The 118,104-nt window shown below is 36.4% G+C and overlaps 6 protein-coding genes across 6 annotated transcripts; 2 read left to right on the forward strand and 4 right to left on the reverse strand.

Moving 5' to 3' along the window:
- Window positions 1-2,255: 2,255 nt before the first annotated feature.
- Window positions 2,256-17,327, reverse strand: slc26a11 (solute carrier family 26 member 11). Its single transcript, XM_051694109.1, has 16 exons — window positions 17,189-17,327; window positions 15,724-16,204; window positions 14,632-14,824; window positions 12,316-12,401; window positions 12,137-12,216; window positions 11,715-11,857; window positions 11,445-11,623; window positions 7,861-7,933; window positions 7,710-7,760; window positions 7,581-7,641; window positions 7,431-7,486; window positions 7,213-7,353; window positions 7,006-7,133; window positions 6,675-6,774; window positions 6,346-6,479; window positions 2,256-3,238 (listed from the first exon to the last, which is right to left on the reverse strand). The coding sequence occupies exons 2-16, from the start codon at window positions 15,919-15,921 to the stop codon at window positions 3,038-3,040; spliced, it is 1,824 nt and encodes a 607-aa protein (XP_051550069.1). The 5' UTR covers window positions 15,922-16,204; window positions 17,189-17,327; the 3' UTR covers window positions 2,256-3,037.
- Window positions 17,328-17,404: 77 nt separating this feature from the next.
- On the forward strand, window positions 17,405-23,497 carry LOC127438490 (N-sulphoglucosamine sulphohydrolase-like). The gene is made up of 7 exons (XM_051694120.1): window positions 17,405-17,563; window positions 18,860-19,020; window positions 19,101-19,206; window positions 19,398-19,744; window positions 19,829-19,910; window positions 20,117-20,320; window positions 20,650-23,497. The coding sequence occupies exons 1-7, from the start codon at window positions 17,473-17,475 to the stop codon at window positions 21,207-21,209; spliced, it is 1,551 nt and encodes a 516-aa protein (XP_051550080.1). The 5' UTR covers window positions 17,405-17,472; the 3' UTR covers window positions 21,210-23,497.
- A 469-nt stretch (window positions 23,498-23,966) lies between these two features.
- Window positions 23,967-27,006, forward strand: LOC127438470 (neuropeptide B-like). Its single transcript, XM_051694078.1, has 2 exons — window positions 23,967-24,273; window positions 25,719-27,006. Exons 1-2 carry the CDS (start codon window positions 24,004-24,006, stop codon window positions 25,845-25,847), a joined length of 399 nt encoding a protein of 132 aa, XP_051550038.1. The 5' UTR covers window positions 23,967-24,003; the 3' UTR covers window positions 25,848-27,006.
- A 193-nt stretch (window positions 27,007-27,199) lies between these two features.
- LOC127438469 (guanine nucleotide-binding protein G(o) subunit alpha-like) lies at window positions 27,200-67,432 on the reverse strand. The gene is made up of 9 exons (XM_051694077.1): window positions 66,834-67,432; window positions 64,582-64,673; window positions 54,909-55,001; window positions 53,262-53,422; window positions 43,893-44,021; window positions 36,861-36,990; window positions 35,160-35,231; window positions 33,967-34,054; window positions 27,200-28,782 (listed from the first exon to the last, which is right to left on the reverse strand). Exons 1-9 carry the CDS (start codon window positions 66,961-66,963, stop codon window positions 28,592-28,594), a joined length of 1,086 nt encoding a protein of 361 aa, XP_051550037.1. The 5' UTR covers window positions 66,964-67,432; the 3' UTR covers window positions 27,200-28,591.
- A 2,019-nt stretch (window positions 67,433-69,451) lies between these two features.
- LOC127438435 (ethanolamine-phosphate cytidylyltransferase-like) lies at window positions 69,452-81,143 on the reverse strand. The gene is made up of 13 exons (XM_051694022.1): window positions 80,885-81,143; window positions 79,717-79,805; window positions 79,419-79,580; window positions 78,915-78,981; window positions 78,729-78,813; window positions 78,598-78,639; window positions 77,973-78,111; window positions 77,503-77,585; window positions 76,940-77,017; window positions 74,065-74,130; window positions 72,993-73,058; window positions 72,809-72,897; window positions 69,452-71,726 (listed from the first exon to the last, which is right to left on the reverse strand). The coding sequence occupies exons 1-13, from the start codon at window positions 81,010-81,012 to the stop codon at window positions 71,597-71,599; spliced, it is 1,224 nt and encodes a 407-aa protein (XP_051549982.1). The 5' UTR covers window positions 81,013-81,143; the 3' UTR covers window positions 69,452-71,596.
- A 5,591-nt stretch (window positions 81,144-86,734) lies between these two features.
- Window positions 86,735-89,314, reverse strand: LOC127438236 (pro-glucagon-like). The gene is made up of 4 exons (XM_051693659.1): window positions 89,232-89,314; window positions 88,960-89,077; window positions 87,397-87,552; window positions 86,735-87,091 (listed from the first exon to the last, which is right to left on the reverse strand). The coding sequence occupies exons 2-4, from the start codon at window positions 89,064-89,066 to the stop codon at window positions 86,971-86,973; spliced, it is 384 nt and encodes a 127-aa protein (XP_051549619.1). The 5' UTR covers window positions 89,067-89,077; window positions 89,232-89,314; the 3' UTR covers window positions 86,735-86,970.
- Window positions 89,315-118,104: the final 28,790 nt, after the last annotated feature.

Below are 118,104 nucleotides of genomic sequence, written 5' to 3' on the forward strand. Positions count from 1 at the left end.
AACTTAAAACTTAATACCCAATGCAATAAAAGCATTTTTTGAAACCAAGCTGCAAAAACGTTCTCTACTTCCGCGACTTCCCTGCGTCATTTGGGGGCCCATTAATTCATGACCGCCTCTACAGCGAAAAAACATCAACGCCTACTTTACGTCATCACATCCTTGGCCCTGCCCACTGGCGCTTCAGTTCATAAACTGAGAGAGAGCAGGACAAACAGGCCTACTGTGGCCTACTAACTATTCCTGAATACCAAAGGGGACCCATCTGGATTATTTTGGATAATTTTTTTCTCCCCAATTTGGAATGCCCAATTCCCAGTGCGCTCTAAGTCCTCGTGGTGTAGTGACTCACCTCAATCCAGGTGGCTGAGGATGAATCTCAGTTGCCTCCGCGTCTGAGACCGTCAATCCACGCATCTTATCACGTGGCTTGTTGAGAGCGTTACCGCGGAGACGTAGCGCATGTTGAGGCTTCATGCTATTCTCCGTGGCATCCACGCATAACTCACCACGCGCCCCACCGAGAGCGAACCACATTATAGCGACCACGAGGAGGTTACCCCATGTGACTCTACCCTCCTTAGCAACCGGCCCAATTTGGTTGCTTAGAAGACCTGGCTGGAGTCACTCAGCGACTTCAGGAGTGGTAGTCAGCATCTTTACTCGTATTTTGGATTATTTTTGTATATAACAATACACTAGACAGACATCGGTAAATGCGCTATTTATTAGCATGCAATCTCTGCGCTGGTTTAGCGCCCCATTCACTAAAGGAATTATGTAGATCAGCCAACGGCGCAAACGTGGCAACAAAATGTGTGCTGAACGAAATTTGCACACGCAATTCCGATCTTGTGGGCCGATTCAGACCACCGTGATCTGACATACTCTGTCAGGACTGAATAGCATCACTGCACTACTGCGATCCAGACACCTGAATCATCTCTTTAACATGCCGAAAGTGCACTTCACTACATCGCGCATCTGGATTTATGCCAGGTTATGACGCTGTTCTCCATCATTTGATGAACTACTGCTTATAAGATCGATAGAAAATGTGGGTGAGAAACATCAAAATTTAAGTCCTTTTTTACTCTAAATCTCCACTTTCACTTTTACATCGGAAAGCCACGTGGTGCCTGTTTAGTTTCACTTTCACATCTGAAAGTGAAAGTGGATATTTATAGTAAAAAAGGACTACTGTAAATATTGATCTGCTTCCTCACACACCTATCATATCACTTCTAAAGATATGTATTTAACCGTAGAGTCGTATGGATTACTTGAATGCTTCATTTATGTGATATTTGGAGCTATAAAGGTCTGATCGCCATTCACTTGCATTGTTTGGACCTACAGAGCTGAGATATTTATCATAAATCATTGTTTGTGTTCTGCTGAAGAAAGAAAGTCATACACATCTGGGATGGCATGAGGGTGGTTGAAAGAATGTTCATTTTTGGGTGAACTATCACTTTAAATGCTCAAGAGGCAGCACAATTACAGTGCTGATTGCGCCTGCTAAAATAGATTGCGGGTGGTTAGTGAATAATTTGTGCTGAAATACCATGTGCAAAAGTGCCGCAACTGTTTAGTGAATTGCCTCCAAATTTTCTTTCTGCATGGGGTGCTTGACTGCACAGAAAACCGAATCCTCCATTCATCCGCATTTAAATCTAAGAACGTTTATATCTCATTGAAGACATTTTGATAATTGCAAGGATCCATACCTGTAAATGGAAATCCGCCTCAGCAGATAAAAGCTTTTTTTAAATCCTAATCCAGTAATAATAAATGACTGTAATTGGCCCATTCTGGCCATCGCTGAGAAAAGTAACAGGTACCACGTCACTGCGTAGTTTCGGTAGCAGTCCGGACATCTGGACAATAATTTACAACTGATTAATGACACAGAAAAATGTTAATAACCACTGAAATAAAAACGGACCTAAGACAATTTAAAAAATGCCGTTGCATGGTGCCCCCCTGGACGTGGTGCACCTGGGCACGTGCCCAATTGTCCATATGGTTAATCCGGCCCTGAATAAACCCCTTGAGGGTGATACAAGAGCTGCTCCACTTCATGTCGGGGTTTATTTTGCGACATTGACCGAGTGATTGTACATGATGCGTTACAAATTTGATATTTGATTTTTATATATATATATATATATATATATATATATATATATATATATATATATATATATATATATATATATATATATATATAGTAGTAGATTATAGTAGTTAAACTCCCTTTATAGAAATTCTGAAAATCAAAGATGTTTTCAATATTGTGATAAATCATTTGGGACATCACAAGGACATAACCAATAGCCATGTTTAGATTATGTCAGTTTAATGTCACATTTAAAGGCACATTTCAGTGTTTAATGCCAGTCCCTTTATGTCCAACCTGTAGAGTCCATTTAATTTGGGTCAGTCCTTAAAGAACATTCAGTTCCATAAAAACTTACTAAATCAAACTAAACATACATGTTAATGCTTATAAACAGGTAAAAGAGGCTATTTGATCATTGCATTATTCTTTGGGTTGTGGTCCCTCTTTTATAATTCATTCAGATTTTAGAACCTAATTTTTAGTGCCTTTATCCCAAATGTCTGATTCTGTTCCGGGTTCAACACAAGTTAAGCTCAATGGACAACATTTGTGGTATATAATGTTGACTACCACAAAAAAATTATTTCAACTTCATATTGATTATTAATATATATATATATATATATATATACTGTATATACAGTACAGTTGCCGTTGATTGAGCATAATTTACATTAAACCTGTAACACTAAATGAGTGCATGTTAATAATATTACACAGTATAACAAATGTGATTCAGGGCTTGATTAAAAAAATGGGATAAAAAAATAGGCGAGTATCTTTCAATATCAAAGACAAGACATGTGGTTCCATGTACAAGTTCATTACGCAACAGAACATTTCTATCAACGTCTCTCTTCCTGAGTGGTGATTGGTCAAAGGTGTGCTAAGAATGTTTCATGTGACCAATCGTTAACTTGAGGGTTCCAAGTATCCAGGTACTGATTGGCTCAAAGCCGTGTGATCAGTTTGTGCTCTCGCAGGTGATTGGTGGTTCGAACTGTTGGTCGTAATGGGGGATATCACCGTGAGAAGTCGCAGTGCCTCGTCTACACTGTCTGTGTGTCTGAATCCAGGAAGCTCAGCTGTCAACAACACCTTTAATACTGATGGCTGAAACAGAAAAAGAGAGATCTTAACCATAAAGTAACAGACTAACAAACATTTTCAACAACTGAATTAAAACTCAAATTTAAATTGTAATTATACAAATATTAATGACTAGATATTAAGATAAATGGCAATATTTATAAATAATAAATATTGGCTATTTAATAATACAGTATATTACTCTCATTTGTAAGTCGTTTTGGATAAAATATCCTGCTAAATTAAATGTAAATCTAAATATATTAATACAGGACAATCTACGGAAAATAACTGAAATACTAATAAATAATTAATCATAAATTAATCCATTTTGAATAATTAAATATTTCATAAAATGTGTACAAATTATTAATGATTAATAAATTATTCATTTTAACATCTAATACTTTGTTGCTTAATCAGACCTTTTTTAAATGTAGTATGATAGACATTGTATAAAGTTATATATTTAATCATATAAATGTATACTGTTAAATGCAGTTCCTATTTTAAGGAAACCATACTATTTATCTCAATAATATTAAAATTAAATTATTATAAATATATGTATATTATAATATACATAAAATATATAAAATAATATTTTATAAACAATAATATTAAATAATATTTTATAATACATATTCTGTTAATTTCATACTGGCTTAATTATTCTCATTAACACGTTAACTTTGGCAATACAATAAAATCTTTACCTGATTCAAATTTAAAGTTATATGAATAATTATATGAATACATACACACACATACATATATATGATGCATTATATAAATAATTCATTAGTAATTCATAATACCTAAATATTCATAATAATATATTACTCTCATTTGTAAGTCACTTTGGATCAAATATCCTAACTGATATGTAAAGGTAAATCTAAATATATTAATAATACGACTATCAATAGAAAATAATTGAATCACTAATAATTAATCAATACATTTTGAATAATTAAATCTTTCATAAAATGTGTAAAAATATAATACATTTTACTATGTAATACTTTGTTGCTTAATCTGGCATTTTCTTCAAAAATGTAGTATAATAGATATACAGTTGTGCTTAAAAGTTTGCATACCCTTGGAGAATTGGTAATATATGTACCATTTTTAAAGAAAACATGAGTGAGCAGGCAAAACACATTTCTTTTATTTCTTATGGGATTCATATTCAACTGTAGGTTATAACAGAATGGCACAATCATAAAACAAAACATGGCAACAAAGAAAAAATGAAATGACCCCTGTTCAAAAGTCTGCATACCCTTAGTTCTTAATACTGTGTATTGCCCCCTTTAGCATCAATGACAGTGTGCAGTCTTTTGTAATAGTTGTCTATGAGGCCCCAAATTCTTGCAGGTGGTATAGCTGCCCATTCATCTTGGCAAAATGCCTCCAGGTCATGCAAAGTCTTTGGTCGTCTTGCATGAACCGCACGTTTGAGATCTCCCCAGAGTGGCTCGATGATATTAAGGTCAGGAGACTGTGATGGCCACTCCAGAACCTTCACCTTTTTCTGCTGTAACCACTGGAGGGTCAACTTGGCCTTGTGCTTAGGGTCATTGTCGTGCTGGAAAGTCCAAGAGCGTCCCATGCGCAGCTTTCGTGCAGAAGAATGCAAATTGTCTGCCAGTATTTTCTGATAACATGCTGCATTCATCTTGCCATCAATTTTCACAAGATTCCCTGTGCTTTTAGAGCTCACACACCCCCAAAACATCAGTGAGCCACCACCATGCTTCACAGTGGGGATGGTATTCTTTTCACTATAGGCCTTGTTGTCCCCTCTCCAAACATAGCACTTACGGTTGTGACCATAAAGCTCTATTTTGGTCTCGTCACTCCAAATTACAGTGTGCCAGAAGCTGTGAGGCATGTCAAGGTGTTGTCGGACATATTGTAACCGGGGTTTTTTGTGGCATTAGCGCAGTAAAGGCTTCTTTCTGGCAACTCGACCATGCAGCTCATTTTTGTTCAAGTATCGTCGTATTGTGCTCCTTGAAACAACCACACCGTCTTTTTCCAGAGCAGCCTGTATTTCTCCTGAGGTTACCTGTGGGTTTTTCTTTGTATCCCAAACAATTCTTCTGGCAGTTGTGGCTGAAATCTTTCTTGGTCTACCTGACCTTGGCTTGGTATCAAGAGATCCCCGAATTTTCAATGTGATTGAACAGTACTGACTGGCATTTTCAAGGCTTTGGATATCTTTTTATATCCTTTTCCATCTTTATAAAGTTTCCATTACCTTGTTACGCAGGTCTTTTGACAGTTTTTTCTGCTCCCCATGGCTCAGTATCTAGCCTGCTCAGTGCATCCACGTGAGAGCTAACAAACTCATTGACTATTTATACACAGACACTAATTGCAATTTAAAAAGCCACAGGTGTGGGAAATTAACCTTTAATTGCCATTTAAACCTGTGTGTGTCACCTTGTGTGTCTGTAACAAGGCCAAACATTCAAGGATATGTAAACTTTTGATCAGGGCCATTTGGGTGATTTCTGTTATCATTATGATTTAAAAAGGAGCCAAACAACTATGTGATAATAAATGGCTTCATATGATCACTATCCTTAAATAAAAAGGTCTTTTTGCATGATCAGTCATATTTTCAAAATCAATGCCAAAATTTCACAACTTCTGCCAGGGTATGCAAACTTTTGAGCACAACTGTAATATATATATATATATACACACACACACATATATATATATTATATATATTATTTAGTAATCTCATTTAAATCTAAATATATTAATAACAGGACAATCAATAGAAAATTATTGAATCACTAATAATTTATTTATTAATATGTTTTGAATAATTAAATCATTCATACCCATACCATTTGAGAATTTTAATATGTAACATTGTTGATTTAACTGACTTAATAATTGAAAGTGTAGTATTATAGATATTATATATTGCATTATATAAATGTATTCTGCTTTAATGCAGCTCTTTTAAGGAAAAGTAATATTAATCATATATTTTATAATACATATTTAATGTCATATTTATTTAATTATTCTCATAAATTAACAAGTTATTATTGGCATCTAGAACTAATATCTCAAACATAAATATCAGTTCTTCAGATAAACTTTACCTTTAGTCCTGCAAAGACCAGCGATACTCCTCTGAGTTCAAACTGTTTGAGCAGCTCTGTGAGTTCATGGACGACAGTGTAGTCTATAACGCTGACGTGAGAACAGTCTAGAACCAGACAGCGTGAAGGAGAAGCTAAGAGACAAAATGCAAGATTAAAACTCAAAGACATCAGCTGTGGGAAACATAAATGTGTCTCTTGAACTGAAAATGTGAGACTGGGACTGTGTGTACGTACTACAAAAGTAAGCTGACAAAAATCTCCCTTTGTGGACATTCTGGGACAAGCTCATTTGGAAAAACAACAAGTAAATAAAGTAAGTCTCTCACCCTGAAACGCATGCGTGTATACGAGTCTGCTGAGATGTTCTGAAACAGGGAAGTTCAGCCCACTGTCCAACTCCAGGACCACAACACCATGATCAGACACCTGAAAACATCCAAAGAGGACAGGCCGTCCAAGTGTCATGCTTTCAGATGAAGATTTTCAATGAAGAATACTCTGTCATGCCTTTTTGCTAATTGTTGCATTTGGGTCATACTTCACATTTTTATGGTCTCACTGGTGACATAAAGAATGACTTTCTGGAAGTCCACAGTGCTAAAAGTGCCCAAAGTTGAAGAAACACCCTTAAAAAAAATTAAAAGTAATTCTACTCACTTTGATTTTGGGTCTGGCCATGATGTACATAAGCATGAAACCAGAAACAACAACACCTCCCACAATGCCGTATTGCACTTCCCAGAAACTGACCAGAAACGTGATCAAGAAAGGCAGCAGATCAAGTCCTGAGGTAGACAGAAAGACAGACTCAATGACATTTTTTTAAAATAAAGATTCATGTAAATATCTGCTAAAGGGTCTCACTCTTGACTCTCCAGAGCTGGACTGGCACACTGAAGTCCACCATGGGACTCACGGCACAGATGATGATGGCAGCGAGTGAAGCTTTAGGAATGTAGAAGAACAGCGGCATGAGGAATGCCAACGACAGCAGCACTATAACACCTGCAGAACAAACAAAGTGATCATGGAGCACTTCAGACACATTCAGATCATCTATGTCATCACAAAGTGTGTGTTACCTGTGACTACACCTCCAGCAGGTGTACACACTCCAGTCTGAGAGTTAACTGCAGTTCTGGTAGACACAGAATAAACAAACAGACACTGTTTTCAGTTAAACTATTAGTGCTAAATGGGAATTAATATTAGAGAGAGACAGGAAGACCGACCTTCCGAAACTGCCTGTGATGGGATATGCTGACACAAATGAGCCCATGATGTTAGTTAGCCCTGCAGAAACATCAGAGTAATAAGGCAGTCGATTTACACATATTTCATAAAGTAGGAAAAACTCTCACCAATGGCAAAGAGCTCTTGGTTGGCATCAATTCTGTAGTTGTTCTTGCTACCTGTGTGGAGAAATTACAGTGAATCATACATCTAAAATGTGCCTTTTCGAGATATTTAAAGTTAAGCATGCTTCTAACTAAGTTAGCGTGCCATTCTTACCAAACGCCTTAGCAATAGCGATGCTTTCTAGAACACCCATTAAAGGAATGACAGCCAGACCGCCACCCAAATCCTGAAAACACATTTCATTGGTCAGTACTGCTCACATGTGCAAAATGATAGCAGCTTAAAGCAATAATACTCTACACCACACATACTTCACTATTTAGTACTATACTTTGCTATGCCATACTATATCACACTACACCACACTACACTCGGTACTAAACTATAATAAATTATAGTATACTACATGATACTACTGTATATAACTGCTCAGTACTATACTACAGTGCACTACATGATAGGGTACTAACATTCCGTGCCATACCATATTAGAATACACCAAACTATACTTTACTACAAATTAGTACACCACTACACTGCACCACACTCTACTAAACAACAATACATGATACTATACTTTAATACACAATACTATACTATAATATATGATACTATACTTTACTGTAATACACAATACTATACTATAATACATGATACTACACTATACTGTAATACACAATACAAAACTATAATACACAATACTATACTATAATATATGATACTATACTGTAATACACAATACGATACTATAATGCATGTTACTACACTATACTATAATACATAATACTATACTATAATACATGATACTATATTATAATACGCAATACTATACTATAATACTACACTATATTATAATGCACAATATTATAATACATGATACTATACTATACTCTAATACACAATACTATACTATAATACATGATACTAAACTATACTGTAATACACAATACGATACTACATGATACTATACTATACCACACAATACTATAATACATGATACTATACTATACTCTAATACGCAATACTATAGTATAATACATGATACTACACTACACTGTGATACACAATACTGTACTATAATACATGATACTATATTATAATGCACAATACTATAATACATGACACAATACTATACTGTAATATACTATACTGTAATATACAATACTATACTATAATACATGATACTATACTATACCACACAATACTATAATACATGATACTATACTATACTCTAATACGCAATACTATAGTATAATACATGATACTACACTACACTGTAATACACAATACTATACTATAATACATGATACTATATTATAATGCACAATACTATAATACATGACACAATACTATACTGTAATATACTATACTGTAATATACAATACTATACTATAATACATGATACTATACTATAATACATGATACTATACTATACTGTAATACGCAATACTATACTATAATACATTATACTACACTATACTGTAATACACAATACTATACTACATGATACTATACTATACCACACAATACTATACTATAATACATGATACTATACTATACTCTAATACGTAATACTATAGTATAATACATACTACACTATACTATAATACACAATACTATACTATAATACATGATACTATATTATAATGCACAATACTATACTACATGATACTATAATATAATACATGACACAATACTATACTATACTGTAATATACAGTACTACACTATAATACATGATACTATGCTATCCTTTAATACAAAATATTATAATATGATACACAATCCTATACTATAATACATTATACTATACTTCATTACATTTTACAATACTATACTGTACTATAATACATGATACTATAATAGATACTATTATACAAAATACATTAGTATACAATAATACACTATACTATACTAGGTATGCTCCGATAAGGATTTTTACAGCCGATACTGATCACCGATCTTCTTGTAACCTGACTGGCCAATACCAATCCCAATACCAATCACTTCACCATTTATCAAGATCTCTGTCATAACTGGCTATATGTAAGCTTTCTGCATACTGTCACTATTAACTGAATTGTCCTCTTCCCAGTAATATCACTTTGCCTAGTTTTTGCTGACAAAAAAAGTTTAAAAAGTTTAAAAGGCTTATTAAAAATACTTTTTTTAATAAGACTTTAAAAAAGTATAGGCTAACAAAATATTCTCTATATTAAGATACAGTGTCAAACTGAAGACAAACTGATAACCCATAGGTGCAGTTGAACTTAATGTGACATTTTTGGTTATTGATTCATTGTCATTATTTCATATAATTATTATTATTACTCATTTTATTTCTATTTTATTTTTGCATTATATTTAATACATTATATTATGGTATCTTAATATTGTATAAATAATAATTATATTTCTAAATTCCATCCCTGCTTTTTCATTTAGTTGGATGATTGTATTAATATTACATTTTTCACTTGTTGCTGCTTGAACTTTAATGAGGTGAACATGCGCTCTCTCATGAGGGCAAGAGATGAAAGGAAAGTGAATATCGGCCGATACCGATCGGAGCATCCCAATACTATACTATAATACATGATACTATACTAAACTTTGCCATAATACATTATACTACACTATACTACTAGGGCTGGGTATTGATACAGATTTCCCGATTCAATTTGATTCCGATTCACAAGCTCGATATTTGATTTGATTCCAATTTGGATTCAATTCAATATAAATTTATATGGGTATATTTCAATTATAATTTTTTCTTATATATGAAAGAAATTCTCTCCCAGCTAATGCTGTTAATTATATAGGGGACCTTCTAACTAGGTACAATATGACAATATACATTTTACCAATTATATTTTTTGTCATTTTGGTCACATTTTAGCTTTTAAAAGATTAATAAAGCCATGTATTCAATAAATAAATATGATAATATGTTGCATATATAATTTTTTGTTACATGTTTATTGTTTAATAACATAATTTTTACTGTTTACAAGTATTTACATTGATTTGTTGAACACGTGTTAAAAACGGTACTGTCTCTTTAAGAAAACAGGCACTTCTGTAAATGAGCAAATGTTAAAAAGAGAGACCCAAATGGCTTTATCTCCTCTGTCCTACGTGTGATTAGGATTTAAGGTTTCTTTTTGTTTGTTTTTTTATCAACAACTGACTGTAAAGAACAGAAAGGGTATTAAAAGAGACATTATTTAATGACAGTTGGGTGGCGTGGATCTTGTCTTTGGACACACATTACACGAAACAACTTTAACTCTCAACACGTAGTGAAAGGATCTTGCTGCTGAATACTTCACAACTAAACTACACAATTAATTCACTGGTAAGTGAAATCTAAACATTAACCAGCCAGTTGCCAATATAAATTTAGTCGCATAGCGTGAAATTTGGTTGCTAATGCGAGTGATTTCCTCTCATTGTAGTGGAGGTTTGAGCATAGAGTTAAAAAATCGATCTTGGGATTTAAGTATCGATATAGAGATCGTTCAAATGAAGATCGTGATGCTTTGGAAAATCAATATTTTTACCCACCCCTATAATATACTATATTTTAATACATGATACTATACAATACTATACTGTAACACATATTACTATACTATAATACATAATACTACACTGTAACACATAATACTGTACTAAACTTTGCTAAAATACATAATACTATACTATACTATTATCCTATCACTTGGAACTCACCTTCGCAATGTCACTAAAAGTGATAACCGTGCCATTGGCTATCGTCTCTGAGACAGGCGGAGCTTTGAATGCAGGTAGTCCTTTGGCGGTTTTCCCTGTGAGACTGAAGAAATGGCACCCCGTGACCTCTGCAGAGTACGCGACGCCCGTCGCTGCTATGACCACCAGAGCGTTCCGGACTGTGGACAGAAGAAGAATGTGCATTAATAACTGTTTCGCAAAAATTCAGATCTCTATAATGTGTTTTTAGAGGGTTTTTTGAGCACTCACTAGTAGCTAAACTCCACACCAGACCTCTGGCAGCTCGGACAAAGCGAGGAGCCTCCTCTTCAACTAAAGGTAGAGAATTCTTCATCACTGTCATCATGACCAAGAAAAACAAGCAGCATAGGCCGAGAACCACGTCCCCTACTCTGAGAAAACAAGAGCAGAGATAATTTAACTAAGTACATAAAGTCTGATAAGCAAAGAGTAATTAAACAATATGGACCATCTCTCAAGTGTAACTTTAGGTGGATCAAACCTTGCAGGGTTCAAACATACAACCTTATGGTTTTCAGCTCATATCATTAACCACTAGACCACACCAACAAGGTGTGAGATGCTGGTATGTATCTCCAAAAAACAAAACTAAATGTATCTAAATCTGCAATTATGTATTTGCATGTCAAACGAGAAAAAAGGGAGCCCACCTGGCCTGAGGTATCTTGTGAAAGGTGTAGTACACTTGTAAAAAGAACTGCTGTGGGATATCCTTCAAACCCAGAATATTCTATAGAAAACAATGAAAAACTCTTTTAAAGATCTCTGAAACACACCAACATTCACAACAAAAAAATCGAAAAAATACTCTTGAGTATGAGACTCTTACCTTGACCTGTCCAAAACCGATGGTGACCGCTGCAGCACAGGTGAACCCTTTAATTACTGGATATGAGATAAAATCCAAGAGAAACCCTAAACAACAAACACAGAGTAAGAATCAATATCAAATGAGTTTGGAGATACAATGTCATTAAAATAAAATTGAAAACATACCTATTAAATAAAACATGAAGCTTCAAGAAACCCCTTAAGTTAAGAAAACCCTTAGTGTCAAACACCCTTATAATTATAATGAAGGGTTTTCTCAACTTAAGGGATTTGTTCCAACTGGGCCCCGTTTTCTGTGTACATATTCATTTAATTTTCATTCATTTGAAAAGCAGCTTTTCAGCTATTATTGAGTTATTGGAGTTCATTTTGAGGTGCGGATTAATAGTTTAAAAAATGTGTTGCTACATTTTGGTGTGCGACTTCACAGATATGAACAGGAAGTTGCACAGGAAGTAATACTATCTGATAGTTATATGACAGTGACAAAACCACCAACTTCCTGTTTTCAAGATTGTACTGATTTACAGAGAGCTGATTAAGTGTTCTCTAGGTGCCAAGAAGTGTAATCCAAATACCTCAAGATATAAATCTTTACATCTGAATTAAGGCATTTACTGCAGAAAGTCTAGACTTGCTCAATTTTATTTGCTATATTAACGCAAGTCTGTTCATGACAATCTACAATGGCAAGCAAAACTATGTGAACCCTTTGGAATTAGTTGGTTTTCTGCATTAATTGGTCATAAAATTTGATCTCATCTTCATTAAAGTCACAAGTATAGACAAACACAATGTGCTTCAGCTAACAACACACAAACAATTACAATCTTTCTTGTCTTTATTGAACAAACCCCCATTAAAAATTCACTGTGCTGTGGAAAAAGAATTTAATATCTGGTCGATCCTCCTTTGGCAGCAATAACCTCAACCAGGCGTTTCCGGTAGCTGCGGATTAGACCCGCACAACATTCAGAAGAAATTTTGGACCATTCTTCCTTACAGAACTGCTTCAGCTCAGTCATATTCTTAGGATATCTGGTGTAAACGGCTCCCTTGAGGTCATTCCACAGCATCTCTATTGGGTTAAGGTCTGGGCTCTGACTGGACAACATCAAAAGGTGGATTTTCTTTTTTTGAAGACATTCTGTAGTGGATTTACTTCAATCTTTAAGGTCATTGTCATGCTGCATCACCCAACTTCTACTGAGCTTCAGTTGGCGCACAGCCACCCTGACATTATCCTGTAGGATATCTTGATAAACTTGGGAATTCATTTTTCCCTCAGTGATGGCAAGCGGTCCAGGCCCGAAGCAGCAAAGCAGCCCCAAATCATGATGCTCCCTCCACTGTACTTCACCGCTGGGATGATGTTTTCATGTTGGTATGCGGTACCCTTTTTACTCCATATGTAGTGCTTTGTGTTCTTCCCAAACAATTCAACTTTTTCAAAAGTTTCTTCAGTTCACAAAACATTTTCCCAGTAGCATTGTGGAGTGTCAAGTTGGTCTTTGACAAACTTCAGGTGCACAGTAATGTTTTTATTGGCAAGCAGCAGCTTCTTTCGTGCTGCCTGCCATGGACATCATGCCTGTTTAATGTTTTCCATATAGTAACTCATGCACAGAGATGTTAACCAGTTCCAATGATTCCTTCAAGTCTTTAGCTGTCACTCCAGGGTTCTTTTTTACCTCGCTGAGCATTCTGCAGTGTGCCCTTTGAGTCATCTTGGCTGGACGGCCACTTCTAGGAAGAGTAACCACAGTACTAAATTGTCTCCATTTATAGACAATTTGTCTAACTGTGGACAAATGAATATCTAAAGTCTTTGAAATAACTTTGTAACCCTTTCCAGCTTTATGCAAAGCAACAATTCTTGATCGTAGGTCTTCTGAAATCTCTTTTTTGTGAGGCATGATCCACAGCAGCAGATACTTCTTGTGAATAGCAAACTCAAAATGTTTGAGTGCTTTTTACAAGTCAGAGTAGCTCTAACCCACACCTCCAATCTCATTTCATTAATTGGATGCCAGGTTTGTCAACTCCTGACTCTAATTAGCTTTTGTTGACATCATTAGCCTAGGATTTCACATACTTTTTCCAACCTACATGTGAATGTTTGAATAACGTATTCAATATGTACAAGAAAAATACAATAATTTATGTGTTATTAGTTAAAACAGATTGTGTTTGTTCATTATTGTAACTTAGATGAAGATCAAAACCAGATTTTAAGACACATTTATACATAAATGCAGGTAATTCCAAAGGGTTAAAATACTTTTTCTTGCCACTGTAGTTTACTCAGTCTTACCCAGCCTCAGTAAGGCCATTCCTGCCTGGATAACCCCACACAGCAGGGTAAGCACCACGGCGAAAACAGGATCTCCATCCATGTATGTTGAACACAGCAGAGACATGATGGCAGTGGGACCAAGTGTGATGTCTTTTGATGTGCCAAATACACAGTAGATGAACCCACCCATGAAAGCAGAGTACAGACCGTACTGTAGAACAATACAACACAAGACAGGATGAGCATATAAGAAAATGTTCTACAGCATATTCAAAAATTCTCAACTTTCAAGGATGTTTTAACATGCTGAATTTGTGCGTATAACTGTGGTTGAAGGAGAAAGTGCAAAGTGAGGAAAAAGAGATTAAGTTTCTTTTTTGAACTACAACGTATTACTGTGGACATGGTCATAGGAGATCCTTTTTAAGTTCCACAAAGAACATTTTATTCTCTAGTTCTTTGGAAACCCATCCATGCACTAGTGTTTTATAAAACCAAGAAACCATTACACTGATCATGATTCACATTCACTCTTGGACCAATTTTACATTCGGTCAATGTACGCCGATGGAATTTTTGGCCAATCTGAAGGTCCAAAACAGGACAACTGATCAGTCTGAAAAATTACAGCACACTAAATCTCAAGAGTCTGAAGGGCTGTACCAAATTTGGTGGGTGTAGCTTGAAAGCTCTAAGAGGAGTTACAGTACAAAATTTTGGTTTAGGGATTAAAAAAAACAAAAAAAACTCACCGAAGTTTGTGGAATAACACTTGGCTTTGCCAAGCTAACATTATGACTGTTTTCAAATAGGTTTCCTAAACACTACCCCGTCTCTCACTGGTCAACCAAATGGATAGTCCCTCCCAAACTCATGTCATTTGTTGAGCCAAAGTTGTTGTGTCGGGCTGGATGGGCTGATGTAAGTTCTTCATCAAAATGCATTTTATTCTTCTAAAACTCTTGCAAAAAAAGCTACTGTAAGGAACAACATGATGCTTTATCTTAATTACGTCTTTATTAAGCTTCACATTACATTTGACATGAAAGTAAAAAATTAGTAAGGTGCCAGATATCTGCTTCACACACCATGTTAGGTACATGTTCTTACCTGCACAGGTAAACCAGCCACCTCTGCGTAAGCCAGGGCCTGAGGAACCACAGTCAACCCTACCGTCAGACCAGCAATCAGGTCCATCTTCAACCAGGTGAGACTGTACATGGGCAGCCAGGTGAGAATGGGAAAACAGGTGCGCAGGGTGCCAAATGAGCAGTGGGCAGGTGAGCTCCCACCTGTCAACGGCTCCATCAGAATTCACATTCACAACAAAGATCCAAGGAACTTATGACCTTGCTCTGAAAGAATCAGGTCTGTCAATGTGTTGCTTTAAGTCAACACTGGTTGAAGTTTAGAACCAGTCAGAAATAATGAATAGAGTTGTTGATCAAGGGTTAGTATCCAGGATGTTCATAGGAAGGGTGAAGCAATTACGGATCTCATTCTCAGACAAGTTCTCCTGGGCCATGACGTAGTCAAAACCCTGAGATCCATAAAACGTTGATTCTTCTCCATAAGTATCATTTGAATGTACCTACGGACAATACAAAACAATAAAATAACTCCAAACTACATAGTATGATCACAAGTAGACCGATATATCGGTTTTACCGATTAATCAGTGCCGATAGTTGCTTTTTGAAACTGTCGGTTAAAGGCAAATATCTGTGCCGATAGTTACCGATAGTTTAATTTTATTCCTTATCGATAAATTTCTCATCAGGTGAAGTTATTATTGTAATGGAGCCAAGTCTCTATCATTTTTAAAATAAAACACCCCAGTGTATTTCAGGCTTGTTTATAGTTAAAAGTCCCACGTTATGCACCAAATCTGAATTTTTCTGGTTATTATTGGAATTTTGGTTGCACAGTAAACTGCTTTTGGGATTTTATTCATTTTGGACATAGTAAGGAAAGACTATAAATCGATTTTAAAAAACTATCGGCCAGTTAATCAGTTATCTGCCTTTTCCACCACCTTAGTTATCGGTATCTGCAAAATCCACAATTGGTCGTCCACGAATCACAATAGAGTAATAAAAATCATCCTGACACAGTGATGATTTAGAATAAAAACAACATAAATTAAAGGGAGTACAACAAATACTACCAAAATGTAAATGCATTTTATTTACATTTTAAATCACATTCATTTCATGTTCCTGTAATAAGAATTTGGGTGGAATTCTTTTAATTGTGCTTAACTGTCATTCAAATAATATTACAACAAAACATCTTACAGGTTCTAAAATAGGCTTAAAACGGATTAGTTCAGAGTTTTATAATGAGTCATATGACATAAAAAAGGATAACATGATTTGATGGTCAGCATTAAACCAAAGACTGAATAAAAGACGAAGGTACTGACACAATAAACACTAAGATAATAATAACCATGTTTCTGTTTAAAAGAAAAACTGTTCTGTTTTAAAACTGTTTAATAATCCTATTTTGCGAGCCAAACTGAAAGTTCAAACAAATTAAAGCCAAAATGCGAATGTAAGTTAAAGATACAAACCTTAAAGACTATTTGGCGCCACCGGCTTCATTAAAATGTAAAAATGCGCGGGACGGGATCTCATGTATAAAACAGAATATAAAGATACAATGTAACATTTGTAGAATCACAGCTCGTGACGTGCTCGCGGTTTGTTTGACATACTGAACAACAGCTCCCGCGATGCAGCGACGCGATTGGCTGAACTTCGAATCAGCTGAGAGCGGTCATGTGATTGAATCACATGGCGGAAGTTTGTCTGCGTGTAAACAAGTTTTGCAGGTTGTTTAGCAAATGTCATTAAAATGTCCTGTTTTTTTGCATGGCTTCCCTTGTGCCTCTTGGTTTGTTGTGGTGTTGGACAGTGTAAAAGAAGAAATGTGCTTTTAATCATAGGTATGAAACATGTGTGTATTGATGTAAATACTTAACAATATTACCTATGCATGTTGTTGTGTTTTGTATTATTTGAATGCTGAGTTTGTATGGTGGTTGTGTTGCTGTTGTTTGTTTGGTATTGTGTTAAGTTGAATTTGTATGGAGTGTTATTTTTGTGTTGTATTTCTATGTTGTTTGTTTTGTATTGGGTCGGTATGTTGTTGTGTTATGATGTGTGTATTGTATTGTGGTGCGGAGTGTTGTGTTATGTTGTTTGTTTTGTATTGTGATGTGTTGTGTTATGATGTTTGTATTACATGTTTGTGTTGTATTTGAATGTTGTTTGTGTTATGTTGTTTGTTTTGTATTGTGATGTGTTGTGTTATGATGTTTGTATTACGTGTTTGTGTTGTATTTGTATGTTGTTTGTGTTATGTTGTTTGTTTTGTATTGTGATGTGTTATGATGTTTGTATTACATGTTTGTGTTGTATTTGAATGTTGTTTGTGTTATGTTGTTTGTTTTGTATTGTGATGTGTTGTGTTATGATGTTTGTATTACGTGTTTGTGTTATGCTGTTTGTTTTGTATTGTGGTGTGTTGTGTTATGATGTTTGTATTACGTGTTTGTGTTGTATTTGTATGTTGTTTGTGTTATGCTGTTTGTTTTGTATTGTGGTGTGTTGTTATGATGTTTGTATTACATGTTTGTGTTGCATTTGTATGTTGTTTGTGTTATGCTGTTTGTTTTGTATTGTGGTGTGTTGTGTTATGATGTTTGTATTACGTGTTTGTGTTGTATTTGTATGTTGTTTGTTTTGTTTTGTGTCAGTATGTTGTTGTGTTATGATGTTTGTATTACATGTTTGTGTTGTATTTGTATGTTGTTTGTTTTGTTTTGTGTCAGTATGTTGTTGTGTTATGATGTGTGTATTGTATTGTGGTGTGGAGTGTTGTGTTATGATGTTTGTGTTATGTTGTTTGTTTTGTGTCCGTATGTTGTTGCGTTATGATGTTTGGGTTGTTATATTGTGTTTGTATCTGTATGCTGTTTGTGTTGTAGTTGTTGTGTTATTATGTATGTTATGTTGTGTTATTTTTGTCCTTGATTTTTGTGTCTGTTGTGTTTGTTATTTTGTGATTGTTTGTTTATGTTCTATTTTGTTTGTATTGTGTTTCTGTTATGTCTGTATGGCATTTGCATTAATTCTGTTGTGCTGATGCATATTTTGTGTTATGTTATGTTGTGTTGTGCTGTATTTTCTTGTGTATATATTGTTGTTTTATATTTTTGTGTGTCTGTTGTATAACACAGCTGATGATGGCGGGTTCGAGACAGACGTTTACAACAACACTGTTGTCCAGACTCCTCATCTACGAGCTCTTTCTCAGCACAGTGTGATCTTTAAAAATGCCTTCACATCTGTCAGCAGCTGCTCTCCAAGTCGTTCCACCATCCTGACCGGATTACCACAGGTAAACAATTCATATAGTCTCTCTTACTAGCCAAACTAGTGGATAAACATGCCCTAATGATCGTTAGTTCTGATCAACAGCACCAGAATGGGATGTACGGTCTCCATCAGGGAGTTCATCACTTTAACTCATTTGATGGAGTGCAGAGTCTTCCTCTTCTGCTTAAACAAGCCAACATCCGTACAGGTACGATGAAACTCCATAAATTTCCGAATGTGAAAAGCTCAACGTGTTATTTGATAGATGCAAGCTGGCAAAAGACCAGTATAACTTTATACATAGTATAGTATAAAAGGAGACTTTTGGCATTAGATTGAAACTTGGGAAATTTGGGGTATTTTACGGAATTCCAACGAAATTGTTCTCCTTTTGGAAAGGTATCATCGGGAAAAAACATGTCGGTCCAGGCTCTGTCTACCCATTCGAATTTGCCTACACGGAAGAGACCAATTCCGTGCTGCAGGTGGGTCGGAATATCACCAAGATCAAGCTTCTTGTCCGGAAGTTCTTCCAGAGCCAGAAGTTAGAGGAGGAGGGGGAGCAGAGGAGAGGAACCGGTGAGGAACGTCCCTTCTTCCTCTATGTGGCGTTCCACGATCCCCATCGCTGTGGTCATTCCCAACCTCAGTATGGAGCGTTCTGTGAGAAGTTTGGAAATGGTGAGAGCGGAATGGGGAGAATTTCGGATTGGGAGCCGAAGTATTATTCTCCAGACCAGGTCAAGGTGAGCCACAGAGGTAGCAACTGTTTCCCTGGACAGAGTTTTTTGTGGAAGTTCTTAATGTTAGGTGTCTTGATTGTTGTCCAGGTACCGTACTTTATTCCGGATACTCCTGCTTCCAGGTCGGATATAGCAGCTCAGTACACAACAGTCAGCAGGCTGGACCAAGGTTAGACCTTTAACCTCATTTTTTTAAACATTAATTGTAATATTTGCTTGTTTGCATCTTCTGGTTAAATGTATTGTGTGTTTGCCAAATATCTGGGATTCAAAATCTAATTTAAACCTGGAAAAAAAGTTAGGTAGAGAAGTAACATCATATTTTAAATGGAGAAATGTTCGGCTTTTATCTGGTGTTGGGTTGTTTTTTTCAAGGTATTGGTCTGGTTCTGCAAGAACTGAGAGACGCTGGGTTTGAAAACGACACTCTGGTGATCTACAGCTCGGATAATGGAATTCCGTTTCCCAATGGCCGAACAAACCTATATGGCTCAGGTGTGATGGAACCCATGCTGGTCTCCTCACCTGAACATCAGCTGCGCTGGGGACAGATCAGTCAGGCATACGTCAGTCTGCTGGGTAAGAACATCCAACAGTTTAATAATCCAGGTTGATGGCAGTTTATAGAACAATCCAATCAATGGCATGATTTTTCACACATTTGTACAAAACCACAATTGTAAATCAGCTAGTCCTTCATGGTCTTGAGGTATGCAGTAACTGTTTTAACCACTAGGTGGTGTGGTAAGTCTATCAGTGTACTGCATCGTTTTGCACTTGATACAGTTTAAGGCCAGATAATAGGAAAACTACCTTTCTACAAAATAACAGATTTGTACCAATTTAACACATCTGTGCAAATTATTCATGCAACACTGAAAAATGTCATCTCTCTCTTTTTTTTCCAGATATCACTCCTACCATTCTGGACTGGTTCTCCCTGCCATATCCATCCTACAGCCTCTCGGGTCATGGTCCAGTAGAGCTGACGGGTCGGTCTCTCCTCCCGGCCCTGAGCTCGGAACCCTCCTGGATCACGGTCTACGCCAGCCAGAGTCTCCATGAGGTTACCATGTATTACCCCATGCGCTCCATCCACCAGGGCCCCTACCGGCTCCTCCACAATCTACATTACCGTATGCCATTCCCTATAGACCAGGACTTCTATGTGTCCCCAACATTCCAGGATCTGTTAAACCGGACTCAAATGGGCCAACCCACAGGCTGGTTCAAGACTCTAAACGAGTACTATTACAGGGAGAGGTGGGAGCTGTTTGATATCCGGTCCGATCCGATGGAGAGGCGGAATCTGGCTGGCGATCCGGCTTATGACACGGTTTTGGAGAGCCTGAGGGCTCAGTTGCTGAAGTGGCAGTGGCAGACGGATGATCCGTGGGTGTGCGAGCCAGATGCGGTTCTTGAGACAAAACTAGAACCGCAGTGCAGACCGCTGTACAATGGACTATAAGTGCCCGGACTTTATAAAAGACTGCATCAGATCCTTTTGATATGGCTTGTTTTTAATGTTTAATTGGAATGTTAATAGATTATTATCCCTAGTTTTATATTGAAATCTTTGAACAACAAGACGTGATTGAGTCTTTCATTTGGTTATTGTTTATAATTGTTTCATATACATTTTTTATTTTATTATTCTAATAAAGAAATTTGAGTTAAAATAACTTGATTTTTCTAAATAAAGGAAATTAATCTACCATTTTATTAGGTACACCTGTACACCTACTTATTCATGCGATTATCTAATCAGCCAATCATGTGGCAGCAGTGCATAAAATCATGTAGATACAGGTCAGGAGCTTCAGGTAATCTCCACATCAACCATCAGAATAGGGAAAAAAATTTGATTTCAGCCGTGGCTGACAGAAGTGGAACCCGATGTGGTCTTCTACTTTTGTAGCCCAGCCGCCTCAAAGTTCAACATGTTGTGCATTCAGAGATGATATTCTTCTCACCACATTTGTACAGAGTGGTTATCCGAGTTACCATAGACTTTGTCAATTCGAACCAGTCTGGTCATTCTCTGTTGACCTTTCTCATCAACAAGGCATTTTCTTCCACAGAACTGCCGCTCACTGGATGTTTTTTGTTTTTGGCACCATTCGGAGTAAATTCTAGAGACTGTTGTGCGTGAGAATCCCAGGAGATCAGCAGTTACAGAAATACTCAAACCAGCCCATCAGGCACCAACAATCATGCCATGGTCCAAATCACTGAGATCACATTTTATCCCCATTCTGATGGTTGATGTGAACATTAACTGAAGCTCCTGACCTATTTTTTTTTTGCATTGCACTGCTGCCACACGCTTAGCTGATTAGATAATCGCATGAATAACCTTTTAAGCTAGGATGGACCCGCTGGCGGGAAGAGAAAAAAACTTTATAGTCAAAATATTTATAACTACAGTCTTGACCAACACAAAATAGGTATCGTTTGAAAGCTTAGAAGCTGTGCATATTATTGCAATCACTAAAAACATCAGACTGATCAAATAGCCATGTGTCATATGTTGTTGGAAAGCTTTCAAAGAGTTGAAAACAACCAGTCTATTTGTTGTACTCGCAGACAAAAATATAGCAAGTAATATCTAAGTATATTCTTTTGACAATTATGTTGGTGTTACATGTCTGCTGTGTTTTTGCTTATAACTTCTCAAAAAATAAATGGAACATAAAATATCATATACATACCATTAGAGGAGGTGATTATCTTTCAAACGAGCCCACACACAAGGTAATCGGATGCATAGATCATTAGATAATCCACATGAAGCACAATGTTACATATGGCCACCAGGAGATGGCGCCAAATACATGACACAGACTCAATGATGCAGACTCATTGAATCAAAAGGCACTCATTCTGTGAAATCTCATTACTAAAATCATATCTCCATGCTATGCAAACCTTTAGTCATTGTTGTGTCTGCATGTGTAATTAGTTTTTTATGTACAATTATTATGTTTTATTTGTTTGGAGAGGCTTTTGGACACATGGAGACGTTTTTGGACGTTATTTTGTTATAACTTTTGATTGCTTTGTCGTATCAACACAAAAATGTTCTCAGATACAGTTGACGTGATTCAAAACAAAACAAAAGCAGTTTTTCGGAGCCACCTTATTTACACTCAGAGATATATAATGTCAAATCAGAAAAAAAAGTAAATTTTTGGCTCAAATGTTGTTTTTTCGAGTTATAAGCCTTTAATTTTGGGAATGCCCCTGAAACAGGAAATCTTTAAAAACACCTTCAGAGCTTAAAGGAATAAGTAGGTGTACAGGTGTTCCTAATAAAGTGGTCGTGAGTGTATATAATAGGCTACTCTAAAACCAATTGCTCTTCTAATGCAATAATTTAGCTGATTTGTTTATATCAGCATAAGCAAAATATCACTATGTCTTCATATGTATGCTTCATGTAAATGGACTGTAACTTACTAGTTTCATTTTAGAAATTTTCACAGATTGTCAGTCCACATTTCTTTCATTTTTCCCCCCATTTCCATTTAATTCCAAAATGCATGTTTGCATTTAAAGTGCTGTTGCAAGCTTCTGTTACAGCTGTTTGCAATTGAAATGGTCTCAGGTCTTTAAATTATATAGAAATCTGAAAGTATGACAATACAATGTTGCATTTATCCAAACGTGTGTAATTGCAGGCATGTCAATAATTCAATATTCAAATAATCCATTAATGAGACTTAATGTTCAGATACTATGTAATTAGATATAAATAAATGTGTTATTAGTTTATGGGTTATTGCTTTGTCGAACTATATTTACTAATGTAGCTATATAGATTTGGATACATGCTGTAGACGTTGCTCAGCCTGTCAAATGCAGGTATTAATAGGGAAAAACACACCACGTCACTTGGATACGGTTATTCGGAGGTTATTACATCTGTGCGTCTTTACGCATGGGATTTTCTCTTTTTTAATTTGCTGTGTGACACCAGAAAGACGTTTATTGATCGATAGAGACAGGCCCAGTAACAGAGAAACGATATTAACTAGTCACACGTCACATCTGCTTGACGTTAAAGGGTCCCCGACCGTCTCCAAACGCGCAAAGGAACGCAGATAAATCCTATTGGCCGGAAATAATGAATCATCTAGTGGGGGATTGACGAACGAGATCACGACTGAGGGGTCTATATAAACACCAAAGGTGTAGACCACTCAGTCAGAAAGCTACGAGACATCATAGATCATAACACACGTTTGGGTCAAGTGCGCGTAATGGAGAGGTCCGTCAGATCCGTGCTGGTGTTCGTGGCTGTTTCCATCCTCATCTCCTGCCAACCTACAGACGCCTGGTACAAGCAGTCGACCGGTCCGAGCTATTATTCCGTAGGCAGAGCCTCGGGTTTGCTGTCCGGGATCCGGAGGTCTCCGTATGTGCGAAGATCCGAGACAGAATCAGCGCTGGACAGCAGCGAGACCCCCGGCGTCTCCAACAGCGTGATAACCGACTTTACCAGCAGACAAACTCCAGTCCTTAAAAACATGGTAAATGCAGTTTATTGGGGTGACATTTGATCATATATGTATTTTTTTTAGACTATAATGCTTTTAATTTTATAATGCTATAATCCCTGTTTGGTTATTTTTTGGGGAACCAATTCCTAACGTTCTAGGAACGTTCTCTTTCGGTTCTATTTTTTTATAACCATAAACAAACGTTCCCAGAACATAGCAGGTAGGTTTTTGTAACAAATTATAAATAACTTGAATTGAAATGGTTATTGTTAGGTTTTATTTTTATAACTATGAACTAACTTTCCCAAAACGTTGAAGAGCTGATGATGTGTTTAACATAAATGATTAATTAAACAATGGATCAGAACACCAGGATGAATTTTAGATTTATTATTGATTACAGCAGGGTTGAAGAGAGGATGTTGGAATATAGAGGTTAGAAAACGTTAGGGAAACGTTCTCCAAACCTACAGGGAATGTTCTATTTTTCATTTAAAAAACTAAACAAAAATCAGTGTTGGGTAAGTTACTCTAAAAAAGTAATTAATTACTAACTACTAATTACATCTTCTACAGTGTAATTAGATTATTGTTCTAATTACTCTGTCTGAAAAGTAATTGCATTACTTATTACTAATTACTTTCTAAAACCCTGATCAACCTCGACCAGATGAAAAATACAAGGATGGACATGAAACTGTACTTTTAATTCTTTCAAATAAATCATATAAAATCAAATAAATTATTCATGAACTGGCCAAAGAATTTAAGGAGGCAGCGTTCAATTAGAAAACATATATTTTAACATTAGACATTACATTTCGGTTTTAAATTCACTATTGTTTTATATAGAATTGTTCTATTAATGCAATTACATCAGAAGTAACTGTAATTAAATTACTGAAAAATGAAGAGTAATCCCTTACTTTTTTTTATGAAAAATAAATTTAATTACAATAATTGATTACTTAGTAATGCATTACACCCAACAAAAACTAAAAAAAACAACAAAAAAAAAACATTTCTGGCTAACCAAAAGAGAACGTTAGAATATCCATTCTGGAAACGTTCTGGGAACCAAAAACTAACGTTCCCAGAACGTTCGATTAACCAAAAATTCTCAGCTGGGATAATGCTTTTCTGAAAAAATATACACAAAGTCAACATCTACATTGATGAGTAGACTAGTTCTGTAAGTTTTACGATTACGCTCTGGAAAAACACTCGTCTAATTATTTTTTTTTTTTTTTAGAGATTTAGTATTAAACAATCTACAGTATATATGCAATTGTATCATTCATCAGTTGGCTACTCAATTTTATGATATTTGGTGCATCCGTTTTCTCTTTTTTTATTAACATGGATTTTAAGAATTCCTTAAAAGTAATTTATTTAGCCAATTCAGACAAAAAAAATTTTTTTTTTTAAAACACCTGAATTTCAATTAATGTTTTGTCTGATGCGTTTTCCCTCAGGCCATTTGCGTAAAGGACATTTCTCCCAACCTGCAGAGCTGCGAGTTGGTTCAGGACGGTTCGAGCACGTTTCGGTGCAAAGCAGATGTGTTCCTCTCCCTCGATTCACTGGACTGCTTCAGTTCCTGAACAGAACGCATCTTTCTCCCTCCCCAACCCAAAGTTTCTTCCATTTCAGGAGTATTTACAGCCAAAGCAGTGAAGCACACTGTTGACATTGAATGTTTACTTGATTTACACCAGGGATGATCAGTCCTGATCACAGAGATCTACTTAATTTACAACCCCGCACTAATTATTTGACCGACGCGCTGCTATAAAAATATTAACAAATAATTTTCGCTATTGCCGATACTTTCGTTCGAAAGCCGATAATATAAATCTACACTGTTTAACTTCCTTAAAACGGTTCACTAAAGCTCCGATTTACAATTTTACATGCTTCGTGAAATCACGCATCGAAATATTATAATGTACGGTAGAACATATGGATAACCATTCAGTTGCTAGATATTTTGGAAACGGGACACAAAAAGTTTAGCTACTGTTTGAATTTTAAAATATATATGTTTCCAGCCTATAGCATACCGACGCCGATATATAAAAAAAACACGCATATTGGCAGATACCGATAAAATTAACCCCAATTCACGCAAGCGACGCAATAAAGCTAAAACAATCCATTTCAAATCAATAAAGCTGTTATCTAAAGTCCAAATCGAGTCGAATTCAAAGAGGCTCTGTCGCTTTCATTGTAGACATGTTTTAAAGACTTTAAAGGTGCTGTAAGTGATTTTTTCATGGAAAGGTATGCAAAAAATGTTCCTACTCCCTGAAAGATATTTATGAAATGAGTGTTGTTAGATATCTCACCGGTCTCTGTGACAGCTCTAGACTCTGTAAACCGCAAACAAAAATGTGTCCGCGGACAATGACGCTTTCTGCCTGTCAATCATTTTGCGCGTTCTCTTAGTGTTGTCATTGCAGCGAATTATTGAGGCTTAATGCCATATTCTGGTTTATAATTTGTCAGTCGAAGGCGTTATTTCGCTACTGTTGTGTTTGACAAGAGTGGGAACAGGCTTTGTGTCGGTGTCATTTTGGAAAGAGGGGGCGTGGCTAAATCAGTCTGGTGAAGTTAGAACTTAAAATCGCTCACTGCACCTTTAATTAGTGGTTTCAGGTGTGCTTGATAAGCTTAGACATTTGATTTAAATTCGGTAGAAAAGTAGATCTCCATAAGCAGCACTGAGCACCCCTGGTTCACACAATGTGAAGTCTGCTGCTTTAAATTTGTAAAAGAAAACGCATTGCAACACCTGAAATCCACAAAAGACAAAACCGAGAGTTATCTTTGTTGTTTTCTGAGGTATTTTTGTCCACTTGCACCCACCAGTTATCTCTGTACTTACTTCCAGATGTATTAAATGTTCATAAAAGAGTACACTGCTATAAGCAGAAACTTTGAAAGATGTTTTCTTTATTAAACTTGACAAATATACTGTTCACTTTTGTGCTGTGTATTGAGAAATATTTGATTGTTCATTTATAAATGTGAATCTGTTTGCACAATTACAAACCATTTCAAAAACAATGTTAACGTGTAATTCCCATTCACAATGGTTTTCTTCGCATTTACAGAGCGCAACTCAAATCTGTAATGCCTTCAAAGAGAAAAGTGGCATTTAAATAGATAAATACAAATGATCAATAAAATTCCCATATATAAATGAAACAGGAATGATGTTTGAAGCAAAACAAGGAAAATAATTCAGTGTACAAAAATTATTATTATTTTTTTTTTATATGGAATTGCGTTAACTCTTGCTACAAGTAGGATTATGGTTTATACAGATGTGTGTAAATGTGTTTGGCTCACTTCGGTACTACAAAAACATTTCAGATCAAACAGCCACAAATGAAAAGTCCATCAATGTGTGTCAGAGACAATGGACAAATAAAATATTCATTCATAGAGACTTCATGCTCTTTAACAACTTCAAAAGTGCACAATGCATTGGATCACAAAAATGTAAAACAGCAATGAACCCAAACACTGTGTGCAAATATCATGATTATTAATGCAAAATAAATTATAACGGACCCTTTCCGAACTGAAAAGACTTAAAGGGATAGTCTTTAACCCAAAAATGAAAATTCTGTTATGATTTACTCACTTACGTTGTGCCAAACCCATTTGACTTTCCTTCCTCCACTGAAGACCGTCTCGGTCACCATTCACTTTCACCTTTTTCCTAACATCGTTGTGTTCCACAGAAGAAACGTGAGGGTGACTAGACGATAGAATTTGAATTTTTGGGTGAACTATCCCTTTAAGAGTGTTCAACTGTAGATTTACACATTTTAATGTGATGATTAACTATGGTAATGTACACACACAGGAAGAGGGAGATGCTATTTGTCAGCTGGAATATTATGGGATGCATGGCTGAGCAAGTCGACCACCCATACCGACAGCACAATCACTGAGAATCCAGGAGAAAGTAAACTCTTTCATATGTTGTTGTTGCTGCATTTCAATAAGTGTTACACATGTAGAACAGTGTATTGTGTGATTTATGAAGGTTAATTATTGAACATTAAAGATAATTATTACATGCTTTGTCACCGTTAATTTGCTTATGTAGCATCTGGCAGAATTCAGGGGTGTTTGTTGTTATTGCTTTATGCAAAATAAAAATAAAAAAAGTGAGGAATCGATTCACTTCAATAATACAGATTCTGTTCAGGGCATCATATGTCAATATTATGAATCAGTCATTTAGATGACAGCTGTATTGTCCATCAGTCTTGGTTTTTGGGTTCTGTTGGCGGAACCGTTCCAATCGGAACTCGGTGGAACAGTTTGAAACTCAAAGCAAAGAAACAGCCTCCAGGTTCTCCTTGATGATGGTGTCCATGACGACCTGGAAAACAACCTGTACGTTGGAGGTGTCGGTTGCTGTGGTGAAGTGGTGGTATATAAGCTTTTTGGGCGTGGCGTTAAGGGACACGAACATGGCGGCGATGAACCGGGCGGCCGCATCCACATCGCAGTCTGCTCCTAAAAATACAGAGGGAGGTTTAATTTTTTTATATTTTATATTTAAATCATCCTGAAACCTATTCTAATGTCAGACTATTCGAAAAACAAAACAGCAAACAGCATTTAAATTTTTTTTTATCAATGTTGATCCATTAATTAAAGTGAAAAGAAAATCCAGTATATCCCTCACGGCTGATAACAGAGGGAATGGAGTAAAAAAAAAGAGGGTTTTCCCCATCTTAAAGAGAAAAAAAAAAAATGAAGAGAGCGAGTCTATGCATATCTGAGGAGATCTGCTCGAAAACGCTGGGATTTTATTAAACAGATCAATCTTGGAGACTTCGATGCTAAATTGATGCATTAAATGCATTTCTGGCCTGTCTGAATTAATGTGTGAAATTTAGTTGTGAAAAGGTTCTGGGTGCAAGGGTTCATTGTAATTTCCAATCCAGAAGTGAATTGAGTTTGTCATATACAGTCAGTGGGATCATGAAGACACTCATGCGAAAGATTTCCAACCTCATCCGTCTTGACCTTTTCTGCCCAAAGAAAAAAAAAACTACAGGATTCATTCTGGCTGATTAGGCAGCCAAACTGCAAACCCAAAATGACATGGTGGATTCTCTCTAAATGGAAGGACAGAGCTACTTAGGCAGGAGTCAGAAAGAAAGAAAGAAAGAAAACAAAAAAGGATGAACAAAATGAATGAAAATTAACAAACAAACAATGAACAACCAAAAGAGAACGAACAAAAGAACTCATAAATGAACAAAAGCGAACAAATCAAAATGAAGTATGCACAAACAAGTCGAAGAACAATCAAAAGAACAAAAATGAACAAAACCAAAGAGAAAACAAACAAATGGAGTCAAGAAAACAAAAAGCAAGCAAGAAAGACGATAAACAAAATGAAAGAAATGGGACAACAAAACAGAATGAAAGAAGAACGAACAAACAAACTGAACAAAAATGAACAAATGAAAGGAAGAAAACAAAAAGGATGAACAAAATGAGTGAAAAAGAACAACAATGAACAAAAAAAAACGAGCCAATGAACGAAAGAGAACAAACAAAAGAAGGAACATCAAATGGAATCAAGAAAACAAAAAGAAAGCAAGAACAGAAAGATGATAAACAAAACGAAAGAAATGGGACAAACAAAACAGAATGAACAAAAAAAAAAACGAACAAACAGAAATGGAACAAAAATGAACAAACGAAAGGAAGAAAACAAAAAGGATGAACAAAATGAGTGAAAAAGAACAATGAACAAAAAACGAGCCAATGAACGAAAGAGAACAAACAAAAGAAGGAACATCAAATGGAATCAAGAAAACAAAAAGAAAGCAAGAACAGAAAGAAAGACGATAAACAAAACGAAAGAAGTGGGACAAACAAAACAGAATGAAAAATAAAAATGAACAAAAAAAAAAACAAACACATAGAATTAACAAACAAAAGAAAGAAAACAATCAAAAAGGATGAACAAAAAGAATGAAAAAGTACAGATAAAAGGAGGAACAAATGAACAAAAGCGAAAGCACAAAGAATGTACAAACAAGGGAAAACACAAATCAAACCGTCTTGGTAATATTTTTAACCAAACCAACACTTTTGGTGTTTTTAGCGTCTTGGGACAGCTGTTTGTTTTTCAAAGCTAAGCAGTCAGCAATAACATGTCCCACTTTATGCCAGTAAAAACACTGTCATTCTTCTTTTCTAGGTGGACTGGATTTTGAATGTGAAAACTGCAGCATAGAAACCTTATCCACCTGGTCTGAACGTGATGAAATAGACCTACAAAAAAACTTTAGTGTGCGTTAACACAAACTTGTCGGCTAAGACTGCTGCTTACACACGATACACTCAGGTACATTCTTCTAATAATCCTCCAAAAGGATTAGTTCATGCAGAGTGTCAAAGTCCTCGACATGGCATGATGTACACCATCTGTCAAAAAGGCTGGCTTTCTCTCGAGAAAACTCAACAAACATGGTACCAGCAGTTTTCTTCGGTCCTCTGAACTTCTGCCGATATGCTTCCGGTACCAACTCACATGCCCTCAAAATTCCCGTCTTCAAATCGTCACTTCTGTCTCCCGAAATGGAGGAACCAGCACAACATTTTTGCTGATTTTAAAAACAGGGGCATGAGAAACTGAAACTGTTGGAGGAAGAGGCTGTGGAGGAGTCTTAACTCTAGGAGGAGCTGGTTTTATGGTTGGGGAGGGAGCAACCCCCATTGCGTTCAACTCTAACTGCCCTCTTTTTCAGCCTCAATTTCCAGCTTTCTTACTGCCAGCTGAAACTTGTGATCTGCCTTCCTAGCTTGAACTCTTCCAGTTGCAACGTGTTAAACGAACCCGGAGTCTTGCATCACCCAAAGAACCACAGAAAGGAGCGAAGTTGGGTCAAAAGTTGGTAAAGCTGTTTTAATTTAGGTTTCAGATTTTGTTTTCAGTGACCAAGTCACCTTCTTGGGTTTTTATTTCCCCTTCATCACCAGATGAAGACCCCCAACTTCCCTCTCTGAATCAAGGCCAGCGATTTCAGAGCAAACCAAAAATCCAGGCTCAATCAAAATCTCTACCACCTTAGTTTTAAATTTCCTTTTTCAGTAAGGACCTAGAAATGAGTACTTGGAAGTACATATTTGGAGGAGGTCATCTTTAAGACACTTCTCTAAATTTTCAAGAGATGGAGAACCCAAAAATGACCAACTCAGACTGAGCCATCTCACAACAACTACAAAAACCCCACACCACATACAAAAACCATCACAGTATACGGCAGAAAAAGAATCCCGGAGGAGCACTTATGTTACACCCCCTCAGGTGGTCAGGCTCATATAGGGAGAGGAGGAGGTGTAACTTATGCTGGTTGGGTATGAGACAAAGTAGTGGTGGAAGATCTGATTTCCAACTAGAAACTGTGTGCGCGAGTGTGTGAAAGGGTCCAACTAAAATTCAGGAGTCTTTCAAAAACAAAAAGGAAGACTCTTCGATACAGGGCTTGAGAAGAGCTAAGAGTGCCAATCACACATTTTACTTCAAACTGCAAGAGATCAAACAGCTCTCCTCCAAGCACCAGCCCACTGAATTCACAACAGAAAATAAAAGAAACAAAACTTCCCAAAATAACAAAGGCAGGAGCCTTCCATTCCTCTTTTCTCTTAAATACAAATTACCCAGTCCCCAAGAAGAAAAAAAACAAACTTTTTTCCCACTTTGTCTAAATATCTCTCTTTTTCTCTTTGTACACACACACACACTTATTTTCACCATCACTTTATAATTATAAGATTTCAGTCTAACAAATACAAAATATTTTCTCCAACATCCAAATTCCCTTTCATGGAAAGCCATAAACTGAGGGTTTATATAGGCCTCCTACTAACCTCCAACACCTGTGAGTACTAAGAAACCCAACCCATTCAATTCAGCCCAATAGTGGGTTTTACACATTTTAACCATACCAGAAGAGGGAGCAAGAGAGAGATAAAAAAAAAACAATTACACACTGCTAACCCAAGCAGGGATGTAACAGAATGAAAACAAAGAAACAAACAAATGAAAGATACAAGAACAAACAATGGAAAAAAGAAAGCTTGATAAAAAGCAAGAAAGCCTGAAAGCAAGAAAAAAAGAAAGACAAGAAAAACAAAAGAGAATGAAAAAAATAAGCCAAAAAGAAAGAACAAAGTGAAACAAAGTATGAACAAACGAAAGAATGAAAACAAACAAAAAGGATGAATAAAATTTATGAAAAAGAACAAACAACGAACAATAAAAATGAGCAAATGAAGGAAAGAGAACAAACAAAAGAAGGAACAAATGAACAAACATGAAAGCACAAAAGGAACAATGTAAAAAACAAAAGAAAGAAAACTATCAAACCAAAGCAAGCAAACAAACGAAAGAACAACAAACAAATAGATAAAAGAAAGCTTGATAAGAAGCAAGAAAGCAAGAAAAAAAGACAGACAAGAAAACAAAAGAAACAGAACAAACAAAAGAGAATGAAAAAGAATAAGCAAAAAACAACAAAGTGAAACAAAGTATGAACAAACAAAAGAAAAACAAACAAAATGGATGAACAAAATTTATGAAAAAGAACAACGAACAATAAAAATGAGCAAATGAAGGAAAGAGAACAATGTAAAAAACAAGTGAAAAAACAAACAAAAGAAACCTAACAAACCAAAGAAAGAAAACAAACAAACGAAAGGTGAAAGTACAAAAAGCTTGATAAAAAGCAAGAAAGCCTGAAAGCAAGAAAAAAGTAAATGAAAGAAATAGAACAAAAGAGAATGAAAAAGAACAAACAAAAAAAAGATGAACAAAATGAAGGAAAGAACAAGGAGGAACAAATGAACAAAAGCAAAAGCACAAATGTGAAAAAAACAAAAAACAAAGAAAGAAAACAAACAAACAAAGAAACAAATGAAAGATATGAGAACAAACATACGGCAAACAGAAAGCTTGATAAAAAGCAAGGAAGCCTGAAAGCAAGAAAAAAAAAAGGTGAAGAAAACGAAAGAGAATGAAAAAGAACAAACAAAAATGAAAGAATGAACAAAAGAAAGAAAACAAACAAAAAGGATAAACATAATGAATGAAAAATAAAAGAAAAACAAATGAACAAACAAAAAAGAAAAATGTATAAACAAGTGAAAGAAACAAACAAAAACCAAAGAAAGAAAACAAACAAACAAAAAAATTGAAAGACATGAGAACAAACATATGGCAAAAAGCAAGCAAGCCTGAAAAGCAAGAAAAAAGGAGAAGAAAACAAAAGAGAATGAAAAAAAAAGAATGAACAAAAGAAAACAAACAAAAAGGATAAACAAAATGAAAAATAACAAACAACAAAGAAAAGAAAACAAACAAATGTACAAACAAGTGAAAGAAACAAAAGAAAACTAACAAACAAAAGCAAAGAAAGAAATGAAACAAAACATACAAATAGAATGAAGGGAAAAAAAGAAAAAGAAATAAAGCAAGAAACAAAGAGAGCACAAGATGTGTATTCAGTGTATTCAGTGTATTCAGCAGCAGCCGAAGACAGAACTGACCTTTAACTCTCCACTGTAATAAAACAAATGAATATGTAAACAAGTAAAACCCTTAAATCTGATCAATGCGGCCATTAAACACACTTCCAAGAAAATAATTTCATGCGCAATTCTGGAACAATCTCTCACCTCTGAACTGGGGAAGGTAGTGCCGCAAATGCCTCCCGGAGTGGAGAATCTTCTCTTGGAAAAGATCAATCTTGTTCATGAATAAGATCTGTCAAACAAGAGACACCCATCGATCAATGGTTCATTGAAGTCAATGATTTAGGACTAGCATTGGTTAGTCATGTAGAACAGTCAGAGGTACAGAAATGAAAGGGCTGCCAAACACGCTAAAAGTCCATACGACATGTACACAACATTCAAAGTCGTCTGAAGCCGAAATTTAAGTCGATATTCGAAGATGTAACTCAAGTTTCAGCAGAGGGGAAGATTAGTGAATACCAGTTTTTGGGTGAACCATTCCTTTAATGCGGTCAATACAAGATGTTTAACTTTGACTACAAAGACCTTTAGTAAAAACACAAATGATTGTTCTCAGTCAACTCAGTGATTGTTGTCGAATAGTAAAGTTCTTTAATGTGTTTGTTTGCGGTTACAATGACCGACTTTATAAAACAGAATTAATATCTCAGTGTCCAGAGGTGGAAAGGAAGATGGAAAAGAGGAACAAAAATTGCAGTTCGGTATACTGACTTAATTAAGGACTTGGGCCAGTAATGATTGGCGCAGATTTTCTCCAGCGTTTAAAAAAACAAAAACAAAGCATGACTAACACGGCAATAAAACGCAAGGGCAGATACCGCGGCTCATTACGCAGAAAGAGGTTTTCTGAGGGCGTACAATAAATAGACAAGACAACAAGCAGACCACCGTCACCCATGGGGGACAACCGAAAATACGCCTGCTAGTTTAATTACCCGATGACAAAGGCAATTATAGCAAAGTCTGGGGAACTAACGCCTGTGCGTGTTCATGTAGGACATAATTATGAGGGAATACACCGACTCAGTAAGGACGTTTAGACGAATGAGATATGTGTGAATGAACGATAGAATCTTTCATCAGGTGATCACAAATGTTATTTCTGAGTCCTACAAGATAATGAGAAGGAGGTTAAAGAACTTGAGGAAGAACTCACTGACTTATTATCAACATTTTCGTAAAAATGACCAAAAACCAGGGCTATCATAAAGTCTGTTTTTGGTCACATCTGTTGACCATTTGCATCGTCTCTTGAGTGACAGCACTGATCGCCTCTTGGGCTAATGGGATGAGATTTAATTGGCTTTCTCATTGTTAATTGAGCAGTCTCTTACCATAGAGGTACTTCTGAAGAAGATGTTATTGCAGATTGACGAGAACAGCTTGAGGCTCTCCTGCAGTCGATTCTAAACAAAATGAAAGACAAGCGCTTTTTTATTAACACAAGATCCCACAGTGCTCTCTTGAGATGTCATACACCAATCAGCCACAACATTAAAACCACCTGCCTAATATTGTGTAGGTCCCCCTCGTGCTGCCAAAACAGCGACAACCCGCATCACAGAATAGCATTCTGATATTATATTCTTCTCACCACAATTATACAGAGCGGTTATCTGAGTTACCGTAGACTTTGTCAGTTCAAACCAGTCTGACCATTCTCTGTTGACCTCTCTCATCAACAAGGCGTTTGTCCACAGAACTGCCGCTCACTGGATGTTTTTTGTTTTTGGCACCATTCGGAGTAAATTCTAGAGACTGTTGTGCGTTAAAATCCCAGGAGATCAGCAGTTACAGAAATACTCAAACCAGCCCATCTGGCACTTGTTAAACTGCCTTTAACTGTCCTTACAAAAATGTAAGAACATAAATAAAATGTATAAAACAAATAATCTGTTTTATATTTATTGACATTTATTAATAATTACAATTAATATTTTATTAATTAAAATAAAGCAATTTGAATTTAGTTTAATTTAAATGGGGTTAACTACCTTTAACTCTCCATATAAAAATAGTATTCATTAATATTAATTTTTTTTTTTATATTTAACAATAAATAATTATTATTTAAAAAGCAATTTAATTCATTTAAAATACATTTTTGAATTGCCTTTCACTTTATTTACAAAAAATAGTATTAATTAACAATATGTATTGCATTTATTAATATTTAATAGTTAATATTAATATTTTTATTATTTAAAATCATATTAATTCATATTTATTATTTTAGTTATATTTAATAATTATTATTCATTTTTATTTTTTTAATAAAGCAATAACATTTGTTTATTTATATTTTATTTAATTGCCTATCTTTACAAAATAGCATTATTTAATATTTATAATATGTATTAATATTTAATAATTATTATATTTAATAATATTTTTATTATTTTAAAAAAAGCAGTTGAATTTTTGTTTAATTGAAATGTGTTTCATTGCCTTTATACCATAGTACAACCACAGACCCTTTAAGTAAGTACAGTTAGTGATGATATTAGATGGTAATACCATGATACTTAATGATTACTATATTAATTCACCATGGTATTTGTTTGAACGGTACTCCAATAAATTTCCAAAACAACATGGTACTACCATAGTACTTTTGGATACTTTTTGTGTGGTTTGTCTCTATGAAAATCTCCCCATATCTATAAATGTGTTGCAATCTCTGTGTGGTAATTTCTAACGGTTTTTTAAGACCCCCCACAAGTAACAATTTTTATGTAAAAAAATAAAGTGTGTAAATGCATTTAGTGGCAGGAAATGGAAAAGCAAAAATAACAATTCTGTGATTTCCAAACAGGTTTCCCAAACACTACCACCATCAACCATTGGTCAGATAGCCCCACCCCAAACACCGGTCGGGCCAATAGTGCTGTGTCGGGCTAGATCACTGCTCAAACCAACAGAGCAATGTTCTGATAGCATCACTTTTCGGAGAAATCAACCAACGAATAATGGCTCACTTATCGTTGTTTCTGGATATCAAGTTGAATATCAATGGAAAGGATGGATCTTCTCACCATGGACGGATCTTCCACTAACGTCATGTCGTACCCACTCAGAGACACCACGAACAGCACGGCCCTTACGTCTTCAAAACAACTGATCCACTTCCTCCTCTCTGTCCTCTGGCCCCCAACATCATACATTCTGTGAAGAAAGAGACAGTGGAAATGAAACTTCTTAATAATGGATAAAAGCGTGTCTCAACCTAACAGAATTAATCTTTTATATAATTAACAAGCTCAGCCAAATTTTTCCTCTCTCTGTTTTAGACCCCAATGCTGTATGACCTTGTTTGCTTGAAGTTAGCGTGTAGACGACAATCCTGAGTGATGTTGTTGACAGAAGAAAACAGTGTTTGGGTTGATTTTCAAAGGTCTATTCATTAGAGCCAAGGCATTCTTCATTAAAGGTTTCTTTTCTACATGTTTGTTTTTGAAATGTATCTAGAGAAGCGGAGAAATCAGCCAGGAGAGGGTTTCTACAAAAGAAATTACATGGTCAGTCATGCCAGTGAGTTTTGCACACTGCCATCAGATTGTTCGTTCATATCTTAAGAGAGAAGGCCGTGAACAGTCAATCTCTCTCACACACATTTATTCTCATATTTCCACTTCATTTTGTCATCTCATCACTTTATTTGTGGAAAGAATTCCTCTGCACGTTTGAAATGAGGCAGGACAGCAAAACTATCAATATAAACCCTTCAACCTTGATGGAAAAATAAATCTATATGTGTTTTTGGGACACTAATACCTACCAGTGTTTCCCACAACAGTCAGTCAAACGAATTCAGGAATATAGCTGATGTTGCACCAAAATGTGTGGACAATTTTGACACCACAACGAATTTGATACATTAGATCAAGTTTTCTTTTGAACGGCAAAACTAGAATGCTAATGCTAATAATTTGAATAAGGTTTGAATAAACGTAGTGACAATTATATTTAAGTAGACCTACAGTCAGTCTATCTGTCTGTCTATCTGTCTGTCATTAAACTATCTATCATCTCTGTCAAATCTGTGTCATATCTATCATATTTATTTGTCTGTCTGTCATATCTATCTATCTATCTGTCTGTCTTTCTGTCATATCTATCTGTCTGTCTGTCTATCGCTCTGTCATGTCATATCTATCTGATCTATCATCTATCTGTCAAATCTGTCTGTCTGTCTGATCCATCATCTATCTGTCTGTCTGTCTGATCTAACATCCGTCTGTCAATCTGATCTATCTATCTGTCATATCTATCTGTCTGTCAGTCATATCTATCATATCCGTCTGTCTGTCTGATCTATCATCTATCTGTCAAATCTATCTGTCTGTCTGATCAATCTCTGTCATATCTATCTATCTATCTATCATTAAACTATCTATCTATCTATCATATCTGTCTGTCTGTCATATCTATCTATCATATCTATCTGTCAGTCATATCTATCTATCTGTCTGTCTGTATCTATCTGTCTGTCTGTCTGTCTAATCTATGTCTGTCTGTCATATCTATCTATCATGTATATATCTATCTATCTATCTATCTGTCTGTCTGTCATATCCATCATATCTATCTACCTGTCTGTCTGTCAGTCATATCTATCTATCATATTTATCTGTCTGTCTGACATATCTATCTATCATATGTGTCTGTCTGTCATATCTATCTATCATATGTATCTGTCTGTCTGTCATATCTATCTATCATATTTATCTGTCTGTCTGTCATATCTATCTATCATCTATATATCTGTCTTTTTATCATCTATCTGTCTGTCTGTCATATCTATCTACCTGTCTGTCTATCTATCATATCTATCTACCTGTCTGTCAGTCATATCTATCTATCTATCATATTTATCTGTCTGTCATGTCTATCATATTTATCTGTCTGTCTGTCATGTCTATCTATCTATATATCTGTCTATTTATCATCTATCTATCTGTCTGTCTGTCATATCTATCATATCTATCTGTCTATCTATCATATCTATCTACCTGTCTGTCTGTCAGTCATATCTATCATATTTATCTGTCTGTCTGTCATATCTATCTATCTGTCTGTCTATCAATCTATCATATCTGTCTGTCTGATCTATCATCTATCTGTCAAATCTATCTGTCTGTCTATCTCTGTCATATCTATCTATCTGTCATTAAACTATCATATCTGTCTGTCTGTCTGATCTGTCATCTATCTGTCAAATCTGTCTATCATATCTATCTGTCTATCATATCTATCTGTCTATCATATCTATCTGTCTGTCAGTCATATCTATCTATCTGTCATATTTATTTGTCTGTCTGTCATATCTATCATATCTTTCTGTCTGTCTGTATCTATCTGTCTGTCTAATCTATCTGTCTGTCTGTCTATCTGTCTATCATCTATATATCTGTCTGACTATCATCTATCTGTCTGTCTGTTTGTCTGTCTGTCTATCTGTCATCTATCTGTCTGTCTGTAATATCTATCATCTGTCTATCTGTCTGTCTATCTATCATATCTATCTACCTGTCTGTCTGTCTATCATTAAACTATCTATCTATCTGTCTAAAAAAATCAGACCTAATTTATCTTGTTTTCTTGTGAACATCTTTTTCGCCAGCACAGAGGTTTAATAATGGCTTTGTTTAATTATGGGAGATTTTGATGAGGGATGAACAAGCTAAATAATCACTGCAGGCCAGGTGTGTCATGCAGAGTTAAACACACTGATTAAAAATGGAAGGCCATTCTCTGATCATTACACTGCTTATTACAGCTTCAATATCAAGGATGACCCGAAACGACCTGATATTTAAATCTGGAGAGGGGATCAGTTTGGAGATTTAGTTGACTCATTGAAAAAAAACAAAAAAAAAACAACAAAAAAAAAGCTTTTTGGAGCTTTTGGTCCCCATCCACATTCAATGTATGGAAAAAAGCAGGTTAAACATTATGCTCTTTGGTGTTCCAGAGAAGATTGATTTTTGGGTGAACTGTCCCTTTAAGACTCATACTCAGAACTGGGATCAGTAAAGTGTAAAAATGCAATAGAAGGGTCCAAAGACATGGGTTAGGGGCACAGAGAGAGAGAGAGAGAGAGAGAAAGAGAAACAGATGGTCTATGACCAAAGGGACAGAGACAGGGACAAGTGTCACAAACCTTTGAGCTTTGCTCCATCCGCTCTGAATTATTCAAATGACGCATTGTCCTTTTGTTCACACAGAGAAAATAAAACTTGGCATAGAACATTGTAAAAAAGCACTGCAAACTCTCTGAATCTCACGACACAATTTGTCATTGTAATCGTTTTCTCCTTTACTATATGTTGGCGCAAGCTGAAATTTTACATTAGAAACATTTGGCCACATGAATAATGCATCATGTTAGAAAACACAATGGAACTACACTATGCATTAGAAAAGATTAACAATGCAACATTAATATTTAAATCTATTGTATAACATTTACATACTGTATAGCCAAAAGCAACAGCACGGTGGATTATTTGAAGTGTGTATTTTCAGCGCCACTAGCGGCACAAAACAGAAATCCAAAAATGAACAGGTTTTCAAACACTTCCCTAAGTCTACAGGGTCTGAAACTTTAAGCTCAAAAAGTAGATAAAGACAGCATAAAAGTAACCCATAAGCCTCCAGTGGTTAAATCCATATCTTTAGAAGCAATATGATAGATGCGGATGAGAAACAAATCAATAAATAAGTCTTTTTTTCTATAAATTCTCCTCTTTTCCCAGTAGGTGGCGATATGCACAAAGAATGTGAATCGGCAATAACAAAAGAAGAACAGCGCTTAGAAAGGCTGTTTAAAAGTGGAGATTTATTGTAAAAAAGGACTTAAATATTCATATTTTTCTCACCCACACCTATCATATCGCTTCTGAAGATATGGATTTAATCACTGGATTCTTATGGATTACTTTTATGATGCATACATTCACTTTTTTTAGCTTTTGACTTGCATAGTATGGCCCTACAGAGCTAAATTCTTCTAAAAATCTTTGTTTGTGTTCTGCAGAAGAAAGTAATTCACACACATCTGGGATGGTATGAGGGTGAGTAAATGAGAGAATTTTCATTTTTGCGCGAACTACCCCTTTAATCATGCTATAGCTTCCATTACGTCTTTAAGTCCACTGTGATTGCATTTGCATTTGACTCATGACTTCAGACTGTGTATGATCCAGACCCCGGGGGTGTTCTTAGAGTCCAGTGTTCTTCCCCCGTCTTAACTTCCTGATGGGATCGATTCAATTACTGCTGGGATTTTTCACAGATGGCTTTTGCCAATAGAGGAATCAGTTTGTGTGTGTGTGTGTCGGGGAACGATTCTTTATGACAGACAGAGGATTATGATAAAGACTAATGCAATTATGACAACATAATCGTCACATAAATTATAATACAGAGCCAACACTACACAAAAAGTAGAATTTTACATTATCTGAACAAAATGTGAGTGGTGCTTGCATGCAAATCTTAATGACGTGGAAAAAATCCAACTGGGTTTTTCAAACATTGGCAAAAACCAAGACCACTATTTTACGTCAAGTCCCCTTGTTTTGATTCTACGACGGTGTAGATGCGCTTATGAATAACTGTCATGAAAGCCTCAGAAATTTAGATTGATCATAATGCCAAGTAATGCGGTTTAAAGGCTATTGGACTGCAACTCAACAAAAGCCAATAACTTAGCAGACTCTGAGGGCAGAAAGATTAGAAGAAAAGGCGATTGATAGAATATAAAAAGACAGTTGCTTTCCATCAAACGCCACAACACTCACCTTTGAGTGCGATCTGAAATGGTCTATGGCATCTCATAGCTTTAAATGTCTCTATTAACATAGAAAATGGCTGGTAAAAGCTGCCAAGCAGAAAATTACTCACAACTCCCACGAAACCATCCAGTCGTTTTATTGGTTGTCCTACGTTTGCATGAGATGGAACTCGAGAGGACAATAAGCATGAAGGGAAAAGTTCTTCAATCCGACAGTTTGAGGAACAAGCATAATTTTGTACTGTAACTGTGAGTAGTTGACCAATGAAACCTGAATGCTTGTTGCAAAGTTGTAGAAATAAAAACTTGGGCCCATATATAGGAGTCTCTTGCTTCTCATTTACATCCAAATAATGTCCAAACCTTTGACTGGTAGTGTACGAGAACCTGTACCAGAAGTTTAACAAAACGTAGATGCCAGTTACCACATACCTGCAGGATAACAGTTTGTGTCTTTTAACTTGTTTCCACATATTTTAGTTTAGACTCGAGGCGAGACTTCACAGCAAGCGAAAAGCACCAAACTCATCAGACGAATCAAAACAAGCCTTGCATCCAAATCATAAGATGGCGTCAAAGCTGAACGCGTGCTTGCTGTTGATAATGCCAGTTAAGATATTGACGTATGGAACGATGCTTCAGAACGTAACGCAAAGCTGACGTTTCGTAAGATAGCGAGATGGAGAATGCCGCCCACGCTGACAAGGTCAATATGACAGAATTGTGTATTTTATTGGGGGATCAGCCATCTGTAAATTATCAATTTTCCTGAGTGATGTTCACTAGTTTTGGTTAAACGTGGCTGTTTTTATCTGTGATAAGAAACATGAGCCAACCCTGCTGAAAAGACCAGTTTAACCCAGTCTATGTTTTTTTCTTGTGTTTAAGTTGACCTGGACAAGCTGGTATTTAGCTGGTTTAGCTGGTCTCCCAGTCTGACCAGCTGTCAAGTGCCCAAAACCCTTTAAAATCATCAGCTATGGCCTATGCTGGTGTATATGAAAGAGGAGCTTGAACTAACCACAGGTGGCTTACTGGTTTTAGCTGGTCTCTCAGCCTGGCAAAGCTGGTGTTTAATTGGTCAGCCAGCTGGTCTCCCAGCTAACAAGGGTCCAAAATCCCTCTAAAACCACTAAAACAGACCAGCCTAACCCTAAGCAGAACAGCTTACTACCTTAGTCTGGTTTACAGGAAAGAGGAGCTTAAGCCAGCATAATTTGGTTTGCTGGTCTAAGCTGGTTTAAACTGGGCTCCCAGTCTGACCATCTTAAAAGTGCCCAAAACCACCAAAAATCATCTAAATAGACCCGCTTGGGAGACCAACTAACCCTTAGGCTAGTTTAGACGAAAGAGGGTTGTAAACCAGCATCAGGTGATTTGGTGGTCTTCATTGGTTTTAGCTGGGCTCCCAGTCTGACCATCTTAAAAGTGCCCAAAACCATCTAAAACCATCAAAATAGACCAGCCTTACCAGCTTGGGAGACTAGTTAACTAACCTTAGGCTTGTTTAGAGGACAGAGGAGGTTAAACCAGCATCAGGTGGTTCATCATCTAAAGCTGGTTTAAGATGGGCTCCCAGTCTGAATATCTTAAAATTGCCCAAAACCACCCACAACCATCAAAATAGACCAGCCTTACCAGCTTGGGAGACCAGATAACTAAACTTAGGTTGGTTTAGAGGAAAGAGGAGGTTAAACCAGCATCAGGTGGTTCATCATCTAAAGTGGGTTAAGATGGGCTCCCAGTCTGACCAGCCTAAAAGTGCCCAAAACCAGCCTGGCCAATCTGGAGTTTAGCTGGTGGTTTGGTGGTCTTCACTGGTTTAAGCTGGTCTCTCAGCCTGGCCAAGCTGGTGTTTAGCGGATTGGTCAGCAGGTCTCCCAGCCTGACCAGTTGATAAGTGCCCAAAACCACTCTGAAACCATCAAAACAGACCAGCCTAACCATTTTCATTAGCCTTGGACATCAGTTTACTACCTTACAAGCCTGGCCAAGCTAGTGTTTAGTGGGTTGGTCAGCAGGTCTCTCAGCCTTACCAGTGGACAAGTGCCTGAGACCCCTATGAAACCATCAAAACAGACCAGCCTAACCATCTTGGCCAGGCTGGGAGGCCAGCTAACCACCTTGACCTGGGACAAACAACTACTTGATTCATAGAAGACGGTACTGAGAACTGTTTACAAAACTGTCTACCTGCAACAACAATTTTCATATTTGTACGACTTCTTGTATTACAACTGTGGAAAGTAATGATAAAGAGATTGTATACCTGAAGACTAGGTGTTTCACTTTGAACTGAGTTTCGATCACACCTGTGGTCCTTAATCGAACTCTCAAAACATCCATCTCTGTTGGCATATAGTCAGGGGCGATGATTCGACCTATATTCTCAAAAAAACTGAAAGAGGAAAAAAGATATAGAAAATGTTATTACATACTTGATGTTGTTCGATAATGTATCGATTTCAAAATCAATCCAATTGTACAGTACTTTTCCTGCAATTATAACCTGTCTACAAACAAATAAGCCACATGATGGTCTTTGTTCACAAGTCTTCCAAGTTTTTAGGATATATTATATATGTATGCAATCACGTTTGTTGCATGGTCAGAAATAACAAATAAATAACGAATAAACATCACAGCAATCAGTTCACACATACAATATTTGTAAATCTTTATTTTTGACTCTACCTACATTTTATGCGAAATTATTTTTACGCGGTTCATTGTATTCATCGCGGCAGATTCCTGAAATGATCACGCGAGTCGACGTGAGCCGAAAGTGTTGTGGTTGTTTCAGCAACTGCACTTTTTCATCTCACATTTGCTTTTTATGCCACTATCAGTTAGGTTTAGTGTTGTGAGGTACGTTTTGTTCACTTAAAACTCGATAGATCATTAACCCTAAAAACCTCATCTGTTTGGGAGAACATTAAACTCGCTTTTAGCACCACACAGTGGACATTTAATCTCGGAACAGCTGAGATATGTGTTAGCAGCTACTTAATATTATTTTGCAATAATGTCGCCACAGTCACGTAATTTTCATGAGATCAGGCTTTCAATGCGACATATATAGCAAAGCGATGTTCCGCAACTGAACACGAAACTTATCTCCACATCGACCGTTTCCATTGTAGACTGCTTTGTTGATTTTGTATAACTGGAGCAATCTAGTTTTTGCGCAATCTAGTTTCATTTCACGTCTTGCCAAACAGAGTTGCTGTTCTGAAAACTTTGTGGTGTGAACATTATCCCGCAACCTGATCTCCGATGCTAGCAATTCTATCTTCAAGACCATCAGGTTCAGATCAGGCGGTGCCTCCAGCACCCTGTCGGTGGAAACATGCCTCATGACCATGTCTCTTCACCTCCTCTCCTGTAATCAGGTCTGCTTGAATAGGCCTAGTCCTTAAGGGCCATCTCGCATTGTCTAGGTAAGCAGCTTTACCTCTGACTGCAGTTTACGGCTGTGGCTGTGATAAGACTGGCCTGAGGGAGCCACATATGCTAATTACCATCATGAATATAAAAACAGAGCGATACAGTATAAGGCAATCTGTGGGGGGATTTCTGTACGTGAATGTGTTAAAGAGAGGGATTATTCGGGAGGGTGCGCTGTGTAGCGATATACACTCCTTGCAGAGTTTGCCAAACACTCCAGAGAGAGAATTAGCCAAACAAACACATGCAGAGTTCTGAAGCTAAAACCTTGGCGCAAACATATGTGGAGCATTATATTTGATTAAGAGTGTGTGTTGTGTGTATGCCAACTTTTCCTTCACTGATAAGACCATTTTATCATTCCAATTATGTGTATTCACATTCTCAAAACTCTATGCAAATACGTAAATGCTGACAATTCTAGCTATGCAAGCGCGATTTCTTACGTCATTTTGCGCCAAAATGTGCCAGAGTGCAATTCAAAATGCAATGCACGTGTGTTGCCACAAGGGGCACTAAAGAGGCCATTAGCGTAAACGGTCTTCTTGTACAGGCAGTTTTCTCTTGCAACTCAACTATAATTAAGGTGGAGCAACAGCTTGAAGAGAATTTGTGACAGATAATGACTGTCGAAATGTTTATAGCTAGTTACCTGAATAATAACATCCGATTCAATGGTAACTACCACCCCCTTGAGTTCTGAGGTTTGTTTTCGCCACTGTAATGCTAGAACGCATGGAATATATGTACTATGTTACCTTCACAGTTACAAAAGAATTCACAGTAAAGGCCAATTTATATTTACTGGGCACAAAAGGCTACTTTTACTTTGTCTAAACGTTATAACGAAATGCTCTGGCGTTTTTGTTCTGCTAAGCTGTTCGTTTGTTCCAGTTCGTGCACATCCCTGATATTCTTGACCTAGGAGAGTTTGGCTAGATGAAGAGTGTTGATGATTGGTTACACATTACGTGACATTATTTATTTATAGTTAATTTAACTCGTTCATTTAGTATGATTAATTATATATAAAAAATGACACATTAAAAAACGAATGCAATGAATCATGTCCCCGAACCATAATAAGGAATATTCCTACCATCGTAGCAATTCAAGCTTGAAGTACCACCTGTTTTCTCTAGGGGGCAGTAAGCGAAACTTCCGCTTTATAGGCAACATGCAGCTTATACAGAGAACAACAAACCACACACTGACAGCGGACTGCACAAGATAAGAACACATTCTTGCTTTTAAACAGCTTTATGGAACGCAAATCCAAACGCAAGCATCTCAGTACGTGTTTAAGTCTCAAACAACGTTTAACTCACAGCAACCTAAAAACGGATTGTTTATGATGTGACGCAACCAAAGTGAGATGCTTCAAAAGCATCTGTCTGACACAGGTGTACAATGGACGCAACCTTAGACAAGCCCTTAAAATAAATCTATCTTGGACTGATTGATGAATTGTATTGCAAAATGGATTGCTGTGAACTGTAGGCCAATGACTGGCTTATGTTCAATAATATGGAAATAAAAAAATATATTGGATTCTAAAGCCACTTTTTGTATTGTCTTTATCAATGCTTTACTCGTTTGGCACAATAATGCAATGCATTTTAATTATCTGAATTATTATTTTTTATAATATATATATACACACACACACACACACACACACACACACATATACATACATACACACACTCACACACACGTGGCCAAAAGTTTGGAATAATGTACAGATTTTGCTCTTATGGAAAGAAATTGGTACTTTTATTCACCAAAGTGGCATTCAACTGATCACAATATATAGTCAGGATATTAACAACGTGAAAAATGACTATTACAATTTGAAAAAAACGTTCAGAACTTCTTAAACTACTTCAAAGAGTTCTCATCAAAAAATCCTCCATGTGCAGCAATGACAGCTTTGCAGATCCTTGTTATTCTAGCTGTCAGTTTGTCCAGATACTCAGATGACATTTCACCCCACACTTCCTGTAGCACTTGTCATAGATGTGGCTGTCTTGTCGGGCACTTCTCACGCACCTTACAGTCTAGCTGATCCCACAAAAGCTCAATGGGATTAAGATCCATAACACTCTTTTCCAATTATCTGTTGTCCAATGTCTGTGTTTCTTTGCCCACTCTAACCTTTTCTTTTTGTTTTTCTGTTTCAAAAGTGGCTTTTTCTTTTCAAGTCTTCTCTTTACTGTTGTACATGAAACTGGTGTTGAGCGGGTAGAATTCAATGAAGCTGTCAGCTGAGGACATGTGAGGTGTCTATTTCTCAAACTAGAGACTCTGATGTACTTATCCTCTTGTTTAGTTGTACATCTGGCCTTCCACATCTCTTTCTGTCCTTGTTAGAGTCAGTTGTCCTTTGTCTTTGAAGACTGTAGTGTACACCTTTGTATGAAATCTTCAGTTTTTTGGCAGTTTCAAGCATTGTATAGCCTTCATTCCTCAAAACAATGATTGACTGACGAGTTTCTAGAGAAAGCTGTTTCTTTTTTGCCATTTTTGACCTAATATTGACCTTAAGACATGCCAGTCTATTGCATACTGTGGCAACTCAAAAACAAACACAAAGACAATGTTAAGCTTCATTTCACGAACCAAATAGCTTTCAACTGTGTTTGATATAATGGCAAGTGATTTTATAGTACCAAATTAACAATTTAGCATGATTACTCAAGGATAAGGTGTTGGAGTGATGGCTGCTGGAAATGGGGCCTGTCTAGGTTTGATCAAAAATGACATTTTTTCAAATAGTGATGGTGCTGTTTTTTACATCAGTAATGTCCTGACTATACATTGTGATCAGTTGAATGCCACTTTGGTGAATTAAAGTACCAATTTCCTTCCGAAACAGCAAAATCTGAACATTATTCCAAACTTTTGGCCACCAGTGTATAATATAATTTATAATGATTTAAACAACAATTTATCATTATTTAATCATTATATATTGAATTATTTTTATTTGAGGGCTCTCTCAGCAAATATTTACATAAGCGATTAATTGTGATTAATTCGATTAATCAGCATACTATGTAATTAATTCAATTAATTGTTTTTATTAATTGACAGCCCTATTTATTTATTTTCCTCAACTTACTAAAACAACATTGCATGTTGTTTACACAGGCTTCATTTGCCAAGCATGCTTCAGTTTGTTTAGACTTAAAAAAGGTCACCGTTTTCCATTGTACTGTATGTAAAATGGGGCCACTTGCTTGCAATGTGTGGGCCAAGAATTTGCTTCTGTGCTTGCGCACTTGTGTAGAAATTGTTCCTGGATTTAGTGGCAGCCATACTGACAGACAATATCACACTTTCTTCTCAATGCCAATGTGATTCCTTGGCATTCCAGCCGAATCTAAACTTGTAAACCCCCCGGGCCGCGGTTCACGCTCTGAGGGAGATATAAACACCGCACTGCAGACATCTCAGATCGGATCTGAGACATTCATGTGTGTGAGGTTTGTTTCTTTAAGCATGTCTGGTTGCATGTGACAGACATACCGATATGTGCATCTAGATGCAACTTCCTGTCGCTATTGGCCTTCAAATCCCAGCAGGAACCAAAGGCCCTGTCGCTCTCAATCTGTCTTACTCTCTAAAGCTCTTTAACACAGGAGGGGAGAAGAGAGGAAGAGGACCAGCCAGCAGTGTTGGGGAAGTTTCTCCAAAAAAAGTCAGAAGTTACTCATTCAGTTTTACTTCGATTGCAATGGGATGTCTTTATTAATTTCTCTGCCCACTAATTACTAACCTAATTACTTATTAATGAATTTTTAAAACCCCTATTAAGCTTTACCTAATTGATTATACAATGACAGACACAAAATGTCCATTCAATTCTTTGTTTAAAATAGGTCTCTCGTCACTCTTCCAATGTTTCATATACTACCCAGAAAACTGAATGTATAGGCTAAGTGTAATAACTCTTGGATTGATTTTGACACAAGTTTGACCTCTCAGAATCATCCTTTCCACTGTATTCTATTGTCTCTATTTCTGATAGAAATGACATTTATGGTATGTTTTTCCGCACAATTGAATTTAGTGAAAAGATGTGGGTCAGGCTTTTAGGGTTCAGGGTTTCGTGAATGAATTTCATTTGAGAGGAAACACAAACGAAAAAAGGCGCTTCGGAGAGATGAACTGAAAATAGATTTCGAGAGATAAGAGAGATGGACATGAACAGGTGAAGAGCTCCAACCTGGCCTGCAGAGGAATGAAATGCCCTCTGATAAATCTGACCTTTAGCAAGAGAATGAGTGTGTGAGTGTGTGTGTGTATGTGTGTGTGTAAGGGTGATGGAGTCCTGCAGATATAACATGACAGGTTGGAAGAAAAAGTCTCAAATTTTGGAGAGCAGAACATGGAAAACCTCCATAGACTTGACCACCTGCCTAATATTCTGTTGGTCCGCTGCGTGCCACCAAAACAGCGCTGACCTGCTGAGGCCTGGACTCTACAAGACCCCTGAAGTTGTCCTGTGGCACCAAGACATTAGCAGCAGATCCTTCAAGTCCTGTAAGTTGCGAGGTGGAGCCACTGTGGATCGGACTTGTTGGTCCAGCACATCCCACAGATGCTCAATCGGATTGAGATCTGGGGAATTTGGAGGCCAGGGCAACACCTTGAACACTTCATCATGTTCCTCAAACCATTCCCGAACAATGTGTGAAGTGTGGCAGGGCGCATTATCCTGTTGAAAGAAGCCACTGCCTTCTGGGAATACCATTGCCATGAAGGGTGTACCTGGCCTGCAACGATGTTTAGGTAGGCTGCACGTGTCAAATTGATGTCCACATGAATGGCCGGACCCAGGGTTTCCCAGCAGAACATTGCCCAGAGCATCACACTCCCTCCACCGGCTTGTCGTCTTTCCATAGTGCATCCTGGTGCTATCACTTCCCCAGGTAAACAGCGCACACGTACACGGCCGTCCATGTGATGCAAAAGAAAACAGGATTCATTGTACCAGGTGACCTTCTTCCACTGCTTCAAGGTCCACTTCCGACACTTGCGTGCCCATTGTAGGCACTTTCGATGGTGGACAGGGGTCATCGTGGGCACTCAGACTGGTCTGCGCCTACGCAGCAGAGTGCGATGCACTGTGTGTTGTGACACATTCCTCCCATAACCATCATTAAACTTTTCAGTGACTTGTGCCACAGTAGACCTTCTGTCGGTTCAGACCAGACAGGATAGCCTTTGTTGCCCTCGCACATCGATGAGCCTTGGGCACCCAACACCCTGTCGCCGGTCTGTGGTTTGTCCCTCCTCAGACCACTGTCGGTATGTACTCACCACTGCTGACCGAGAGCACCCCACAAGCCTTGCCGTTTCAGAGATGCTCTGACCCAGTCGTCTGGCCATAACAATTTGGCCCTTCTCAAAGTCACTCAGGTTTTTAATCCTGCCCATTTCTGCTGCATTCAACACGTTGACTACGAGAATTGATTGTTCGCTTACAATCTAATCTACCCAGACCTTGACTTGTGACCTTGTTAGGAGATGATCAGTGTTATTCGCTTCACCTGTGACTGGTCATAATGTTTTGGCTCATCAGTGTATATTCAAGAATTATTTTATGAAAATAACAAGTCTTGTGTCAAAATACCGGATCTTTTTGTAATTGTTTTGTACTTTTAACAATGTACATTTTCCATTATGTGTTATGTATGTGCATTTTTTAAACACTTATCTAAATGCAACACAAATCAGCATCATGGACATAATTTAATTGCTCTGGGTGACAAGTGGGTTATTCATTGAAGTGTCTGGAGGGGCCCATGGCCCCGGGGGCCATTAGTGGGCAGGAATACCTGTCACTCAAAATCACACAGACAGGTTTATACTGTGATTTTTTTTTTTTCAGTCCTTTACCATCAATGATTGTCAGACTGTACAATATGAGCCAGCGCAATCGTGGCTGAAAGCCAAAGCGGACTGTGCAACATAAACTGTTTTGTCAAAAACTGTCAAACTGCACGTTAAACATCATAGCTAAGATTTAGCGTTACCGGGAATGTAGCATTGTTATGTTTTGCCTGGAAAAGAAAAAAGTTTCGAGAATTTAAGGTTCAGCGCAAAAAAACTATTTTTAACGGATTCAGCATGAATTAAAGGAAATGATACAGCACGAATCCAAACAAGCACCTTTGCTAATGTTGTAATGTTTTGCCAGGAAAAGCAAAAAAATTGCATTAATGAAAGGTTTAGCAAGAAAAAAAAGTTCAGTGCCAATTTAAGGAAATGGTACAGCAGAAATCCAAGCAAGCATTTGCGCTAATGTTGGAATGTTTTGCCTAAAGAAGAAAATTGCAAATTAAAGGTTTAGCGCAAATTAAGGAAACGTTACAGGACGAATCAAAACAAGCACCTGTGCTAACGTTGGAATGTTTCGCATGAAAAAGAAGAATAAAAGTGCAAATTAAAGGTTTAGTGCAAATTGAAGGAAACGGTACAGGATGACTCTAAACAACCACTTGCGTTAACGTCGGAATGTTTTGCCTGGAAAATAAAAAAATTGCGTGAATTTAAGTTTCAGTGCAAAAAACATGAATTAAAGTCAACATTCACTTTTATTGTACTTTTAAAATGTCTCATTTTCCACGGAAGAATGCAAGACCAAACATTTTCAAGAACTTTGAAGGCTAAGATTCACTGCAAAGGCAATTAATGGCCCTTCAGCGAGTCTCACACTAAGCGATCCAAAGCTGCCGAATTTTGCGCTACGATGAAATAATTTTTTTATGATAAATTTTATCTTACATATTCACATTCTGCCAAACATCTTTCATGTTCCACAGAAGATAGAAAGTCAAATGGGTTTGGAAAAACATGGTGATGAGTAAAAGATTTTTATTTTTGGATTAACTATCCCTTTAAGAAGATATAGACGTGTGGGAATTCAGTGGAGGTGCTATGTGTGGGCTTTAAATGTCAAACGCATTCGGTATGGACAACTTCAATCGTTTATAGTACCTCACATCTTTCTCGCCTCCATAGTTTTCTCATTCTTGCCAACCTACTCTAGGTGACCTGCGTGCTAATCAAAGAGACATGCCATCATGTCAAACCTACATGTGTCTTATTGTTTTGGGGGTGATGTCCCAGCATGCACTGCTGCAAACATTGCTGATACTGGCTCCAGGCTTTGAGGTTTGACTGCTTTCTAATTGCCATTTAAGAGTTACCAAACACACACACACACACCTCACTGCTGCATTTGAGGTTCATTCGCAGTGGCACACACCACACGTCGGCGACACGGGTGACCCTCTCCGCTTAATTTAAATAATCACCCTCCTGGTGTTTTGGTTTTCCTTTGCACACACACATAATTGCATGATTTGGTGTTTGAATATCTTGTTAATCAGCTATTATACACAGTGGGAGTGTCGGACCGAGTCTCAGATCAACTGCTATTATGGCTCAAGATATGGGGAGCCGATGAGTGGCAGTCGCATATTAGTTCCTGTACACCTACACAGAAGCTTCAGAAACTGCACAAGGAAGTGCCATTTTTTTTTATATTTTGTGTTATTTAAACTTGTATTTTAATTATCTAAGGTTAAGTGCAAGAAAATCAATAAAATATCGAAAAACTTACATTGAATAGGGGGCGCTAGATTGCTTAAGAGACTGACTACAAATTGGCATCATGAAAAAATGTATTTTTAAGTAAATGCAAACCTGAGAGCCATGTTTGACATTCTAAACAAGCAATGGTTCCGCTTACGACAGTGGGTAAAATTCTTCACTTAACGTGGAGCGTTAACAGGATACGGGTTAAATTGCTTAGGTCATCGCCTGTGTCAAATGACCAATTAGAACAGAATAAAACATTCATGGCCCCTTCTGGATCATGATTGGCCTATTTGAACTTTGTTAGATGTATTTAAATGAGATGCAAAGTGTCTGGGGTGCCCATTCCGCATGAAATTATAAACCACGACCAAACGATCAGGTACTTATTAGAAATTGCACAGCTTAAAAGCTAACCACTGCAAACACAATATAAAAAAATGTAAATGACAAGTATCGAAGAAATGATGTGTGTTCTGGGACCTGTAAAAGCTGTCAATTAAAACTGTGTTTGGGACTAATGTGCAAGTAGAGATGGTGACTAATTAGCAATTAGAAACTAATTCGAGATGTTACTCACTATAGTGCCGAGTCATTAAGTTCGTATTCGTATCCCCGTGCTGCTGCAGACCGCACCCCCTGATCTGCCCACAAACAGCAGAGGGCATGGCCTATGAACGGAAACAGCACCTGGTCTTCATCAAAGCAACGGCCACATGAGAGGACAGAGTGAGCGTGGACCTGGAGAAACACCACACAATCATGCATTAATGCATCATTTGTATATTAGCTGTTGGGTCTGATCTGAGTAGTGAGAAGTAAAGGAAGTCATGGTTATGGAAAGTAGAGGAAGTTACTGTTATGGGAAGTACATGAAGTCAGGGTTATGGAAAACAAAAGTTAGGGTTATGGAGAGTAGAGGAAATCAGGGTTATGGGAAGTAGTGGAACTTAGGGTTATGGGAAGTAGGGAAAGTTAGGGTTATGGAAAATTACAGGAAGTTGGGGTTATGGAAAGCACAGGAAGTTGGGGTTATGGAAAATTACAGGAAGTTGGGGTTATGGAAAGTTACAGGAAGTTGGGGTTATGGAAAGTCACAGGAAGTTGGGGTTATGGAAAGCACAGGAAGTTGGGGTTATGGAAAGCACAGGAAGTTGGGGTTATGGAAAGCACAGGAAGTTGGGGTTATGGAAAGCACAGGAAGTTGGGGTTATGGAAAGCACAGGAAGTTAGGGTAATAGGAATATGTTTTATGCAAAGTAGAGAAAGTTGGGGTTGTGGAAAGCACAGGAAGTTGGGGTTATGGAAAGCACAGGAAGTTGGGGTTATGGAAAGCACAGGAAGTTGGGGTTATGGAAAATACAGGAAGTTAGGGTAATAGGAATATGTTTTATGCAAAGTAGAGAAAGTTGGGGTTGTGGAAAGTACAGGAAGTTGGGGTTATTGTAAGTAGAGGAAGTTAGGTTTATGGGAAGTAGAGGAGGTTAGGGTTATGGGAAGGGGAAAATATGAATTATGGAGAAAAATATGAGTATGGAAATGAGGACAATAACATTTTTATGACAATATGATTATACGGTCATACAGCATCAAACACAATTCTTAAACTTACACACACTAAAAAAAAAAACATTACAGAATAAAAAATTAAAAATATATTTTTAAACTCAAAGAAAATTAACAACCAGGAAAATAGTCTGCTTGTCTGACCCAAAGGATACATGTCTCTACTAGCACTGTCATTAACAATAGTGCTCTAAAATGTTGATCTCTCTAATTACAGTAAGAGTTTGAAAGCATTAATCACATGACCCGTTGTCATATGATTAATGCAGTAATGACTCTAATATTCTATTATAAAAGCAGACAACATTTATCGTGCCATTGGGTTCATACAGAACAAGATAATAACTGTTTAAGGCACTTTCGGAATACACCGGATTTCAGGGTGAATTCTAATAGCACACAACTGACAGGTGGGTTTTGATTGTATGTGTGCTTGCTTGCATGTCTAATTGCATGGTTCTAAAAGGCTTCTGCCACCTAGTGGATGCTGAAAGTACTGCAAGGAAGCTTGTTTCTTTACAGCAGGCACAAATTCACAAGCCTACATACTAGTGTAATGCTGTAAAACTGTTCTAATCTTTGATTAGAACTAAATCTAGTTTAGATACAGTTCAGATGCACAGACAGACAGTCAATGAAATAGAGAGACACAGGATCAGACCTGGTTCTTGCTGTTGGAAAGGTTGATTCTAAGGATGCCCATTCCATGCAGGACAAACTTCATAGAGGTCATGAGGTTATCCAACACTGCAGGCTACAAAAACAGAAGCTATATTACTTAAAGGATAACAAAGAAAAATGGGTTACAATGTATGAAAGGGAGAACAATCAATGGTGCTTATATTCTAAGCCAGGTGTTCACAACCTTAAACACACATGCCAATTTAAGCATTTGGCATGCTGTTTCCCCCCAAAGTGAATCCACTCTAATGTTCATTAACGGTACTCCTTATTCAATTCATAATTTGATTGTGACATTTAATTAACTGTAAAAACTTTAGTTAAACCAGTGGATGTTTGACTGTTTCTCGAGTGAGTTGTTGATCTGAGGAACATCATTGTTTCGAGCCAACACAAACGCATTCCTGCTCTTTATTAACAGTGTTTGTTTGCTGGAGCGTAGATCAGAGACAAACGCATTCCAGGAATGAGCAGGAGAGCGAGTGGACACTCAAAAGCCTTTCTGTGTTGTTTTTAGGGGAGCAGCCCAAAGTTCTGTGGCTCTCTGAGATGATGTATTTTCATTGATTTCCTGTGGTTGCAAACACACGCACAAAGCGCAGTACAGCGTTGCTGGAGGTAAAGTTCATTTGCGCATAAGCATTATCAAACTTAGCGCTTCAAGATGCGTCACGCCAGGTTTGACATCACTGACCTTTTAAGAGGACTTCATTAGGAGCGCAACTGTGCCTGCCCACCCATCCAGAATAGGGATGTTAATGTTTAACCGATAATCAATTAATTGTTGTTAAAAATTTAAATCGATTAAGCTCATCAGATGTCGATTAACTAATTTTTAGAATAAATAGGTTCAGTAATCATGGCAGTAGACGTTGATATGGCCGTCTATACAGCCTTCCGCCGCTAGAGGGCGTTTGCGCGCTGCATGTAACATGTTGTCCGCATCGCATAAGAAGAACCACAGTCAGTGTTGGAGCATTTCTCTACAAATGAACAATAATAATGTTAAAATGACATGAATAATATTTTCTGCATACACCGTGATAGTGTGTTACAGTACAACATGAAAACAAGCACAGTTGATCTGCCGGTCTCCTTGTTTCCTTTATCTGAGCCGTAAAAGACTTGGTGACTTTTCCTCCATTTGCTATCTGAAAAGATAAATAAATAAATAAATAAATAAATAAATAAATAAATAATGGGCTTGATACGAAAAGTCTAAGTGGTCGTAAAAAAACAACACCACCACCTTTGATATTCACGGTCAAAATTGACCGACCATTGAAAATGAATGGGAAAGACCAAAATACAAACAATAAATCAGCCACAACGCAGAAACAAAACCAGACAGAAATTACAGGGTGAGACTCTAAAACATCCCCAGTGCAAAACATACACACCCACTCACACACACACACACACACACACACACACACAAGAATGAACTGGTGAGACTATAACACAACGCTTTTCTTACATTTGTCAAATAAAACCAATAAATCAGTCATAATGCTAAACATACACACTCAGAAATGAAGGATTGAGATGATAACACACTCACAATACAGAACACACACACACACACACACACACACACACACAACCAGGGCATAAGTGGAGATCTACAGCAATCTCACACACACACACACACACACGTTATCAAAATATTTTTTTTACTATAGAAAGTTTGAAATTGCAAAATGTTTACTCTGATTCTTCTGTTTTATACTCTAATTGAATTTTCAGAATTTTGCAGTTCATTTCTGTTTCTTGATGTTCATTTTCTTGACATTATTATGCATTTACTTTGAGTTATTACATTTTTATTGTATTAAATCAATTTTGGTAGAAAAATGCTTATTCTGTGTCTTCTCTTTGTAACACCATGGTCAGGTTTGATTGCAAGCATAATGACATAAACTGCAAAAACTGACACTTCAAATTAATTTTAAAATGCTGAACTTTGACAAATAATAGTTTGATAATGTCTAAATATATATCCAAATGCGTATCTTGCAATAAAATATAATGTTAGGTTTCAAGCCATCAGACTACACAGTAGGTGGCTATGGCATGATTGGCTGTTACTGGCATGACATGGTTTTCAAATCATTTTAATCTATTCTTTTTTTTTCCACTAGATGGCAGCAATCTGCCTCCAATTTATGTCACAATCTCATATTTTCTTCATGTTTCAACTTATAGAAGTGTAGGTTCTAAATTTTAATTTTTTTCCCAAACATTTGCTCATTTGTATATGCAAATTAATGGTAACATTTAGAAATGTATACCTAAATAAGATCAAAATAGCATAAAACAGTTCTTACTTCAGGGAGGAAAAAAAATGCCATCGTCACCATCATCATCATCATCATCATCATAAAAATAATAATAATAATAATAATTGTTACACATCTAAACTTTCTGGTCAAAAATGACCAGGGAAGGTGCCATTTTTTAATACCATAGAAGGGATAAGTGTATTAATTTAAATTATATTTAAACAGTAGTCTACGTGCACATATTGTTTGGAGTCTGTTTTGCTGTATTAATGTTAACGATTAATTGATTGTTAATTTCCACAACAATCATTTATGAAAATGTCTAAAAATTGACCCCTATTCTGGAAGTTTTTCCCTTTCATTTTTTTCCAAGGGGATTTCATAAAATCCTTCTAAGCCAAACCAACCAGCTCCGAGGTGAATCACAACATTACAAACTTTGATTTGAAGCAAAAAAAAATTGAAAATTGGACAAAAAGACAAAAGATACAAGAATGAACTACAATCACATGAAGCGTTACAAATAATGTAATCGAATTAAAAACATTAGAAAAATGTAAAACTATTGATTTAAAGTTGTTGATAAGTACTGAAAAATAAAAATATATACTAGTTTGAGAGTGTAGGGAAACAGACTCAATTTGGTCACTACTAAGCTTCTCTCTCTGATTGGTGGATCTTTCCCTGTAGGATTATGGGTAGTGTAGTTATTCAGCACAAATTTAGCAATTTTTAAAAAAAGATGTTGAAATATCATGGACGGATGGCTTCAATAGAAACATATAACACCGATTATCAACCTCAGATCTCACGGTAGGTCTGTCTTTAAGGGTTTGTAAGTTATCCTTAAAAATCAATTACCCTATGAAAAACATTTACTTCCGGAATAAGACTTTTGCAGTTCTGAGATTCTTCGAAAAATCTTATTTTGCGCTTCATGGAAGAACGAAAGTCATACCAGTTTAAAACGACGTGAAGGTGACTAAATGATAACAGAATTGTTCTTTTTGTGTGAACTATCCCTTTAAGCTCTCAACTTGAGTTCTAGAATCCTCGTTTACTTTTCAGGAATGTACACAGCGGAAAGTTCTAGAATTTCAGACAACAAAGGACACTGAATTTTAAAACTCTGGTTACAATCCTGAACATTCCTGGCAACACCATCTTTTGGATGGTTGTTGAAGGACAACGAATTCTAAAACTCTATATGGGTCAAGCCCAAATCCTAGACCACCTCCAACGGCAGTCAAAAGCCTCATTGTCACGTTTGCAAGACGAGAACTGTTTCAACTAATCACTACATCAAGAGAGACATAGTCATAGTAAGGACAAGGAAATGAAAGGATGAAAGCCAGCTGTGAGTTACGTAATGTCGTGCCAGAAAAAAGGACCACCAGTGGAAAACGTACATTTTGAAATGGATACTTTTACATTGACAACTCAATTGTGTGTAAATTACCTGTACATCTGTTATATGTGTAATGTGTATTGATGCTTCGGCAGTCATGGCAATAAAACTGACATAAGTTAAATGGTCAATGACAAATAAGGTTGTCAAAGGTGATAAAAATGTGAATTATTTGTAAAATATCTAGTTCAAAGCATGTCAAGCTTGTAGAAAATGTAATATTTGTGTCCATGTCGGTTTCAAAAAAACAATTTTGGGGGGGGATATTTTTTCCCCTTTTTCTCCCAATTTGGAATGCCCAATTCCCATTGTGCTTTTAAGTCCTCGTGGTCGCATAGTGATTCGCCTCAATCCAGGTGGCGGAGTACGAAACCCAGTTGCCTCAACTGAGACCGATAATCGGTTTGACCGATATTTAAACTTCTGCACTTATTTGGTTATCGGTTCCTTAATATCAGGTTTACGATAAAGTTAGACACAGAAGACTTTAAATCTTAATTATTAAATGTGAGGCTTTACACAAGTGTACTATACACCGATCAGCCACAACAGTAAATCCACCTGCCTAATATTGTGTAGGTCCCCTCGTGCTGCCAAAACAGTGCCAACCCGCATCTCAGAATAGCATTCTTCTCACCACAATTATACAGAGTGGTTATCTGAGTTACCGTAGACTTTGTTGGTGCCAGATGGGCTGGTTTGAGTATTTCTGTAACTGCTGATCTTCTGGGATTTTCACACACAACAGTCTCTAGAATTTACTCCGAATGATGCCAAAAACAAAAAACATCCAGTGAGCGGCAGTTCTGCGGATGGAAATGCTTGTTGATGAAAGAGGTCAACAGAGAATGGCCAGACTGGCTTGAACTGACAAAGTCTACGGTAACTCCGATAACCGCTCTGTACAATTGTTGGCGCTGTTTTGGCGGCACGAGGGGAACCTACACAATATTAGGCAGGTGGATTTAATGTTGTGGATGATCTGTGTATATTGCAACTAAAACTAGTTAAATTAATTCTTTGTAGACACAATATTATTTTGTGCACAATATTAACAGTAGTTTTGTAAAGCGGTTCACCTTCAGAGGTTAGTGATAAATACAATTGTTATTGTGCCTAAAAGCAGAAATAAAACAATTAAAAATCAGTCATGCATATCGGTAATCGAACACTTAAACACAAAAATAATCAGTATCGTATCGGTCATTACATCCCAATCTCGGTCAATCTCTTCATATGAGACGAAAAGGGAAAATGGTTCAGAGGCAGTGCAAATTATTCCAAATGGAAAAAAAGATTACAAAAAGACAACTATTCTCTTTGGAAAGACATGCACTGATAAATCATACACAATAAGACCAGGAACGTGTTGAGAAAGAAGTATTAAGAAGTAAACTGTAAATTGACTTTAAAGAGGAGTGGCAGCTTTGGGGGAGGAGGAGAACAAGGACAAACAGAGAGCAAAGTATAAGGTGAGAAAGTAAAATGAGGAAACAGGAAAGACAAAATGTGGTTTAGGTCTGCTATAACACTTAGTAAAGAAGTAGAAAAGAAAAACGTGTTAAAAAGGGGGACAAAAAAGGCACTCCTACGACGCTCAAGTTGGGACATGTCCCCATTCATCCCTAGAACAGTTTACTGTTCCCTTTACATTTATGATTCACATACAGTATACCACACCCTTTCCAGGCCTCTTTCTCACAGTCGACAATCCCCCCTTGTGCGACACGTTGTCCAAGTCAACCAAGGCCAACCTGATTACAGACTGTGCTTATGTCTGCAATAGTGTACAAAGTGAAACTAGCCATAATTATGGGTCTGTTCATAAGCAGCATGCATACACAAGCAAGTGCGTGACCCTCTATAAAACAGTCCAACAAAAACTGGCGAAGCAGGAACTGGGTTTAACTGGACTTTTAAACATTAAACACAACCCGTGACCAGGAGCATAAATTTCATAAGAAAATGAAAGCATGGGAGAGGTTAGCATAAAAATGACAGTTTAGCTAATATCATTAGAATTTGTTTACTTAATCCAAAATCAAATTTAATATAATCGTTTTAGTTTTTTGGCCCAGTTCGTCCATAATTTTCGGTTTCAGCCAAAAGTTTTTTACTTTCTGTGCATCACTAATTTCCTTTCATTGTAGCACGCAGGATGCTGTTTGGAACATTTTCAAATAATGCTGTATAACATGATCATCAGGTTTTGCAAAAACTTGTGGAGTACATGCCAGCTCAAGTGTATGCTTATAATAAAGCAAAAGGGGAACATCCCAAAACCTAGGTTGACTTTTCAATTCAAATTTTCACTCAAATTGTAATGCTAGTTATGCAATTACTAAAGAAAAAAAAAAAAAAAAACTGTATTTGATTAGAAAAAATGCAAAATAGAAGCACTTTCACAAGTGGACTCAGGCTATTGAACCCCAATGCACATCTAAATGTGCCGAGTACTGAGCCTTGGGGTATACCAAACTCAAGACATGATTTAACACGGCTTGTCTGCGCTTTCAAGCCATTTTTAAATCAAGCTATTGTATTACATCCGCTAGCTTCAAGGCACTGTTTATTTTGTCACTAGAACAATGGGAGAAGTTTGCGTAAAGCAACTGACTGTTTTGTTCTTTCTGTTCCGCAGACAGATTTTAGGCCATTAACTGCCGTGAATCATCAACTAGCATGGTGCAAAAAAAACAAACACTGCGTCTCTAGTCAGCTGATTTATACCAGGGCTGATGACCACAAACTATGTAGCGACATGGCTAATATAACGTTAGTCATCTTTAGACCTTTGTTAGGTCATGTAAAGGAGATACAGTAAATTAATACACTAGACGCTGCCTGTTAAGTGACTGACTGCTTTATGTTTCAAACACAATCATGATGCAATTCAATTCAGTGCCTCCAGCGCTTGACAAAAGATATCAATGTCATAGCAATTAGTTAGAAATTTTACCAGACAGCTCCTTTGATTTACATTCATAAGGGTCAAAAGGGAAAACTACAAGCCTGATGTTAATGCCTGAAATGTTGTGCCTACTGACAAAAGCGTGCATTATTAAGCTTTGAAATGTTTTAATTCGATAAACTTGCCACCTAATAAGAACATCAACAATGTTGGTCATCAGTCTTTGCAGTTCCCTAGGGTTTCAGCTTTCTTCCCGCAAAGAACCCTGAGGAGTTATTTCAGAATGCAAGAGCGCAACTCTATCTGCATGACTGCAGAGGTTTCACATGCAGGTAGAATGCGATTTACAAAAGCCTGATGTTCCGATTTGTGAAATATATGGCTAGAGCATGACAAAGTGCAGTATTACATCATTCTAACATGCACAAACGTTCCCACAGTTTCAAACACTCTTTGTGCTTTGCTTTAAAGATAATGGAAGGCCTGGTGTCAAAAGATAGAACACAGTGAGTGATTCTGTTCCAAAAAAAAGGCCTGTGCGTTTAGGTGTGTGTGTTTTTTTTAAAGGGTTTGGTCGTGTTTTTCTATTTCATGATGGTCAGTGTTGTCATGCGGGTGACAACTATCAGCTAACATACAGGGCAAAGATAAACTGACAAACATCTGCCAACAGCTGGGGTGTGCGAAACTACATATTTTCAAAATGGACTAGTCAGGTGGTTTTCTGAACAGAAACCCTGTATAATTTGATTGGTTTGGTTTAGGATCATGTCCATCAGGTACCGATTAGACATGTTTCCTACTGATATCTATGGACTCTAAGCACAGCACTACAACAGTGTAACTGACAGATATTTAACAAATAAATACATTATATAAAAGAAATAAAGGGGACAGCAACCATGGATAAAAAATTAATTTATCAAATAAAAACAGACATTTAAAAAAAATTATATAAAAACCATCAACCAAATTAATTTATAACTATAAAAAAAAATATTCCTAAAATAACAAATAATCGATATAAATAACTAATAAAATAAAAGTAAACAAATACAATAAATAATAATGCATAAAAACAATAATAGCAATAAAATATTATTTATTGTAATTACTGAAAAAAAACAAAAAAAAAACGAAAACCTACTGTATGAATAACTTGGAAAGGCGATTTGAAGTTTGATTGCAACTAATCGTCTTGAAATTAATAGTTTAAGGTGACGAATGTTACAAAAGCGAGCTTTGATGCCTGTAGTTGCACTGTTTTAAAGTTCTCAAATAAGGTTTTAGCGTGCTCACAATCTGTTAGCAAGGTTGCCTAGTTTAAGTCTAGTGAGGTCTGTCAGCATGCCAAAACCATCTCAGAGAAGTTCTGAATTTATCATGTCTAAATTTATGCCCTTTATAGCACCATCACTAAAAAAAATAATAAGAAGAAAATATAGATAAACAAGCTGAGTTGTTAGTTTTTGGACAACTAGTTAACTATTCACACATTTGCGTTTTGCCGTGCCGGAGCCAGTGATCTAGCTGGCATTCAGTGAGTTTTTCAAGAATTCCCTCAGGCACTTCAAAACACCATTTGCACATTCTTAGCTCATCATTCAAATTGAAGCTGACAGAGAAGTGTTAACACAAACAGAACCTGAGGGAAGGTTTAATGAGAAGAGAGAACATGGCACACAGGGTTCCACTTTAACGAAAGCCAGCGCAAACATGCATCTTCACCTGGCTCTTCAGAGAGAGTAATGATGGAAAGCATGGTTTTCTGTTCATCTCCACATCGTCAGCCGATTAATAAAACAACAGGAGAAAGATTTGACAGAACACGTGGGTTAACGTTCCGTTATAGCTCGATACTGTAAGTATCACTCCTCAAATATTCATTTTTTCTCCCCAACTTGGAATGCCCAATTCCCAATGCGCGCTAAGTCCTCGTGGTGGCGTAGTGACTCGCCTCAATCCGGGTGGCGGAGGACGAATCTCAGTTGCCTCCGCGTCTAAGACCGTCAATCCGTGCATCTTCTCACGTCGCTTGTTGAGCGCGTTACCGCAGAGACATAGCGCGTGTAGAGGCTTCGAGCTATTCTCTGCGGCATCCACGCACATCTCACCAGGCGCCACACCAAGAGCGAGAACTACATTATAGCGACCACGAGGAGGTTACCCCATGTGACGCTATCCTCCCTAGCAACCGGGCCAATTTGGTTGCTTAGGAGATCTGGCTGGAGTCACTCAGCACTACCTGGATTCAAACTCGAGACTCCAGGGGTAATAGTCAGCGTCAATACTCGCTGAGCTACCCAGGCCCCCTCACTCCTCAAATATTGAACAAATAAATGTGTGCGTGTGCTCCAAATACTGAAATTCCGAAGGATCAAAGTGGCTTTTATTAACTGCAAGGGTCGGAGGGAAAAATTTACATTTTGTTAGTCAGCTTTCTCTCAGAAAACAAACTTAAAAAGTACTTGCCAACGGTAGGGCTGGCGGTGTATAACGTAAAAATGTGTCAATCGGTAAAAATTTTGCTATACTGTTTATGCCACGGTAGATTCAATACATTTGTGCATTTGTTAGTGGGCAAGACTGATTTACGCTATTAAGCAAAAAACAAAAACAAACATGGATTAACTCTCAAATACAGGGCGGAAAGTGTCCCAAACAAGTCAAGACGAGGTAGAACTTGTTACTTAAAGGTGCAACGTTAATTTAACACCATGTTGTAGGACAGTACTGTGTTCTCTCACACTCATTTTCCTCTCTGTTTTGTCAACTTTTAATGTGTTTCCTCCCCCCTCCCTTTTCTCTCTTCCTTACAGGACAAAAAAACATGCTGATGCAAGATCCAGTCTTCCTTTCAACTGAGGTCTTGTTACACAGCTGAACCACTGACTCTTTAAACTTTGAATACTCCCAAAACACACACACAAACACAGTGGCTTGATTTCCCCAGACGGCAAAGGAAATACAGGGTGCAGCGACAAAATACAATGCTGAACACATATTAAACTATTGTATGCAAATGAATCTTCGGAACTGTTGTTTGTCTTACCTTAAAGCTGCCCAGCTCCTGCTTGGTGAAACCGTGACTGTGAATAATCTTCATCTGTTTGACCAGCGTACTCTTCCCACTTTCTGCAGCACCTGGAGTTTTACGTCAAAAGAGGCACAAAATCTTGAGCCATAAAATCTGGCATAGTCCACCCAAAGATTTCAATTCTCTCATCATTTAATCACCCTCATGTTCTTCCAGACCCATTTGACTTTTTATTCCTCCGTAGAACACACTATGAAATGATAGCCTTAGTCACTATTTCCTTCCATTGCATGGGGACAAAGGCACTGAAACTGAAAGGTTACCGAGGCTAACATTCTGCTTAACATCTCCTTTTATGTTCCACAGAAGAAATTAATTCAGGTTCAGACAACATTAGGGTGAGTAAATGTTGTCAGAATCTTTATTTTTGGGTGAATTTTCCCTTTCAGTTTGAACCTACAATCTTTCAGTAGCCCGCTCTGGGGTTTAAACCCACAACCTTTTAGTTATTAGGCCAACAACGGGGTTTAACCCCACAACCATCCAGGTTTAACTCAGACCTGGGGTTTAAACCCACAACCGTCCAGGTTTAATTCAGATCTGGGATTTAACCCCACAACCGTCCAGGTTTAACCCAGATCTGGGGTTTAAACCCACAACCTTTTAATTATTAGGCCAACAATGGGGTTTAACCCAACAACCGTCCAGGTTTAACCCAGATCTGGGGTTTAAACCCACAACCTTTTAGTAATTAAGCCAACAATGGGGTTTAACCCCACAACCGTCCAGGTTTAACCCAGATCTGGGGTTTAAACCCACAACCTTTTAGTTATTAGGCCAACAATGGGGTTTAACCCAACAACCGTCCAGGTTTAACCCAGATCTGGGGTTTAAACCCACAACCTTTTAATTATTAGGCCAACAATGGGGTTTAACCCAACAACCGTCCAGGTTTAACCCAGATCTGGGGTTTAAACCCACAACCTTTTAGTAATTAAGCCAACAATGGGGTTTAACCCCACAACCGTCCAGGTTTAACCCAGATCTGGGGTTTAAACCCACAACCTTTTAGTTATTAGGCCAACAATGGGGTTTAACCCAACAACCGTCCAGGTTTAACCCAGATCTGGGGTTTAAACCCACAACCTTTTAGTAATTAAGCCAACAATGGGGTTTAACCCCACAACCATCCAGGTTTAACTCAGAGCTGGGGTTTAAACCCACAACTGTCCAGGTTTAATACAGATCTGGGGTTTAAACCCACAACCTTTTAGTTATTAGGCCAACAATGGGGTTTAACCCCACAACCGTCCAGGTTTAACCCAGATCTGGGGTTTGAACCCACAACCTTTTAGTTATTAGGCCAACAATGGGGTTTAACCTCACAACCATCCAGGTTTAACTCAGACCTGGGGTTTAAACCCACAACCGTCCAGGTTTAATTCAGATCTGGGGTTTAAACCCACAACTGTCCAGGTTTAATTCAGATCTGGGGTTTAAACCCACAACCTTTTAGTTATTAGGCCAACAATGGGGTTTAACCCCACAACCGTCCAGGTTTAACCCAGATCTGGGGTTTAAACCCACAACCTTTTAGTTACTAGGCCAACAATGGGGTTTAACCCCACAACCATCCAGGTTTAACTCAGATCTGGGGTTTAAACCCACAACCTTTTAGTTATTAGGCCAACAATAGGGTTTAACCCCACAACCGTCCAGGTTTAACCTAGATCTGGGGTTTAAACCCACAACCTTTTAGTTATTAGGCCAACAATGGGGTTTAACCCCACAACCGTCCAGGTTTAACTCAGATCTGGGGTTTGAACCCACAATCTTTCACTTATGAGCCCAGCTATCCGTTTTAAAATTAAATCAAATTGGGTGTACTTTCCTTTTCAGTTTGAACCTACAATCTTTCAGTAGCCTGCTCTATACTCTTCAATTTAAACTTTGATCTGGGGTTTAAACCCATAGCCTTTAAGTTATCAGGCTGGCGAGGAGGTTCAAAATCCTGCAACTGTTCAGTTTTAACCAAGATCTTGGTTTTGAACCTGCAACCTTTTATTTTTCAGCCCAGATCTGAGTCAAACCTTCAACGTTACCAACCAGACCAAAACTGTAACCACTAAACCACACCACCTAAAAACGATAGGCTATTTTAAATGTAGACGCAGGTTCGTGTCAACTATTTTAAACAGTGAATCCAAGTCTGATCAACCTAAAGTACTGATCAGATAAACAATCCTTCAGGATCAGAGGTCTCTTACCCAGCATGAGTATCTTCACCACGTTCAACTCTCTCTTGGCGTATTCGTACAGATCTCGGTCTATCTGTGCGCTGAGGATCTTCGACTTCTTGTCTTCCTCCGTCACCTCTGAGCCCAGACACAGACCCATATCCAGAGCTCATGTCTTTCCCATACAGAGCTAAAGAACTAGGAGAAAGCTCGGGATTACTGTTGGAGGAGAATGATTGTTAAAGTCGCGTAAAAACATTGCGGTTGGTGTGCATGCGAGATCTCCGTGCGCTCTACAAAGTTGCACTGGTTAATGCGTAAAAATAACTCCAAAGCTTGTTGGAGAGGTCGTCCTCCAAGTGTTCTGTACAGAGAAAGAGAGAGAGAACAGAGAGGGAGGCTGGGATGGTCCCGATCGAACAAGAGGAAAATGAAAAAAGTTTCAAATGTGTCTGTTCGCGGTCCATTTCGTCAGACTCGGCTTGTGTTGGTGAAGCATTATTGTATCCACCGGGAGTGAGTCTGAACACAAACGCTGCGCGAACCTTCCTAATGCACAACACATCCGTATGCGCCTGTTACGGGTCAAATAAATAGTCTCATTCGCGTCTCTTTGTGGGAGGCGTCCGCGTTCTTTAGGAAGGAAGTGACGTGATGTTTGTGGAACTTTGTCACCTGAGATGGGTTTTGATCGGGGAGCTGTTCAGGGACTACATTTGAAAGAAAAGAAAATCAAATGAAGAAATAAAAAGTACAACAAAATAAAATGAGCAATGTAATATCAATGAAATGAAGTAAAAGAAAATCAAATGAACATAAATTAACTAAATACAATTTAAAAAATTAAAAGACAAAATAAAAAATATTATTTTTTAATAATACACACACACACACATATATGTGTGTGTGTGTGTGTGTGAACAAATTACTATATTATTTGCTTAATATTGTTTTTTACATAAAGTAAAACAAAATAATAACAAAATTAAGAAAACTATAATAAAATAAAATGAACATACAATAACAGAATTAAATGAAACAAAGTAAAACAAAATAAAAATGAATGTAAATGAAATGGTCAAAACAAAATAAGATAATAAAATGAAGTTAAACAAAACCAAACAAAATCAAATCAAATATATAAAATATTTGTTTATTAAAACAAAAAAAGAAAACTAAATATATAAACTAATACATTTGCATATTATTGATATATAATATTATACATAAAAAGTAATGTACATTTATTTTTAAATAGTAATAAAATTAAGTAAAACAAAACAAAATGAACATAAAATGATCAAATGAAAAAAAAACAGAACAAAAAATATTATATATATATATATATATATATATATATATATATATGAACAAATTACTATATTATTGATATATAATATTATTCTATGCTTAAAAATTAGATACAGTAAAATATTTTACATAAAATAATAAAATAAAATAAAACAAAATAAAAAAATTAAGAAAACTATAATAAAATAAAATGAACAAATAGCAGAATGAAATGAAACAAAGTAAAACAAAATAAAATGAATAAAAAATAACATAAAATAAAAAAATTAAGAAAAGTAAAACAAAATAAAAATAAAATGAAATTACGTAATGAATGTAAATTAAATGGTCAAAACAAAATGAACATAAGATAATAAAATGAAGTTAAACAAAACCAAACAAAATAAAATATATTATTTTTTTATTTTTTATTTTATTATTTTTAAAAAAGAAAACAAATATATAAACTATTACATTTGCATATTATTAATATATAATATTATACATAATAAGTAATGTACATTTATTTTTAAATAGTAATAAAATTAAGTAAAACAAAACAAAATTAACATAAAATGATCAAATGAAAAAAAATAAACAGAACAAAAAATATTATATATATATATATATATATATATATATATATATATATATGAACAAATTACTATATTATTGATATATAATATTATTCTATGCTTAAAAATTAGATACAGTAAAATATTTTACATAAAATAATAAAATAAAGTAAAACAAAATAAAAAAATTAAGAAAACTATAATAAAATAAAATGAACAAATAGCAGAATGAAATGAAACAAAGTAAAACAAAATAAAATGAACAAAAAAATAACATAAAATAAAAAAATTAAGAAAAGTAAAACAAAATAAAAATAAAATGAAATTACGTAATGAATGTAAATTAAATGGTCAAAACAAAATGAACATAAGATAATAAAATGAAGTTAAACAAAACCAAACAAAATAAAATATATATATTTTTTTATTAAAACAAAAAAGAAAACAAATATATAAACTATTACATTTGCATATTATTAATATATAATATTATACATAAAAAGTAATGTAAAAAATTAAAAATAGTAATAAAATTAAGTAAAACAAAACAAAATGAACATAAAATGATAAAATGAAAAGAAAACTAAACAGAACAAAAAATATTTTTCTATTAAAATAATAATAATAATAATAAGACGAGATCAAAGTTTTTTTTAAGATAATTCAAATTAAGAAACAAATTCAAATTCAAATATACCTAAATTACCTAAATTACCATATAGTTGAACAGATTTAATAACACTTTCAAAACATCTACACAATAGTAAAACCAAGGACATGGAGTAGTTCTGATACTTTTTATTGTGTAAATTGCAATCTAGTTTGCAATTATTTAATGTGTTTTGATTATTTACAGTATGCAGTTATGGTTTCTGATGAGATTAAACAGATTAAATTAAAGATTGTCTGAGGACATTAACAACACTCCAACATTCAGCATCAAACACGTACATTCAAAATTGGTCACTCAACATTTCTGCTCAAATCTACAATGTAGAGACATTAAATTAGTGTTACATACATTTTCACAGCCTTTAACTCTAAATGTGCAGTCAATTTTAATAAAAAAAAACATGTGCTACAATTGCAAGGTGCCTTGACATTAATTACAATGCACAACACACATCAAATTGCATAAAAACAAGATAAAAGATATAAGCAAAAAAATTTAAAAGTTTGACTGGGTTTAATCTTAGTTGATATTGACATATGTTACACTCTGACATTCATAAAGAATATTTATGTAACATATAAGTAGAAGTGTGACCTTAAAATAGCTGAGAGTTGAACTGCTCTGACATCTAAAAATCACCTGAGGTCAAAGGTCAAACAATCTTTAGTTGTGACTTTTATCACGTCACAAAAGGGTAGGGGAAGTTAATGGCAAGACAAGATATTTGGCAAAAGTTGTTAACTTTGGTCATAGTCCCAAATCTAATTTAAAGAGTAAAACCACAACAGCACCTCTAGAATATAAGTACCCTGGTGAATCTCATGAAACCTGCAAAGAACATGTTCAGGTAATAATTTGCAGCCAAAGTCAAAATAAAAAAAGAAGCCAGTTTTTCAGACAATTAACAGTTTTTGCATTGTGACAATTAAGCATATTTTACTGTAATGCGAAAAAAACCAAACTATTTATATAGTGAAGTATTTATACTGTACATCAGTGTCGGGTAAGTTACTTAAAAATAGCAATCCACTACAAATTACAAACGATTTCTCTAAAATTGTAATCAGATTACTTTACTAATTACTTCATTGAAATGTAATCACATTACTAATTACTTTACTTTCGCATTACTTTCTAAAACACTTTTTCGCTCAACAAACTCAAAATAATGTCTGTATTTCTTTTTTGTTCATTGTTATACACTCAACATCTCACATTTCTCCTTCATAATGGCTCGTTACGCGGCCATAATTCATGTATTCTACATAAATAATATATTAGAAATAAGCATTACCTTATAATGTACTAAAAAGTAATTTAATTAATTAAAATTAGTAACTGTAATCTGATTACAAGAATTTAAAATGTAATGCATTACACTAGGTTTTTTTACTTAAAAGTAATTAGATTACAGTAACTATAGATTACTTTGTAATTGGATTACACCCACCACTGCTGTACATAATGGTAATATTTGTTGTACTGTCTTTAATTTATGCTGATCTAAATAAAAGGAAAATCACTGTATTATCATTAAGTCTCTATTGAGAAAAATGAGAATTACAAAAACTCAAAAATTAAAACATCCAGACTTGTTATAGTAATGAGACTTTGGGCAATAATGTGCTTAATTATCATTAAAATAATGTCACAATGCAAACAAATTTAACAGACCTTAACAAAGGCTTAATTTTCTTTACACAATAATTTTTTCCATTTGATTGGGGGAGGAAATGTGACCTGGACTTATTTACATACGATTCACTCCCCTAGAAAACACATAGAGTATCTTTTTTTTGTGTGTGTTTTCAGAAAACAGCTGCCAATCCCAATGTAAAATCCTAAAAAGCTTTTTGACTGTTCCAAGTATGCATACTAACATTAAAAAAACACTTTAAAAAAAAAAGCGTTCCTTTATCAAACATTTCTTGATGGATCGCAAATTTAAAAAACATTGAATCTTCCCATTAACTTCATTAGCAACACAAATCATTTGCTGAATGTTTCTCTCTCATTCCGAGAGAAAGTCTATGTCAATCCATTTAAAAGGTATCATAAAAACTCAAACAAAGTGCTTATGTTGTCAAACAAAAGTCGTTACATTTAAAAACAATTCCTTGTTACTCTGCTATCTTTGATTAAATCGAATCGCAGTTGATTTACGCATTGTATGTTAAAAGACCGCAGCCATTAAATCAAGCTTTAAAACGATTTTTAACAGTCCTGGGGAATTTTTTGGGGTTCTACGAAGACCTCTATTTGTTCAGTTTGGACAGTTCTGTATGGCTAATTTCAGTCCTCACAGAATCTTCTTGGTGCTTCATAGCCTCAATAACGGCCATCTCCTTAGCTTCTTTCTTCTGGTTTCTGGCCTCAAATTGCAGCCTAGAGGACAAAAATAGAGAGAGAGAGAGAAATCGCAAATATAAGTTATACGTTTTCAACAACTTTTCAGGGCGTTTTTACTCTAGAGCTTTTGGCGTGAACCTGAGTGCGCTTGACGCCAAAGTTTGGTTCGTTTGGTTGTTGTGAAAGCTGTTTCACGAAGTCCGTTTAAAAATGGCCAAATAATATAATGAAAAAAACACCTTTGTGGACAGGTGCGAAGGCGAGAAATCGAACACAGGTTCGGATCAAACAACTACACCTTGTTCACACTGAATGCGAAAATGCTGCGTGACGTGACACAATCACAGCCAATGAAAACATATTCGCAATTTTTTTTTGGGGGGGGGGTGGATTTTTCCCCTTTTTCACCCAATTTGGAATGCCCAATTCCCAATGCGCTTTTTTTTTAAGTCCTCGTGGTGGCGTAGTGATTTGCCTCAATCCAGGTGGAGGAGAACGAATCCCAGCTGCCTCCGCGCTGAGACCATCAACCCGCACATCTTATCACGTGGCTTGTTGAGTGCGTTGCCACGGAGACATAGCGCATGTGGAGGCTTCACGCCATCCACCGCGGCAACCACGCTCAACTCACCACGTGCCCCACTGAGAACAAACCACATTATAGCGACCATGAGGAGATTTCCCCATGTGATTCTACCCTCCCTAGCAACCGGGCCAATTTGGTTGCTTAGGAGACCTGTCTGGAGTCACTCAGCACGCCCTGGGATTCGAACTAGCGAACTCCAGGGGTGGCAGCTAGCGTCTTTACCACTGAGCTACCCAGGCCCCCATATTCGATATTTAATGTACAATTATGACGAGCAGGATTGTGGACCAATGAGATTTCACTGTGGGCGGGGCTACCAGTGCAATGGCCCAAAAACAGAAATGCAACAATCAACACAATGTTCCGTCGCTCAGTGTTATGCTACCTTTAGCAATTTATGAACATTTCAAGAGCAGTTTTTCACACTTTTCTTCTATTATTCAATTCAACTGACGATGCATTTCACTCAAAAGCGGCATATGACTTACCAAACCAAAAAAAACAATCCGACACACATAAGTGATTCGCACACCTGTTCTCGATGATTCTCTGCACGATGTCGTCAGTAGTGAGACTGTTACCGCTGTCCAGAACACGGAAGATACCTCGTTTTTTCGGTTCCTGAGAAGACGGCAAAAAGGTAGTTGAAAATAATTGTAGATCTTTAAAATAAAAACATTTGAAGGTGCATAACAAGACAAGCAGCCTCAACTTACAGCATAGGGGTCTGTACCGTCTGCATCAGGAAACACCTCCGTCTTTCCATGGCACACCAAATCCACCTATAAGCAGATGGTATAGATGTTTATGTTACAGCATTAATTCTCATTTCCAGTTTTTAAACTTTACTCTCTTCAGGGAAATAATGGGAAATTATCTGAGGTGTCAGGAGGAAAAACAAAATCCCTGTTCTTTAGGGATGTACCGATACAGAAACTTTGGCAGATGCCAATAACCGATAATTTCCGTTAAAGTCAACTTTGCCTTTTTTTAAATCAGTATTTTGTCTTGTTTTCCAGTAAAATATCTAAACAAGATAAATTTACAGGAGCAGCAAATTTGTGCAAGATAATAAGACTTGATTTCAGAGAATATCTAATTGAATTACAGAAGAAAAACAAAATATCTGATCGATGCTTTACAACCCTGGCACAGACAAAAAAAAAAAAAACAGTATACAGCTGGAACTGGAAAAATAAACCTGCTTCTATTTGATCTGCTCTTATTATTGGCCTAATCAGCCTGATATCAAATAATACAATAAACACACACACACACACACACAAATATTGGCTCATACCGTTAAGGCCACCAATATATTGTGCATTCATAGTATTCTTTTATTAAGACTGGGAAAATGTCTGTCCTCTGAAACCAAACTTTTATGCACGCTTGAACTCTGTGTAACCGTCTATGGGTCTTTGGTTAAAGAGCCGAGCAGTAAATCTCTAGAATGTTTCCAAAGAATAAGGGCACAGAATGGCTGAAATAATGGTCTGTCACTAAAGTCTGGCTGCTGTCCCAGAGCATTACAAAACACACACAAACACTAAAGATTTACATGCATTTGAGACTAACATGCAGTGAGAATCACACACACACACACACACACACACACACACACACACACACACACACACACACACACACACACACCCTTTCTCTTCACACTGAAAGCCTCTTATTGTATTATTGTGTCTGGAAGGGGTTTACATCAGTTTACTGTGCTTCTAAAGTAGTTTGCTATTCCCTACAATGATTTAAAGAAAAAGTGGTTTAGTACAATACCTTAAAATTATCCAGAAGATCTTTGCCTACTGCATACGGGGCCCCGATCACAACCTCTGACACATACTGAAGAAAAGAAAACGAAAAACTCAGTGATTCACAGAACAAAATGAAGAATAAACTTAAGTTCTTAAGTTTTAAGCTCTAAAGTTCCAAGTTCAACAGTTGTAATTTGTGAAGTTCAAATTTCTAAAGTCCACTACTAAGTTCGAAACTTCTAACGGACTACTTGCACAACTGCTTCCGCGTTCTAAGTAGTGCGGCTCAGGCGCACTAAAGATTAAAACAGACATTTAATAAAAACAGGGTAATGCTGCAGTGACTGAAGCACATAGTTGTTTAATTCAAAGAGCACCACTGTTCCTGACACCCTCTGTCTCCTTCCAGCTTTTGTCATTTGCGTTTCGAGCTGATCTGTGGTCTGCTACAGACCTCCGTGTGAGAAGAAATGGTGAAATGCGCTTTTTTTAAGTGCCGTTTCGGGAACTAGGTATCTACAGCGCATGTAAACACATTCAACCGGAAACAAGTGGGACTTCAAAGCGGAAGTATGTCATGAGGCTCAGAGCAAGTCATCCATTTCTAAAGTTCTAAGTACTAAAGTTCTCTCATTTTAAAAGTTCTCATTTCTAAGTTCTACGTTAGTCATTTCTAAAGTTCTAAAGTTCTCATTTCTAAGTTCTGCAGCAGTCATTTGTGAAGTTCGAAGTTCAAAAGTTCCAAATTCTCAAAGTAATAACTTCTGTAAGTTTTAGGTTCTAAAGTTCTAAAAGTTCTAAGTTCTTCAGTTTTCTGAAGTTGAAAGTTCTAAAGTTCAAGATTCTCTACGAACTTAGTTCTAAAGTTCTCAATTCTAAAGTTCTAATTTTTAAGTTCTACAGTGGTATTTCTGGAGTTCAGAGTTCCAAGTTCTCTAAGTAAAAACTTATGTAATTTTTAGTTTATAAAAATCTACAAGTTCTAAGTTCGACAGTTGCAATTTCTGAAATTCAAAGTTTTAATGTTCAAGGTTCTTTATTAATTCAGTTATAAACTTCTAATTTCTAAAAATCTAAGTTCTCTAATTTTAAAGTTATGATTTCTAAACTCTACTTTCTGAAGTTCTACGTTCTACCGTAGTAATTTCTGAAGTTAAAAAAATTCTAAATTCTCTGAGTAATTACTTCTGCAAGTTTTAGGTTCTAATGTTCTAAGTACTACAGTAGTAATTCTGGAGTTCCAAGTTCTCTGAGTAATAACTTCTGTATGTTTTGGGTTCTAAAGTTCTAAGTTCTACAATTTTCTAAAGTTCAAATTTCAAAAGTTCAAGATTCTCTACAAACTTAGTTCGAAAGTTCAAATTTCTAAAGTTCTCTACATTCTAAAGTTATCATATCTAAGTTCTAAATTAGCCACTTCTGAAGTTCTAAAGTTCTCATTTTTAAGTTCTACAGTAGTAATTCTGGAGTTCAAAGTTCCGGGTTCCCTATGTAAAAACTTAAACTTAAACTTAAGTTTTAGGTTATAAAAATCTACAAGATCTAAATTTTACAGTTGCGGTTTTTAAAATTCAAAGTTCTCTATAAACTTAGTTCTAAAGTTCTAATTTGTAAAATTCTAAATTCTAAAGTTCTCTCAATTTTAAAGTTCTAATTTCTAAGTTCTACATTAATGATTTGTGAAGTTAAAAGTTCAAAAGTTCCAAATCCTCTAAGTAATAACTTTTAAGTTTTAAGTTCTATGAACTTTTAACTTAAAAAGTTTTAAGTTCTACAATTGTAATTTCTGAAGTTCAGTCCAACGTTCTCTACAAACTTAGTTCTAAAATTTTAATGTTATAAGTTCTAATTTTTTAGTTCTATTAGTAATTTCTGAAGTTCTTAATTCCTAATTCTGTACGTAATAACTTCTGCAAGTTTTAGGTTATAAAGTTCTTAAAGTTCTAAGTTCTACAGATGCAATGTCTGAAGTTCAAATGTACAATTTCTAAAAAAATTAAAAAAAATTAAAAAAAAACCTATGCTTTAAAGCTATAATTCTTGAAGTTTCATGTTCTAAAAAAGTTCTCCATGTTCTTAGTTCTCCAACTCCTTAAATATTAAGTTCTAAAAGCTTCCAAATCAGAACCATCAATTGAAATTCTAAAACTCTAACTCTGAGCCACAGGTAACTGATGAGGATATTAAACTCTGGTTGTTTATTGGAGATGTCTTCAGGAATGCATGTGATTGTGGTTTTCATTGATATTTCAGTGTAAGGGAGGTCTGGAGTTTCAATGCATGTTTCTGATACCGGCAACTCAATGTGGGTTCTGTCTGAATGCTACGTCATGCTTTAGGCATGCTGTTATGTGTCGGAACTGCGAGAGATTGTGTGTTTTGGATGAATGAGAGGGTTTGTGAACTGGGATATGGTTTGGATTAACTCAAGGTATTGAGTTTGTTGGCTGGTTTAGATTTTTAATAGGCATGCAATAAACATGGTTTAAAACAACAAAAAAACAATTTTTCTTGACCTCTCTTGTCCTTGAAATGTTCTCCTTGTCCTCCCTCTCACTCCCTTACTTTCTTCTTTTCATAATCTCTCTCTCGCTCTCTCCCTCTCTCTCTCTCTCTCTCTCTCAGAGCACAGTGGTCTATTGTTTTGAGACAATAAAGTTAAGAATACCAGGACATAAAAAAGGGATTGGAAGAGGCAGTAATGTACGCACAATGCTGTGATTTGATCGAAGGAGGCAGGCAGTAAGTTATATTTTAAATTACATTCCTTTAGAAAAGACAGTTTCAAACAAACAGCATGAAAGATGTTGTCTGTGTTGGTGTAAAATATGCATATTGATGTGTTTGTGAGCACGAGTACGTTTCTGGGAATGTATGACAACAATGTGTGTACTTACTCGGCAGGCCAGCACACTCAAAGTTCTCTCATGAATATTCATGATGGGGTAGTTCTTCCCTTTGTAGCGATTCACTTCCTACACCACATTTAAACAATTAGTAAACATCACAAACCACCACTGAGCCAGCACTTGTAATATGGCCATTTTAAACCTATGTACACATTTAGGTAAACAAATAACAACACTCAAAATAATGAAAATAACAAATATTCTATAAATATCTGATAGACAGATATCAATATCTGGACACAAAAAAAGCAAAAATCAAATGGTTTCTAAGGGTGGTTTCTCAAACTGACAAATGTCCACCAGTAAAAAGACGTAATTTTATATGCGTCTTATACAAATATATCTGACGAAATATGTGCAGAATATAAGCCGAATCATCTTAAAAGTGACATCCTGTTGGGTCAGTTTTAGAGAATGTAAAACCCACGTTTCCCCAGGATGTTAAAGAACTGTGAATTTAAACTTCCCTTTTTCCAGTTTCACATGAGGTTTTTGATTAAGTTCATGTTCATCAGCTGAGGTGTGTGTGTTTGTGTGTATTTGAAACACACCTGGTCAAAGTGCAGTCCGACAATGACGTAAGGCTTTTCTGCTTGTTTGTGAATGGTCTCTAGGAAATCCACATGCCCGATGTCTATATGGGACAGACAGTTAAGGCTAAAGACACAACACCCAAAAATACAAACAGACACTACAAGAACTCCCTTCTTGAAAGGGATAGTTCACCCAAAAATGAAAATTCTGTCATCATTTTTCTCCAAATTCGTCTGAACACAAAAGTGTTAGGCAGAACGCTAATCTCAGTCGCTATTCACTTTTCAAGGAAAAAAGATGTAATGCAAGTGAATAGCAAATAAAGGATAACATTCTGCCTAACATCTCCTTTAATGTTTTCCTTTTTAGGTGTACTGCTACTTTAGACCACACTCAAAATGTTGAATGTCATTTCACTATATAAAAAACTATCAAACCAAGAAGAATTTGTTCAAATTGGAGCCATGGGTGGCTCTTCAAAGGATACGGAAGAGATCGAAAGCTCCCGCCACATATATGATGGTGTCTCCCGGCTGTGGCTCTTTTCCTGAGGCAAACTGGATGATCTTTTGAGATGTTTGAAGGAACTGAGAGACGCCAGTCCAAGGACTATGACCTGTAGGGCCCTGAGAAGTGATAAATGAGATTAAAAAAGATTTAAGTTACTGATGTATTTCAGTTTTTGAATTCATCCCACAGATTAAATTTTACATTTCAGCTATGTACAGTGCAGTATTTTTCGCAACTGGAATACAAAACAACATACAACGATATTCACAACATGTAAGTAAGTTAGGATATTATTGTTAGGATATTATTATTATTATCTTCCGTTAATTAAATTGTTCTTCACTCTTAATTACACAGAAAAGTTGTCTTTTCAGAAAGATTATGAAAACAAACATTTTTCATTAGAATCACATGCACCGATTAATCGTGAACAATAAGACCAGAAACATTTATTAAGAAAGTAAATAAGGTGATTTCATGTTAATTTTAAGGTGAACCCTGACCTCTAGTGGCCACATCTGTGTATGACAACAGATTCAAACATGTTCAACTACATAATAACGTGTCAATCTGGATGTAAGCTGTGTTAAACATCAACTCACCTTCCCAAAATTATCTGTGTGTAGTTGGTAGGCTGTGTTATCCTGAGAGAGAGCGGGACATTCTGGATTAGGCATTGTCGGAATGAAACTTAATTACATAATGCATATCCACACACATAAAGTATACTCACAATATTACTGTGGTGCGCTTTTGTCAACAAGAGCATACGACCCACCAGGTCTGTCGTTGACACTCCCTGTGTGCGTTTGCACTCCCTGTGGACACACACAATGCATATGAGAACCATTACATCTACTTTAGGCAACAAGTTCAGTGGTGTACCGCAAGTGTCTGTCTTAGGCCCTTTTTTGTTTACCTGTATCTGTCCATTCTCTTCACTTCTTCGTAAGTATCCTTTCCGTCCACGGTCAAGGTGATGTCATCTACCAAAATAAATGAAATTATTTCATATTCAACTCAATGTCAGTACAATTTCAATAAATTTGTGTTTTAAAGGGGCCAGATCATGAAAACCAGCATTTTTGTTGCTCTTTGGAAATGAGTTTGATGCACTATGTAGACATAATCTAACATCCACTATGCAAATCTCCCTTGGAAGTCATTGTGAACTACCCAAGTATGTAGAGGTTAGAAAATCACAACAGAGATCATTAACCATAGAAGTCTTAAAGGTACAGTAGCGAAAACAACCTGTTTAATTCTAAGGGTCAAAGAGAGAGTGGAAAATTGTCATAAAAAGCTAAATTATGATTTGACTAACATAATAAGTGAATTTAGAGGAATAAAAGGTTACAATGTAACCTTAAAATTGTTCAAGTGATTATGATGTGGCTGCAGGTGTCTAAAAGAGGCCCCTCACCTCCATGCACGCAGAAATCACAGTTGTATTTGTCCAGCGTTTCCAGTGTGGTGACGTATGGCGCCCCCTCTACGATTTCGTCCACCCATTTTATTGCCCGGATCATTTTATAACGCTCAGCCTGCGTGAACACCGGAGGACCCTTGTGCTTGGCTATTTCCTCTGAACGTGAGAGAAAGAGTATTTTAGATTTCACTTAAGTGTCATACATTTGGAGGCAACTTTACATGCAGTACAAAGCATTTGTATGAGATATGAAGGGCTGAATCAAGTGTATAATGTGTATCGTCAAGCATACCATCTGTGTGAACTCCAACTACGAGATAATCTCCCATTGCTTTGGCCTGCCGCAGTTGGTTAGAATGACCGTAGTGCACCATGTCATAGCTGTTGATTAAGAGAATTAAACTTTAAAAACAGAACTGATCTCCACTTAAATGAGAGAGAACACAAAGGTGATGTAATGAATAGCTGCTATTACTAGAATAAAATAGTGCTCAATAATGTGCACTGACTTGGCACACTGATTTGTGTGCACGGTGGTAACCTGAAACAGTGTGTGCATGTGTGTTATCCAAGCGAGGCCTTTCCCCCAGTAAGATCATTAGCCAGGCCGATGGGATTACATGAAGACATAAGATCCAATTCCATTTCCCTTGATCCTTTACTAACCACCACATTTCAGACGATGAGTTAGACATTTATAACATTAGATTCATCATCCTCTGATGTAATAAAGCAAATATGGATTTTGTGGAAATGCTATAGTGGTTTTGTGGAACCTTGGTGAAATATCTGGACACGACACCATGGTATTCTTGGAAGTACATTGGAGTACCATGTAAATACCATGCTATATGAATTTTATTACCATGTTATGTATCAAACAACTATGGAATTGCCATCTGATGCCATCACTGCACCATAGTACCATCATAATACTAATTTATAAGGATATATGGACTATTTTGGACATGGTACCATGCAAATACCATGGACTTCTGAACATGTACCATGGTGGCACAATACATTTACTACAGTATAATACGTCACAATAATTATACCACAATGATTCCATATTTTGGGGTTAATTTGCCATGGTAATACCATGTTTTTGGACATGGCACCATTTTTATGGTATTCAGTTGCAAGGTACATGTTGAAGTACCATTACTGTACCATTATATTGGCTGGACAATCTTAATACATGGACTTTTGGACTTGTACCATGGTAATCGTTCAGTACTATGGTATATATTAAAGTACCATGGTAGTGGCATGGTATTCTTTGAATTACCTTACTATGTAAACACCATGAGAGGTGAATATGGTAACAATACCGTACTTTGGAACTTTTTGCTCAGTTCATACATCATTAGCATGTTGTTGAAATACATTACCAACTTTGTGCATTCATGTAAACCAAAAAGCAACAATATATTACTTTATGGTCCGATCTCACTCACCAGCCGTCACACCACACCCGGATCACCCGCTTCCTCTTCACCGGGCTGCAGGCTGACCCTCCCTGGCTGGAGGAGCTCGACTTTCCCCTGTCTTCCTCCTCCACCGCATGGCTTCCGTTTCTGATCATGTTTTAAGTCTCAGATCAGGCGTTAAAGACGGCTGTAAAACTCCGATATACCCGGTACCCTGTAAATTCACTTCGCCCTTCACAGACGGCAAGAAAATGTGCGCAATGTTGATGACGCAACAGGCACACGCAACGGTTCCGCCCCCGCTCCTGGCCCCTCCCTCCGTCCTCCAGTGACGTCACATTGCTTTTTGTTATGGAAGTTCGGCTAATGCTTTTTTGGCTACATTTCACATTCACAAATGTAAATTTTCTGGATAGAAACATTGCTTTATAGTTTTTAAAAGGGGGGCAGAACGTTATATTGACTCAGTTCGGACTCTCTGAAACAAAAAGTAATTAAAACTGTTAAAACGTGCAGTTGATTCAATATCTTCATTGAGATTGTATACTACGCTTATGAATAATACTGTATTACATGAATGGTTTTGAATGCGTTTGTTACATGTGAAACTGATACACACATTTAATAATAATAATAATAATAATAATAATAATAATAATAATATATAAAGTCAAATGAAAACGGTCAGTCCCTTGTAATAAAATAAATTAATGTGATTTATTTATAAAATAAAATTAATGTCTATTTTATTGTTAATAATGCGCCATATCGTATCTATTAAAGATAAAGTAAAAAATAAAAATAAAAATAATAATAATAATAATAATAATAATCTTTTTATCCTGCTGGAAGCTATATAATTACTTACAGACATAAAATGGACAAATATTATGGACAAAGATAATGTAGGCTACCTTGAATAGCTTGACTGGTCTTTATTTTAAGATATTAGAAATTATAAAAAATTTTACAAAATTAAATGCCAACATTTTGCTTCAAATATGTGCTCAACTAGGTGATTTATATGATATTGAAATTAATTTAGGAAGGGATCGAAAATGGAAACAAGACATAGATTGTTTTATTAAAGATTTTATTGACATGTAATTTTACATACAGATATTATCCATGTATAAATAATATGAGATAATATTATATAATTACATTATAATTGTTATATCATGATAATATACATTAAAAGGGGTCTCATTTCTCTAACAACATTTTTTATTTATTTATTTCTATTAGTGGAAAATAAAATATTAGAAAGTGCCTTTGCATATTATCTGGTGTCATACCATATTTGTTTTGCAAAATACTAATTTTGTGCATTAAAAAAAAATGTCACTTTATTATCTGGTTAAAACTTAATTTCACATTTCTCTTTAGGTAGGCTATATATGATGTTAATGTTTGCCTTTTTCAAGTTGCTTGTTATGAATGAGCTGAATGAAAGAAGGCACTTTGGTTCCGAAATGTTGCAGGTCAGTCAATTAGATGGCACTACATGCATGTAGTAAGACACTACAGGTTTGAATATGAAAATGTTTATTTTGCAGGGCAGGACACCATCACACATAACATTTTGATACAGCGGTGACACAAGTAAATTTTCTATTTTTACCTGAGTATTTAGTGCATTCACCTGAGTTTTTTTTACATGTTGCTTCAATATAGCACACGTAGAAAATAATTCAAAACTATAGAAAAATATTTCAATTTTCCTTAATTTACACGATGTTCTTTAACTAATGGGAAAATAAATAATGATGACCACAGTGCTCAAATGTTCTGAAAAAAAAAAAAAAAAAAATACAATAAAATAAAAGAATATGGCTTTAGATTTCAAAGGTTGTATCAGTTTTGGCTTTAAGCGATATGGCTCCATTCATTTGATGACTGAAGCCCCTTCAGAATTCAAATTAAAGCTCTTCTAGGGAAGCCCATTGGTGCTTCGTTAATTCCCGCTTCATTTGCCACTGAAATAAAAAATAACAAACAGTAAGTTTTGCTCATTCCATCTCAGTTAAACAAAATAAACCTATTTTGCTCCTGAACTACCCGATATTCACATGTTATAAGCATAACTTAATAGACTATTTCTGTGTTGTTTGCACCAGTATGCAAATTATACGACGACTTTCAGGGATTTAACTCTAAAGTAATTTCAAATGAATTTTAAACGTCTTAAATTATTAAATGAAGCTCATTTTCGGGGGGGCCTGGGAGCTCAGCATGTAAAGACGCTGACTATCACCCCTGGAGTCGTGAGTTTGAATCCAGGGCGTGCTGAGTGACTCCAGCCAGGTCTCCTAAGCAACCAAATTGGCCCAGTTGCTAGGGAGGGTAGAATCACATGAGGTAACCTCCTCGTGGTCACTATAATGTGGTTCTCGCTCTCGGTGGGGCATGTGGTGAGCTGTGCGTGGATGCCGCGGAGAACAGCATGAAGCCTCCACACGCGCTAGGTCTCCGAGGTAATGCACTCAACAAGCCACGTGATAAGATGCGCGGATTGACATCTCAAACGTGGAAGCAACTGAGATTCGTCCTCCGCCACCCGGATTGAGGCGAGTCACTACACCACCACGAGGACTTAGAGCGCATTGCCAATTGGGCATTCCAAATTGGGGAGATAAGGGGAAAACAAAAACAAATGAAGGTCATTTTCAGGGCACAAACTGTGAGTTTGTCTCACGCGACGCAATTTCTCAGTTGGCGCCACTAGCAAAAATCAGTTATGTTAATTAAGTTAGTTTTTGTGATATATTTGCGATATGTAAATCTATTATAAAGTGATAAATAATGACAGTACTTGTCATGTTTTGTTCAATCAAAGACTATTTAGCAGAGATGGGCCACTTCTATTAAAAAGAATGGTAGAAACTGGAACGCCCAGCAGTCAACGGATGTAGAAAGGAAGTCCCACCTTACAGGTAAAAGAGTCAATCACCTTTTAGATATAAGTTGTGTCCTAAACGACACACTATACACTATGCACTCAGCCATGTAGTGTATTGAATTTATAAGCGTAGTAATGTCCCAAATGGAACACTTAACGTTTTTGCTACACGGAAGCATTCGCCGTTTAACAGCTGACGGAAGTGATGTTTCAAGTGCACATGATGTGTTGCCGCTAGCTTTAGCGCTTTAGCCAACCTCAGTTCAACACTTGTATCTTAAACAACGTACGTATTCACACAGCTTGGGGTGACGGTAAAGCATTCAACTCACATTTGTAAGGTGCAGTATCCACTGAAGTTACGCTAGCTGCCTCATTCTTCATTATTTACAACTAATCTGTCAGACTAGCAGCGCAGCCAGGTAACTCCACCCCTTCCGCTACTTACGGCAAGCCACATGCGTTGAGTGCGTGAAGTGTCCAACATTCCACACTCAGTTTTGATGGTTGAAAAAGTGCATCATCCAGGTCCTTAAAGTACACTTCTTTTTGGTGCATTTTCAGTGTTAACATAATACTCACACTACTTAAACTAGAAAATGGCATACAATAATGCAGAAGTGTGCGGTTTGGGACGCACCCACAGGCTTTCAATCAACTTGAGAACGCGCATGCGCATTAGCTATACTAGCCGGGAAAATGGCATTTTATATAATCTGAGATAAAGAAGCACAATTTATGATTCCAGTGTTTTCAGATTTTACTGCTAATTTGAAAATATGTTTTTTTGAGCATAATCTTGACCAACCATTTTAGAGATTTCGGTCTTTCCCCATTCAAGTAGATAGAAGCTGCTTTTGTATGCCGCTTGTTTACTAAGAAAAATAGCTGCCCGAGAGCATTCCAAAGATTGCCGCCAGTGGACTGACTTGCTAGTAAACTTTGGTTCAGTGCTTATCACAGTAAAAATCTCAGAGCAGTACTGTTATTATGGTTACCCTGTCTGGCGACTGCAACTTTTGGCGGCAAAAAACACGAATTTTTGGCGGCAAAATGGACTCTGACTGTCTAATAGGCCAAATGTAACCTTTATCTTTACTGAAGCATTTTAAAACACTGTTGAAACATTAAATTAAAAGAAATGTACTTTTAAAGGCACCACAAGCATTTGTTTTGACTCATAATTTACTAGTAGGGGGACGTTACCTTGTCCCGGATGTTTTAGAGTTCATCACCCATTGTAAATACTCCTTGGCAGCCATGCTGTCCAAAACCTTGTTGACATCACTGGTAAAACTGCCATCTACGTGCCTCCTGTGGGGCAGATCTGCACCTCTATTGCCTGCAACACTGTGCATATGTAATACAAAATTATTGATGAGCATATGCTTATAACACAAAACACTTATTACTGAAAGTTTGCATCAGTTAATTATAGGTTGCAGTTCAGTGGTTACTCACAAAAAATCTTCTTCTGACAAACTTGCGACAACCTTTTTGCAAATTTGCCACTCATAATTTTCACATTCAAATGAGTTGTGATTTAGCTGCAAATGTTTGCTACAAGTTTGCAGCTCTTTGGTAGTGGTGAACCTGCAGCAATCCTTTGGCGTCAATGAAGAGTTTGCAGCAAAGCTCATTTGCATGTGAAAATAATGAGTGGCCAGTTTGCATTAAGTTTGCTGCAATTTGCCAGAACTCTCAATATTTTAAGGATGGATTCTACACTAGGTTTTGCACTGTGATGCTTTAGTTTACACTGTTGTGTTCACCCGTAACCAATTTGTGTTTTTTGAATGCTAGTCCCCAGCACGGATGCTAGCATGTAGGTGTCCCAACCAGAAAGACTACTTGGTCAACTAGCTTTATCAGAAAGATAATGTTGGCTGACCAGCTTCACCAGCAAAGTTTCGCACAGCTATGCTGATTCACCAGCTAGAACAAACTAGCATTAGCCAGCATTAGCCAGCCTGGACCCGCATTCAGAAATACATGCTGGTCTAAAAAACATCCACACTGATTCGTCTTCCTATGAAAAGTCAGTTTCAGCTTTCGTAACGTCATTGTTTTTCAATGTATGCTGTAATAGAGAGCATTTTCAAAAGTCGTTTTTGGTCGAGGAAAATGTTCTAGTGAGGTTGAGAGGTTTAAACTCAAACAATGGATTTTCAATAGAAAACAGATTAAGCACAAAGTATACTTCAGTTTTGATGCTTAGTGTCTGCGAACAGTCGAATGCAAGCCTGTCAAAGTATACTTAATTTTACTGTGTGCATACACAGGCAGTTGGCGCATGCACGCTAAGGCTGCTATGAGATACTGGACTGTTTCTCCTCAGGAGTTTAGGCACATAAAAATGTCTTTATATTCCTTCAGACTCCAGTTATACAAGAGCAGATATCTCCTGACCTCCTCACACATGCATTCTTTACATGCACATCCGCTGTTGTTGTTGCCACATTCGTCTGCTGTTGTTTACCAGCAATTACACCTACTTCTAGCACTTCTTTGTGACAGCAATGACTCAAATGTTAGTGTTGCCACCTTGTGGACCCACTAATTATTGTAAATAATTCCAGGCGCATGCGGATTCTGCGCGTTCAAAGATGCGCAGTTAGAAAAGTTGGGCTGCATGCGTTCAGTGCTCAAGCACTCTGTTAAGGATGAAATTTGCGTCAGGTTTCCTGTACGCAGACGCTTCGCGTTTCGCTTCCGACTGAAGTATACTTTGGGCTTTAGTGTGGACGTGGCCTAAGATGGTCTTTTCAGTAGTGTCATCTTTCTTGGAAATCAGTTTCTTGTAAATAGAAAGTTTGTTAGTATTAAATTAGTCATGTGATGTTTGATATATTATGAATAGCATCTAGACAGGCAAGTTTTTGTGTAGGTGTTTGTTTGATAAGCTTAGCAGAAGTTGATGCATTGCATTTGAGTAAAATAAGCTCCCCAAAGCCAAACAAACAATCATTAGCAGCGAAAGATAACCAGACAGCTGGTTTCAGATAGATTTATTAGCGTTAGTTTTTTGCAGTAGGTTCGGACAGGGTGCGTTAGAAAAGAGACAGATGTCAAGGAGGAGTAAAAGTTATTAAGCAATCAATTCGGTCATTATGCTCTCTCTCACACACACACACACACACACACTCTCATTCTTTATTTCCATTACTTTCACACTCTATAAGGCACTGGAGGTGTAACTAAGCGTGGAAGCCTACTCTTGTTTGGGCTGTCCAGATTTTAGCCAGGCGACAAAGTTCTGGGTCGCTTGGTCTTGCAGGTAGGAACTGAAATCGCTGGTGTAGGTTCCTTCAGCATGACGTCTAGCTGGACCACTGGGAAAAAAAAAGAGTGTTCATGTGAAAAATGACAAACTGAATGTTTTAATTGTAGTTAATTTGATAAAAATGTCAACAGAGTTGGGACAATGGATGGTGTGCCTATCAAAAACAGTAAGAGTCAGGGTTACAGTTAGGTTTAGTTGGGTAAGGGGAGTGTCAGTGGTAGGGTTAGGCCTTACATTTTTTTGTTATACTCTATAATTCTCCTACTGAAAATGTTGAATAATTTTTGATGGACATTTTTACAATTATACTGTATTACACATTATTGCCTTACAGAATATTGTAATTACACATACCCGTTTCTCTTTGAATTCATGAGCCATTGAACAAAGTCCTGCGCCCTCCTTGTCTCCAGGTATTTGCTGTAGTCGTTCGAGAACGTCCCCTCAGAATGCCTCTTTACGGTTGTGAAATCTTGACCCCTTGGTAGAAGACTTTCTACTGTCTCTGTGCTACAGGATGAGAAGTTGTATGTTGAGTATTAAGTTACGTATATTTGTGTACACACCCAATGAGGGCAAAATCTCCAAATAAAAAAGCTTTGAACAGTAAAATAAATCAAACTGTATAGCTATTGTGAAACTATTACAGTGTTTAACCACTTTAATCTAAAAAAAATTATGCACAATAGTAGTAAATTATCTTCAAGTAATTTCGTACGAAAAGTTAAAATACCATACAAAATGCTAGTATTGTTTTATCACGTTTTATTTTTTTATTATAATTTATTTTTTTAATAATTACGCATATTTGTGCAAACAGATAAAAATGTATAGCTTTTTATAGATTTTTTTTCTATAAAATGAATAGCTATTATAAATCTATTATAGCGTTTTAGCAGTTTTATAAAATCTTACGCATGCATACTAGCAAATTATCTTCGTAAAAAAGTACGAGATTTTATTGTTTTTATAATGTACTATTATATATATATATATATATATATATATATATATATATATATATATATATATATATATATATAAATACACTCACTGAGCACTTTATTAGGAACACCTACTTATACGTAAATCTACTTATTCATGCGATTATCTAATCAGCCAATCGTGTGGCAGCAGTGCAGTGCATAAAATCATTACGGGTTAAAAGATACAGGTCAGGAGCTTCAGCTAATGATCACATCGACCATCAGAATGGGGAAAAAAAAAGTGATCTCAGTGATTTCGACCGTGGCATGATTGTTGGTGCCAGATGGGCTGGTTTGAGTATTTCTGTAACTGCTGATCTCCTGGGATTATCACACACAACAGTCTCTAAGAAAGGTGCCAAAAACAAAAAACATCCAGTGAGCGGCAGTTCTGCGGATGGAAACACCTTGTTGATGAGAGAGGTCAACGGAGAATGGTCAGACTGGTTCAAACCGACAGAAAGGCTACAGTAACTCAGATAACCACTCTGTACAATTGTAGTGAGCAGAATAGCAGCTCAGAATGCACAACACATCAAATCTTGAGGCAGATGGGCTACAACAGCAGAAGACCACGTCGAGCGCTTTATATGGACCATAGTGTTCCTAATAAAGTGCTCAGTAAGTGTATATAAGAATTGCACACAAAATTATTTCAAACTGTTTAATCTAAGTTTATGTTTTTTAATGTACTAGTAAATTATCTTCATACAAATGTTCAGACACCATACTAAGTGGTTTTATTGTTTTTATCATGTACTATTTTATATATAAAAATATGCACAATTTATCGGAAATACATTTGTTGAGGGGGGAAAATATATAAACTGTTAATCTAACGAAATGTCGGTTTTGTCTCTGTCTGACAGTGGACCCAGTTAAACAGATATACGTTCAATTAGTATACAGAAACTTTGGGAATTTCACTTACCTTGTGTTTTCTTCTTGCAACGGGGCACACATGCTGTTTTGAACAAAGAGGAAAAGCAGAAGACCAGCGAGAAGTTGGATGCCTTTCATTTTGATAGTAGAGTTCATACACACACGTCCTGTAGAAATCATACAGAGAAACAGGATATTATAACTATAAACCACAAAACTACTTTTCAAACCAATCAATTAAACATCTACAAATCCCTTCAAAAGGGTTCCACGTGATATGAGGAGGGACACAACAAGCCCCCTTATAAGTAAGAAACTTACCAATGGATGAATTGATGTGTAGATGAATAGCAAATTGCTTCTCAACCACAAATGTTCTCCTGGTTCTTCCGCTGCTGATTTTGTGGCCTTTTCTCAAACTTTCTGGGTCTTATATAGTCAGACCAGGTGGGCAGGCCGTGTTTGGCAGCCCACACACACGCATATCTGTGTGTTAAGCTCATCTATTAGTGTCAGTCCATTAGCCGGTATGGATGAAACTGAGCTCATGTTTGTTTTAAGAGAAAGATGTGCCAAAGTACTGGCAGATAAGAGCTGTCTTTGAGGTGTGAGAAATCAGGATGGAGGCTTCGCAAATAAAGGAAGAGAAAAATAACTCGTGAAGTGCTACTGTAGGGGAAAATGCGGAAAATGCAAAAAGAAACGGATATACTGTTAGAATGGTTGGGTGAATCGGGTTCGAGTTCTTGGAGAATGTGCTAAACTGATTTTTCCTTCATGTTTTAGTTAAATACTTGAACGTGATGTGACTTTGTTCTTAGTTATCTTTCCCAGGATGCTCTGCTCACTAAATCTATTTGATGAATCATTTTTGATCCAATATAAAGATGTAAATTAAAAGATAATGGTATACAGTGTTTGGAAAAAAGATATAAAGTCTTTAATAACTTTGTGTACACGATGAACTATAAACTATATTATTTGATGTCTTAAAGTAAAAAATGACTAGAATTAATTTCTACATTGTTCTGTTCTACAATCTTCTCAGTATATTTAAAACTTGTTTTAGTTTTTTTCAGAAATAAAATCAGACTAACACAGAAAATAATAAAAAAGATCAGTGTGAAAAGTAATATACATAGTTGTTATATAAATATATTTTTATATATAATATACTGTGTACAGATAATATATAAAACTAGTATATATATATATATTCCTCTTTGTTAAATCATTTTAACACCATAATCAAAAAGATCAGTTATAATATAATAATGTTTTTTATTTTTAAATATAAATCTGTTGTTTTGTTTAACAGAAATTATGGCAGTAATTTTAGACAGTAATTTAAAAAAAAAAATTGTTTTTATTTGTATATGTATTATTTTTTTATATAAAATCATTTTAACACCGTAAGCAAAAAGATCAGTTGTAATATAATACATTTTATTTTTAAATATAAATCTGTTGTTTTTTTTAACAGAAATTATTGCAGTAATTTTAAAAATTATTATTATTTTTTTTTTTTATTAAATCATTTTAACACAGTCAGCAAAAAGATCAGGCTAAAAAGATCAGTTATAATATAATAAATTGTATTTTTAAATATAAAGCTGTTTTTATATAGAAATTATGGCAGTAATTTTAGACAGTAATTTTAAAAATGAATTTTTTTTCTTTTATTTTTTTCTAAAATAAAATCATTTTAACACCATAATCAAAAAGATCAGGCTAAAAAGATCAGTTATAATATAATAAATTGTATTTTTACATTTAAATCTGTTTTTATTTCCTTTGAAACATTTCTGTAACATCATTAGATCAATATTCAGTGTAACATAATTTCATGTAAAAAGTTTCATAGCAAATTCTTAAAAATTATTTAAAAATGTTATTTTGTCATGTAACAGGTGTGACATGTAAATTTATAAATAAACCACAAACATTTGAGTATATGTGATTTTACATATCTCTGATATGTATTATATCATGGCTTATAGATTAAATATATATCTGTATCATACAAATTACATGTTAAAAATAATGGCACAATAAATATTTTCACAAACATCACTTCAGATTACTTAACGCCAAGGGATGATGACAAATTATATAACAAATCTTGAATATCTTGAAAACTATTTTCACAAGAAATTAACAGCTGGCAATGAACTTGACATGGAAAATACACAATATCGCTCTCCCCAGCTCTTTGGAAGTTTCAGGGTAACAAAAGTATTTATATGCAAAGGTTTAATCTCAAATAAACTATTTCCCCCTAAACTTTTATTCACATAGAAGAGTTAATCTGCACGTTGTTTAGCTGGCTCATCAAGCTTTGTGTTTATCATGTAATGTTCAGTAATTCTTCATGTTTAATACAAGTCCATAGCAAGATTTATTAGTGTTGTTGGTGTTGTAGTGCAGATTCATGACTCAGTTGTTCAGAATGTACGTTTGAAATGTCTTTAACTGATAAAAGCATGATTAGAACGTGTCCATTATTGCATCACAACACAGTAGCTTCACAGATTCTTGTGGATTCAGTGGCTGGTCTTCGCTGATGTCACACGCTTGACACGTTTAAGTGCATGAGGTGAACTGGAAGTAAAGTTGATTCAGCGCTGTAGGTTCTGCGTGGTTTATGTCCAGTGGAAAGATTTCACAACTTCAAGCAAAGCAGTTTTTCAGAAAGTGGCTCGTGTGAGTGTACACGTGTTAAAGACTACATGGAATATTTGTACTTTTTAATGATGAAAAACTTGAAAGAAATGGTGACCAGTTACAGCAATACATATAAAAATATACAGGTTCCCTTATACATTCATGTAAATCCTAAAATGAAAATCTTGATAAAAATTGATAATAAAACAATCGTTGCTAAATAAAAATTCCATGGACATTAAGATAAAATATTTTTACCTGCAAGACTTTGCTGATTTAATAAATGATCAAAATTACCCATAGGCATTTTTTGATCATTTAAGTAAAAAATTGGGTATGAATAAAACTTAATTTCGCTGCTGTCTTACCACTGAATCAAAGTCCACTTGCTCATCAACGAGCGCTTTAGAGGTCTGAGCAGCTTGTTAGAAATGAACATTATCTAAAATGACCAATGAAAAACAGAGGGTTATTTTATAGGTATTTACAGGATTGCTTAAAGGAGAATAAATAATAAGGTAAAAACACTTAAGATGTTTACTTACAGTACGTAAAAAAATAACTGTGTATTACAGGGTTGTTAGCTACAAATTTAAGGGCCGTTCACACTGAACGTGTATTTGCATCTGTATGCGCTGGTTTTCAATTGTATTCCTATGTAAACATGCACTAGATGGACGTCTTTGAACGTTGCCACCAGTCGCGTTGTTTTTACAGCATTTTGCCCAGGGGTGCCACGATTTTTCTTGGGACACCTGCATTCTGTTCTATCCACCTTTTTCCTGAATGCCAAAGTGTTCCAGGGTCATTCCATGTCAACTCAACCAGAGGTTCCCAGCTCAATATTTTAATTATTGTAATCCACTATTTTGTGGGGGGGGGGTCAAAATGGTCATTTTCATTATATTATTTTTACACAGAGATTGGTAGATCTGTTACTAAAATCAGATGACTTTAGCAATCCTTGTTGCATTATATGCCAAAGGTGAGTTCAAAAATGGGAAAAAGCACTTTTTGTGTTCTTTCCCAAAGTTGGCGTGCCTGTAACTCAAGAAGTATTAAAGATATCTTAATATTCTTTTAGATTCTGGTTCAGAACAAACTTTTCTTTTGGTATCTTCATTTATAAGGCCCTATATTGTTCATTCCCAGAGATATGGGGTTCTCAATGTGGCTCCATGTGCAAATTGTTAACCATTTTCAATGTTCGAAAACCAAATGTGGGTCACTTTGTATAAAGCTGACAGTTATTGTATTTAAAGAGGAATGTCTGAAGAACAAATAATACTGAAACTAGAAATGTACCTTTATTTATTGAACCACAATTTCAGTGTATTTTTAGCACTCAGACATAGTTAAAAATTGGTATGTTCTATGCAGTTGTTTTGATAGAGGGAATCAAGATAAAGTTCTAGCTTCAACACTATTTGTACTTCAGACATTCCTCTTTAAAAGACAAAAAGTATCAGCTGTACGCAAAGTGATCCACATTTGGTTTTTGACCACAATGTACTCATAGAGCCACATTGAGAGCCCCATATCTCTGGGAATGAACAATATAGGGCCATAAAAATAAAGATACCAAAAGAAAAGTTTGTTCTGAACCAGAATCTAAAAGAATATTAAGATATCTTTAATACTTCTTGAGTTACAGGCATGCCAACTTTGGAAAAAGAACACGAAAAGTGCTTTTTCCCATTTTTGAACTGTCACCATTGGCATATAATGCAACAAGAATTGCTAAAGTCATCTGATTTCAGTAATAGACCTACCAATCTCTGTGTAAAAATAAAATAATGATGCTGCCACCTTTCTAAGGTTATTTTTTTTATTTGTGGTTTTGCTCCAAAATCATATGTGAAAATTACCATTTTGACCCCTCTCTACAAAATAGTGGATTACTCAGTAAATATTCATCCATGGCATTTCATATTTTGGCTTTAATTTTCATTTATGTATTTCTTTCACCAGAAAAAAAATGATCAAAATCAAACTTTGAGCTGGGGACCTCTGATTGAGTTGACACAGAATGACTTTCCACGATTCATAAAGGAAGCCTGTTTTCGTTTTTTGGTCTTTAGTGTTTTCACTAGTATTGACGTACGATTTTAGCGGAAAATGTGATGTTTAGCGTATTACATTTGTAAAAATTTGGCAAACAAAAAAACATGTGGCTCCATAGTGCCGATAATTTACAGAGTTGTGATGACCGTCTTTTAACCAGCCTGATTTCATGAAATGTATGTCTCTATGGCAACATTTTTGAAAACGAAAATTACATGCTATATTACAAGTTTGGCTGCAGTTTCAGGTGAAATTCCCAGTGGGGGGCACCAAAAGCGAGTGAAATGATGTTGTAATCAGATGAGGTTTTCAAGGTGAATATTCGATGAATGTTTAAATGAGTGAAACGTACATCCCTAACCTAAAACTTTTACCTAAACCTAACCAATAGTGTGCTAAAAGATAAATGGAGTTGAACAAAACAGACATCCTTACCCTAGACCAACACTTACACCGATAGTGTTCTTGTCGCAAATGCGAAATAAAAAGCGCATTTTCTGAAGCAACCACGTCATTTCGTGTCGCTTCTATGACACTTTCATCTCATGTTTCAGATCGCATGCTTGGCTGTGCTTGAACCACAAACTTCTGAGTCCAAAGTCCAACACTCTATCAGGTAAGCTAACGCTCAAGTTAATCACACTTGAATAAGTGTGTAAATGCACTGTAGGTGTGTCTGGTATCGGAGCGTTAAAATGTATCGTTTTTCAAATGATGTGCTAGCTTAAAAGTATTTCGATAACACGGCAGTGTGTGTGTAACAGAATGGAAAATAAGTGTTTATAAAGTCATAATCAGTCGTGATAGTCATGAGTTGTGTGAAAGTGAATAAAACGCACAGTTGTTTTAGCGTTGAAATGTAGAAAATGGCATGTAAAACTCAGTTTGCAAAAATTTTGGTATAGTTTGGCATTTTATGAGACTAGGTTGCTTTTAACCTGAGTGGGTAGATGACATGAAGCAACGGCCTGAGGTTAGTTACGTTGATATCATACTACTACTACTTTTAGTTATTTTGACAGCCAATAACTGCACAAGTTGAGCCTGAGCTAATTTTTACTCCAACTAACATTTAAAATGGTTGTTGTTCTCCGTCTGGTTCGGTAGTGTTAGCATTTCTTTTTATGGAGACCAGAACCAGAAAACAGTCCAGCGGTAATCACAATCATCATGGCGCCACCTAGTGGTTGGTCAGGAAAACTGTGGATTTATTGCACTGCGTCATGCATTTTTAGCACAAAAACACATCATCTGAAGGGCCCCTTAGTATCTTTGACATTGATTAGTTAAAGAGATATAGATAGAGAGAGAGGTCATGTCTCACCATCAGCAGTGCCGTGCACCAGGAGGTACTGGACAGATTTAAGATTCTTGGCTCTTCCCGTCACTGTGGAATTCTGCAAGAATCACGACACCCCATAAACGCTCAGTGACGTAGCGTTTGTACTTTCCTCTTGTGAGTTATTTTACAACTGACTCATGTTTCTTTGTGACATTATTTTGGGAAGCCAATGATTTGTTTCAGAGAGGAAAAAACTATTTTAGTACACTTCTTGTCAGCTTACGTCATAAAAGGCCTGATTCTCTGCTGGCGTTAGCATTTATCTCTCAGTGTAAATAGAATCTGTTGGAAATTAAAGTAAAAAATAGGTTCAAGTTTTATCACATTTCATGAATGAATTTGAGAATGCAGTCCAAATATCTTAATTAAAAGTGTAAAAACCATATCACATTTAAAAAGCTCCCAGAACCATTAAAGTGACGTAACCACCATAAGACTACATTAGAAACATAAAATTACACATACAACAAATTGATTCAAGCAAGTACTGTACCACACTACGATTTTATATCAAAATGATATTTCTGGTGATTAAACTTACCAATCCCCAGCTGGCAACCCTTTCTTTATCTATAAAGCCTGTATCAATAAACTGTCATAAAACACAGAGAGAAAGATTAGTATTTAGTTTTAAATAAGGCAGTTTTCAGTGTACAATGCATCTACAAAACCTAATAAGAGCATAAATACGATTAAGTTTATTTAAATTGCCTTTTACTTGAGGACAATGTAAGATATAAGGCTCTATTTTTGTGAGTGTGCAAAGTGCAGCGCTACACTCTACGACCGTGCACAATGTCTTATCCAATTTACGTGCCAGAGCAAAGCGCGAGTGGGCGTGTGTGGAAGTATTTGCGCTATCGGTGGGTGAATGCACGCAAACTGTCGGTTAATTGTATGTAAATTAAGTGGTGCAAAGCACAATTTGCTATTTTCTGAGAAATAGGTCATTGCACTAAGACACGCAAATTCCGAACTCAGTTCCTGCATCTGTAGTTTGGAGACTCCACCAGCAGGTGGTAATAAATGTAGTCCAAACTCTGAAAATATAGTGGAACATCAAAACATGTCCCTTCAAGCCATTTTATGAAACAAATAGTAATGAGATTAAATAAACTATCTTTAGGTCATGGTTTATTTTTCAATTATTATTATTATTATAATTAATATTATGTTTATATTTACAATTATATTTATGATCTAATTTGTATTGGTTTTTGTCCACCTGTTGTCGTCGAGTGATTTTTAAGTCACTGTAAAAGGGGCCGGTGGAAGAAGTTGGAGAGAGTAAAATGTTTGGATTTGGTATGATTTTTTTTAACCACTTCGTTACTTTGATTATATTTTTGTATCGTTTGAATTGTTATTTGAATTTAGAACTATTTCTGCTTATATTTTTTCGCATTTCATTAAATGAATAAATTTTTTTTAATCAAAATCGACCGGTAGAAGTGAATTGTGTTCCGATATAATCACTGTTAATACTAGCGATGATTTGTGTATCTGTACATGAAAATGATTAATAATACTTACATTCTCTGTAATCTAAAGGAATTTGTAGTTTAATTTTCCATGCGTATGAAAGGAGCATCACTGTCATAGAAATATGCCTGACATTCACCAAGGACACACGTAATTTTCTATTCTTCTAATTCATTGCATACAGTCCATTTACACTACCAACTTCTTATGAATGTGCTGTCTTTGTTTATATTGCTGGTGCTTGACAGGGAATGGACTATATTAGGGTGCAGACGCTGCAATAACTGGAGAAGAACCTCCAGATTAAATTGCACTTGACCCAGCCCATTAGCACTTTGCAGGTGCAATTTCGTCAAACCCACTTGCGCCTAGACTTAGCGCATGCTTGCATGAAAACACCCAAACTTCATGGCCATGCCCACTTACTTTGTGTATGACTTATGGCATAGCACTGCGCTTATCGCTAGCACTCTTAAAATAGGGCCCAAAATGTATAATCAGCATTGTATTGTGATAATGATTGGCTGACTGTACATTATCACGCTTATTAAACAGCTACTTAAAAAACAGTTAAAAGTACATGAAATATTAATTTGAATTGAAATGGTGTTTTTCATGATACTACATAGCCCAGCTGCAATCAAAAAAGAATTTAAAGAAATACACATTTCAATTTCATAACAAAATTCAATCAAATTAATTCAAGTAATCTTTAAAAAAAATTTATTAATTTAAATTGAGTTAAAGATGACACAAATAAGTCTTAGAAATAGGCTAAAATATTTATGTATTGTATGTAGAAAATCGGTCAATTATATGGTTTAGCAGTCATTATACAAAAACATTTGGCCACAGAATGATACTATCAACCAATCACAATCACATCGTCCAGAGAGTCATAAGGATGCATATATTTACCTAGCAGCAGTTATCTGATCCTCGACTTCGTAGGTGCCCAGACGTTTATAGACTGAATGCATGATTTTGTCTCCTTGGTAACCACTTCCTCTGCCATCAAGGCTGGCCACAATCACATTCTCTGTGCTGGCTAAATATGTGGACCAGCCCACCCTCAACCGGAAATCTGACTTCTGACTGCACGGGCCTGCATATCTTTAGAAATGATTAAAAAATCACGAAGAACTATTCTTGTCATGAAACTTAGATCTTATTAAAAATAATCGTGCCTAGGACTATTCCATAATCCATGAATAAAAAACATGAAGTTCAGAGGAAATAGTATACTCAGTAAATGAAAATTCCGTTTTTTGTTCGTCCTTTTAACCAAAAGTCACACAAAAAAGAAATTACTGTAGCTAGCTTACACATCAATAAGCAGAGGATAGTTTTTGGATTTGTCAAACTTGGGAGGTAAGATCATCTGATACCAGAGGTCGGTAAAAAGAAATAAGATTAAGAATGGTATAGCTTTGGAATGACATTATGAAAACATATTTTGTGTCTGCCTGTAGGCGGTTTAACATGAATCTCCATTCTACATTCAGTCTTACCAAACTCTCCGATCTTCAGCTTGCCATGTGTAACTGACAGCATCGTGATTTCCTGCAGAACACCTTCCAAATCTTTATTTTCTTCAAGAACTGATACAAAAAGGATGATTCATTAAGTCCAATTTTGACAAATGTTAATGATTTTACAAATTTCTAGAAATATATCAAAATGTTTTGGCAATACAAATAGATACTTGTTGTACCAAGGACTTAAAAGGTTGTTGCTGTTTTTTTATAATAGCTGTACCTGATCCATCTCAGCCATTTCTTAAAGTATACAGGGGAAGTTCAGGTCCTTTGAAAACTAAAAATAACTGAAAGTCACGATCTGAAAACATTTAATTGGTTTTGCATACTTTTATGTATTATGCGACTAATGTTGTGTTGTATGGCAAAAGGACTTACCGGAACAGTCCATACGATAGTACGTTCCTTCCTCACTGAAGAGGGCCGAATTATATTTACACCTGTCCTCATTGAGAGTACAGTTGAGACGCTCGCGCTCACGCTCATTCTGTAGGGGGTTTTCGAAATAGCACACATTTATTGTTATTTTGCGACTATGAAAACTTCTATCGCTGTTAACTGATTTGTGTTTGTAAGACTTTGGTCTGGACTGCCATTGTGTTCACTACTAACGTAGTATCTGTCGCAAGACAGGAGAGAAACAAAACTTTCGTTAACAGAATTAGTGGTCGACCGATATGGATTTTTTAATGGCCAATACCAATGGCTGATATAATGCAGATATATTGTATACTTAATACAATTTAATGTCAGCAAATGAGATTTGCACACTAAAAACAGTTAATGTGCAGTTGCTTCTTTAAGGAGATATTTGATCCGACCCTTAAATAGTACTTCTGTTGGTGCAGTACAATGTAGTCAAGCTGAATCAGTCATATTAAATAATATATTTGACTGACTAAAAACCATAAACACTCCAAAATGAGCTCTTTGGCCGAACTTGATTCAGTTGTGGACAGTGGTTCCACATGTTTGAAATTAGTTTTCTGAACTGAAATTACAATGTAATCTCAACACAAACACTTTGTGTAGAAAGAACCTAGTTGAGTTGGGTACACCCCAAAAAGTTAGACGTGTCAATGTAACTCAAATGGATTAAGTAAACTTCCATTTTACAAATTTCAATGGATAGAACACAATAAAATCAGGTTGTGACAAAACGTTCTAGAATTGTGTTGCTTTATTTCATTTTAATTAAGTAAATTGTACAATCAGCAAAAATATATATATTTTTTGTGTGAATAATTTTTTAAGGTTATTTGACAAAATGTTTTACAGTGTACAGAAATGTAAGCGCAGCGTAGTTCTAGTGGGAAGACTAGCAGCTGTACATCATCGCACCATTAGTTAGGTAACTCCTAGCACAATCACATGTAAGCCATTGCTTTATAAGTCTGCTCACAATCTATCACATTGCTGTTTCAGTGTGCTAACATGGCAACCTCCACCACCCCACCGCCACCAGTTGAGTCCCGTCCTGCACGGGGGTAGGCTCCTCACCCCTGCCTCCTATCTACGGCAGGATATGACGGTTCTGAGTACAACTTCTTCGGACCGCCAGACGGGGCTTACACCAAAGAGAGACATTACATTTCTGTTTTATATTTATCAAATAAATGTCATCTTAAATTTGCACTGCAAGATCTGTGAGTCTTCCTGATTGAACACTTATTTTACACAATATTTAAAAAAAAAAAAAATTGTTGATTTTTTAGCAGATTTTTGGAACGGACACAATGGGAAGCTAATACTTCTATTAATCGTTGAAGTAACTGATATGTCGATCTATCACTAGATGTTTCTTGAAAATTAACTTACATTCTTTTGTGACTTTAAGGATGCTGATGATCTCCCAGTTTCCTCTGGTCAAAAACATCCAATCTGCCTAGGAAACAATATTTGACAATATTAAATATTGAAAATACAGTACATGGAAAACTATTGAATTAAATTGTTTGTACAGTAATAAGAAGATTAGTTAAAGTATATAATTATTGGCCTGTGGAGTTAATCTCATGACTTGGCTGAATGTAAAAAAAAACAAAAACATTTTACCCCCCTCCCATCTACCATCAAACTACGAATGGCTTACTTTCTAGTTGCATATTAAGCTAGGATTGGAGAAATTATTTTAAAATCGAAGAAATTACACACATTAATGCATTTTTCTAGTTTGTAAACAGATCAAACTCACTCCACTGAAATAAATGAGATGTTTAATACCATCACTGTTACTGAATACATAATAACAACGGCTGCCGTCTGGCCTAAAGACTGGTTCATCTGGAGAGAACTGGGTAAACAATGCAAAACAAACCAATAAACATATTTATAATATGACTCAACATTGCATTGTGATAATCTCAAGTAAGAGAGAGCGGTTCATTACCGGCCAACCCAACCTATGTTGCTTGTCATGGTCTGGCTCTGTTCAAAAATGGAGCTGAAACCCCCCATTGTGATTGGAAATAGATTTTGTTACAGTAAATATCTTAAAGGGGACATTCAGTATTAAAAAAAGTGGATTATACTTCTTATGGATAGCTAGTTAAATTGCTACTAAGTACCTTAAACAACCTTAAAATATTTGTTTGGATGTTGAACGTACCAGTGAACTTTCCTTCCATGCGCCACCATTGAAGTTGTGGCCCTTCAAAACCACATAGTTTTGAGATCTCTTCTGTCATTGCAGGGCAATTCACTCATCTGTTGTCCAGGTAACAGTGCTCAGGTAATGCTCTCTGTAATGACACCTTGTTTCAGGTAAAACCATTCATAAACCTGTATGAAGAACCCATGTTTACATAGAAAAGGTTGAATTACCCTGCACCAACATCACTGGGGACCAGGACCTCATTGATTGTGGAAGTGTATCAAAGACAAACAATTTTACAGTTGGGTTTAGGGTTCCAGGCTGGAAAAAATAAAATAAAAATTGGAGCATGAAAAATATGTTGGCATATTTGTTAGCATGTTGGATATTTTATCTTTGCATTTCGATGTTTTGCGCTAGGGTCAATGGGTCTCGTTTACTAAATTTATGCCAGTGGTGTACTTCTGCACATAAAAATCCTACTGGCGCAAAATTTCTGCGCAATAGAGATGCGTATTCACAGAAATCTGTTTGCATGCATGGCAAGATCTTCGAAAAGTGTATGTTTGGTTTCAGATAATTCTACATTTTATCGTACATTTTGTTTTATTATACAAAGTGCTAACTTTTTGATGAATCATGATTTCTGCGTGAAAATGTTTACTCACACATTTTACGCACAAATATTTGCATACACACGTTTAGTGTATGAGACCCGGTGTGTTTTTTATGGAATTTAATGTTTTAAAAAAGAAAAGTCTTTTAAAAATACAATTTTGACAATGGAACAATTGAAAGGGATTTGGATCCCATTTTCAGTTACGTTCTGCAAAAAAAACAAAACAACAATGATCTTTTTCGGTTTTAGTTTTCGTTCTTTGAATAGCTATTTTCGTTTTCCTTGAACAATTGAGCAGGATTTTGTTTCTGTTTTATGTTCTGTTCTGCAAAAAAAAAAACAACAAAAAAAACAAATTTGTTTTTGGTTTTAGTTTTCGTTCCTTGAACCACTTTAGTCCCTTTGTATGAGACCCAGTGGAACTTGATGTCTTTTACAAAAAAAAAAAACAAAAAAAAAACTTGTCTTGTCTCAAAAATAACAGTATTTTTTAAATAAAGTTTTAATTCTGGGAACAATTGTGTGGGATTTTGTTCCCATGTTCGGTTCCGTTCCGCAAAATTTTTTCGTTTTCGTTCCCTAAACCAATTTTTAGTCCCTGGTGTATGAGACACAGTGGAACTTGATGTCTTTTACAAAAAAAAAAAAAAATAATAAAAAAAATAAATAAATTCTTGTCTCAAAAATAACAGTCTTTTTAAAATAAAGTTTTAATTCTGGGAACAATTGTGTGGGATTTTGTTCCCATGTTCGGTTCCGTTCCACAAAAAAATTTCGTTTTCGTTCCCTAAACCGTTTTTATTCCCAGTGTATGAGACCCAGTGGGACTAGATGTCTTTTACAAAAGAAAAACTTTGTCTTGTCTCAATATAACAATGTCTTTTAAAAATTAAGTTTTCACTCTGGGTACAGTTGGAAGGGATTTTGTTCCCATTTTCGATTACTTTCTGCAAAAAATTAAGTTTGTTTTCGTTTTTTAGTCCCTGTGTATGAGACCCAGTGCATCTTCCGTGGATCTTGATGTCTTTTACCTTCGGGTACGGTATGAAGACCATCCCTGGGTACTGGCCTTCTCCATGCCACGAGTACTCGATGTTGTGGACATTTGAGTCGTTAAATTCAGCATATGCCACAAACCTCCCACCCGGTGACCAATACAGAGCAAAGTTTGTGGAGAACATCTCCTCTACAGAGGAAACAAATGTGCAAGATTGTCAAAAGTGAAAAATGACAGATTTAACTGAGATGTTCTGAGATGTTTTTACCACATGATTATGCCATTGCTAAGGTGTCTTGTTTTTTGCTAATATACCTTTTAGGCTTCTATACAGTATGTAAATTACCTCTGCTATGATTGGCTAACATCTAGCAACTCACCCTCGTACACCCAGTCAGGACTGCCATTAAGAATCAGGTTGTGGGCTCCGTTAGTGGTAACTTGATATGAGAGAGAGCTGGAAGTTTCCTTCACATAGACATTATATTTCCACACATAAGCCTGCAGGGATTTGAGAGAAAGATTCCTTACTATACACTAATAAACATCAGTTTTTAGAATATGCATCTGAACAGAAGCATTTATAACATGGCTTTCTAAAATGTTTGATTTGAAAATTTTTGTACAGTGACTGCTAACAAAGTCTTTCTAGCAAGTCAGTCCACTGTCAGCCATCTTTGGAACGCTCTCAGGAGGCCATTTCCAGTCATGACAGTGCAGCTCCTACTGTATCTACTTGAATGGGAAAAGACCGAAATCTCCTAAATGGTTGGTCAAGATTACGATCAAAGGACATATTTCGAATCAGCAGTAAAATCTGACAACACTGGTATCATAAATTGTGCTTAAATCTTTACCTCAAATTATGCTAAAAAACATATATTTTTTTTGCTTGTATAGCTAACGTGTATGTGCGTTGCCGAATTGATTAACAGGCGATGTCTGTATCTAAAAGGTGATTGGCTCTTTTACCTGTAAGGTGGGACTTCCTTGCTACACCCATTGACCGTTGGCTGCCATTGGGCATTTTAATTTCTCCCATTCATTTTAATAGAAGTGGCCCGTCTCTGCTAAAACATCTCTACCGCTAAGGTGTATAAATGACCATTTTCCTAGGTAACCGATTTTCTATAGCTGTGCTAATTTCATGCCTCTTGTATCACAGCAGTTTTGCAAGGCACACGTTAGCTAACCACGTTTATCACTGCAAACATTAACAAAAATGTAAAAACTGTTGTCAAACTATGAAAAGGCATTAAATTGTTCAATGAAGCCAACACAGAAAAGGTTTTTCTACATGATTCCATTATGAATTGGGATACTCACCAGCTTGTGGCCAGCTGGCAACCAAGCTAGGTCCTGTATTTCATGTGGAATATCTGTATTTATAAAATCCCTGAAATAAAGAGCAAGTTGCATTTTAAATTAACCCAAAGAAATTGTTAATCATAGTTATTTAATTTAAAAAAATGTTGCAATGTTAAAACCAAACTTCTTTTTGCAGTTGAAGAGATTCATAGCATTCATTTTGTTAGCATTAACGTTTAGCTAGCTTTGTAGGCCATTTGTTTTATAGATAAAAAAATAAATAAAAAAAAAACATAATAAACATTCACGTTTTCCAGGTCATAGATAGAATATGATGCAGTGTAGGAGTGTCTCCATAACTAAGGTTAAGGCTCTGGGTTACTGACTAGGTGGTCAGGGGTCCAAGCCCCAACACTGCCATGATGCCACTGTTGGGCCCTTGAGCAAGGCCCTTGACCCCATCTACTCCAGGGGCACCATATCATGGCTGACCCTGTGCTCTGACCCCAGCTTGGCTGGGATATGTGAAAAAAAAGAATTTCACTGTATATGTGCAAATGTATAACATGTGATAAATAAATATAATTACAATTATTATTATTAATTATAACTGAGAGTATGTAAACCAATATTGAAAGTAAACCAATATTAAACATCTGGGCAGCAATATCAAATGAGTAATACAGTTACACATCAGTGTGTTCGATTGATTACCTTCATGTAGTTGCTCAGGAAACAGATGTATTTTAGATCGGCTGACACCTTGTAATCAAAAGCTGCCACACGAGCCTGATAACATCAAAGAAAACAACTTTACATTTATGCATTTGGCAAATGCTTTTATCCAAAGTGACTTACAGCACACTTATTACAGGGACAATCCCCCTGGAGCAACCTGGAGTTAAGTGCCTTGCTCAAGGACACAATGGTGATGGCTGTGGGAATTGAACCAGCAACCTTCTGATTACCAGTTATGTGCTTTAGCCCACTACGCCACCACCACTCCTGCAACTAGCACCCTCAAACGCAACTAGATAGGTAAAATGTGTAGCCTTGTCTAAACGTTTAACAGTAATTAAAAAAAAAGTTTGAAGGTTACACAGACAGACAGACAGACAAGAAAGAATAGCATGAAAGAGAGTGAGAGCAGATTAAAGGTCTGTGGTTTTGTATACATTTGAATTTTTGACAGTTGGAGTTTGAATTGTCTTGACATGTTTGAACATTCCGTCAGTGTAATGGTGCATTCACATCATGTCGAAATTTCCATAATTACGAGATTCCAACTTGTAAAAAGCATTCACGTCTTTGTCGATTACATGAAAGCTCTGACTTGACACTTGTGATGTCATGTAAAATGGCAGTGGCATCAACAGTTTAAGGTAATGAACCCATATTGTTGTTTGATATGTCATTTTATTATGCCATTGATGTCTGGAGATTTTTTTTTGCTTTTTTTTGTTCTTAAACATTTTGCAAAAACATATAGTTGAATTAATGTAGTGATAAACATTTTACTGTTATGAACAACAAAGCCGTTTTGGCATTTTAAGTGTTGCCTTAGAAACAAATAACTTACAAGGTCTGAGGATATGAATAGCTCCGAGCTCAGGCACAGATCCCATGGGTGCTCGGGGGCACGAGCACCCAGTGTAATGGCCGAGCACCCACGGAAAAGCACAAGATATTGCACATTAATTTTTTCCATAGGCATTTCAAGAAAATATTTAATAAATAATTCTCAGCCTTGACCCAAACCGGAAAGCTTTAATATTAATTAACGACATAAAAGCATTTGAAGCGATTGGTAACTTCTCTGATTGGTGGATTTCACCTTGGGAGCGCGGTTCTGGCGGGACATCTGGAGCCAGTGGAAATATTCGTTGGATTTTATGAGACACAACTGCAGATTGAACTCTTGAATACTGAATTCATCAGCCGCACTGCCGCACTGAGAAAAGACTTTCCTCTTAAGAAACTAATGGCAAAGGTAACTGAGCAGGCTGAGCATGCACAATCTTATATTCATTCCTATTATATAGGATAAAAATGTTTATAGTTAATGGGCATTTGTTGTGTACGTGTAAGTGTTCATGCATGCAACTTGCTTAGCCCAAATGACACTATGGGGGGGCACCCACCGCCCACCGGCAGAAACATAAATCAGCGCCTATGGCTCAGAGTAGAATCTCCAAGCTGCCATCTCGTAATTGCAGTAATCCAAACATGATGTGAACGCACCATAAATCCATGAGATTTGGGGGATTTTTGATCATCTTCTGTGTAAAACCCATAATTCCAATCAGTTAGAAAAGTTATAGCAACCCGTGTGAGAACAGCCTGAAGGTCTGTGCCGAGTTTGGTGGATGTAGCTTGAAAGTTTATGGACGAGTTACAGTTATAAACTTTGGTCTTGGTTTAGGGATTTTTAAGCCAACATAATGATTGTTTCAAACAGCTTTCCCAAATACTCCCCCCATCTGCAATTGGTCGAACAAACAGATAGTTCTGCCCTAAACTCACGCCATTTGTTGAACCAGAAGTTGACATGTCGGGCCACTCAATCAAACAGGAAACTCAACCAACGAATGGCTTACCCATTAAACTGGGAAATGAGAAAGTATTTTAATATTTCACAAAATTATTCACATTAATTCATCATTTTGGTGTGACAATGTGTGTTTTGACAGATTTACAAAAAGGACATGTCATGTTTCACAGACATCTAGTATGTAAACTAGAATGTGTGTGTAAGTGAACAGATCAACCCATTTCAAATTTTTTGTCTCTCTTCAGAAAATGCAAGATTAATTTGTAAATCTTATGAAAGTCTGTTGGTTGAGAAACTCTTTGATGTTCATCATCTGTGAGAAAAGCAGTGAAGAGTGAATTAGTTTAAATTTGCTTGATTTCATTATAGAACATGGAGATGCCATAATACGTTTTTGACATCATGGTAATCATTCAGTGCCATAAAATGCAAGTGGAAATCTCCAGTGATCTCCAAATGCACTTTTACGCACAAGCACTCCTCTCTAAACCAAGTCTCCCAAAGATAAATAACAACAAACATTTAAAAGCTGTGCACACAATAATTTCAGTATTTTGCACTTACTGACCATTTTAGACAGAAATGTGATTCTCTGTTCAGAATTCTGTTATTCTCCAGCGCAGTTGACTTTATGTGTTGGACACTGATGCTCCTGTTGACTGTCAAGAGTACAAGGGTTAAACATTACCTCAACTTTGCTTGTAAACAGAACAATAAAGTTGGGACAGATTAAAGTTTGCACTCCTGTAAAACGTGCCCTGTCAGTGATACCACATGTCAAAACATCTAATAAATGAGCGGTAATGAAGTACCTACTATGCAAAATGCACACACAAAACAAGTTTCCTCAAATCTGACCCACTTTCACACACTCTATGCTAACATTGATCAAATCCCTGTTATCAAACAAAATACTTGGGTAATAATGCGTTACAGGCGTGCCGTGATAGATCACCTAATCAGTGATGTTTTTTCTATAGAATATAGAATATAATCATTTTAATGACTCGCTGCAAACGATTTGCGAATTCAAAGTGAATCATAAAATCACTGGACTGTAAAGGATGTTTTTGTTTTCGAGTAAAACTGTGAGATGCGATATTGTCCAATCTATATAATCAAAGAGGGAAAACACAGTGATAAGCAATTTTACTACAAAAATGAAATGCGTGGGGACCATGCATTGGGGTTTTAACTAGTTTATTGCAACAAAACTCTCCTAACTAATTAAGCGAGCTAAAATAATTCTGACTTTCGTAGCACTATCAGGCAACAAAGGACTGATCATACTCCGATTCTTGACTGAAGGCAGTATTTAAACCTTTCATGTTTTAGAAGTGCTAATTTAAATGTAGAATTTAGTCATATGATCTCCGTCTGGCAAATCGTTGTTTTTAATCGACTCTTTTTAATGAATACGCACAGTTGTATCCCTCTACCATAAAGGATATCTTTGTTCAGGAGTAAAACTGTGAGATGGGATACTGTTCAAAAAATATTCATAATTAACATTCTTATATACTAGTGATGTTCTTAACAATCTTGTTAATTATGTTCAGAAATATAAGCAACATTTGACACAATGTATAAACAAATTATGAAAACCTAATGATAAAAAGCAATTCTACAACAAAATTAAAACTAAAAATAGTCCGCGTGGAATAGGTTGTGCATCGTTTTTCAAACCCGTTATTGAAACGAACCTTCCGAATGAACCGTTTCGCCAAAATAGTCGGACTGCCCAGCACACATAATCTGTTACAATTAAATTAATAAAAAGTTTAAACAAATTATTTAAATAAAGTTTATTTTAAATGAAGAGTTATATATTATATTTTTACTGAGCTTTTAGACTCCACACTTAAAATAAAAAAATAAATAAAAAAAACTAAAAAAAAAAACTGTTGGATTTACTTCAAAAAGCAGTGTTGGGGGGCCTGGGTAGCTCAGCAAGTAAAGACGCTGACTACCACACCTGGAGTCGTAAGTTCGAATCCAGGGTGTGCTGTGTGACTCCAGCCAGGCTTCCTAAGCAACCAATTGGCCCAGTTGCTAGGGTGGATAGAGTCATGTTGGGTTTACCTCCTCGTGGTCGCTAAAATGTGGTTCTCGCTCTCGGTGGGGGGCGTGGTGAGTTGTGCGTGGATGCAGCAGAGAATAGCGTGAGACTCCACACGCACTAGGTCTCCGTGGTAACGTGCTCAACAAGCCACGTGATAAGATGCGCAGATTGACAGTCCCAGACACGGAGGCAACTGAGATTCGTCCTCCGCCACCCAGATTGAGGCGAGTCACTACGCCACCAGGAGGACTTAGAGCGCATTGGGAATTGGGCTTTCCAAATTGGGAGAACATCCACAAAAAAAAAAAAAAAAAAAAAAGCAGTGTTAATTAGTTCCACAAAACAGTTTTGAGTAGTCCAAACAAGCCACAGTTGTATGAACTAAAGAAATTCAAGTAAATTGGACAAAAGCTTTTTGAGTAAATGCAAACCATTTGGATTCATTAGTGTTACACAGTATTATTATGTTCATTTTACTTGATAATAAAAGTTATATATTATAACTTTACTGAGCTTTTAGACTCCACACTCAAAAAATAAACTGCTTGGTTTACTTAAAAAGCAGTGTTAATTAGTTCCACTCAACAGTGTTGAGTACTCCCAACAAGCCACAGTTCAGTTGTATGAACTAAATAAATTCAAGTTAATTGGACAAAAGCTTTTGGAGTAAATGCAAACCATTTGAATTTGTTAGTGTTTTTGGATTTGTTAGATTTGTTTGTCTTATTATTATGTTCGTTTTACTTGATAATAAGTTCAGTATAAACTTTTCAGTTAACAACTGGCTTGCAACAGTTTGCGTTGACATGATAAGTGTATTGGCAGTCTCAACAAGGTAGATTCTTACCACTCTGCTGTGAGTGGCACAAAAATTGCTATTTGGAAAAAGCAATATAAAAATGTTAAGTATTTGTCCTCCTCAACCTATGCTCAAGCTCCACTCTTCACCACAGTGTATGTGGTAACCCCCAAAATTCCAACTTTACAGAAACTATTCTAAATTTCAACATAACAAACATGAAATACTGACTATTCCCTTGTATTCATCTTGCACAAAAACACATTACAATACACTTTAATTCAACATTTACTCTCTCAATCCAGTTTGGTGCAAAGCATGCTAGGAACTACAAATCACTGCGGTGGGTTCAGCTGATGCCAACAAAAATATTTATGTTGTCCCAAAACAAATGGATTAAGTAAAGCTGACAAGACACTTTTTTACAACTCATTTAAATTAAATTCACCTGGTTACATGCATTTGATGAGTAATATGAAACAGGGAGGATTCGGTCAAACTGAATAGTGAAAGTTTATTATTTTGGGTGCAAGAAGAGACAAAAGGAAACTCTAGTGACTCAGTGTCAATAAAAAATGATTCCCAGAATAATCCTTAATACACCAGCACAGATAAAGGAACAACATGATGTATTATCAAATGGAATGTAAAATAAAATCCTTTTCGTATAAATAATAATATCTCTTAAGAATAGAAAATAATATCAGTATTCATGATTTTCTCATATGATCTATGTAAACTTATGAACAGCCAGCATTCCCTAGCACATACATAACAGCCTAGTTTCAATCATTTTTACAGCAGGGCTCAAGCACCATAAAATTTATGATGGTCATTTATAAAGCAAATAATAAATAAAATGTTTGAAGTGACACAGGCACACTTCCTCAAGTTGTTTGAAAGGAGACAAAGCCCTCCCACTTCTGATAATAAAGTTAGTGCATTTGTGCATCCGTGAGTATGTGTGTGCGTGCCTTCCACATGCCCCTGTTATGTAAAAACATCAGATCATGGAAATCATTACAAATATGTTTTCAAAGAGCTGATAACAACTTCAACACATAAGCCTAACATTTGAATGTAATGTAATAATATTTAAAGGCTATTAACAAACACTGTAATTCTAATATGCATGGAATTAACACAAACTAGCTCTATTATACAGGTTTTTTTGGCTGTACATTGTATAAAAAAATAATTCTATTAATTTCTGGCTTTATTTAAGGACGAGGGGAATTCTTTTTCTCCTCAAAGGGTTTTTCAACCCTTATTTTATTATTTATGAAATATTATCATATTTAGTCACTATAAAGATATAAATCGGTAGACTTTGTTTGTCTCTATATCACTCTACTCAGTAGATATGGAATCTTCCGCCATTAGACATATATTTCCAAAACTTCTGTTTCAAAAATGTGGTGAACAACCAAAGTTGCTTTTTTGGCATGAAAAAGTATGTATTGTTCCCATTTTCCAGCAGTTCCTCAACAGTTGCTGTGTTTTTTGAGCACGTGTAAGAGTGTGGATTTATTTTGGTGTCTAAGCATATGGCAAGTTTCCTTTGGGTGTGGTGTTTTCCCTTGGGCACTGGTATTCCATAACTGTGGATTGCATTTGTGGTTTGTTGGGAATGGCTGACTGTTTATGGAATTGCTACTCCATTTAAAGCCACAGAGTAGAGAACAACTGTTGGACAACTAGCCAGAGGGCAGCACACAAATAATGACAGATTTTCCACCCTTGGCCTCCAATTTTAGTATTAAAAGGCTATATGGAAATATAAAATTTCACATGTTTATTATATAGGATGTAGGCACATTTAAAATGGTCAATTCTGACCCCTCAAGCCAAGAGACCCCAAAAAGACAGACTAGTTTCGTGACAAACTTGCATTTTATTATAAACAATAGTGATATAGCTGATTCATTGGCGAAATTTGGGCATTTTGAGATGCACTTGGCCAATTAACAGAAGTGTTATTTTAACAAATCATTCTTTAAACCGTTTCTTTTTAATGACTCGTCAAACCGACTCGCAAAATTTTTGTTGATCTATAAGATGACTTTGTGTAGGAGTAAAAATGGGAGATGGAAACGATATTGACCATTTTTTTTAGCAAAATGTTTAATTTATATTAGGAACACTGTTTGTGATTTTTAAAACTTTGTTAACAAAACAATGAAATATTTACCAAAAATTGTTCCAGACTGATATATTGACCATGCAGATTCATTGGCCGATATTTGGCCATTTTGAGATTATAACTGTTCCCGCTTGGCCAATTAACAAAAGTGTTGTGAAAATAAGTAAAAATGGTGTAAAATAAGTGTTCATTTAATTGACACAATGTTATGAACGTATCATTTTCTATCATTAAATGTATATTATATATCGCCATTACATCGGCCATCAGCCACCCTGCTCTCTAGATACTGTATCACATCAAGTCCTTAAAGATCCTTTACTGTCGTCCACTAACCAAACGATATTAAATAAGGACACGATCATATTGGATTTCTGGGACCACTGAGACCATATTCTGATCTATTCTATGTAGTACCTACCTACAGTACTCCATGCTGTGAGACAATATACAATATAACATAAGATCATTACTAAAGGGCAATGTGCTCTTTCCCTCTATAATGGGCTGTAAACCCGACAGATTAGAGATTTTGTAAGCGATTTTTATTGCAAGAGTGTGAAAGTTCACATCCACCCTTTCAAGACAGAGGTTTTCTGTAATTATGATACTAATTTGCAGTTAGTGAGTCTCGGTATCTGGTTTTGACCAGTCAATGCTAAACAGTCTGATGTCACTGACGTCAGAGAAAGGGTCCTTAATGACGCCTTTACTTTTAAGACCGACAGGACGTGATGTCACAGGAAAGAACAGGGAACTGTAAAAGATGATCCACCCATCCATCCATCCATCCATCCATCTATCTATCTATATCTGTCTGTCTCTCTATCTATCTATCTTAGGCACACAGTGGCAACTAAATCGTTCACGGGCTAGAAGTAGAAGATAAACTTTGTTTAAGACAATTACAGTGTTGAACAAATGCAAATTAGGCTATCTAAATTGACTTTTGTTCAATAATATAAAAATATCATTTGGGACACAAAAATGTAATGAAACCTTGTTCGTGCAGAAATGCTATTTCTCGAGCGCAGTCTTTAACAGTTGTTGAACAACGGGCGACATGGGTTTAAAAGCCTGTTAAAAGCTCAACAAATATCATAGTGTCTTTTTATTGACTCAGCTCAGGTGGAACTATCAGTCGCATCTGCCAAAAGCGGACTTCCTCTGCAAACAAACACACAGACACACATGTTCGATCCAGTTAAATGCAGAATGGCCTGCTCTGCTAAAAACTTCCTCTTACAGATGTGGCACGTTGAAAATTGTGTAGCGTTAAACAGGTGATGCGTTTTAATGAGTTTCTAGCAGCATCAGGGTCAATGTCGCTGCGGTTTATAAGGCGGCCAGTAATGACTTATCAAAAACTCATTATTCTGACACAAATATGAGTCACAGCACTCGTCAGTCTCTAAGTGCGCAATAATTCTTGGAAGCGTAAAAGAAAGACGCCTTTATTAGCGACTGCAAAGCAGTTATTTAAAAATTCTTAAATTGTTGAATAATTGGCTTTCAAAGGAAAGCATCACTATAATTATTGCTTATACTTGGGGTCAGGGATTTGAACAAATGTCAAAGTATTAAACTCTGATGTTGGCTTGACAAAGCCTTGTCTGAAAGTTTAAACTAGTTTTTAAAGTTTGATGGTAATACAGACATTACAGTGAGACAGTGAGAGTGTTATTTTTATAATATATGTCCTATGTTGGATATTTGTGTTAATTGTAATGTTAAATATATGTTCTTAAATGTGTTGATTTGGTATGGATTGTAATGTTTAATGTATGTTCTTAAATTTATGTTTTCCATTTGTGGACCCTAGGAAGACTAACAGTGTTCTAGGACACAGCTAATGGGGATCCTAACAAATAAACAAATAAAATATACAATCCGTCAGCTAGCTAAATAGTTAGACAGACTGTCACATGGATCTATCAGACAGATAGATAGATAGATAGATAGATAGATAGACAGAGATCAACTTAAAGCCGATGAAAGGCCTTTTTTGGGTTTGTTTACATTTGAATTTTTGGCAACTGGAGTTTGAATTAACAAGCATTCTGTTGGCCTGTTTGAAAATTCTGTCAATGTAAAGCTATGAGATTTTTCTGATATTTGATGGTCCGCTGTGGGAGAACCGTAAGTTTGATCAGAGACAGAACACATTAAAGAGGGTCGCACACCGGACATGTCTGGTGGACGACATGGCGCGTTCTAAAATTCGAAACAATTGTTTTCTATGAATGTATGCACACTGCCGCTGCCACTTGGCGTCTGTCAGTGGCACCCACCTACAACTCCAGAGGCTGCTCAAGTTTCTGCCGTGCCACGGAGCACAACTCGAATATTTTCCATTAAATTAGACCCAAATCATTATCAATGGACATATATTATTTACTCTAGCCTTGTTCATTCTTTAAGAAGGGAAAAACCAGGGTAACTTTTGTGTGTACTGTCTGCCACGTGAACCGCATCGACGTGCCCTGTGCTTGATACCTGTGCTGTGTCCTAGCCGCGACATGGCGCTTCTCGTCCGGTGTGCCACCGTCTTTAGTCAGAGCAGTCTGACGGTCTGTACCAAGTTTGGCAGATGTAGCTTGAAAGCTCTAGGAGAAGTTAGTGTTCGAAATTTTGGTTGCAGTTTAGGGATTTTGAAAAAACCCTAAACCAAATTTGTAGAATAACAGTATATTGGCTTTGTCTTGTCAACATAATGAGACCTCAGATCCCGTGACTTTACGAGGTGTATGCTATAACTATTTTTTAGGCAATTGGACATGTGGCATTTTGCCTGGTGGACCATAAATTGGACTTGCATTGAATGAAGGACCTGAGTTATATCTAGGAACCAGAATATCATAGAGACTCTTTGACTTGGGCCTATAGGTATTCACCTTGAAACACATTAGCAATACCCTAGCAAGACTTTGGTTTGGTTTTTATATCAAACGTCTTTGAGATTTGCAAGAATCGTTTGAAAGGATGTGGGTTATCAGTTGTAATCTGAATATAAAATGTTTTTATATATTTATTTTTATAATTTTTGTATGTAATTATTTTTTACTATTTTATGTTTTCTATATCCGATCCAAAATATCTCTCCATATCATTCAAAGCCCAAGTACTTACTTTTTAAAATAACTGGAAGTAATTGAAATTCATAGAAAGAGGTAAGTACAAGGAAAACAGCAGGTAAACAACCCTTTAAAGGCACTTTTAGTATTTCAGTCCTGGATGGCAGCGCCACCTGCTGTCTTAACAGTGACCTTCCCACAATTTCAAGCCACATGCAATATGGTCCATTTTAATTGCATATGAAGAACTTTTGGGCTCACATGACATTTGCTTTAATTCATCATATAAAGCTTCAAATGAATTGAATTACAAAAAGGGATCTCCACCTGTCCCAAAGGTTCCTTACAGTGCAGGTTTGGTCGTTGTCTTTACAGCTCTATAAATTTGAATGTCCCTTGGAGAGTCATAATCGACCTCTTTCACTGAGAACTTCTGCCATAGCTCCATCAGGAACCGTTCATCTCGCTCGTAATGAATCCGACAGGACAACAAATCCACAGTGTTCTCCGAGCACAGGTGTTCTAGAGTCTTTAAGAGAGCAGGGAACATGTCTTCCAGGTAAACGAAGTCAGCTCCAGATACCAGCTCATAGCTACCTGGTGGGTAGAGTTCTAGATTTTCCCCCCAGGTGAGCTTGGATACCTGCACTGCCCCCTGCTGGCTGGGAAGAATGTTCTTGTGCACAATAGCGGCAAGAAATTCCAACGCAGGTTCGTGATCTGTAATCGTCACATTGGCTCCTAAAAGAGAAAGAACATGCAAGCATTTTTAATACTGACTAACACTTTAATTCTCATAAAATAGAGAATTAAGAGTCTGTAACAGTATCTTACCAAGCAAAGCAGCTACAATGCCCACCAAACCTGTGCCCGCCCCAAGCTCAATCACACTCTTGCCCTTTAGATCAATGTTTCCTATCTCAAGGAACATGCACAGCGCCACCGCCTGAAGTAAGGAAAAGAAACAGGGATGTAGGAGAAGTGGGGTTATCGTCTAGAAAATCGATAGTCGAACTTTATGCATTGTTCACACTTAATCCAATTATGATTTGTTTTTAAATCTGATCTTTGGGACTGACTGTCTGCACTGCTCTTTTACAAGTGATGAAATCGGATTTAGTTGTTTGGGAAGTACAGTGCATTCAGAAAGTATTCAGACCCCTTCATTTTTTCCCCCAGATTTTCAATAACTTTGCAAATGTGTATATATATATATATATATATATATATATATTATAAACCCTGAAATATCACATTGACATAAGTATTCAGACCCTTTGCTATGACACTTGAAATTTAGCTCAGCTGCATCCCATTTCTCTGGATCTTTGAGATGTTTCTACACTTTGATTGGAGTCCACCTGTGGCAAATTCAGTTGATTGGATATGATTTGGAAAGGCACACACCTGTCTATATAAGGTCTAACAGCTGAAAATGCATATCAGAGCAAAAACCAAGCCATGAGGTCAAAGGAACTGCCTGCAGAGCTCAGAGACAGGATTGTGTCAAGGCACAGATCTGGGGAAGGCTACACATTTTTTTGGCTGCATTGAAGGTTCCCAAGAGCATAGTGACCTCCATAATTCTTAAATGGAAGATGTTTGGAACAACCAGGACTCTTCCTAGAGCTGGCCGCCCAGCCAAACTGAGCAATTGGTGGGAGAAGGGCCTTTGTAAGAGAGGTGACCAAGAACCTGATGGTCACTCTGGTTGAGCTCCAGAGATCATTTGTGGAGATGGGAGAAATTGCAGAAGGACAACCATCACTGTAACACTCCACCGATCTGGGCTTTATGGCAGAGTGGCCAGATGGAAGTATCTCCTCAGTGAAAGACACATAAAAAAAGCACCTAAAGGACTCTCAGACTGTGAGAAACAAGATTCTCTGGTCTGATGAAATGAAGATTGAACTGTTTGGCCTCAATTCCAAGCATCATGTCTGGAGGAAACCAGGCACTGCTCATCACCTGCGCGATACCATCCCAAAGGTGAAGCATGGTGGTGGTCGCATCATGTTGTGGGGGTGTTTATCAGTGGCAGGGACTGGGGGACTAGTCAGGGTTGAAGGAAAGCTGAAAACAGCAAAATACAGAGATATCCTTAATGAAAACCTGGTCCAGAGCGCTCAGGACCTCAGACTGGGCCAAAGGTTTACCTTCCAACAGGACAATGACATTAAGTACACAGTCAAGACAATGCAAGAGTGGCTTAGGGACAACTCTGTGAATGTCCTTGAGTGGCCCAGCCAGAGCCCGGACTTGAACCCAATCGAACATTTCTGGAGAGACCTGAAAATGGCTGTCCACCAACGGTTCCCATCCAACCTGACAGAGTTTGAGAGGATCTGCAGAGAAGAATGGCAGAAAATCCAGGTGTGCAAAACTTGTCGCATCATACCCAAAAAGACTTGAGGCTGTAATCGCTGCCAAAGGTGCTTCAACTAAGTACTGAGTTAAGGGTCTGAATACTTATGTCAGTGTGATATTTCAGTTTTTTTATTTTTAATACATTTGCAAAGTTATCAAAAATCTGGTTTTTGCTTTGTCATTATGGGGTATGGAGTGTAGATTGATGTGAATATTTAGCATAAGGCTGCAACATAAAATGTGAAAAAACGTAGGGGTCTGAATATTTTCTGAATGCACTGTATATCCAGTATACCAACACTGGTTGCTGTAGTAATGAAGTAGATGTCAATGATACGAAAATATATATATTTTTTTACAACCATTGAGAACAGCGAGCTGTCCATATGAATAAGAGGAAAGAAAACTTGAATTGAATGTTGCCGTTGGGGAACGTCATGTCCTGAATTAACAAATCTACTTGAATTACCACAGTTCAGACTGAAACTGACTTCCGAAATTAGATTTTAATCAGATTTCAAACCACGCTGATCTTGTAAAAGTCATATTTCATGTTTTTTTTTTTTTTTTTTTTTTTTGCAGTTTAGACTACAAACATTTAAAAGGATTTGAGTTAGATATGTCTAAGACTTTGGACTCCATGTGAAGGCTAAGGTCTTTGAGGTATGATCTGAACAATGGTACACCAATATAAAACTATTTGTTTAAATGAATGAAATCATTTCAAATCATGAAGCCAATCATGCTTAACTGTACACTGCCTTCACATTAATTCCAGAATTTCCCCCAATACCTACACTTACCACGTAGATCCAGAATCACCAACAGATCCAGTGAATTTTTAATTTAATAATAAAATCTTTTAGCTGATGCCTTCATCCATAGTTCATCCAACTAGTTCAATACACCTATGGTTTGTGTCCTGCTCAAGTACACAATGGTGTTAGTTTATGTGTCAACCCTTCTGGGGTTCAAACCTTCAACCTTCCACTTAACAGCCTAAATCTTTAACCACCAAGCCACTCATCCAAACCAGACGTAGTAATGGAAGTGATCTCACTGCGACCCAGACCACAGCAGCAACGCCCAATCGGTTCCAGTCCTGGCTGAGACTGATCCTGTGATTGGCCAGATTAAATTCTGCTGAATTCTGGTGCAGCTTTGACAGAGCAGGCAGTAAATTCTCATGGTATGGTACCAAAGCCATGCTGAGCTATGAATGTGTCTGAAAATCACTTTAAACCTACGAATATAAAGGGTTAGAAATATGATTTTGCTAATATGTAATTTTATAAGGAAATATAGCAAACATTTAATGGAAACATTTTGAAAACCCTAAAACCAACTGTTAGTAAACAAGCATGGTCCACTCAGTAATCTCTTATTCAGATGCTGTAACTGCTGTTAGTCATTTATCAACTGCGCCATCTGGTATTTAGGAGTGTAAATGCAGCTTGGAATGGTGACCTCCAAAATAATGGCAAAAAAAAAAAATTACCAGCCAATCCAAACAGATCAATAAAATTGACTGGTACCCTTTCAATAAAATGTTTCATGCCTCTTTCCTTTAATTCTGTTGATATTCATCAAT

The sequence above is a fragment of the Myxocyprinus asiaticus genome, chromosome 49, assembly GCF_019703515.2.
Source record: "Myxocyprinus asiaticus isolate MX2 ecotype Aquarium Trade chromosome 49, UBuf_Myxa_2, whole genome shotgun sequence".
Lineage (NCBI taxonomy): Eukaryota > Metazoa > Chordata > Actinopteri > Cypriniformes > Catostomidae > Myxocyprinus > Myxocyprinus asiaticus.

Excerpts from the sequence above, each read along its gene's own strand:
- slc26a11 (XM_051694109.1), bottom strand. The coding sequence starts at position 15,921 with ATGGAGCCGTTGACAGGTGGGAGCTCACCTGCCCACTGCTCATTTGGC. Across the intron at positions 12,402-14,631 it reads AATGGCCTTACTGAGGCTGG|GGTTTCTCTTGGATTTTATC; the intron begins GTAAGACTGAGT and ends TTTGTTGTTTAG. Across the intron at positions 7,134-7,212 it reads CCAGCTCTGGAGAGTCAAGA|GACTTGATCTGCTGCCTTTC; the intron begins GTGAGACCCTTT and ends TGTCTACCTCAG.
- LOC127438490 (XM_051694120.1), top strand. The coding sequence starts at position 17,473 with ATGTCCTGTTTTTTTGCATGGCTTCCCTTGTGCCTCTTGGTTTGTTGT. Across the intron at positions 19,021-19,100 it reads TCCTGACCGGATTACCACAG|CACCAGAATGGGATGTACGG; the intron begins GTAAACAATTCA and ends TCTGATCAACAG. Across the intron at positions 19,207-19,397 it reads ACAAGCCAACATCCGTACAG|GTATCATCGGGAAAAAACAT; the intron begins GTACGATGAAAC and ends CCTTTTGGAAAG.
- LOC127438470 (XM_051694078.1), top strand. The coding sequence starts at position 24,004 with ATGGAGAGGTCCGTCAGATCCGTGCTGGTGTTCGTGGCTGTTTCCATC. Across the intron at positions 24,274-25,718 it reads CTCCAGTCCTTAAAAACATG|GCCATTTGCGTAAAGGACAT; the intron begins GTAAATGCAGTT and ends GTTTTCCCTCAG.
- LOC127438469 (XM_051694077.1), bottom strand. The coding sequence starts at position 66,963 with ATGGGTCTGTGTCTGGGCTCAGAGGTGACGGAGGAAGACAAGAAGTCG. Across the intron at positions 44,022-53,261 it reads CTTAATGACTCGGCACTATA|TTTTTTTGAGAATATAGGTC; the intron begins GTGAGTAACATC and ends TTCCTCTTTCAG. Across the intron at positions 35,232-36,860 it reads TAGTGGAAGATCCGTCCATG|AATCGACTGCAGGAGAGCCT; the intron begins GTGAGAAGATCC and ends CATTTTGTTTAG.
- LOC127438435 (XM_051694022.1), bottom strand. The coding sequence starts at position 81,012 with ATGATCAGAAACGGAAGCCATGCGGTGGAGGAGGAAGACAGGGGAAAG. Across the intron at positions 79,581-79,716 it reads AGTTGGAGTTCACACAGATG|AGGAAATAGCCAAGCACAAG; the intron begins GTATGCTTGACG and ends TCTCACGTTCAG. Across the intron at positions 74,131-76,939 it reads TGAGTGTGCTGGCCTGCCGA|TATGTGTCAGAGGTTGTGAT; the intron begins GTAAGTACACAC and ends TCTTTTCTTCAG.
- LOC127438236 (XM_051693659.1), bottom strand. The coding sequence starts at position 89,066 with ATGAACTCTACTATCAAAATGAAAGGCATCCAACTTCTCGCTGGTCTT. Across the intron at positions 87,553-88,959 it reads TTGCAAGAAGAAAACACAAG|CACAGAGACAGTAGAAAGTC; the intron begins GTAAGTGAAATT and ends CTCATCCTGTAG. Across the intron at positions 87,092-87,396 it reads ATGAATTCAAAGAGAAACGG|TGGTCCAGCTAGACGTCATG; the intron begins GTATGTGTAATT and ends TTTTTTTCCCAG.